The 144,179-nt window shown below is 36.9% G+C and overlaps 9 protein-coding genes across 15 annotated transcripts; 6 read left to right on the plus strand and 3 right to left on the minus strand.

The window, feature by feature from the left end:
- Positions 1 to 6,316: 6,316 nt before the first annotated feature.
- On the minus strand, positions 6,317 to 10,516 carry LOC105438495 (uncharacterized protein K02A2.6-like). Its single transcript, XM_030984584.1, has 2 exons — positions 10,467 to 10,516; positions 6,317 to 9,863 (listed from the first exon to the last, which is right to left on the minus strand). The coding sequence occupies exons 1-2, from the start codon at positions 10,514 to 10,516 to the stop codon at positions 6,317 to 6,319; spliced, it is 3,597 nt and encodes a 1,198-aa protein (XP_030840444.1).
- A 5,081-nt stretch (positions 10,517 to 15,597) lies between these two features.
- On the plus strand, positions 15,598 to 23,980 carry LOC115918600. Its single transcript, XM_030984629.1, has 4 exons — positions 15,598 to 17,004; positions 19,974 to 20,240; positions 21,708 to 22,199; positions 23,034 to 23,980. Exons 1-4 carry the CDS (start codon positions 15,643 to 15,645, stop codon positions 23,280 to 23,282), a joined length of 2,370 nt encoding a protein of 789 aa, XP_030840489.1. The 5' UTR covers positions 15,598 to 15,642; the 3' UTR covers positions 23,283 to 23,980.
- A 3,220-nt stretch (positions 23,981 to 27,200) lies between these two features.
- LOC100890231 (haloacid dehalogenase-like hydrolase domain-containing protein 2) lies at positions 27,201 to 34,134 on the plus strand. Its single transcript, XM_030984637.1, has 7 exons — positions 27,201 to 27,279; positions 28,896 to 29,083; positions 29,563 to 29,771; positions 30,297 to 30,381; positions 31,390 to 31,606; positions 32,460 to 32,523; positions 33,542 to 34,134. Exons 2-7 carry the CDS (start codon positions 28,983 to 28,985, stop codon positions 33,643 to 33,645), a joined length of 780 nt encoding a protein of 259 aa, XP_030840497.1. The 5' UTR covers positions 27,201 to 27,279; positions 28,896 to 28,982; the 3' UTR covers positions 33,646 to 34,134.
- A 1,677-nt stretch (positions 34,135 to 35,811) lies between these two features.
- Positions 35,812 to 40,516, plus strand: LOC115918601 (transcription and mRNA export factor ENY2-like). Its single transcript, XM_030984648.1, has 5 exons — positions 35,812 to 35,918; positions 37,108 to 37,188; positions 37,954 to 38,024; positions 38,800 to 38,874; positions 39,412 to 40,516. The coding sequence occupies exons 1-5, from the start codon at positions 35,896 to 35,898 to the stop codon at positions 39,486 to 39,488; spliced, it is 327 nt and encodes a 108-aa protein (XP_030840508.1). The 5' UTR covers positions 35,812 to 35,895; the 3' UTR covers positions 39,489 to 40,516.
- A 1,687-nt stretch (positions 40,517 to 42,203) lies between these two features.
- LOC588382 (protein FAN) lies at positions 42,204 to 77,124 on the minus strand. Its single transcript, XM_030984655.1, has 23 exons — positions 76,972 to 77,124; positions 76,259 to 76,366; positions 75,811 to 75,945; positions 75,081 to 75,174; positions 74,257 to 74,370; positions 73,347 to 73,532; positions 71,740 to 71,811; positions 71,188 to 71,293; positions 70,222 to 70,315; positions 69,065 to 69,227; positions 68,168 to 68,322; positions 67,394 to 67,569; positions 66,730 to 66,861; positions 53,890 to 53,932; positions 52,602 to 52,927; positions 51,957 to 52,062; positions 50,957 to 51,015; positions 50,284 to 50,419; positions 48,245 to 48,455; positions 47,629 to 47,779; positions 47,157 to 47,259; positions 45,641 to 45,750; positions 42,204 to 45,161 (listed from the first exon to the last, which is right to left on the minus strand). The coding sequence occupies exons 1-23, from the start codon at positions 77,007 to 77,009 to the stop codon at positions 45,070 to 45,072; spliced, it is 2,910 nt and encodes a 969-aa protein (XP_030840515.1). The 5' UTR covers positions 77,010 to 77,124; the 3' UTR covers positions 42,204 to 45,069.
- Positions 77,125 to 83,124: 6,000 nt separating this feature from the next.
- On the plus strand, positions 83,125 to 99,225 carry LOC755454 (dehydrogenase/reductase SDR family member 1). 3 transcript variants are annotated; one of them, XM_030984664.1, is made up of 8 exons: positions 83,125 to 83,195; positions 88,003 to 88,148; positions 88,884 to 88,945; positions 89,510 to 89,653; positions 91,133 to 91,212; positions 95,361 to 95,493; positions 96,075 to 96,227; positions 96,728 to 99,225. In XM_030984664.1, the coding sequence occupies exons 2-8, from the start codon at positions 88,037 to 88,039 to the stop codon at positions 97,010 to 97,012; spliced, it is 969 nt and encodes a 322-aa protein (XP_030840524.1). In that variant the 5' UTR covers positions 83,125 to 83,195; positions 88,003 to 88,036; the 3' UTR covers positions 97,013 to 99,225. The 3 variants fall into 3 exon arrangements, with proteins under 3 accessions (XP_030840524.1, XP_030840537.1, XP_030840532.1); XM_030984677.1 differs by lacking the exon at positions 83,125 to 83,195 and adding an exon at positions 87,150 to 87,236; XM_030984672.1 differs by lacking the exon at positions 83,125 to 83,195 and adding an exon at positions 87,170 to 87,304.
- A 3,696-nt stretch (positions 99,226 to 102,921) lies between these two features.
- On the plus strand, positions 102,922 to 115,528 carry LOC593001 (zinc finger and BTB domain-containing protein 24). 4 transcript variants are annotated; one of them, XM_792499.5, is made up of 8 exons: positions 102,922 to 103,086; positions 105,867 to 106,066; positions 106,568 to 106,696; positions 107,284 to 107,450; positions 107,942 to 108,029; positions 108,878 to 108,966; positions 110,483 to 110,665; positions 111,369 to 115,528. In XM_792499.5, exons 2-8 carry the CDS (start codon positions 105,886 to 105,888, stop codon positions 113,349 to 113,351), a joined length of 2,820 nt encoding a protein of 939 aa, XP_797592.2. In that variant the 5' UTR covers positions 102,922 to 103,086; positions 105,867 to 105,885; the 3' UTR covers positions 113,352 to 115,528. The 4 variants fall into 4 exon arrangements, with proteins under 4 accessions (XP_797592.2, XP_011671461.2, XP_011671463.2 ...); XM_011673159.2 differs by lacking the exon at positions 102,922 to 103,086 and adding an exon at positions 103,389 to 103,517; XM_011673161.2 differs by lacking the exon at positions 102,922 to 103,086 and adding an exon at positions 103,406 to 103,506.
- Positions 115,529 to 119,577: 4,049 nt separating this feature from the next.
- LOC589190 (F-box/LRR-repeat protein 8) lies at positions 119,578 to 123,438 on the minus strand. 2 transcript variants are annotated; one of them, XM_030984708.1, is made up of 3 exons: positions 123,297 to 123,438; positions 120,735 to 121,949; positions 119,578 to 120,109 (listed from the first exon to the last, which is right to left on the minus strand). In XM_030984708.1, exons 2-3 carry the CDS (start codon positions 121,918 to 121,920, stop codon positions 120,087 to 120,089), a joined length of 1,209 nt encoding a protein of 402 aa, XP_030840568.1. In that variant the 5' UTR covers positions 121,921 to 121,949; positions 123,297 to 123,438; the 3' UTR covers positions 119,578 to 120,086. The 2 variants fall into 2 exon arrangements, with proteins under 2 accessions (XP_030840568.1, XP_030840564.1); XM_030984704.1 differs by having other exon boundaries at positions 120,701 to 121,949; positions 123,297 to 123,437.
- Positions 123,439 to 123,576: 138 nt separating this feature from the next.
- On the plus strand, positions 123,577 to 141,616 carry LOC115923636 (transmembrane protein 64-like). The gene is made up of 5 exons (XM_030984716.1): positions 123,577 to 123,665; positions 129,794 to 130,780; positions 132,200 to 132,562; positions 140,190 to 140,339; positions 140,829 to 141,616. The coding sequence occupies exons 2-5, from the start codon at positions 130,436 to 130,438 to the stop codon at positions 141,081 to 141,083; spliced, it is 1,113 nt and encodes a 370-aa protein (XP_030840576.1). The 5' UTR covers positions 123,577 to 123,665; positions 129,794 to 130,435; the 3' UTR covers positions 141,084 to 141,616.
- Positions 141,617 to 144,179: the final 2,563 nt, after the last annotated feature.

Genomic DNA, 144,179 nt, shown 5'->3' on the forward strand with positions numbered 1-144,179 from the left:
CACCAGACTTGGTGGAAATATGTAAAGGGTGTTCAAGTCCCGCACACAGCAAAATAAAAATTTCAACAGGAACAACTTTTCTGGTTTTACTATTGACTGCATAGGACCGTGAAATGGACTAGAAAAGGAAGAAGTTTTAGTTGTTGTTGTTGTTGATTTTATTCAGACACGGTTAAAAACACACTTTCAGCCAAAAAGGCCGTTTTTCAGTATGTCCGTGTGTGTGGTATTACACAAATGAATTTGACAACAACATTACTATACGCCTGTCGGAAAAAAATACAATACAAACGTATTTCAAAAACATATAAAGCATTACATGGGCCCATAACTAATTGCTTAGTTACAATTATGGAGTTTTATACATATAGCAGAAGGAAAGAGTGATAGAGATATAGGATACCTTTCAAAGTGAAGAGAAGTAAAACAAGGAAGGGGCAACAAAAGAGTAGTCAAAGATAGTAAGAAAGAAATACATAATTTACAATACATAATAATATTGGGTAAAAAGCATTACAAACATTACAAACATTTTTTAAATGGCATATTAATGATTGCTTCCGTTATACTCTTGAGCTACTCTAACAATTTTTTAATAATTTTGCTTATCACGTGAAAGACATGGCGATTGATGATATAATTTGTTACTGGCAAAAATGCTACCCAATCGCATAAAATTTGTTTTAGGTTTACCAATTTACAAAGTGTAGTCTGAATTTCTAAGGCAGTATACGTTTTCTTTCCAAATAAATCCGGGAGCCTAACGAATGCGATACGAATGTGTGGAATAGTTTAAAAACAAAGCATATAGCTTTTTTTTCTCCAAATGGAATTCAAGGCGATCAATATCCAAATGGGAGCTAAATCCGGTATCAACTTTCAGAACAATGCGCAAAGCCCGATTTTGTAATACTTGTAACTGCTTGATTAAAACTATATCAGCATTGTACCATAAATGAAACAGTAATCAAAATGAGGTTGAAAAGGTTCTTTATACAATATGATAGCAGTTTTCTTGCTCACAAAAGGCACAATTCTTTTCAAACAATAAATTATAAATTATCTTTTTCTTCAGAGATGGAATATAGATATAGGCGTCCCAACTTAAAGAAGGTGTTAAAATGACACATAGATATTTACATCCATCAACCCGTTTTAAACCCTTTAGTTTTCATCAACAATTCATTACACTTCAGCCACTTTGAAATCAATGATATTTCTTCATTTGGGCAAGAACATCCCGGTTATTAGAAGCATAGTAAAGACATGTGTCATCAGCATATATTATGAAGACATTGCGCTATGCATTAGTAATATCATTAAGAAACTCGGAATGAACAGCAATGTAACAAAGGCGGGGCATGATTTACTCCAACTTACAATTGTAATTTGTTTTCTTAAAGAAAGATAATCTTCAAACCATCTTTTAAGCTATATCCTCATCAAGTCCAAGAGAATTTTTTTTTAAAACAATAATTAATGAAACACCAAATCAAAACTTTTTTCTAAAGTCCTAAGTGACAAGACCAACGATGAAATCATTGTCCAATTGTTGACGTATTTTGTCGGTAATTATTGTAACAAGTGCTGATGTAGTAGAATATTTGGAACGAAATCCAAATCGATTGTCAGACAAAATTGAATTATCCGTAATATATCTATAGACTTGTGTGAAGACTATCTTTTCGAGAACTTTTGACAAAACTGGAAGGACTGAGTATATAGTAATTCTCGAGGATCGGTCATGCTCCCATCCTTATACAAGGAATCGAAGCATTTGCCAAAGACAAACTAATAATATGCGTAAGATACTGAACAACAAATGGCAAAGAATCTTTTAAAACAAAAGTTGGTAAACAATCTAAACCTTGAACTTTACTCTTTGGAATGTCTTGAAAAATCTTTAGAACATCATTGCAAGATACTTGATGAAAGGGAAACAGACTTAGAGTCAAAGCGATTTTCATCTTTCAGTTGAAAAAGAAAATAATATATTAGCAATTTCTTGGAATCAGTATGTTTATAACCATTTTGAACAAAACATTTTTTAAATTTTACTACGCAACAATTTCCACATTTCTGCACTGTTACCATTAGCCTGAAAAAATATTAGCTGTGATATATACTCTTTTCGCCCTACGTATATAAGAAGTAACCTTTTCTTATAATCATTCCAGTCGGAGGTTTCCAGAGAGAAATGTGCTCCTTGCAAGCATCCCTTTCCGCATCAAAGAAAATGATATTATAATAAATCCATCGTTTACTATTTTTTCTAACTCGTTTGAAATTTAGAGAGGCATGTTTATTTAAAATGATTTTTCGAACAAATCAACCAAGTTTCAAATCCTGTCTATTTATCATTTTCGGAAAGAATGTTAAACCAAGATGCATACTTTAGATATTTGTAAAAAAAAGTTCGAAATTCCTTTTTGTCAAAGTCTCGATACGAGATGTATTTATGTCTTGAAACAGGAGACTTTGTTTTGCCAACTGCAGCAACAATAAGTGGTCACTCAATGAAATGGGTACAACGTCACAAAACTGAAAATTTTCATCATTTGAAGAAAACAGTAAATCAATTGTAGGAGAAGATGTATTAGGGGTAATAATAATATCCAATATGTCATGCGCAGTTGAGTATATACATATAGAAACTGCGCATTATAAATTTACAATTATTATTATTATTATTATTAGTTATTATTTGTTTCCTTGTTTCATTTCAAAATCACTTGCCAACAAAAGCTATGTTTTTGCATGGCAAGAAGGTGGATTCTTCATGACATCACATATCATATCACCAGTTACAATAAAATCAACTGATTGTGTATCTAAAAATTACAAAAATCAAACTGATCTAAAATTTCTTTATTAGAATCTTGGGGTCTATACCATACAACCACATACAAAGGTTTTTGTTTATCGACATGTATTCTAGCACACAATAGCTTCAAATTAACTTCAAAATGTTTTTTTCCAAAGTCAAAGGTATATCGAATTTCGTATATAAACCCCACCACCATTTCGGTTTCTATTCATTCTCACAATATTGTATCCAGAAATGGAACCTTCAAAATCTTGTATCACTAAAAGTTAGAATATCAAGTTTAATGGAAACAGCATCCCATCTATTTTGTCATGATTTTTTTAAATAATGAACATATATTTAAGTGGCCAATTTGACCTTGTAAGAATTTAGATTTTCATACACAGTATCATAAAATATAACAAGTTTATCGTTTTGGGCTTTGGGTGCTTCATCCTTAAGGTTTATGAAATTAAAAGGTAATTCACCGAACAAGTATTTATCACACAGCCAATCGGTATCCGAGTTAAAGAAGTTAGTACTGAGTTTAGAACAATTTAAATGAATCCATCTATTACAACAAACACATAAAACCGCATTTTCGTTCTGGGTAACTGAGTTAACTCACATGATACACGGATATTTTGTAACCATTGACGGTAATTTAATACTATGCACTTTCTGAAAATTCTAGAGTTTTTATAAATCAGTGTCCGACATAATGGCCCGAATTCACAAAGGAGGTTTGTCGACAAAGTACCTAAAAAGCGCGTCGAAACGCGTCATATGACGCACATAAACCTAGGTTTGTCGACAAACTTCCTTTGAATATTCGGGCCAATGAGTAGGCTGTTTAAAATGTAGAAATTTTAATCTTTTTACCACGCTTGTAATCTTTTTACCACGCTTGTATTGAATTTACATTGAATTTGTACACAATTATAGCTGAATTTCTGGAAACATGTGCAATGTGTTTATGGATTTTAGTTACAGAATCGATGTCTTATATTTGATATTGCTAGTTTTTTACATGTATATATTTAAAGGTGTTATCTATTGTGCCGAACATGTAAACATGAATATTCCAGCCATGGCTGTCCTTCATGTAAAATTGTCTTTGTATGAACCATGTTTGTGCTATAATAAAAACCATTTTTGAATTGAATTGAATTGAATGAGTACATTTCTGTCATCCTTGATGGGGGCGGTGAGGGTCAGTGACCTATTTAGATAAACCAAAAAACTAATCACGTGAAAGCTGGTGAACACCTGTGGCCTGGTCACGAAATTCAATATTTAACGTTTATTTTTGAAGGTGGGTATATATATATATATATATATATATATATATATGCCTTGGCGATGTAAAGTGATCCATTAGTTTATTATAACGTTTATTTTGGAAAAAACGTTTATCACTTGTCTGATGAATAGATTTGCAATGGATAGAATGGCTTCGAAACGCGTGATTTTTCTGCTATTCTTACTAAAAATAACATCAATTTGTGACTGTTCTAATTTAGATCCGAATTTTGGTTCTGCTGACGGAAACACGTCCTCATCGGGTCCGAGCAAGTTCGAGATTCGACTGCCCTCGTCTTCGTCCTCGTCTTCGTCCTGGTCTTCCAGCTGGAGCGGTAAGGAATAGATACGTCCAACTACAAATGCATTCATACATTTTACCCCTCAGTTACTTTCTTATTTATCTTTGATTACCATCTTAATTACTTTGGTATTCATAATACGTCCAACTATAAATGCATTCAAACTTTTCTAAATACTCTAGTATTGTTACTTACTTTGATAATTTATATTTCATTCAGCAGGTAGAAAGACATCTTGGTGCCGTTCCAATGATGCGACTGCCCCCCCCCCCCTCTATGGGTTGAACCACACTACGCCATTGGTGACTGGGGTTTCTTGCTTTTTTCATGAAGTAAATCACCTAACCCTCAATTAAACCAGTTCTCTCTTCTCCTTCTTTTGGTATACTGTAGAAAACGATGATGATGACTTTTCATATTTGATTTGTCCTGCTGGTGAGTATCCCATCAATTTTGTTTTGGTTATTTAGTGGTTTTAATCAAGTTGAGCAGAACAATGTTTAAAGCCTGACTCATCATCATACTTTCGAAATCATCGTCTATTCAGGGGATTTCGCTTTAAGGGGTGTGGGGATGTAATTCCCCCTGTTCTGTTTAAATAATCAAACGAATTTTGTGAGCTTTTATGTACTTGGAAAGAAATATAATCATTAGTTGGAAACTATACAAAATTCATGGGTTTTTAACTTGGGGAAAATGGAAACGTCTGTCGGCACACTTAGGTTTTTTTTTATTCATCGGCAAATTTGTTGAACCTTATTTTTGTTACTTGCTCGCTTGTTTAAAGCTTTTCAGTTGACTTTTCGGCAACACTATTATGTTCTAGTGAATCTCCCGATCATCTTGTCTATCACATTACAACAATATTCAAAATAATGTAATTAACATGGGGATGGCTGAACTCTACCCCTCTCTCTCTCTCTCTCTCTCTCTCTCTACCTCCTCTCCCTCTCTCTGCCCCCCTCTCCCTCTCCCTCTCTCTACCCCTCTCTCTCTCTACCCCCTCTCTCTCTCTCTCTCTCTCTCTCTCGCCCTCTTATAAAAAATACGGGCGGCACCTGCATCAGGCTAGTAACTCCATGGTTTGCTCAAGGCGAAACAAGTTGTTTAAGCAATCACGAGGCCTGTAGGTTGCCCTTGTCAATTCACCAATTTTCATCTTCAGTTGTTTAAATCAATCAGACCATTCAATTTAACACGAAATGTGCGTGGAATATCATTGTTCCGATTTGAAATTCCTCAGTCGAACAGTTTGACTGTTCTGGCTGTTTTATGCTTTTGTTTGACTCTACATAATAGGCAATAAAGTCTGTTTAAAGTTTACAACTTCAACTGGTTAGTGCTTTATTCTAGTAATCTTCATTCTGGTTGTCAAGTCAGTACATAACACAAGAGGGCGCACTGCCACTCTAAACCATATATAACATCCTTCCTTCTTTAAGAAGTTAATACCTGTATATTAGTTTGTCGGCCTGAAATGCATATATGAATGCCCATGTCAGTACACATAAATCTAATTATAAATCCTCTGGAAATATCTGTGTTTATAGAAATAGTATCATAATAAATCAACTTCAGCATGGATGCATAATTACACTTGAGTGGTTTTGTTGTTCTTTTGAGACAATACATATGAGCTTAAATTCTGTTTTCTCTCGATTAGTCCTTTGGAACACTGGCTTAGATTATGTATCATCTTCATCAAATTTCAAATAGATCCAAAATCAAATACTTTTGTTTTGATTTGTCTAAACAACATCAACCAATCAATATAAACAACATACTAACTTTCTTTCTTGTTAATTAACAGGTGACTTTCCTGTATAAACAATTAACTTTCTCTTAATGAAACAAATATATAGTTGTCTGTCTACATCTATATAAAGTAGTTACACATAATGTTTATTTAATGATAAACAACAAAATCTTTCATGTGAGCTGGTGGATGGCGAGCTCTGGTACTACGGCGAGCTGGTCTTGGTGGTTCTTGAGTCTCTTCAGCAAGCTGGGGTTCGCGAATATCATTATTTGCTTCGCGACGAGGAGACTTCGCTACGTGATCTGGTGAATTTGTGTCGCTACGCTTCGCTTCGGATGTTGATGGCTCTGGTTGTTCGCGAGTTACGCTAGTAGGCGTGGAGAATATATCTGACTGGTCACTGAATGTGCTACTACATGTGCGCAAGTGCTTCCTGTTTCGTCGAACTATATTGCCATTCTCTGACCTGACTAGATATGATCTGGAATCAACTTGTTTCTCTACTCTCGCTTTGTGCCATCGCTTACTCTGTGCGTTAGACTGCGGCTGAACACGAACAATATCTCCGCGTTTCAATGGTGGTAGCTCTTTCGTGCTCTTATCGTAGTACTGCTTTTGCTTCTTCTGCTTTTCCGCTTTCTTTGCGACAACTCTATTTTGTGTGCGTGGAATCAGAAGCTTGGACGCGGTTGGTACAAGAGTGCGAGTGCGACGACCATACAGGCGTTGAGCTGGCGAGCTATCAAGTCCTGCTGTGGGTGTGTTACGCCAATTTAGAAGAGCTAGCTGAAAATCTTCTTGAGCTTCAGTTGTCTTACGTAAGAGACCCTTCGCAATCTTGACGGCACTCTCCGCTTTCCCATTGCTCTTGGGATAATATGGGGAACTCGTGATGTGCTCAATCTCATACTCCTGCATGAAGGTCGCGAAATCTTGAGAGTTAAATGGGGGACCATTGTCCGACATAATGGTTTCTGGGATACCGTGACATGCGAAAATGCTCTTTAGTCGCCTGACGACTGCTCTGGTATCTTTCTTGTGTGGCAGAGGAAGAACTTCGAAGTAGTCTGAGAAATAGTCCACAACACAAACATAGTTCTTGTTGTTCAACTCGAATAAGTCTATACCGAGTTTCTGCCACGGACGTTTCGGCAAGTCATGATTGATCAGAGGTTCACTTCTTTGCTTCGGAGCAAAGGTTGCACAGACTTCACAGTGTGAGAGATAGTCTGTAAGATCGCTTGTCATCCCTGGCCAAAATACACATTCTCTGGCCCTTGCGAGTGTGGCCTGTATTCCTGTGTGTGCGCTATGAAGTCGCTGTTTCACACGAGGTCTCACTTTGACAGGAATTACACAACGCTGTCCGCGGAAGATTATACCCTCATCATACGTTAGTTCATCACGGATGTCAAAGTATGGAGAAGTCCCAGGTGGCAGACGAGACTTGTCTTCGGGCCACCCCTCAAGGATCAGTCCCTTTACCGCTTGTAGGCTTTCATCCTGTTGCGTTTCAATCCTGATGAGCGCTAACGTCTTCTGCGACACCGCTATGTCCTCAAGCATGTGAATGCTTTCAACTTCTTTCTCTGTCGGCGATTGCTCGGAGTTCGGTAAGTATGCTCGCGACAGGGTGTCTGCTAGGTACATCTCTCTACCCGGCTTGTAGAAGATCTCTACATTGTACTGTTGCATTCGCAATAGTAATCTTTGCAGTCTCTTTGGTGTAGAAGCCAATGGTTTACGCGTTATTGTCACTAGCGGTTTGTGGTCTGTCCAAAGGATCACCTTTCTACCGTACACGTACTGATGGTTTCTTTCAAGTCCGAAAACTTGCGCAAGAAGTTCCTTCTCGATCTGAGAATATCTAGTTTCGGCCTCAGTCAACGCTCTACTTGAGTATGTCACCGGTTGGTCATTCTGAGTCAACACGAAACCCAGGCCCTTTTGTGAGGCATCACCTTGACCCTCTACCGGCAACTGCTGATCAAAGTATCGGAGAACCGGTGCTTCTGTAACAAGTCCTTTGATCGCGATGAACGCTCTAGACTGTTCTTCTCCCCAGTTCCAGGGAGTGTCCTTGTGGGTCAACCTACGTAACGGTTCGCTGAGCCCCGACAATGATGGCAAGAACTTTGCTAAGTATTGAACCATTCCCACAAATCGCTGGATTCCAGGTATATCTACTGGCTGTGGCATGTCAACGAGAGCTGCGACTTTGCTAGGATCGGGCCGAACACCTTCCTTGGTCAGTCGGTGACCAATGAACTGCACCTCCTTACATTTGTACTCAAGCTTGCTAGAATTCAGCTTGATGTCTCGCTCGCGACATCGGCGAAGGAAACTAGTCATGTTACGATCATGGTCTATGCAGGCCTCTGCATGTGTCTCACCCTGTCCAGTTATGAGAATGTCATCTGCTATGACGAATACTCCTGGTAGGCCTTCAAGGCACTGATCTAGGCGCTTCTGGAAGAGCTCAGGCGAAGGTGATAGACCAAAGGGTAAGCGAAGAAACCTATATCTACCCCAAGGTGTCTGAAATGTTGTAAGCTTGGATGATTCTGCGTCCAACTTACATTGTAGAAAACCTTCCTTCAAGTCGGCCTTGCTGAAAACTTTCACATTCGCTAACTGTGGTAGGACATCATCAATCGTTGACAATGGGTAATGCTCACGCTTCAACGACCTATTAAGATGTTGCGGATCGATGCATACTCTCAATTTACCACTTGGTTTCCTAGCTACTACAAGACTAGATACCCAATCACTAGGATCTTCTACCTTCTCAATCACCTGCAGCTTTTCAAGCCTACACAACTCTTCTTTCAAATCTTCTTTAATTGAAAGAGGGACCCTTCTAGGGGGCATCACTACTGGCTTTGCCTCAGCCTCTAAGGTCAAATGAACTACTCCTGGCATGTTACCCAACCCTGTAAATACATCCTTGTATGGGATCAGAATATCATCATTAGCTACTGCATGAACAACTTCAATGTTTTCATACTGTACTTTGATCAACTTCATCTGCTGGCCTGTACTAGCTCCCAACAGTGGTCTTGTGACTTCGCCCTTCACAACAACAAATGGAACTAAGTACCTCTTGTTATTCTTTACATTCCTAAGATGCAACTTGCATTTCCCTGCCACTGGTACTGTTCCTTGACCATACACAATCAGAACCTGATTTGTACTAGTTAACTCTGTCCCAGATGGAACATCTTCTAGATGGATAACATTACATGTCGCTCCACAATCAACCTGCATACCAATCTCGTCTTCGTCATTGATTCTAAACTTTGCAATGATCTTTTTCTGATAATTTGGACTCTTACTATCAGCAGATACCTGAAATGCTTCATCTGTGCCTATCAGAGAAACATATACACACTCTTGTTCAGAATCTTCATCCTCTTCAATTGTCTCTACTCTGTGAGCCTTGTTCTTATTCTGTTTACATTTCACAGCGAAATGATTTTCTCTTTTGCACAGCTTACACTTTTGGCCATAAGCTGGGCATTTTGATTTGTCTTTTTCATGCTGCTTACCACAGAAACCACAATTAATCAATTTAGGAGCTAGCTTCTTGCCCTTACCCCCACTATGCTTCCAAACCTTTGGTTTATGGGACACTGCATAGGCAGATACTGGTTCCTGCATGGCTTTGCTCTGAGCTTTGGACGACTCCATAGCTCTGCAGATATCCAAACAACTAGACAGAGTAAGAATTGGCTCTTGCAAAAGACGTTTTCTTGTATTATCGTCTCTAATCCCTAGAACGATTCGATCTCTGATGAGGTCATCAGTTAGAGTACCAAACTCACAAGTACTTGCAAGAGACCTTAACCTCACATAATAATTCTCAACTGACTCATCAGTATTCTGAACACACTTATTGAACTGATATCTTTCAAAAGTAATGTTTGTTTGCCCGACACAATATTCAGACCAGAGTTTTCTTATGCATTTATAACTCTTTCTTTCCTCCTCATTTCTGAAAGGGAGGCCTTGTTGAATCTCCAATGCATCAGTTCCTAGTGCCGTTATGAAATGTGCCACACGAATTTTATTACTTTCGTGTTCTAACCCAGTTATGACCTCATAACTGTCCCACATCTGGGTGAAAATACCCCAGTTTTTCTTCATATCCCCTTTTACCGAAAGAGGTCTTGGGAGTGGCACATTTGTTCTACTTGTACTGCCCGGCCTATTTCTGGTCCTAACACTATCATTATCAGTATTGTTATCACTCAAGACCTGACCCTGGTTAGTCCCAGTTTCATTTACTCCTTCTGACTCTTCACTTCCCCTCTGGGGAGGATCTTGTACTACCTCAGTGTTAGACATGGTTATCTCTACCGCCTATACAATTACACTTACAGTAACAAATCAGCAAATTCTAAAACGGAGTAAACTATACTGCTAAACCCACTGAATGAACCAGACTGATTGGACTTATCGAGTATTAATTCTGATATTAATGCACTCTTTCCATAAATCCACACCATTTCATTCCAAACAATGCACACGTAAAACAACCAAAATAACTAAACATCGTAATTATTATTGATAGTTCACATTACATCGACTGACGAGTCAAGTCTATTGCGACAATGTTCATAAGTCATATTCACCGCTGCTCAACGACGTCGCGTTTATGGATGCTATGCTACGAACCATTCGCTAATCTGTCCACTGTACGACGACTTCGCGTGTACTCGGTTGCTGCAAACTTGCTCGGAACGTGAACAGTTCGACTCTGTAAATTATTCTTCCTGGCTGCACGCCGATTTCAGGAATGAGTCCATGGTCACTACACTTCTGACACCATGTTTTATGCTTTTGTTTGACTCTACATAATAGGCAATAAAGTCTGTTTAAAGTTTACAACTTCAACTGGTTAGTGCTTTATTCTAGTAATCTTCATTCTGGTTGTCAAGTCAGTACATAACACAAGAGGGCGCACTGCCACTCTAAACCATATATAACACTGGCAACCATTTCTATATGCGCCATTCAAAACGAAAAGTGTGACCACGCTTTCAAAGCAATAACCATTAATAAATCACCTTCTGGGTTCAGTCTTTTTTAGTTATTCGTATTTGAAAATGGGCTATCAATTTTTTTATTTTTTTATTACATGCATTCATTCAAAACTGTATCGTCCAATCATTAATCTGTGTAAAAAAAATTCCCTTTCCCCAAATTATCTTCGAAGAGTATAAATTATCATATTCTCCTTTCGTAATTTTGGCTGTAAATGAGGATTCGAAAAAAGGGGAAGAGAGAGAGAGAGAGAGAGAGAGATGGGGGGGGGGGGGGTAGCAGCAAATTAACCCTGTTAAATTGATTCCTTTTTATGACATAACCTCTTGAGTACAGGAGTATGTCAAATCAGTACAGTATTTTGATATCAATATTCATCTACAACGAAGTGAAGTACCGTACAGGGTAACAATTCTATTTAGAAGTAAAGAAAGCATATTCTATAAGACACCTGGTGTTCACTTTCAAATATTTACACCGTGCCGCCGCAAGATGGCGATATTTCACAAGGCCCGCTATTTTAGGCAATATGCCTAATATAAGACGGTTTGGTACATTAGGTATATTGCCTAATTTAAGAAGGAGGGCAGGGGCCACTTTCAGTGTCGTTCTACCTTGGCTCAAGGAAAGACTCGGCATGGCGCATAGATTGGTGACGATCAAGTGGAACTTAACACTCGACATTGAAATAGCCATAAATCTCATGTCTTGTAGGATTTATGGTCTTGAAATTATGATCGTAACCTCCTCAGTAACTATGTCTTGTAGGCCTACAATCATATCGAATAAACTTGAATATTGGCGTTTTAAAACACATGTTTCCTTCCGAAAATATATCGATGGATTCATCTCTCTTGACTACAGGGGCGTCCGAATGTCTTTCAGTTTGGGGTGTGCACCAACAAAAAAAAAGAGTAATTTCTGGGGGGGGGGGGGGGAGAGGGAGGCACTGCCAAAGGGTTCAAATACTGAAACAAAGTTTACACATTGGTATATATATTAGATAGCTTAGACAGATACCGAGATGTAATTGGTCCAGAGCTCGTCACGTGATATCAATTGTGAGGATCCAAATTGTTATATTTTCCTGGCCGGTCACTTTTCGGTGTTATATTAACCAGCTGGTGAAATTAATATATTTTTAATCAATGCATGTCGCCCTCTTGAGGACTGTATGTCACCAATTACACACATTAAACCATTACCGAGGGTCATTTAATTTTTTCAATATTTTTTTTTCATGAATTTTTTTTTCCCGTAAAATTATTTTTCCACATTTTCTTTTTCTTCCAAAAAATACTTTAATTTTGGGGTAATTTTTTTTTTTCCCGAAAAATGCTTTTTTGGGTAAGAATTTTTTTATTTTTATTTTTTCCCAAAATTTTTTTCATAATTTTTTTTTTTGTAAGGTTTTTTTTCTTTCTTGAACCATCTCGACAGATTATTTTTCCGTAATTTCCGAAAAAAAGGGGAATTTTTTTTCGACCCCCCCCCCAAAAAAAGGGCTATCTAATATAACAGTTATTGACTGGCAGGGGGTATATAACATTCTTTGGACCTGAAGGGAGTTATATTTCCCCTCGTTACCATATTTTCCCTCAGCGCTGCGCGCTTCGGGAAAATATAACCACTTGGGAAATATAACTCCCTTCAGCGGTCCAAATAATGTTTTATACAACACCTACGTGGATCCCTGTCATTTGATTGGAGGATTGTTGGTCACATGATATTCAATAGATGGTATATTGCACGGTCGTGCATTTTTGGTTATATGCGCCGTGCATTTTTGGTTATATGCAGACTGCGTACCTCTCTGCCGTGCGCGCGCGTATCCCTGCGTGTATCTGACGCGAAGGCAATCTGAATGTAATCGAGAAGGCTTGAATCCAACTTGAATTTATCTTTAATATAAGGAGTAAAGCATAATTTTGTTGATTAACGTCGGATCTTCTTCGGTGTTGTATAAAACAAATAATGAATGTTTTTCATTCGTTCAATGGTGCGAATATTTTCATTCGTTGAAAGATTAACATTAATTCTATTCAACTCGGCTGACGCCTCGTTGAATAGAATGTTAATCTTTCAACTCATGAAAATATTCGCACTATTGAACTCATAACCATTCATTATTTGTATAATATTACACCCCCTGCCAGTCAATAACTGTATAATATAACTACCTTGTGATTAATACATTACCATTGATGATCTCCAACATTTATTCATAACGTGATCCAAGACACTGCTTCAGCAACATACTTTTGCAGTTGTCAATGTGTGTAATTGTTCGAAGATTCATTTGCGAATTTGCGCCACTCGCAATGGTGGTTTAAGAACAATCCTATCTGAAAGAATGAATAAGACTTTAGAAAAGTCTTACTTAATGAGATAGGCCTAATATGATTGCAAGCTAGCGTAGCAAGTAAGTTTTATGGGAAATAAAAGAAAAACTGCTCTCTTTCGCTATAAATTAGTGGCATATATTAAAGGTAGTGTATCCCTTTTGAAGCCAACATCAAATACTGTAGAACTTTGCAGGAATTATGAATATATCACGTATGTCATATCTGGGAAATTTAAACGTTAGCAGAGTCTAAATATTCAAATTATGCAAGGAAACCCGTTTACTTGCTAGGTTTCACTGTCAGACACTATTGAGTGACTGACTGGCTGTTTTCTTCTTTGGTAATAACATACATAAAATGAGCTGTAAAGGGTACATGAGCATTTGTCCACATCAATAACCCACTTCTTTTAATGGCCAAAATTAAGCTGACTGAATCTTTGCGCAGCACAAAACAGACACAAACTGTGGAATGATGATGAACAGGGGCGGCGATCCCGGGGGGGGGGGGGCGGGGGGACACATCCCCCCCTCAATTTTTTTAGGGGAGGATCGTCCCCCCTCAAAAATTTGAAAAAAGTGCCCCAAAAATGTATAGCAAATACTGACTAAAGATTGCAACACACTTTTAGGCTCTGGAGGGCCCAATAGTGTAGCGTTTAGACAAATAAAAATGCAAAAATTTTCTCACTCAGCAGCTACGCTCCCTCGCATAATATCCTTCAAAATGTATGAGTAAATACCGAGAAAAGTGAAGTGTGGAAAAAGTATATTGCTTGTTTTTATACTATAGTTTTGCTAAGGAATGTAGTTTTTTGATACAACCAAAACTTCAAAACCTGTGAGAGGATTGTAACTTCCGTCACCTTCACCCCTCTCATTCACTATGCTCCCTCGCACTTGCGTATTGATGGTGATGGGGGGGGGGGGGGAGCTTGGGGGAAGTTCTCCCTCAAAAAAATTAAATTCAAACATGGTTTATTTCTAATTCGATACCAGTGATTTACAAATGTTGCTGAAATGGCATTTTCCCCTGAGCTTCCGGGGGCTCTGCCTCCTGGACCCCACCAATTAAATGCCCTGAGGCGGTCCTTGGATGCTCATCTGATCGTAATTACATGCCTAAAACCCCTGAGCTTCTGGAGGCTCCGCCCCCTGTACCCCACTCCAATTAGTGACCTGCATGTCAGTGCTAGTCACAAATAAGGTATCAAAATATGCTACTCTGACCGTAATTAAATTCCTAAAACCCCTGAACTCCCGGGGGATCTGCCCCATGGACGCTCATCTCACCTCAATTAGATGCCTAAAAAACCCCTGAGTTTCATGGGGCTCCGCCCCTTGACCCCCGCCAGGGCTTTGCCCCTGGACCCCACGCCAATTTACGCTCCATTGCTTCGCTCGCTTTGCTCTACCTGATCGTAAATACCTAGCCCCCCTCCCCACTTTGAAAAAAACGTTGCCAGGGCCTGCGTAACATGTGAGAGTGGTGGTAATGCAGTTTTTTTATAACCCCCCCCCCCCCCCCCCCCAACGTTTTTGCTCATTACGCCACTGCATCCTCGTCCCTCACATTTCGTCCCCCGGCCATGAAAAGAAATCGCCGCCCCTGATGATGGATGAAGGATGCAAAAAAAAAGAGAAATAGGAAGAGATGGTAAAGAATGGGAGTCGGAAGGAGAATGAGAAGAGAGAAAAGGAATTTTTAGAATAGAATATTCAGGGTCGGGAGTCACAGTCGGGGAAAAAATAGTTTAGTTGTGCATGACACGTACGAATTCAATAATAACAATTTAATATGTTTTTTGAAGCTGCCACAGTTTTTAAGCTGTTTGATATTCGGATCAATGTTGCTCCAGTAGTTTGGTCCTGTGTGTATGAAATTTTTTTGAGTTATGATTATTATGAGAGTGAAATCGAGAAAAAAACCCATAGTGACTGCAAAACGAATAGTTCAAAAATGGAAATAATGCAGTCGAAATGACGCCGGCCGTGTGCAACGGGATTAATGATTAATTTTGTACTTTGTTATGCAGATTCTGATAAGTGCGTCACCTTCACTGTCTCCATTAAGGAATGTGAGATGAATTCAAGTACTATCGAAGGTAGCTATTGCTCCTGTACTGCCAGCTGCCTATTCTTCGAAGATTGTTGCTATGGATCATCACGCACATTCGAGAAACCTTACACCATGATTCTGGATAAGCAGTATTGGAGTTGCACCCGATTTACCATCGGCGTCGCACAGAATACATCTTGCATTTACAATTACTTTGTAGTGGACAGGTGTCCATCTTTAGCTGGACCTGACCCCGAGTTGGTATGGAGATGTGAGCACCCGATGGCGAATGACACTGTCTTTGTTGACTCCCGGAAAATCTTCTTCCGCAACAGGTATTGTGCTCTTTGCCACGGCGTAAACTCATCGGAACTCACCCCTTACGTTGTTTTTGCACCTTGTCAGGACAACCCACCGAATGTGGATACGTTTTGTGGACAGCAACCGTTCAAAATTGACGGGAATTACCCTCCTGCTCCTCGTTCATGTGTCGATGATTCCGCCATCGTATCACAATGCGATTCACGATTAGCAGACCGAATTTCACAATTACTTTGTTCGAGCGAAAGCGAGCAAAGATTGATGGTCAATGGTACTATCTACAGGAACGCTGATTGTGCAATGTGCAATGGAATGCTAGTAGACAACGACGAATCACAATGTAGAGCGTCAAGATCTGATAAAGTCCCCGTTTTTAGCACCGCTTACTTTTATCCAGAGCTGCGATGTACGAATGGCCTTCGATTATCTGGAACCGAATGCATCCCAGAAGTCAGTTCCTGGCCAGATTGCAAGAACAGAAGCGTCATCTTTGCTGTCATCGCCAATGGTTACATGCAGTGCTACGGTGGCTTCAAACGTTTCAAATACATGAAAACTCTCATGAACATCGAAAGTCCGGTCATGTCGAGCTATGAATTCGATTATGATGTCTCTGACGGGTATTTCACAACCTTCCTAGAGTTTCCTGCTGACATCCTACCGCACACGAGTGAACTGGAAGACTTTATTGAATACAGCTTAGATGAAACACAGGAACAGAGTTGCCCGGATAGCAAAATCATCATCCGAGAAAGATGTAACATTGATTATGAAATAGTCATGGGTAATAGAAGTAATCTATCTCGCATTGTAGATGACCCCCATTTATTTAAACCGGTGGACATCAATGGGACAGCTTATATCATGTATAATGACACCACTTTCGTGACGCCATTTTTGTGGGAAAACGACACTTATTTCTCACGTTTTTCAAACAAATGGAATTTCACCAAGCAACTGTCCTTCTCGCTTTATGGTAAGGTCGTTGACATAGACACATGCGCTGCTATCATTGTTGGAGACTCTCTCATCACCGAAAATGAAAGAGACAATGTTACCTATTTGGTAAGTTTAAACGTTTATAATATTTGTCAGGTTAGATATTAAGGCAATATTGTGTTTTCCGCGAGATTAATAGGATAGGGCCTATGTGATGTGGTCACATGTATAGGGTTGGGCATCTATTTCCCCAATAGTTGGCACAATAGTTACTGGAATACACATCATTCATTTGTCGTTCGTTATTTCAAAACGTAACCATTCATGAATGGGGTTTGTATTGGGGTGATCCTATCCTAAACTTACCTAGACTTACCCCCAAACTTACAAAAACCCTGATCATATAACCATAATATTTTGCGTAAAGCGTTAGAAAAAATAATGGTGCGTAAACAATCAATAGTATGTTTTATTTATTTATTTATTTATATTTCACCAGGGTAGCCCATTCAACAAAAAGTTGGTCTTCCATGAGGCCCTGTAAAACATGTATATACAATTAAAAAGATAAAACAAACAATTAGGTATGAATACATTAATAGAACAGTATTACATATTGAAAATAAATATACAATATCAAACATATTAATCAGTGTCAATTATGATGAATGCTATTATAAATAGATCACTTGCTAAGAGAGTAAAGGATTAAGTAAAAGAAGCGAGAGAGAGAGCTTAAAGAAAAAATAGAGGCAGACTAGCAGTAAAAAATAATTTTAAAAAAGGTGTTCCTCAAAACCTATCCTGATTCAACAGCAAGGTGGAAAAATATATCTTAAGTGCCAATTTGAAGGTCTTTACATTACTTATCTGCTTAATATTAGAAGGTAATTTATTCCATAGAAAAGCACCATCATAACTTATTGCATTCTTAAGGTATTCAGTATGACATTTATCAATAATCAGGTCATGACGAGTACATTGCCGTGTGTAAAAATTATGTTGAGTTGATACTTCTTGAAAAACATCTTTGTGAAAGTCTGAAGATAAATCGTTAAGACATTTAAAAACAAATATACATCTAAAATATTTAACCCTCTCTTGAAATGGTATCCATTTCATGCGAGTAAATAATTCCTTTGATGGGGTATACATATTACAGTTTAAAATCATTCTTGCAGCCCTCTTTTGTAGTTTAGTTATCTTATCTATATGACTTAAAAACCTGTTTCCCCAAATTTCACAACAATAATCATTTTGTGATTGTATGAGACATGTGTATAATAATTTCAATGAAATGTCATCTACATAATGGTTTAACTCTTCTAAGCATGGCAAGTCCGGCAAACACTTTTCTACATAAATAATCTACATGATCAGACCATAATAAGTTTTCATCGATCATAATACCTAGACATTTAAAGATCTTACATTGTTCAACACATATATCTTCATACTTTAATATAATACTGTCATTTTTAAAATGGTTTAATCTTTGTTTATTTCCGATGATCATAAATTTGGTTTTATCAACATTCAAATAGAGTTTATTACATTTTATCCATCTACATATAACATTAAAATCACTTTGCAATTTAATTTGTACATCCGAAAAGGTGGGTCCACTTACATAAAGTGTCGTATCGTCGGCATACATTACAATTTTTCCATGTTTCAAAACTTCTGACATATCATAAATCAAAAATAGGAGCGGGCCCAAAATAGATCCCTGTGGAACTCCAACAGAAATACAGCGATCAGTTGATTTAGAATCTTTTATAGCAACATATTGTTTTCTATTATTTAAATACGAGTCAAACCAAGCTAATGATAACTTACCCAAACCTATTTTCTTTAACTTATTTAACAAAATATCTGGATTAACCGTATCAAAAGCTCGTCTTAAATCAATAAAAAGAGCCCCTACAATGAGGCCTTTATCTATGCAGTGTAACCAACTGTCTGTTAAAGCCCCAAGAGCCGAGGCTGTAGAATGACCTGGCCGGAACCCAAACCGCGTCTTACTGAGGATATTATGTTCTATTAAATAATCATACAATTGCTGATGAACAGTCCTTTCAATGAGTTTACTTATTGCAGGTAAGATGGAAATTGGACGAAAATTACCAATATTGTTAATGTCGCCTTTTTTGAATAACGGAAAAACCTTTGCATACTTCCAATCATTGGGAAAGACTCCTGTTGAAAAAGACAAATTAATCAATTGAGTAATGGTTGGTACAATAAAAGCTTTAGACTTTTTTAGGAAGATAATATTAATATCATCAGACCCTGTTGCTTTGTTAGAATCCAAGTTTGAAATCAATTTTTCAACATAGCTTTCATTGGTGGAAACAAAGTCAAAAACATAATTGGAAGGATAGCAATTAAAAACATCCCCAATATCATGTTCGTCGGCTTGTATGACATTCATCTCTTGCGCGAGCTTAGCATTTATTCGAATAAAATAATCATTAAAAGCATTGGCAATAGCGTCATCGTTATTAAACACCATATCATTGTCGTAAAGAATGGAAGGAAATGATGAGGATTTTGTTGGTAATAATAACTTTAAACATTTCCACATCTTTGAAACATCGTTTACATTTTTCTTGATTTCTTTCTTTAAATATTCAGTTTTACTTTTAAACATACATATATTGACCTCATTCCTTAGATTGGTGTACTTTGACCATAATTCTTCACACATTGTATTTAAATGGGAATCTTTTTGCAATAAAATCTTTTTCTTTACTTTCAAAAATTTTCTATGAATATTATCTCTTTTCTTCATCAGTGTTCTAATATGTGACGTTATCCACGAAAGCGATTGATCTTTAACACAAAATGATTTTATGTCATTAGGGCCCTGTCTTATAAAGAGTTTCATCGATCCGGACTGATCGCAAGTTATCCAATCAATCGCAAATTTAAAATCTCTGTTATCTAAGTTATCGAACGCTAATGGATTGTAACCCATGCGAAATATTAAAGAATACTGTTCATCATGAAAGTTTATCACCTCTACAATTTATTCACTTCATGAAAATAATTCACCATATCGTCATACATGTACATTATCTTGTCACTCTCAGATATACCAGGACATCTCATTTCCTCCAGAGAGCTACGTTCGTTACCTGAATGGCTCTGTCCGTCTATGCTGGACTGGACCCGATCCTCCAGAACCTGTCAGCATGTTCCAGTACTCCAAAGGACAGTATATTTTGAACCTCATACTCCTTGTTCTGTCCTCCATCTGTCTCTTGGCGACGTTGATCACCTACTGTATCTTCAAGCCTCTGAGGAACCTCCAAGGCCTATCCATCATGAGCTTTGTGTCGGCCCTTCTTGTTGCGCAGGTTAGTGCCAGGAGTAAACTGTCTATGAACCTTCATTAATTATTTTTAACAATAATTACTTGCAGACAAAATGAATATCAAAGCTCACATTTGCTTTCGAGATTTGTAAATAAATAGCCCAGACTAAATTGGCCTTGAAATTCGATTTAAGTTTAGATCATAATGAAAACAGGAGTAGTGCAGATGCAGGTTTCAATTTTCCGTTCGTGCCTACAATTATTCTTCTTGAGATACGGGCAGGCGCGCCGGAAGCAGTTTGGGATTCGGGGAGGGGACAAACATTCCAGGGGGCTCACCTTTCAGGGGCAGTGGCGTATATGAGCAAAAATGTTCGGGGCAGAAGTAAAATCTGCATCACCACCGACTATTTTTATGTTACATTCAGGCACCGCAGAACGTTTTTTCAAAGTGGAGTATTAACAATCAGGTAGAGCGTAGCGGTTTTTAGGGGTTTTAGGCATTTTAATTATGATCAGATAAACGTATTAAGAAACCGTATTTGCGACAATGGCAGGTCACTCATTGGCGTGGGGTCCAGGGGGCTGAGCCCCATGAAGGGCAGGGGTTTTAGGCATTTAATTACCGTCAGATTGGCATATTTCGATGCCTTATTATTATTGTGACAATGGCAGGTCGCCTATTGGCGTGGGGTCAATCCAGGGGGCTGAGCTCCATGAAGCTCAGGGGTTTGAGGCCTTTGATTACGATCAGATGAACATCCAGAGGGCCGCCATAGGGCCCTTGGTCGGAAGCTCAGGGGTTTTGGATATTTTATTACGGTCCGATGAGCATCCAGTGGCCATCTAATAGTGCGCTTGCTAGGATACAGGGGATCGAGCCCGCGGAAGCTCAGGGGTTTTAGGTATTTAATAACGGTCAGATAGGCATCCGCTTTAAGGCCCTTGATGGGGTCCAGGGGACGGAGCCAACGTGTTGTGACACTGGCAGAGTGGCAGGTCACTATTCTTTCTTTCTTTTTCTCTTTAAGTCCTTTTTTTAAGTGAGGGGGGCGCGAGTCCCCCCCCCCCCTCCCACTGAGCCCCGCCATTCTGCAGGCCCTGACATGAAGGCTTCAAAATAAGCATATGTTTTGCCTGACTGTAAATTTTGGAATTTGTGAGTTTCCAACAAACGCATAAAAAATATAATTTACAAAAAGAATAGAGAAAACATCCCGGAAAATCATGTCATTTTAGCAACATTTGTAAATCACTGGCGGTATCGAATTAGAAATAAAACACTTTTAAATTTTATTGGGGGTGGGGGCAACTGGGGGCAACTACCCCCAAGCATAGGGGCGTGCGGAATATTTAGGGAATTAAATTCCTGTTAAGTCTCCTTTTCTTCGAATGGAATATAATTTTTGTTATAACATTTCACTATCCCTCGTACGCTGCGTGCAATGACCTGTCTAAAATGTATCCAGATTGTCTGTAAATCATCATAAATATTTTTGTTTTTCCAAAGTTGATGCTCCAGTTCATCGCTCCCAACATGGTATCTTTGCCAACCGTGTGTACGATAGCAGCTATCATCACTCATTATTTTCTCCTCGCTATCTTCGCATGGACGAACATCTTGGCGTACGACCTTTTTCGTTGCTTCGCGTCCTCATCTTTCCTACCCAAGAGACATAGTCAGAAGACACGTCTCATCTGCTACTTTACTTTTGGCTGGTGTCTTCCTCTCGTCATCGTCGTTCCCTGTCTGATTACTCAAGTTCAGAACCCTTCGCTGTTTCGCTACGGCAAGATCGGGACATCGTGCTGGATCTACCAAGCCAGGGCTATCGTTCTGGCTTTCTTGGTACCTGTCGCCGCCAGTTTCCTCGTCAACTTCGTTTTCTTTTTGTTAACTGCCTACGGTGTTCACAAGAGTAAGCGTGATTCCAGCGTTCTCCATACAGGTGTTCAAGAGCGACGGAAAGAGATTTTCACGGAGCTGGCTGTCCACTTCAAGGTTTGTGTGTCGATGCTTACCGTTTCATAAAACCTTTCATCAATAACAAATGCTTAATTTCTATGATAAATTTGCTCTCAGCCAATCAGATGCCTTGATTTCAATAGCTTATAACAGTAGCTTGTTATTGATATTGTTATTGATATCAAGTTTTATGAAACAGGCCTGATAGGCGGGGAGGGGGCCCCCGTTGATTATGATTGTTTTCTTTCCGAACTCTCTATACGATGTTCAAAAGAGATTCCAGGGTCCTTCCCATCGTTCTTCGTGAATGTCCTCGAGCAAATTAAGGAAGTGCTTTGTTAATGAGCTTGTATAGTCCATATGAAGTTTAAATACATGTACACACTATACACGACTGTTGGGATAGACCGACCATCGTTGGAATCAAAGCTGTGTCGGTGCCGGAAAGAATAAGTATACCTTACTGCCTATCGCAAATCTGTAAAATTTGAGCCAACCTACAAACGGCTGAATTTGTAAATTATTCGATTAAAAGTGAGCATTTTTTTCTTCTTCCTACGATTTCATATTTTATTATTTGTATCTGGTCATCTTATTGCATCTGGTAATAATTATGCACTTTTTTCAATATGTTTCCCTCATTTGCTTGTCTTACGTCTGCCTCTATAACTGTGACTTCGGTATATGTGAGTTTATATTCGACCTATCTTCTTCTCTCTGCATCTGTTTCTCTCCCTCTTCCTCCCCCTCCCTCTCTCCCCACCCCCTCTCTCTCTCTCTCTCTCTCTCTCTCTCCCTTTCTCTCGTTCTCTCTTCCTCACTGTTTATAATAATTTCCTCTTCTCACTATCACTCCCTAAATGCTCTCAGATATCGTGCCTGCTTGGTTTTGGATGGTCATTCGGTTTCATCGGCGCCTTCGCCCAGTCTGCTGCTGTTTGGACAATCTTCATCATCACCAGCTCTCTGCAAGGTATCTTCGTCTTCATCTTCTTTGGCGCTAACCAACGGGTGAGGGGTCTCTGGCGAAAGAAGATTTACGGATCCAAAGCACGAGGGAGCACTACGACAGGAACGTCTTCTACAAGTGTGGGATTGAGAGACATGAGTCAGAAATAATTATGTATTATATCAACAGGTTCAACTACCTATGTCTAGAAGTTATCTACAATAATGTTAACGATCTTCATCTGGAATGTCATTTGGACTTTTGATGGTATACAACATCGCTAATTATCGTATTCTGTGTTAGTCTCTGTAGACTATTGACGGTAACGTCTGAGGCCAATGACACAGTGCCCTTAACTGTTGAAACTAATTTACTATATTAACTGATCTTATACTATACATTTCAGAATAAACTAGCAAACAAGTGATTTTCATTTAATTTGAGGAGCACTTTGGATGCAGTACAAAATGTATTATGTTAAATCGATCAATTAAGGTGTAGAATATGTAAATGTAGATGCTATCTTTGACTTTACAACATTATGCTTTTAGTTAAATATGTAATAACAAACTATTGTGTTTCATAACAGAATGAATTTGAATCTATATCCAATTCAAATTGGGTTTGCTTGAAAATAAATGCTATTTCTTTCCGAGTAAAGGGAATTTTTGTTCGGCGGTGAATGCTCCTCTTCCTGTTGCATCTTTCTTGATTTATCGAATTGCCGTTGTACCATAATGATAAAACTCTGACATAATAGCTCAAGTACGGGATGGCCTCATGACAAACCTACCAATACATACTATTATGAACAGCAATCATCTCATCGGAACGCGTGGCTGTGATTAAGGGTTGCAGCCCCCCCCCCCCCACCTCTTAAGGTGGATTTTCAAAGTTCCAACATTCGGGCAACCATTTCCTTATATTCGGGATATTGAGGTGCCCGATTATCCTTGTGTTATGGCATAGGGTGCCCAAATATATACAAATTCTTCCTAGTGTGTTTTGATGGTGAAACTTTTCGTTTTTAGGTATAGATCATGATATGCTCGCTTGCAAAATTCATTAAAAAATTGTTCAGGCAACGAAATACACGAATATCCTGTTCGGCAGCTCGTTGAACTTCCTAAACATAATTATGGAAGAATGCAGCGGCTCTGACTTTTCGTTCAGACATTATAGACCACGAATAAGGACTAATCTTAGTAGCGATTCTAGAAGGGGTTTGGAGATCACCCCCCCCCCCCTCCCCAACCAAAATGTATACATATATATCATAAGCAAGTTTATTAAAACTGTTACATCTGACAGTGCTCAACTGTAGGAGCAAATGTAGATATAGAGGTTGGAAAGGTTCAACTTTATTATATTATATATCATTTTTGCCACCGCACTCCTGCATTTTTTATGTTTATTCCTAAAAGTAAAAAGTGAAATATATAAAAGATTATATAATGAAATAGAAGTATAAACTGTCCTAGACTGTTTTTGTTATAATTTGTTTGTAGTTAAGTAGTTCATTTCGATATTCACAGAGGTAACATAATAAGCAAGGAAACGAATGAATGTTGATTTCGTTTGTAAAGTGTATATAGTTTTGAAAGTTGCTATATGGTTTTATATTTGTTCTTTGTACAGTTTTATATAATGTGTGTAGTGATAATAATAATAATAATAATAATAATAATAATAATAATAATAATAATAATAATAATAATAATAACAATAATAATTATAATGATAATAATGATTATAATAATAATAACAAATACTGATGATGATATTATATGACACTTCTAAGGCATTTAATCAACTTGAAATTAATAAATAAAGGCGCATTTGTGATACAAACAAAAACAACAACAAAAGAAAAGAAGAGATCCCATTAGCATCGTCATTATAAACAAAGAAACAGAAGTAAGATATTACATACAATAATCAATTATAAAATGCCGAATTAAACAGATACGTTTTAAGATTTGTTTCTATGAATGACTGGTGCCCCTATTTTTTTAAAACTAAAAGTGGACCCGCAAATTATCAAATGGGGTTGGGGCCGGGTTGGGAGGCAATGTTTAAAAAAATATATATCCTAGATCTCAAAGTGATTTTTTTTTCAATAGGAAGCCGCGCGCCACGGCCCATGTATCTTTGAATAAAGATCTTGTGAAAATTAACATAATTTTAAATAACTTAACTGTTCCCTTTGTGGAAGAGAAGAAGAAGATATAGTACACTTTTTTTACTCCTGTAACGTGACCAAATTGATTTGGAGTTGTTTGACTGACTGGTTAACTATTGTAACACGCTGTAGAATAAAACTGTCCTTAATACATGTTTTGTTAGGTTTCATTGAAAAAAGAAATGATGCTTTAAAATGTATAATAATTTGGACTAAACAACAATTATATTTTTCTCGAATACAAAAGTCTGTACCGTCCTTTCGGACAATAAAACAATATATCAAGAATAGTTACACAAATGAGAGGCAAGTTAGTATATTTGCTAACAAAACTGACAAATTCGATAAAAAATGGATAAATTTTGAGAGGATTTTGATCCTTTAATAGGAGTATATTGAATTTCCCACATCATCTTCAGTCATGATGTTGCATTATTATTTAATTTTTGTTTTTCTTTCCCTAATCTACATGTATGTTCTGTATATACAGTATTATGGTTGATATTCGTTATGTATATCTTATTATGAAATATTATTTGATATTCATTGGAACATGTGTTCAAATATGTTATCTTGAGATTGATTTTCAATAAATGGCCTGTTGGAGGGTCCAAAAAATGGAGGAAAAAAAAAATGTATCTTTGACCCACCCGGCCAACCCCTTGGAAAATTGCCCATGAAATATATCCATTTAGTTTGAATTTACTCTCCTCACCCCATCCCTCCAGATTAAAAAAAGTTTCCCAAGCTATATACGATTATGATGTCGTTATCGAGGGCGAGTGAAGTGGGTTAGGATAAGTTAGATCGTGCATGACCCGGGAGGGTGTGGTGACTGATCTCGAGCCAACCTTTTAGTCAACTCATGCTATAGCTCAGTCCCAAAGCTAAAGTGCAACATTTAAAAATTATCGAGGAATAACCACTTTCTTCAAATTAGTAGATCCGATATTATAGAGGTGGTGATGAAAATAATGCAACTCCATCATCAAACGCAAATTCCAATTTAATTTGTAGTTCTGTTGATGGCTGAAAGTCCATCGAGTTTAAATTTGCTACTTGAACAAGGTCGCAACTATCAGTGGCGGATCCAGGAATTTCTTACCGGGGGGGGGGGGGGCACAAAATCGCATGGGGTGAAATGGAAAATGATGGAGCGAAGCGACAACGGCGAGGCGTCAGCGGGGAGCGGAGCGACTAAGCGGTGGTTGGTCTGGGAGAGGGTTAGAAACCCCCTCTGTGAGTATAGGAAGCATTTGCAATTTTAGAACCACATTAGGCGCATTTTCAGGCACTTCATTTGAGAACCACATTTGGCGCAAATGTCCACCAACCCAATGTCCACCGGCACTTCCTGAAAAAAACGAGGCCTTCTGATTGGTTAGAAGTTAGAGAAAAGTGATCTGTCGCGAGACGTTGTATATGCTGCGTTGCTGCACAATGCACAAAGACGGTGATCTGCACCAGTAGTACTTGCAATTTGTTTATTTAGTGTATAAACTGTGTTGTTCTCAGGGGCGTCGCTAGACCTTTGTGGGGGGGGGGGGGGCCCGTGGCGGATCCAGGGAGGGGGACCGGGGACCTGGCCCCCTCCCCTGGGAAAAAACAGTTAAGAACACGTTAATTTTACTCTTATCTGGCGACGGGCCCCCTCCCCTGGGCCTCAAGGGGGAGGGGGGTGCGATTTTTCAAATTTTCAGGGGCAAAACAAAAATAAGAGTGCACCTTACCCCTTTCCCCGCTTATTCAGAAGTTTTCAAAATAAATTTTGGATTAGGGATGATCCCCCCTACCCCACCCCCCCCCCCCCCCCCCAAAAAAAAAGAAGCTGAAAATGCCATTGTGGCGTCGCTGCAGCTGCCATCCGAAGGCGTCGAAGGCTACTTGAGAAGAGACTAGCCTAGATGCAAGATTGTCGAGGAGGCCTGCACCTGTGAGCTGTGGAATCGGTGTAAAAATCAACTGTTTCAGCTGCTAAACAAAAGGTAAAGTGTTGTTCAAAATTTGTAAAATGTATGCATATTTATACAAAAGTCAATGTAACTGATTTTAAAATGAAATATCGATTGAAACGACCGAGAAATGCAGACTTTAGGTGTTACTTACACTTTGAAGTCCATTCAAATTCCCTCGCTCAGCTCAGGCGCGCGCGGGCACAAAACTCCCCCGTTCCTCCCCGAGAGCTTGTGGCATAATAGGGTGGTACGTGCCCAGTACCTGCGGTATATCAGCAAGAGTACAGTTGTTACAATTACCACCCAGGCCAGGTCCAGATTGGGTAGGGAAAATATAAATGTCAGTATGCTCATTAAAAAAAAGAAGAAATGTGCCTGCATGTTAAAGAAAAAAAATGAGAGGGGATATTCATAATTTTTTTTTAAATTGCAATTTTAAAAAGTCAATGGTGCCACCCCCCAAAAAGAGGGGGGGGGGGGAGGTTTTTTTTTGTTTGGCTTAACTTTAGAATACCCCACCAATATAAATAAGGTTAATGTACATAAACATCAAAGACCTCGGGTTAGGGTTAGGGTTAGGGTTAGGATTAGGATTAGGTTTAGTGTTACTTACAAGGCTTAAGTCTCGAGATTTAGCTTCATTGGTGAATTTTTTGGTACCCTACAAACATTTTGTCAATTTTAGTGGTGGGGTATTCTAAATTTGTTCCGAACAGAAAATATTTTGTGAGAGTCAGAATGGTAAATAAAATGCAGTTCATAATATTGTAGTTTGTACAAGTGGAAACCAAAAGAAAAGAAGAATGAAATAGATTAGGGTCTATAATATGAAGACTGATCTAAGACCAGGGAGTTGGAATGGATGGAGACACCATCTGAGGAAAAGATATTCAGGGTTAACTTGGATTAACAACAAGGAATTTAACCCTCTCCAGCCATCAAATCCATTAACACCAAATATTACGGAATGTTATTTAATGCTGCATGTCTGCTTCCCAAAGTTCTCTAAACAATCGGTCGTAAAAATATGTAGAGCTTAGAAGTCATACTCGGTGAAGATGTATAGTATATTCAGCATGGCCTTGTGGAGAAACTTAGGCCAAATCAGCGTATGAAGGAGTAACGTGACCATTCAGACAACTCCCTCCTTCAGTGCAGAGCCAGCTGGCCATTTGTCTCAAACTGGAAACCTGAAACCAATCAAACAGTCATTAATTGTTATACATGTAGGAGGCTAGTGTTCTCATGATAATGAGGGTTTGTGGCCTCAATTAGGAAGATGAAACATTTTTTCTCAAATATTTGGGAGGCGTTTGACAAAACTTGCCATCAGTGACAAAGGACAGTTTTTGTTCTAAGCTACTGAAATCCTTGCTTTTGATTGGTTATCAGCAGATTTGTCACTTATTTTTGTAATTTGTCATTGAAAAAGGCTTTGTGAAACGGGCCCCTGAACTTGATGATGATAATTATTTGTCTCTACAAAATGTCACAGTTGGGTACAAGGTGTGCAATGACTGTACCTCATCTTGGAGCCACAAGGGCATCAAACTGTTTAACATGATACTCAGACTTAACCACCTTTTACTCTCAAATACAATATAGTCTAAATCACTGTACTGTTGGATCTCTACCTCTGTCTACAGAGGCTGTATCCATACATACCTCCATCAAATGAGTGTGCTTCTATCTTCTCTGATTCCATCTCTGCGGCCGACATGAGGATATAAGGTATGGCAACAATGTCCAGACTGAGAGCGGTTCTGATAGACCTCAGCGGTACTATACACATAGAGGATGCTGCCATACCAGGAGCAGTAGCTGCATTACAATGGTATAAACTGTCTCACTTTTATTCTGTATTTGTATTCAAACTATTGAAGAACGAGCATTCAAGAACTATATTGCTAGTTCCGATGATAGTGTGTTATTGTATAGTGCTCATGTTTCTAACACTTGCCATTGTTGCTTTAATGATATCATTGCCCCAGCTTTAGGATGGGTGCTTTTACGGTGCTCTAGGTTAAGGAATTAATCCCTGCCAGGTACCTGTTCACTTCACCTGGGTCGAGTGTGGCAAATGTAGATTGATGCCTTGCCAAAGGATGTTATTTATGCGGCAGGGACTTGTACCTGTAAGTAAGTTCATTGCAGAAATGACGATGTAGATTAAACTGTTCTGTCTTATCATTAACTCATTAATATTAAGAATTATATTGTACCAGTTCTTGTTGTGGAATACGGAATAGGTTACATATTTTGTAGATCTTGGAAGATGATTAATCTATTCTTCCTTTCTCTTTGAATCTGCAGCCTACGAGAAAGAACAACAAACATCAAGTTTGTAACCAATACCACAAAGGAGAGCATGACCACGCTTCACAGTCGTCTCTCAAGGATTGGGTTTGATATCAAACAGAATGAGATCTTCTCTTCCCTTACTGCTGCACGAAACAAGGTCCAGGAAATGGGCTGTAGACCAATGCTGCTACTCCAAGAGAGTGCAAAGGAGGACTTCAAAGGTGGGTAAGATACTTTTTTTTAATTCTTTGTTTCTTATAATTTACATTACCGGTAACCTAAAATTAACCTCTATTGCTTTTGTAGAGGATATACAGTTTACCATATTGCTTAATCTCTGAACGATATTTTAGAAACAAAGAGGGATAAATGGGAATAGAAAATATTAGGTGTAATGTAATTATATCTCTATTTGTGTGGACATTTTATTTTATTTTGTTTAAAAAAATTGAGGGGGGGGGAGGGGGTTTAGAGAAAGACTGATTCAGATGTTTTTAATTTGTATTCAGTTGCCTAAGACCTAGTGTTAGATATCAAATTTCAGTAGACTTGTAAGTTGTGGCCTTGAACTGGGTTAGGTTCTTGGTGATCACACATTGAAGTTTGTAAGGTGAGGTGAGGTGGGGTGAAATAATTTGATACCGTGGGTCTATAAGTTTCTTCGATTATCAGTTTTTGAATTTTTATGTCACTGTAGGATGCCCTCTCAAGGTGAAAACCATTTGCTTTCTTCTCTATCCCATTAGATATATGTACAGATGATCCAAACTGTGTTGTAGTGGGTCTATCTCCGGACAGTTTCAACTACAGAACATTAAACCAAGCATTCAGGTGAGCTAGCTGGTCAAGGCAGTGAGATCCTTACTTAATCTTGATATATATACAATTAGTAGATACCCCCTCCTCTTTCCAAAGATTTTTAAAGCCCCACTGCTCTACTTATAGCTACTTGCGCCCTCTATATAGCAAACAATGCCTAATCGGTGACTGTTGGTCCCCCATGGTCCCCCCTGTTAATTGAGAGCTGATTTGATGAGATAACCACCTATCAGAGACCATGCAGGAAGGTCTAATCCCTCCTAGCCAAACTAGTGCAGATAGGCTTTAAGTGATTGTTGCTATACCGGTATGTTTTCTGGTACTCAGCATAACATGACAAAAGGTAGCATTATATGTCAGTCAAATTACTGCATAAAGTCCATTCCAATGTAAGCTGACAAAATGTGAACAGTTTTGTCTACAATCCATATTCATGTTTGGCAGAAAAGGGGATAGGTTTTCAGGATTGTCTGGGCTAGTCTGGGTCCATATTTGTGTCCGTCCAGTGAAATTATGATGTGTTTTGTGGAGGGTGGAGAACAGTGGCATAATGAGCAAAAGCATTTGGGGGGGGGGGCAGAAGAAAAAAAAAACCCGGAAAATCATGTAATTTCAGCAACATTTGTAAATCACTGGTATCGAATTAGAAATAAACCATGTTTGAATTTTATTTGGGGGGCAATTCCCCCCTTCCCAAGCCCCCCCCCCCATCAGTATGCCATTGGTAGAGAATGTAGTTTGTGTCCTCATCCTAAATGTTAGGTGTCAGCAGATGTCATATCTATTTCTCTCAAATGTAGGAGATTTATATTATCTACGTCTCTCTTTACATTTGTTCTGTCACATAATTAGTTTCTTTTGTATAAAATAGCTGTATAACTTGCTTATCACACCTGTGAATGTAAATGAACAAACTCTTAAAGTTGAAACTCTCAAACTTGATACAAATGTCCTACTACAGCAGTGAATGAACCACTATTCTAATGCTGTCCTACATTTGCTCTTGTGTGTCTTCTACAGATTAATCCTTGATGGCCATCCCCTTATCGCGATTCACAAGGCCAAATACTTCAAGAGGCAAGATGGGTTGGCCCTTGGACCAGGAGCGTTTGTGGAAGGGTTGGAGTACGCGACAGGGGTCAGGGCTACGGTGGTGGGCAAACCAGAGAGGGCGTTCTACCAAGAGGCTCTCAAGACGATGTCTTGTGCACCCGAAGAGGCAGTGATGATTGGAGATGTGAGTACCGTTAGATATAAGAAAGTTTACCTCTAGGCAAAGTCAAATGACTTGATATCAAACTTTAAAGGGATCCGGTAACTTCGTCTTAGATCCTTTCAAAAAATCCTTGATTTAGCTCATTCTGCAATGATAATTATAAACCTTTAGGTCAGTCAGGAACCCCATGACTTTTACAAGCCGATTGCCTGTCTGATTATTGAAGATATTTATGATTGGAATTACAAATTTTAAAAACCGTTTGCCAAACATTTTTCATAACACTACAGTCTATTGGGGAAAACGAGTATCGTAATCCGGTCACTCAAAGATTTTTTACTTTTTTGAGGCACGTACTTGATCATTTTGAAGTGCAATTTTTTTTTAGGGCTTCAATATTACACCATATCACAGACACTGATAAAACGTAGGTCCGTGCATCTCAGATTTAACATTGTTAAGTGATCCCTTTATGATATGACTGTGTACTTGACGTTCAAAACTGCATCTGCCGAAATTTGCATAGGTTGCCAAAGAAGTTGTGCGCTCTGCATGAGAGTGTTTGCTAACTGTTTGCTTGACTTTGCTTAGGGATTTGTAATATTTCTGTGCTTTAGGACTTCTTTGGCAACTCCCTTTTGCCAGGCATGTAACAATATAAATCTGTGACAGTAAAGTTGAAAGTCATGTTCCTTAACTTCCATTATTTTGATAATTGTTTTATTTGCAAATTTTGTTAAAATGTTTCTATCAATAGAGTTTTCATTCAAGAAAGAAAATATATAATGACTTTTTGTTCTGTAGTGTTTGACATTAATAGAATGAGTGTATGTGTAAGGAAAAAAGAAAATTCATTACATCTGTTTTGTTGTAGGATGTGGAAGGTGATGTACAAGGAGCACAGACAATCGGCATGAAAGGCTTCCTTGTGAAAACAGGTAGGAAAGCTCTTTTTTGTTTGACATATTGCATTGTGATTGTGCTTGGCAATGTTCTCTCAAGAAAATATGTCTTAACACTCTTTGTGATCATACCAAGTATAGAAGAATTCAAGAAGAAGAAAAAGGGATCCTTGCAGCCAAAGGGCAAGGCACACGGTTTCTCAGTATGTCTATAGTATACCATAGCTCAAAGTGTGTTAAATTTGATGAAGAAAAAGTACACGACTGCCTCTAACCAATAAAAGAACACAATTCAATTCAAATCATTTATTTCCAAATTCCAACATCAATTAAAACCAATGTGTAAAAAGCAGTCAATGGGCAATAAAAACATTATACAACTATGAAATTTCAATCAAACAAGAAGATAAAAAACAAAACAAGTATAGCATTCAATGAGAAACAAGGTACAGACTACATACAAAACATAGGTAAGTGGATAATTGGAAAATGGTGAACACAATGAAAGCCAGGTTTTGGGCTTGGCAGGGTGCGTTCACCTAGTTTGTGTATTTGTTTGTTTTTACATTATTATTATGAAAATTAGACATTGGTCAAACAATACATAAAACATAGAACATGAGAACATAAACATGAAAAACCTTTTTTTTTTAAACAGCATCAAACAGTATGGTATGGTTCTACAGGATAATTTAAGAAAGGATATGAACAAATTAAATTTTTCTTATATTGCCTCCTGAATGTATTATTAAATTAAATATTGTTCAATTGATATTTCACACAACACAAGTTACATTACCATGTCAGTTTCCCGTTTTCGGATATCATCAGAATGGTAGGACAAAATGTGTGGTAAGTGATGCTATAGAAAATGTGTTGATGTAAAAGAATTGAGGGACAAGGCATTTACTTGTCAGTATTGATGTGAATATAATTGGAAAGATACCATTGTCTATCATATGCTTTAAACAAGAGTGAGATTTTTGTTTCAGTAATGTATGTTTTATATCAAGATCGATGTCTTGATTGTTTTTCTCTCTTTCATTTGATGCAGGGAAGTATAGACCAGGCGATGAAGGGAAGATAACTCAACCTCCGGCGGAGATATGTGAGGACTTTCCTGCAGCTGTCGAGCTATTGCTGAAGGAATACTTATGACAGGATATCACATGAAGTGAATTTGTGATTCATGTATACATTTTCATCATGCTTATTACAGTATAACTTATTGTGCAATCTCTAGTACTTGCAACATTATACAAGTCAGTATTCATGAAAGATATGATCAGACTGTGAAAATTGATAATTGTGCCTTTCTTAAAGAGGTGACAAAACAGGAGGAAAGGATGGAACTTTTCAAGCATCAAGTGTTTCTTCTTGGAGGGGGGGGGGGGGGGGGGGGGGGTCAGCCCACAAAATTCCAGATTGGGTACCGGTAGTTATTTTGCTCAGCAGTTTGTGATATTTTGTTGTTAATTCATTCGTTTTCCATTAACACTTGTTCATACTGATAAGATCAACTTTTATGTACATTTTATCTTGACATTGGAGTTTTCATTGCTTCTCTAAATTCTACAAATGTTATTTATTTAAAACAAATTGTGTTACTCATTTTTTTTATTGTATTTCTTTTTGAAAATATAATGGTTTATATTATGTTCTTTTTGTTGTTTTAATGACTTTGTGTTGTGTGAACTCTTTTGTTTTGTTTTGTTATTGTATCAAATACTTTATTGTACTTTAAGAAATGCTAACTTTTGAATAAGACACATAATCCTGACTTTAGAATGTCATTCAGAGTAGGTCCAAAATGGTCTTATATATATTTGCACCACAGGTCAGATATATTTTACTTCTTTTTTGAAGAAGACACCAAGGAAGGGTTTCCACAAATGACTAATTGAGTATCCAAAATTCATGGTATAGGGGTCTAGCTTCATATTATACTGTACTATAGTATCTATCCTGCTTCAAGATTCCCTTCACCTGTTGTATAGAACCCCATGTAGTAAGTGTGATGATTATTGTTATCAAAATTGAATTGGTCCATTTATCTAGTCATCCATAATTTCCTGATCTAAATAAATCTCAGTCATCATGTTAATGCAAAAATAATCGGATATTATTGGAGAATGTAAAATATAATGTTCTATGCCTTGCAAGTTTTTATTGAAAAGGAAAAAGACAGATCCAAGCTTTTGATAACATATGACTGATATTTTGTGGAAGAACATTTCTCTTTTGAGCTACAATTATGAAACAGATTACTCATTTGAAATGGTTCCATATTTTGTTGTATGATGTAGTATAAAACTTCTCTGAAACAAATAGAATAGCTGATTATTGTCAGATTCATTACTGGCTTCTCCACTTATGCTTTCTTCATATTTCTTCATATTTTATTCTTTATTTGTTTGTTTATTAATTTATGCTTAAGGTTATTAAGGTTTGATTTGAATTATGCTAGTATAGGCCAACATATACATGCCCTTTAGACTGGGGGATCATGATCTTAATCTTAGTTGAGATGATTAAGAACTCAAAATAATTTGCAAGATACTCTTAATTACGACATCACTAAAATAAAAGAACACAAAAATGATTGATGTGGATCGAGAGAGATCGAGAGACAGACAGAGAGAGAGAGAAGGAGAGAGAGAGTGAGAGAGAAAGGAGGGGGGAGTTGTGTAAGAAGAGAGAGGGAGAGAAAGAGGAGAGAAACTGATTATTTAAAAAAGAAAATAAACGTTCATAGGCCTTTTACTGGTATGCAAGGTCTAGAGAAAAATTCAATCAAGAGAGGAAATTTCATAAAGTAGAATTGACCATATTCAGATGTTTGAACAATTGACTGCATGGATAGGGAGCAATCCTGGAAGGTAAAATGTAAGACGAGATTTTGATGAACCGTTGTGTTTATATCTCAACTTAATTTCTAGCATAGCGTTAGCTAATTACCCAGGGCCAGTATAGCGTAAGGAGCAAAAATTTGTCAGCAACATTTGTAAATCACCATATGGCATCGAATTAGAAGGGGAAAAAAAAGATTGAATTTTATTGGGGGGGGGGGTACCGGTAGTTCCCAAGCTCTCTCTCTCTCTCTCTCTGCTCCGTGTTTCTCTGCAGTATAGGCCTAGCAGTTGTTTTAATTTTATGTATCTTCCCATATTAATTTGTATTTCTTATTGCTATTTCTTGTTGAAGGGTACATTAATAATTAAACATACATAATATTTCCACCTTGTGTGAAATCGTTATACTCGAAAGCGACTTGAAAAAAGACTGAAAATTGTGAAGCATGAGACTGAAATATACGCTTATTTACAAGGTACTTGGAAATTGCGTAGATGATAGTCAATGACATTCCCGCCGTTTCGAATTCCGGTCGATTAGTTCAACAATTGAGGAATGCAAACTACAATCATGGCCGAGTAAGTTTCACTGTCGGTACATTACTTGTCTTTTTGCAGAGTTTGTAATGAAAAATTTAATTTTGAGTGAAGAATAAGTGTGTTAAAGATGTGAAGTAATTCATGACAGGATTGTTTTGATCGTGCCGCCCAATCTTAGAGCGTAACCTGCGTCAGATTCTCGCGGGTATCTCTTCTTGGGCTCCCTGGATGGATCACGACCGGTCAGCCAAGCGCAAACATGCCAGAAGTTTCCCGTAGGACTGGTCGAGCTTTCGGCGTAGCCATAGCATTCGCCCGGCGCGCTGCGCGCCGTTTTTTTTTTTTTTGGCTAACTGTATGTAACAGTCAATTTACTGACAGATCGAATGAAAGGCGATCAGTTTTACGATATCAAAATCCTCAAGTCTATTTAACTCATTGAGAATGTGAAATCAGGACTGAAAGTGAAAGAAAAAGATGATAGTTTTGGAGAGAAAAAAATGAAAAAGAAGACTTTTCCTGATAATAATTTGAATAAAAAACATTTGAATTAATTTTACTTGAGTTTAGACTATATTTTATTTAAAAAATTTAAGTAGATCTAGGGTTTAGACTAGACTCTAGTTAGGAATAAATAACAGTTCATTCAACCACTTCAACTTGTGTTTCAATAGTAAGTGGTCGCTCTTAATGCGTGTGGTGACGTGACCCACTCAGAGCTGCCAACTAGTACAGATTTCCCGTAATTGGTACAGAAATAAACGATCATTGCGGCAGTACGGAATGTGAATTATCATAACGAGTGCTGTGCACTGTGCAGTATGGCAGCCATCCAACACTCGTTAAGAAAGAAGGAAAAGTATCAATTATTCTCTTAATAGAAGCAAATTTGTCATGGAAAAGTGATGTGTTGTGATGACCTGAAAATTGATGTTCAGCCACTTTGTGTGAGTAAAATCACCCCAAAATTGGTGTGCCGTTTTTTTTTTAGATTCATATCGCCGCATATATATAGGTATTACTGATTTATTCCCCAAATTACTGATTTTGAGCCTTGTGATTACTGATTTTCTGCTCTGGAGATTAGCAGCTCTGCTTACTTGGCTGAAAGTCTGAAACTTTAAGTTTAAGCCTTTAATTTTATTTGAGCTTGGTGATTTATAAAATATGATTGATCATTCCTTCATCATTCCTTCCTTTCTTTCTTCACCTGTCTCTCCTTTTGTAGCTATGGAGATAGAAAGATTAAAGATGCCCAGATGAGAGCCAGTATCAACCAGAAACTGGTGGAGACAGGAGAGAAAGAGAGGTAATGTACTGATATTTTAAATAATCAGGCGATGACCACCAGGTTTAGATATTAAGATGACAATTAAAAATGGAACAAAATACCAAGTAGAATATTAAGATCTTATTCAGATCTGTTACCAACTTATATGGCCTATATTTCTAGAAAAAAGATAAGGTATTAAACCATCTTGTTGGAAATGTTCACAATTTTAAAACATAAATTTTCAAAAGACTGTTGCACTATTAACGAGGGGCAGATCCAGAGTATATATTTGTTAGGAAATGCTCCAGTATGAACAATAGACATAAAAACACAACTGAGAAGCAATTACAGATTTTACATCAGGGATGAAACAGAGCCTATTGTAGTTGAGCGATCTTCAGATCCCCCCCCCCCCCAATTTTTTTTTTTTTTTTTTTTTTTTTGGGGGGGGGGGGGTTTGTTTTACTCCTCCCCAAAGTTTTCTCCTACTGTACTGGAAACCACCTTCATCTTTTGTTAAAAAACGTTGAATAGTACAATTGCTATAGATTGTTATGCTTAAAAAAAAAAAAGTTATTCATTTTTCCTGTATATTTTTGATACTGATATTATACATCCAAGAATGTTATTACAGGATACCGCCTCTAGATTTATTTAAAGATAAGAAAATTAGAATAACTTGAGAAAAATGGCATGTTCTGAGTGAAGACCGCATTTCATAGAACATTACAAGCTTTATTTTTTTCTTGTCCTCCCTTCTATGTCCTAATCCTGACATACATTTATGATCTTATCTTTTAGACTGAAGGAGCTCCTGAGGAATAAACTGATAGAGTCAGGCTGGAGAGATGAACTGAAGGCACATTGTAAAGGTAAGAAATCTTTGGCAAATCCTTTCAGAGAGAGGATTGAGAGTTTTACCAACTAAACCTGGCTGAGTTGGATTGGAGGAGACGGCTTAAAATTCAAGAACAGGGTCCTGTTTCATATTATGTGTTATCAGTAGCAACTGCACAGATGTATGACAAATCTGCTCACAGCCAATCAGATGTAGGATAGTAGTAGCTTATACAATTATCGTATCTTGTCATTGTTAACAAATTTTAGGAAATATGGCCCAGACTTCAAAATGACAAACCCAATAATGCTTTATCATTTGATAAGAATATAAAAGATTTTTTATCATGCATGATATCCATTTTTTAAAAATTATACATTGATGTTGAATTTTATGAGAAACATCCCTGATTTAAGATGTTTATACTTATAAAGTAAGTGACTGACCAAAAACGGGGGACAGGAAGGGTATATTTTAGGGTTGTATGGAGCTTCAAAAAGTACAATGTGTATTTTGACACATTAAACACTTGGCACAATATTGGATTAAACCAATGGGAAGCTATGTGCAAATAAAACAGTTTCCAACCGATTAAGTAGACTTGCTGAGAATGTGTAAATAAATGTGATTATGAGGTGATGGCCAAACAATAATTAACCAAGATTATGAATGATCCTAAAAGAGGTCCTATTTGGTGGTAGCATCTCCAATTCTCCATATTTATTTCCTCTGAAGATTGCTTGAATGTATTTACTGTATATATGGTCCATTCAGCCCTTTTCTTTTCCGACTGTGATCTTCTTTTTCAGAGGTTGTGAGGAGAAAAGGACTAGAGCATGTGACTGTAGATGATTTGGTTGCTGAAATAACACCCAAAGGAAGAGGTAAAGTCATCACCAACAATGGTTTTAGACTTCAAGACCAGTATTCATGAAGCAGACTAAAGTTAACCCAATAACGACTGAATACTGCCATTCCTATAGACTCATTACAAGGGGCCATTCAGTTCCCATAGGCGATGGGTTAAACAAACATTTTTTCCGCTTCTACTGATTTGAAAAGTGACAAATTATCAATTTTGTTATCCTTCTGTTCCTGTGCACTTTAATTTTTTGAAAACCTAGGTATAGTCGGGTAATAAGGAGTGCAGTGACCTTTAACAGTTTATGTTAATCTCAGTTGTTGCAAAATTCCATAGAACTTTGTTAAATATTGACAGTGTATCTTAAAGAGGTAAGACTATAGATCGTTTTCATCAAAAAAGGTGCTTTAGATGTCAAAAGCAATGTAGTATTACTGTACCGTAAAAATTGGCCTCCTTTATACTATAGTGTATGATTTTAATCAATATATTGGGTTTGTATTTCCATTTCTCTCAGAAAGTTGATTATTTTTTTCTCTGCATGATTTATCATCGCCAGAACTTGTACCCGACGAGGTGAAGAGAGAACTGCTGCATCGGATCCGAGCCTTTCTAGCCCAGCAATCCAACATCTGATAATCCTGCTGCTGCAGCGAGCCGGGTCCATCATGTGTGTGTCCAGCAACTCTCTTGAGTAGCGTGTCAAAGGTCGACTCGCTCACTGCGTGTTTCCAACTCCACCTTGATCTCTGTTCTGTGTCGTCCCAAGTGATTACCTCTACTGTAATGTTGAGTAGGAATGTCGAGAAGGCGTCTACCTCTGCATCGTTTCATTCATTCATTCAAAAAGAATATATTCATAATACACTCAAAAAGGCAAACAATGGATAAAATGCCTATCGTTTTCTGTAGATTTAGTGCTTTGCACGCCCATACTTTAGGTAGGATTTTAGAAATCAAGTACTTGTATGAAATCTTGCTAGGGCCCTAGCTGTATCAAAGCCTAGAGACTGCGTCCGAACATTATTGTCATTGAATGATTTTTCAAGTGTAATCCCTAAACCGCCTATCTGCTGGGAGTGCACTCAGAGATTCTGTGGAAGTTCCGTCCCAATTGTCGCAACTAACTAAAAAAGTAATCAGGTTTGTTGACGAGGATCTGATGATTTAATCTTGGGGATTTCACTGTGACTGTCACAGGGCAGTATCAATCTGAATCCGTTGTTATCTGCTAGTGAGAGGTGATATATGAGGATTTCATTTTGTGAGATGATCATCATAAATATTATAGTCATGTTTAATAGAGTGTTGAAATATAGTGTATTTTTAATGCAAATTCTGTTCTGTGTATTCAAACTCTATCTGAAAGGGAAATTATCTTCAAAAAAGTGTGCTTTGAATGTTATAGGTTTTATGCTAGCATGTGATATTCGCACTACCTACCGACCTCAAATATCAGCATCATTTAAGAGAAATCACTGGTTTAAACACTTTAAAAAATAAGGAGGTTGTGATTAGTCTACTCGAAGTACCATATAATTTGCCCTTTTTTGACAGCCTGGTGTACTTTTTACTATGTTATTAATCAAATGAAGAAGATGATGAATCCCTCATACTGTCTGTTTGGAGCCAGAAGGGTGTTAAAGATTAAGTTGAGTTCTGGTCATGTGATTGCATTGTGAAAGAAATGGTGTGAAATCGACCAGAAAAGATTGATCATCTAGCATATAAGAGTTTGTGTGTATTGTAAGGTTCTGGAATCATCAAAATGATACGAAATTTGGCCAAGTCTTGGTAAAGTTACCAACACTGTACACAGATAGATGTATATGGGACTACACGAACACGTGGCGTAAAAAACCTACCCCCCAAGTTTTACGAGTTACATGACATATTTAGAATATAAAGGCATTTGAAGAGCCATGCTTTTCAGGTAACATGTCTTATCTGATGTTCTTCCACACTTGCATAATAAGAATGAGAACGCTCACAAATTATTTTTCATCTCTTCCCAGAACTCAACCTTCTCTTTAAATCTTGTTTAAGTGCCTTACTGGCTCCTAATAGATGATATGATCTCATCGTTGCCTTCACTGGTTTGATGCAGGCAGTCTTCCATAGTATGTTATTTGTATTTGGTGGATGTGCCCGATGTACTTTCAACCACAGATGGCGTGTGTGAATGTGAATCAGCAAGTACTCTAGCTTGGGACAGACTATCCCAAGTCTTGTGATTTATTACAACACTAACATCTGTTTGTGCCAAATTTCAAATTGTTTGCTCATAAAAGACAGGTGAGGTAGAAGTACTCATAGTGGTAGCCAGAATTGCTCTTTAAAAGTGGATCATTATTGTCAAATTGTGTATTTTTTAATGATGTGGGAGGTATCTATATATTTTGATAGACCATTTTCATAATGTAAAAATTATTTCATTCACTTTTGTTAGGACAAACATAATGGCCCGGATTCACAAAGGAGGTTTGTTGACAAACCTCCTTTGTGAATTCGGGCCAATGGCTTGCCCTACCCAACAACACATAATGTATCAAAATCGCATTCTGATGACTATTAGAATACAATTATTTGTAATGAGGCACTAGGCATATCATTGGGGGGAAAAAGAAGAGGGACACCTGTATTTGGTTGCCTTAATTTCTTTCTGTAAAAATGTATATATTTTGCAATTTGTGTAATAAATGAATAGTTTCTGTTTAATTAGTCTTCTATGATCTGTTATTTGGTGTCAATTAACAACTACAAACTAATTTTCTTGAGCCTTTATTATTTATTCTGAAGCCCTTATCCATGTTAAGGAAGGTAGAACATACCATAAACGACAGAATTCATAAATGATTGCACAATTGTTAATACATTAAACATAAATGATATTTACATACTGAAGGTCAATCCAGGCTTTGTAAATTGTAAGTTCATTTGCATGAAAGCTGAAGAAAAAAAAAAGTACTTTGAAACATGCCTAAATCGTGAATATCAAATTGGATTGTGATGGACAACCCTCCTGTTCCTTCAAAATGCCTTCTCCCTTGGGTCATTATATCATAGATCCTCTAATAAGGGAGTTTACAGATAGCACATGGTACAAATGACCCCAAATATCCACAGATCTTTTACACATGGAGAAGTTCCACTTTGAGCATCTTAGAATAATAACTGCCAAAGTCCTAGATGTGCTTCATGAATACCTTTTGTTTGCCCTCTTGAAAAGAATACTTCCACCTGAATATCTTAGAATGTACCGTTGGTGCATAAATGAATAATGTTACACAACTTTCATGAGCGCATATCCAGTATTCATCTCTGGTGGGTTTTACCTTTTTGGTACAAATGACCTTTATCTGCCCATGCGCAGATTGTATCTGTAAACTCCCTTATAAGGAAACAAAATATTGGTATTTTCTATACATGTAATGCGATGTACTGTGTGTAGAATCTTTTAAATTCTTTTGGTAACAGATGTACTCAAATTGACAAAATTATGAATCATAGGCCATGGCTGTACATGAACAAAAGATGTAAACCAAGTGCATTTTTTTCCTCGTACCTGTTTCAATTTAAAAAGGCCATTATTGGCAAGTTAAGCATTCAAAATGTGGATAAGAAAATTCTGCATAATTTGCTTTCTGAATGAATAAATACTTGATACATCTCGAGTCGTATCGGACCGTTCCAGGGTATAGGATTCACAAAATCAAATGGAACACATTATACAGTGTAACAAAATACATTTAGATACATGTACAGCAAGATTTGAGATTACTGCAAATATTAGATGGCTCATTCTTTCAAAACCGGTAATACAACCTCCCCACTGGAGTTATACATTTTTAAGTAGATTAGATAATTAGTGTTAGCAAGGTGAATTAAACATACTTCTGGTTTTTGTTTACATCTACAACGGGTCATCTTCCAATATGAACTGCTTGGCATTTCTAATTAAGGTTAGATTCGATTACATTGTATCATCATACCTACACATACATAGTTAGTTTACAGGAACTAATCCAAAAAGACTTGTCTCGCAAAACAAGAACTTGCTTTCTACAGTAAAGTCTAAATCCTCCCTAATTGTTTTCTTCAAAATATAATGATCATGTGTATTTTTGCTACAGATGTTGTTGCCTTTTAATAATTGGCCAGTTCATTTGATATATGGTACCTCTACAACAATATATGGTTGCTGGAAATCAAGTTCGAACAAATATGTAATTGTTCTTTACTTTAGCTAGGTAATAATTAATTTAAATCGTTGCATTCATTTGTAAAACTGTCAGTAAACACCGAAGAAATAACCTTCCATGAACTTTTTTGTCTTTATTAGACAAAGATTGCAAAAGCTCCATTGCAAAGAAAAATCAACACTGACTGATAATGGAAAACACTTCAGCAAGAAGAAAATGCATGAGGCACTTTGGTATAATAAAAAGAAAATTAGTTGAGGGCTTTGATGCGTAGGCTACTGACAGAGGAGTTGCAATACACATTGTTTGTCGCCTTGATGGATCTCTTTCTTTTTTTTTACCACCTCCTGTAGATACACGGCTTAATTACTTCACATATTATCCTTTTCCTTTACAATGGGTCTACATTGATACAACATAAAGTGTGAGTTGGGTAGTATTGGCAAATAGGCATGAATATTACACTTTAATTCATAAATAAGAAATACAGAAAATTCAAAGAAGATTAATTAAATACATTGCATATTCAAACTGATTTGATTTGAATTTCTCTTTACACCTTCTTGCCTAAGGATGAGGATATAAAAGAGTTTCAATAATATTAGATCTGGGACCCGTCTCACAAAGCTTTTTTTCAATGACAAATGACAAAAATCGGTGACAATTCTGCTGATAACCAATCAGAAGCAAGGACTTCACTAGCTCATTACAAAAAACTGTTGTTTGTCACTGATGACAAGTTTTGTGAAATGAGGCCCTGGCATGTTAATATTCTTAACATCCCAGATATACACAATTGTAATTTTTGTGATAACTTAACTCACATAAAAATTGCTATAAGACCATCTACATATTGTTCATCTGTTTTTAACAAGGAGTAAAATGAAATACATCTACTGGTTTAAAAAATAAAAGGCCATAAATCGGCAACTTTGAGATTTTAGACAAAATCATTGATACAACAAAATAACAATTTGGGCAGCCTTGCCCATATATAATTTCCCCCTCTAATGCCTACACCGAATATAATACCAAAAATATATACAACAATTTCTCTCTTCTGAAAATACAATTAAATCATATTCAATGCAAAGTTACCTACTATTCATGTGTGTGATGGAATGTAAATATGATATCAAACTCAATTAAACTTTGCCACAAGCATTTTAACTACAACAGTTTACAGATACTAAAATGCAGCTTAAAATCTAATAAAGTTCCTGTGACCTTATCCCCTGAATATAATTTGACTTTGGCATAACATATACTCCCTTGGACCCCAACCTAAGTATATAACAGATGAACACTTCAAATAAATTGAGATGATTATGCTTCTGATCAACTTGTTGCATTGACATTCAGTGTACCTCACAGGTTATACCCAAAACATATTACATAAGTGAGCTAAAAGCAATACAAGAATAAGTACAGTATGTAAGAATCTAGAGAGCATGATACGGGTGACATCAAGATGGAATCCATGAAGGAGTTTTTAAGTACTCAAAGATGGTGCCTACCTCTCTATAAACAACCTCTTCTCAAAACAGCACACATTTAAAATAAGTATTGCCAAAACTTCTATTTCTAATCAGTGTATCATCTCTTTATAGTCAGAAGCGTATTAACCTGTTCACTCCAGAATTCTATCATTCCCATTATCTTAAAACAGGACCCATCCCGTTTCCAGAGGCAATGGGTTTAATCATACATGTATGTGGATTAATTAAGCCACAATCTCTTATCAGTATATTATTTGCTATTATTAAAATAGAAGGGCATTTAATCATGTCATTTTGAATAGACTTGATGCCCATCTTGTTCAAATATTATTGTTCATCATTCAGATGATCTACAAACCGATGTGTGTTGACTGGATGTTAATAAAGAACTGTCCAACTTCAGACTGCACGTGTATCGGTTCAAGCCCATCTTGCTTTAAGCAGAGCAGTTCTGCATGCCATCAAGTTGTGTAAAACTGAGCCCGAGTGCGGCTCTGCACACTAGTTGGTGAGTTCTCATGAGCTTTTCCAGACGATGATCTTTGCATCCTGACCTCCTGTAACCACTGTGGAACCATCAGATGATACCTGGATACAGTTTACTGCTCCTATTAAAACATTATGGGAAAGAAAGAAAGAAAGAAATGCTACAACAACTCTCTACACAATGTGACTATATAGGAATCATTTTTCAAAAGAATACAAAGAGGTAAAAATAAATATTTAATTCCATTTCAAAGAGTTACAAAATGTGACTTATAGGAATCTATTTAAAAAAAAAAAAAATTTAATTTTATTTCAAAGTACAAATGTATATTTCACATCCAATATATATTCCCAACTATTTGCAATTCCTGATTTAATTCACTATAGAGAGTGCTTTTTGTTGACAATCACTTTAATGAGGATCTATACCGGTATTTAAAAAATACACAAAAAACATGAATTAGCTCAAAAACGTGTACTTTACATTTTCTTATACCAAATTTCTGGTTTATCTCAAGAAATGATTTGGAACATGGCAACATATAGGACAAAATCAATCTTCATCACATACTGATTAAATTTCCAATTCCAATATACTTACCTATATGTTGATTGAATGATGCTACTAACTGAGCCTTGGCCATGTCCCACACCATAAGATTCCCACCTCCATCACCGGCGAAAAGAATATGATCTCGCCAACATAAACACCTTCATGACAAAAGAAAACAAAAGAAAAATCAAGCCAACATAAACACCTTCATTGCAAAAGAAAAGAAAAGAAAGAAAATGATCAGTCAAACTGGATCGCATCAGAGCGATAATTACCCCCAAGAAAAATGTTAACAGAAATAACAACTCTTCAAGGATCACATTTGTATCATATTTTCTGGTAGAGAATATTATTCTCACACTTGATATGAAAGCATATAAGAATGAATACATTGAAGCAATTTGAGAAAAACATGACATAATGTTAATTTTAGGGTCAGTAAACAAAAACAAAATCATAAATTTCTTTTTAACACATTTCATCAATGTATTCCGACATGCTTCAGGTTTGTAATAAGCTGTACTAATTGTCACAATGATTCCTTTCCACATTATATAATTCAAAATGCATTCTTTTGTGTGTCTTCATCCCTCATAACCTGCCTCTTTTTCCACCCTTAGCCAATATTTTGAGCCAATGTTGACATGCAGAAATAAATGATTAACAAGTACTGGCAGATATTCAGAGATTATCCTTTTGAATTTCTCCAACTCCTCTTTCAAACCTTGAGTATTCTTCCCTTCTCTTACCTCACTTCATGTTCCCCATCCTTAGCAAACACCTCAGTGCCCGTGTTCACATCGATCACTCTGATATAGCTACCCTGACCCTTCTACCCTCTGATGTCTTACCTCACTTCATGTTCACCATCCTTAGCAAACACCTCTGTGCCTGTGTTCACATCAATCACTCTGATATAGCTATCCTGACCCTTCTACCCTCTGATGTCTTACCTCACTTCATGTTCACCATCCTTAGCAAACACCTCTGTGCCTGTGTTCACATCGATCACTCTGATATAGCTACCCTGACCCTTCTACCCTCTGATGTTTTACCTCACTTCATGTTCCCCATCCTTAGCAAACACCTCTGTGCCTGTGTTCACATTGATCACTCGGATATAGCTACCCTGACCCTTCTATCCCTCTGATGTCTTACCTCACTTCATGTTCACCATCCTTAGCAAACTCCTCTGTGCCTGTGTTCACATCGATCACTCTGATATAGCTACCCTGACCCTTCTACCCTCTGATGTCTTACCTCACGTCATGTTCACCATCCTTAGCAAACTCCTCTGTGCCTGTGTTCACATCGATCACTCTGATATAGCTACCCTGACCCTTCTACCCTCTGATGTCTTACCTCACATCATGTTCCCCATCCTTAGCAAACTCCTCTGTGCCTGTGTTCACATCGATCACTCGGATATAGCTATCCTGACCCTTCTATCCCTCTGTCTTACCTCACTTCATGTTCACCATCCTTAGCAAACACCTTTGTGCCCGTGTTCACATCGATCACTCTGATATAGCTATCCTGACCCTTCTACCCTCTGATGTCTTACCTCACTTCATGTTCCCCATCCTTAGCAAACACCTCTGTGCCTGTGTTTACATCGATCACTCGGATATAGCTATCCTGACCGGCAGAAGCCATCTGTTGACAATCTATGAATAAAAATATGAAGAGGGAAAAAAATGATATTAACAACTTGAAGTATGGTGACTCTGGCACCAGCATCTCAAACCCAACAATAAGAAACCACTCCCGAATGACACCCAATTGAGTAAGAATATGACAAACATACTGCATTCAGAATCAAGGTTCATGAGCAATTTAATCACAGAAAAATGCTGTTTAACACAGTTTGACGTCTAATAACAATTTTTTTCAAATCACAGAATAATCTCATAACAATCTGAAAAAGCTTTTTATGGTGTACTTGAAAAAATCTTTGTAAACAACAATCTTTCTATAAATGATTCTACATCAATTTTGTAAATGCTGGATTGAAAGAACTTCTGTGCTGTACTCACCAGGACTGAATATCACAACATTGACTGGTCCATGGTGGCTCTGGAAGTGACGTAGCGCTACCTGGTGTTCGACGTTCCACAGGTTGACGTCCCCGTCCTTGGTACCAGTCAGGAGGAGGCTGCCATCTTGGCTCAGTTCTGTGCAGGTTACCTGGACAGTGTTAGAAGGAATGCTTGTTACAATCACATTTAAAAAAGTCCAATCAAACAAATACATTATTGGAATTGAGGATTAACAGTTCTACAAGGTTCCACAAAAGTAATTATTATTTCAATCATCCTATAAATATTGACTGTCCTAAAGAGAATGAGAATACATGTCCTCTAGAAGAAAAGGAAGGGGCTACTCCCAGTTGGCAGGGCCTGGGGGGGAAGGGATTGCCCTGAATTGTATATTTTGAAAGCCGTTTTAAACTGAAATGTTTTGACTGGTCAAATGACGATTTTTTTTTGTTTTTTTTTGTTCTTGTTCTAAAATCAAAATAATGATACTACAACATAAATTGGAAATATATGTCTTTGGTAAGCAATATTTCTAGCAGTATGGTGCAGCAGCTATCTTGTTAATAACTATATGAATGGCCACATATATCGTTATCCTGGATAACAAACTTACCCCTGAATCATGATCTAGCTCTGTGAGAACATCAGCCACTATCCTCTGGCCCCCTCCGTTGAGGCCCTCGCCTGCCCATAGCTTGACCGTTGAATCCCAGGAGGCAGACGCAAAGATGGAAGAGCCCTGCTGCCAGCAGAGGGCGGAGACTGCATCGTCGTGGGCGGGGATTACCTCCAAGACACGCCCATAGTCCACTGAGTATACATATCTGTGTGGTAGTCAAATGCAGGTTTGATGATGTAAACAAGATAAATAGAAAAATAAATAGAAAAATAAAAATTCCATCCAAAACCGTCTTACAAAACGAGTCTCAACAACTAGGAAAATAACTTCATAAAGTTACAATTCCTCATCTAAATGGTCCGAATGTGGACAAACTACAATTTCTTTTGAAAATCAAACTTAGAAGAATACTACTACAGAGAATTTGAAATCTCATCGTACATGATACATGTATACTCCATAAATGTCAATTTTTATCCTTTTATTATATTTCTCATGATAGTTGACATTTCTTTGTCAACATTATTACATACCGTAGTACTACTCTCCACATTACCTGTCAAGGTTCCAATGATATAAATATAGCTTTCGAGTCGAAAAGCAGCCCACTAGCAATCACTGATTTATACCAGCAGAAAAAGGCTGGCATAAATACTAATAAACAAGGCCAGTAGTACAGTCTTCAGTATTACATGTTAGGTGTTGTGTGCAAGATATATGTCCTTTCTTTATGTATGTGTGTCAGATGTTGTTTGTAATTCAAATCACATGATTTGCATATTTGTTGTTAGCCCGTTACATGTGTCTGTACTCTGGCCTTGCCTGCTCACTGCATCCACAAGATAGCTGGGCACAAGCTGCTTATATACCCCACCAAGTTTCAGGTCTCATTTTTTCCAGTTACTCCTTAAAACCACTCCTTAAAACCACTACTTACAACCACCCCATATGCAGGAGACATGCATACATTTGATTGAATGTATGCATAAACATTGTCGGCAGAATTAATGAATATCAATGGACCTTACACTTCTAGACCCTTATTGTAGCATTCAGAGTCTTTACATTTCCACCGATGCATGCCTTGGAAGTGAGACCCCCCCCCCCCAAAAAAAAAAAGGGATGTGAATTGATAGATGCTATTTCATTCACCTGTTATTCACATGCTTTTTCCAGAATGCAGATTGCAGGCATTAACAGTCACTATATTGTTAAATAATCAGCTGCAAGCTTTAGTACTGATAATCTGGTAAACACTTGAATACATTTGCAAGCTAGTCTATTATGGATGTTTCTTCCCCCTGTTTAATTAAAGTCACATGTTTCAAAGCAAGGTAGTGTTACTTGTTGTTATGTCGGGCAATCACCTGCCTAGCTCTGGAATTGTTACTCTACTAAAGGCATGCATACATCTGAATACATTTGTGAACTGATCTATTGGATGTTTATTTCCCCAGTGACTCAGTGATAAACTAAAGGTTTATCAGGTTAATCTTAACCCATAAGGGTACCTATTTAAGAAATTTTTTTCAGCTAGTGTTTTAACCCTCTGACCATTGAAATCTCTCATCCCCATAGGCTTAATACAATGGTCATCCAATTCCTGTAGGCAATGGGTTAAAACAATGACATGAACTGACCCCTGGATGACCTTTAGCCTTCTGTGTCATGAAGTGTTAATGGTCAGGAGGTTAATATGATATAAAATGAACCGTTTAAAATTGTATTTGGATACAAAGTCACACAAAATTAAAACAGTCATAAATAATGCATAATTTTATCCACACAAGAACATCTCACTATGAACACGACGGACAAAGAAAGCGGACAAAATCTACAGTTCCTCAGGTAGACAAAGGAACATCCCTTCACTGCTATTATGTAAAAATGTGTAGAACAGGTGAATATGCATGTGACACCTGTTCTACACATTTTTACATAATAGCAGTGAAGGGATGTTCCTTTGTCTACCTGAGGAACTGTAGATTTTGTCCGCTTTCTTTGTCCGTCATATTTAGTGTCTCATGACTCACATTGAGTTATCCCATGATGCAATGAGTGCATTCTTGTCGTCAGGGGTGATTATCACACTGGACAGGGCCATGTTGGAGAGGCTGACGCTCCGCAGCTGACGTTGGTCTTCAAACGAGTACATCTTCAGCTGCGTATCTGTCAGGTGTAAGAAAATGAACAACATTCAAGGTTAAACAAGATCATATTCATAATCTTTAGATCAAGTATACATCATCATGCACCTTAATCAAAATCTTTCTATCATTAATTCACTTAAATGTTGGATACATAATCAAAGGTATCTAAAATTTTCTATTTTCTAAAGAAAGAACTCTTTGAACCACTTTTTTTAAAATCAAGCATCAGAATCTGTTAACTCAGACAGTCAAGTGAGCCACTTAATTGCTAAATGAGTTACTACAATACCACTTGCATGTGTACACTCAAATGTTTTTTTTCTAAACTGTAAATAGTTTGGAAAATACAGTGTCATTATAAAGATGAAGTCAACACCGAGTAATAAGGAGGTATTGCTACACGTTTCTTGTAATGAAAAAAAAAAAATTGCTTTTATTTGGGGTCATTCTGAATTTCATTTTTTCTTCAAACTTCTGATAGTATTAAGCCCAGTCTAAGGTATACAGTGTACATGTAAAGTGCATAATAACTAGTCTTTAGCATTGCAATAATCACCTTTGGAGACTGAGAAGACTGTATTGTTGTTACTTGAAAGCTTTAGATCACACACAGAACTGGAGGGAAAACAAAGGTAAAAGTTCTATCAATGCTGCACTTAAACTAAAATTGAAGGTATAGTTCAGTCCCTGCATCATTAGTTATTATGCAGAAGAACATAAAAGTTTCTAAATGCCTCATATTAGAGTTGATGGATATGACTTTTTTTTTAAATCATAAAATTCTACTGATGGAAGGTAGAAAGAAAAAGAAATTGCCGCTTGCATATATTGATACACATGCAAACAATATGAGACCATATTAAACATGTTTCAGTCCAATTTCATTTTCACTACAAGAACAGAAAAGTCTACTGCAAATAATATTTTGTAAGTTTCGAATGCTGTATTTTTGTTCCCAATTTTTGTCATACTCATAAAAAAATAAATATTGAAAACTGATAATAAGGAAGTTATAGGAATAATATAACTAATACTGACAGACATACACAATAAAACAATAATTACACCATTTTTCAACCAGCATATTTCACATAAATATGTTCAACAAGTTTTGAATATCATGTTAACCATGAATATTTTCCCATACCAGCAAAGATATTAAGGATTTTTGTGTGATTGATACCTGTCATGTCATAAATCATGTGAATAAAATCATACCATGTTTAAAGAAAAGTTTACATGATCATTTTTAATAGAAAGTGGAAATATGGATTATGAGGAAGCAACAACAAAAATGAAAAACGAAAGAGACAAAATGAAATAAAAAGCAACATGAGGACGCCAGAGAGTATTTTTTAACCTATTCTCGTCACTTTCATTTTCATTCAACATAAAATGAGAAAGAATTTGAGCCCAGAACATGTTCCCCTTTAATGGCTTCATAATAAATCATAATGCAGAACAGCATCATTACTCACTCTTTGTGATTTGTAGCTGTACTTTTATCTTCAATAGCTTTACAATAAATGATCATGCAGGGAAACAAGAAAACTCACTCTTTGTGTAATTTGTAGCTGAAGCTTGGCTGCAGCTGCGTTATTCTTTCCCAAGGTGAACGAGGAGAGATTTGACTAAGAGAAGGCTTAGAATTTTCTAAATGACCTGAATAACATGAAATAAAGAAGCATGGCCAATCAGAACAGAAGATTACAATTATATCAACATTTAGTTTAGAAAGGATATTTTTTTTATAAGTTTGCCTGTTAGGAATAATGCAGACATCTCAACTTAAAATGGAAAGATTATTGAAAAACTGAAGCAAATATTGCACTTCCATTACTTGAATTGAAATCAATTTCAGATCCCATTCACACTCTTAAAGGAGAGCACTCTTATACAAATTTCTGAGAAAGGTGACATTTACGTGAATGATGTTTCCTTGAACAATATTTGCCTCTCTCTGTTCCTCTCTCTCCCCCTCTCTCTCTAACCCCCTCTTTCACACAATTTTTTTTTCTCCAGATATGTTTGGGAGCCTCCTTAAACCAAATTATTTTCCATTCATTGTGTATTGTCATCACTCCATAAATAGAATATCAAGTTCCGAAAGATTTTCAGCAATGAAAAAAAAAAAATGAAATTTCTTTTTTCTGGATGTTCAGCTTTTTGTTCAGTGGTGGAATACATATTTGTCAACCTACCCGAATCTTGAATGGAATGTGGTGGCAAGACGCTGCTATCGTTCACCCAGCTGCATGGCGCCCCCTCTGGCTGATCCTGCACTGGCCCAGCCGACGCCGAGGAGGAAGAGGAGGAGGGGAGTTCAGGGCGAGGTGAAGTCTCTACTTTGCCTATAAAGGATTGGTTGCTTCTCTGTGTGGCTTCCTGCTCTGTCGATCCCACCGCTGCCACTGGGTTTGGCGCAGAGAACCTTGTAGGGTGGGGCTTGGTGAACAGCTGCTTGGGGGTCTGTCCAAACTCCATGATCTGAGATTGCATGGACGCCTTCTCATTTGGGTCTGATATGCTAATGGTTACAACGACAAAAAAGAAATAAAAATATTGTTTTCGATGCTGCTTATAAGTATCGGCTTGCATGGCGATGTAGATATATAGCTTACGGTTGCACCATGTGAGAGAGGGGGGAGGATTGGGGAATCTTGAAGAGGGCTGTCGGTAATCTTTCTTTCTTGAGTGTATGTTACTATGTGTAGTCCTGAAAAGGTCTGTTGGTAATTTCTTTGAGCTTATAGTTCTAAAGTATACCAGGGTGTTGTATGTAATCATCAGGATTCACATACTGAGACAGAGAGGTCTGGTGGCAATTTCTAAGCTTGAGATAATATTTCTATTACCGGTATCAAATTTCAAAGGGATTTATCCTTGGTACTCACAGGCTTGATTTATAATGGGTTAAAATGCATCATTACACAATCAAATGTATGTAATAATTGTTGTTTAAATGCTTCAGGATAAATGAAGCCAGAGAGAAGTAAGGAAGGGGAGGAGAAATGCAGAAAATACCTAAAAACAGTCACAAGAACTTGATGTATAAAAGCTTCAAACCACAAAACATATACCGGTATTCAAGTGTCTGCAGCATTTTTTATTCATACATATAGACAGATGCACATATACACATTTACCATAAGATGATTGCATATCTCACGGCTTTCTATGAGTGTGATACAGTAAAATGGTAGCAATTAAAGGCAAAGCAATTAGGAGGGCATGGCTCTTCCCAAAGTGTACCTGCATGTACATATAAATTGCCATTTTTTACCTCTGCAAATGCTAATCATTTCATTTAAATATATCTGCAAATTTATAAACCCGGGAACTCTCTGTTTTGCAAAATAATGAGATACCGGTAATCAAACTATCTCAATTGTCAAGGACTATAAAAAAAAGTATTTCATAAAAAACTAAATAATGAAACAAACAAATAAACAAGAAATAAAACGTATGAAGGTAAACATGTTGACTCACCTGTCTAAGTCTATAGCACCTTCATACGTGAGATAATAGAAAACTGAAATTAAAAAAGGAGAAGGTAATAAAAAGAACATAATTATTGAGACGGAGCAAAATGTAACAACCTCAAAATACCACCAACAAATATATTTAAACATGAAAGAATGTTGTTAATGAAAGAACTATTCAAGAGGAAATATGCACTGTTTTCTTTGAAGTCAGGCTTGTAATAGACCAATTTCAGGAGATCCTTGTTTTATCGTATCTATCAAAATCTGAGTGATCTCGACTCCCACTATATCTTGATTATCAAAATAAAGCACACTGTTTTCTTTAAAGCGTGTAGACCATTTGTATACATCTCGTTATATACCGGGACAGGGAACTAAACACCAAACCTATTCTGTAGGAAAATATCATATATATAAAGCTCATGTTAAATTCGTTTCATCACATGGTCATTACATATTCATAAACAGTACAGTTAAGAGAGAACGTTTTTTAAAACAGAGACAAGTCTTTAAGAAAAACTAAAAGACAACACAAAAATGGAAAAACTTTTTTTTTTTAACTGTTACCAAGTTTTTTTAAAAAGGAGAAGATCATAGACAAAGAAAATAAATATAACTGAAGTAGTATGGACAATACAGGAAATGGTGTACTATTCCAGAAGACAGAATTAATATAGGCCTTGGATTTTACTGCAGATTTTTATATTTTTTTAACCACTGACGGACTGTTTAAAGGTAAAGACCAGTTTTGGAAATGCCCCCCTCTCAAAAAATGAAATGGAAGCTCTTATTACCAATCATGTGAAAGAATATGTTTTGACCAATACGTGATCATACAAATTTTGCCGGGAAACCGCATACTAATTGATATATTTGGTAAAGTATTATATCTATCCAGACTGGATAGATATATAGGGTAGTCCCATATACATCTTTCTGTGTATTGCTGGTAACTTTACCAAGACTGGGCCAAATTTCTTATCATTTTGATGATTCCAGAACCTTGCAGTAGACACAAATACTTATATGCTAGATGATCAACCTTTTCTGATCAATTCCACAAAGTTTCTTTCACAATGCCATTGCATGACCAGAACTGCATGTCTTTACCTTTAAGACTTTGCTGAACAAATGCATGCTGAATTTTAGCTCATTAATTACTGAATGTTCACATTCCCATAGGCTTAACACAGGATCCCCCTGGTTCCTGTACTCGATAGGTTAGAGCCTATATCTGTACACTTTATAGATTTACAGAAATATCAGAGAAGAGAACGAGAAAATGGAAAGAGAAAATGGAAAAGAGAAAATGGAAAAGAGAAAAGGGAAAGTACCCAATAAGTGCATCTTTGAAAGCGGCTGGAGAGGAAATACTTGAGTGACCATTCACATGGATAATTTAACCAAACCAGCAGGACATAAAAAATTGCAATTATTTGATCGTAACCTGACTGTGAACAGTGCTTATGGGGCAAAGATGACTTGCAAATTGATCTGGTATGTTCACTACGCTGCACACATGCACAAGGACAGATCCTTGTTAGCCTTTGTGTTCAGAATTGTTTGGAAACGGGCCATGATTCCACTTTTAATTTCCCTCCAAAGGAGGTACGATATTGTCATTTTTACTTTAATTGCTAAAATTGTTGGTATAAAATTAGAGTGGAACATGTATACAACTATACAAAGTCCACTCCAAGAAGACAGGAAAGGCAGTCTCTATCGTCAAGTGGTCCTCAGGTTCAGGTTACTTTAATATGCATTTCAGAACTACATTATTCATAACTTTTGTAAATTTAATGGTGTTTTTTTTCCTTAACTCAAGAATGAAATGTGGAATGGTTGAACTAAGGCCTATGTTGAATACTTTTAAAAGGTAAGCTTTAATTTTTCACATACTCCAGAAACATAAATCAGGATGAATCATTTTTTTCACATACTTAAAGAAATTTGCAAAACTTGGTAAGGGTATGAGTATATTTAGTACCGGTAGTTTAATCTAGGTCTCAAAACCTGATACTCCACTCACATCCAGACATCTTCATTTGTGGATGAAATAAACAGGTACATGTAAATGGGTAAATGTCTATTAGGGATATTACACATTGCAACCACCTTCTATATTTTGAAGACAATACATAAAAAGTAAATATCCGCAACCATAACTTGTGATTTATTCTGGTTTTTCCAATCCCTGACAAAATTTTCAAAAAATAAAAAAGATATCCAATTAAATGAAAGATTTAAAAGACGAATGAATAAATAAAATAAATGATTTTGAATTAATAAAATAAATAAATGATATTAAATAAATAAATAAATTAATGAATTAAAAAAAACTTGTTATTCTTTTCCTGCAGCACATTATAATGAAAAGACTGAATGTTCATTGACACATGCTTGGTAGCTAGGAGAATGCCATTTTCAATCCTGAGTGCTCATAAAAGGAAGAAGTGTAGCTGGGACTAATATGGCACTTCCCCTGCTTGGCTCGATCTGCACAAAAGGGGGAAGTTGTGGAGTGAGAATATCATATGTCAGCCGTTACAAAAAATAATTTTGTCTTAAAGAATGAGGAAGTAGGGGTAAATGCTTACAAGTGAATTAATCATCACTTAAAGAGTTGCAGCCACTCACTGATTGGACCAACCAGCCCGCTTTGGCATGAGCACGCAGGAATGAGAGGGGGAGCTAGAATACCACTTGGTGACTCACATTTGCTTGGGAAGGTTCGCTCTTTACGCAGGCGGCTAATTGAACAACACATGCTGTGCATTGCATAGGAGTTTGGAGTACCTGCAAATGTTAGGCCATATCCATGGGCAAGGAAGTGACTGTTTGACTTCTGCATGGGCGCTCCGAGAGGCACAGAAGAAGCCTAACTTTCCCAGCTGACGAGACGTCCACCATGGAAATTTTCAGGTACTTCTTGGAACGTTCTATCCTGTTCTTGTTGAGCGGTCTTGTTGCATTTGCAGGATGTGGTGATGCGGCGAATATACTTATGAATGCAATATTAGGAAAAGGGAGTCATTACTATATAACTGAAGCCATTGGAGAGCAGCTTGTCAATAAAGGGCATAATGTGACACATCTTGTAAGTAATGCCTTCTACAAGCAGGCATCAAGCCGGCCGAGTGCTGACATATTCAACTATGAGGTATTTGAAACTGCTGTGCCAAGTGAAGTCATTTATCAACTCTACGCTAATTTGAGCAAAGTAGCGTTCTTGTCCGGACTTAATAGTCAGAATATCGAAATAGAAAGCAAACCTATCTGGCATCGCTACCTGGATTGCCAGGCAGTTCTAAACAACCAGGAACTCCTGGAGAGAATTAGGAAAGCAAACTACTCAATCATTATTTATGACATGCTATGGCCTTGTTTACCGATTATTTCTAAAATGCTTGACATCCCTCTCGTGGGAATCATTTCATTTCCAAACCCTTGCATGGAAACGGAGATAGCAGGTTCAAATGTTAATCCGTCCTACGTACCCTGCACAGGCATTGGATTCACAAACAAGATGACTTTCGTTCAAAGATTTGTGAACACATTCCTCTACGCATTTGTACCATGGCTGACGACGGATAAATATGTATGGTACAACAATCTCTTACATGAGCATTATTCCAATGATTCTGTTGAATTGTTAGATGTCGTTCGTCATACTGAACTCTTTCTTGCCAATAGTGATTTTGTAGCTGACTACCCCTGTGCCTTGGGACCCAACGTGGTCCTTGTTGGAGGCCTTACGTCCAAGCCTCCAAAGAAACTTCCTCCTTCCTTGGAGGACTTCGTCATGAGTTCTGGAGATCATGGAGTCATCGTCTGCTCTTTCGGTTCCTTCCTGTCCTCGCAGGATCTCTTTGAAGCGAACAGCAAGCTCAGTATCTTCATCTCAGCTTTCGCCAGACTCCCCCAGAACGTCATCATGCAGTTGGGACACGAGCCACCTTTCCCACTGCCAGGCAATGTCAAAATCCTGCCCTGGCTTCCACAGAACGATCTGCTTGGCCATCCCAAGACAAAGGCTTTTGTGTTTCCTGGAGGGAATAATGGGTTCTATGAAGCCATCTACCATGGTGTTCCTACCGTCGTCATGCCTCTGCGTGGTGATCAGTTTGATGTTGCAGCTCGCGTTACCTCGACCGGGATCGGTGTCGTCGTCGACAAACTGACAGTGACGGAAGACAGTTTGCAGCATGCCATCCACCAAGTCACCAGCACGGACAAGTTTGCAAACAAAGCTAAGAAGCTCTCGTCTATCTTCCGAGATCGGCCGATGCCCCCTGCCCAGCGAGCTGCATTCTGGGTAGACCATGTGATCAAGCACGGAGGACAGTATCTCCAATCCTCGGTCCATGACCTGAGCCGTATGCAGCACATCCTCCTGGATGTCTTGACAGTCATGTTTATTATGTTTCTTGTACTGGGTGTTCTAGCTTATAAATGCAGCTCCAGAGTTTTGTGGTTCCTGTACAGATGTGTGACTCGTAAGCATCTAAAAAATAGCTAAGACCTGAAATATACTGGATGATGCATGATCTTCTCGGTGCATTATTACAGTATATATGTTACTATCAATTCATTATAAAAATATATCTGTTATTAGTTGCCAATGTGATGAGAAAAGTTTAAAGAATGGTTATGACTGCTTCTGAATGAGGTACGAGCCATCAAGTACTCATTGAATGCTACACGTAATGATTCACAAGGAAAGCAGGTAGATATTCAAAGAAATTTCATGCCATAAAGTGACTATCAGAGCCAGAAACAGAGAGAAATGGAGAGAAACTATGTTTGAATAGTAAGTTTAATGGGTCAAATTATGTGACCAATTCTGAACTGCCTGCATCTTAAATAACTGCTTTGTTATAAAAACTACATTTACCTCGTAAATAATTATGACAAGGCCAGGCAGGGCCCCTCCATCACTCCCCGTCCCTGCCCCTCCTTCCCCCTCTTAGTATATTTCAAGTTAGGAATATCAACTTGGATTACCCATTAGACAAAGCATGCTGACAAGCATTGCTGGGGCCTCTAGTTCATGAAGCCTACTAGGCGAAGGATAATCTTTTTTTGATAGTAGCTTACTACAAAAAAGGAGATTTCTGTGCCTACACGCAGAAACTAGTTGTAATTGTGGAAACAATGCTTCTCAGGTTACCATGGCAACAGCTTTAGAAAATGAGGGTTTATCAATACACGAGGTATGCCTGAGATATTAAAGGATAGTTTAATACATTTGTTTTTTTAGATAAAAAAGAGACTGAAATAGATTTAAAAAAGCGAGGTATATTAAGGTTGTGCTATATATGTAAAATTCTCTTCAATATCCTGATTTCAGCTTGAGCTGGTTTATGTAATAATGACTATTTATATATTGCAAGATGATTATTTGACTTTTTTGCAGCACTCTGTCTGCACAAAGCTGACTGTCTTTGTGTAAAGTTTAAGGAGGCATCTAAGCAAGCACCAATGATAAGGGGGAGGCGCGATAGCTCAGTCGGTAGAGCAGTGGTCTCGTAATCCGGTGACCCGGGTTTGAAACCAAGGCGATGCGCTAGTGCCCTTTGGTAAAGCATTAATCCTCATTACCAGGTTCCTCAGAGAGGACCTAAAGCCGTCGGCCATCTGGTTGCTTACTTACAAGCATTTTGCTTTCTTAGCAGTCAGGTAAAATAACCAACATTCATTCATAAGTGTCAATTTCTGCCTAAATTCAGTTTCTTATGACAGTAAACATCTTTTCCCCTAATATAGAGGGTAACATAGTGTTCCGAATCCGGCTCCAGATCTAAACCAAATTCTTTCAATTGGTTACCTTTAGGTTGCTATGCTAAAATTCAAATATCACTTTCTGTTTGAAGGGATTGGGTATCTTTGTCTCAGATTCTGAAACAAAATCCTGGATTTAGCTCATGCTGCAATCATAATTGTAAACCTTTAGGTCACTCAGGAACCCCATGATTTTTACAAGCCGATTGCCTGTCTGGTTTACGATCGGAAATCAAAATTTCAAAATTTGTTTTCCAAACAGTTTTCCTAACACTACAGTCTATTGGGGAAAATGAGTATGGTAAAACCTGTCACTCAAAGTTTTTTAGTTTTTCGAGGCACTTCATGATCATTTTGAAGGACTTCAATATTACACCATATTACAGATATTGTAACATGTAGGGCCATGCATCTCAGATTTAACATTGTTAACATTGTTAAACGATGCCTGTAAGGTACCGGTATATCTAGTTTGTACCAGCAAAACACTAAATTCAGTGGTACTATTACATGATCACTGTTCACCGATAATAACTGACTCATTAGGAGTGACTTAACATTTCTTCTGTAGCACCAACGAGGCACATATGGGGACAAGTCTGAATATCGTTTCCAGGAAATGATTATTAATGATGACATGTTTAGCCCAATTTTGTGTTGTGCAAGCTTCTAAAAACAGCCTCTTCCTCTGTGATATATGTTCATTGCAATCTTCATCAGACAGTGCTTTTTATTTTATGAAAATCTGAATTTCATTCTGGTCTAAAGATGGAAGCCAGCATATTGGAAAGAATAAATCACTTGCCAAGTCTATATCGGTAGATGACTTAAGACTCTTTGTTTGAGAGATCTCTTCTTGAAAACCGACATTGCACAAAGTGACCTTTTAATATACAGTATCCTACCTGTATTAAAGTTGAATAATGCCTGTAAAAGTGTTCCTATTACAGTTTGCAGGGCTAACAAATGTAATCCGGATTACATGTTATTTCTTTTCAAATCAAATTTGTGTTTTTGTCGATTTAAATAATATGGAGATGAACCTCTATATGCAATATCTCAAAGATGCACTTGTACATGCAGAGATTAAAAAAATATGCAACTTTGGCAACATGCCTGTAATCGTAGTTGTTGCTAATTCATTTTTAGTTGTTATATGCAAATAAAAGTATTTGTCTACACTTATAACAATTAGCAGAGACATGAATACAGAGTTATTTCCTTGAAAGTCCTAGCTCTTTCATTCTAAAAACATAACAAATGTTTGCAATATCTTACAGGACTAGTGCAAGGAACATACCGCTTGGGAATTATGTATGTAATATTTGAACTTGTTTTTCAATCATATTTTGCCTTATGGTTAAAAGAGAGCATTTGTATCCAAAACACAGGAAATATGAAAACTTGAAAAGTATGTTCACTTTCAATTCACCCAAGTCCTTTTCTTTGTCTGGATCACATGTCAATGAGATTGTAAATTGAGGTGGAAATTGATTGACTGGTTCTAATAACTTTGTAATAGCTATAAATAGGACGCATCCTATTTGAGTCATGTGTAATATCCCGCTGAGGCTATGTTAATACATAGCATGCATGGCAGTATTGGCAGGGTAGTTTTGTGTGGTCTCGAAAAGAATATTCAATGAAAATGAACATTCTAATTTAGCTGATATCTCACTTTGCTGAAAAACTCAGAAAAGACACTTTTTAACATAAATATAGTAAGCTGCATGTGTCAAAAGTCCTTTGTAATATTTGAATTCTTGCAAGATGGAATGACAATAATATTTGTTTCAATGATTTGCAAATTCTAGGAAAATGTTACTTCAAGATCTATTTCACCTTTGAGCTTTACTTGGTAAAAACAGATTGCCGTGTATTTTTTATTCATCTGAATACCGGTATAGTTTCTGCCTCTAAAATCCTTTTAGTTGTTAATGACAAGATTTTAATAAAACATGTAATGTGACAAAAGAAAAGTTATGAATCTGTTCAAAGTTTATTTTTTGGAGTATCCAATGATCGTAATTTGTGGGCTGTTATGGTAGCCTTTGATATATTGTTAAACAATCTAAAATTGTTGCGAATTTTTTTTGAAAATGTAACCTGATATTTTGCTTATTCAAGTCCAAACAGACAAATTTAATTTTCATTTGCTTTATAATTGTTTTTAAAATATGTATACACTGTATTTATTTTATAGATAACTTCATTCTGTTTTCTCTGGCACATTCAGAATTAATCAGAACAGTGCATTTTTCTGTTCATGTGAGTTTTTCAAAAAATTGCTGCACAGAAATTGTGACTTTACATTTGAAGGGATGAGTTTAAGAATTTTCTCTTCTTAGAACAAAATTACTCTCTCTGCTCCCTTTTGTGTGTGTAGAATGAGACAATACCATGCTATTACAAATTATATCAAATATGCTAAATCATCAGTTCTCAATTTCTGAATAATAGTTTATTCTTTTACGATGAAGGATACATTCAAATTTGTAATTATTTTTTACATGCTTTTCATAGGGAACATCTCATTTTTTTTAACCTGAAAAAAAAATAAATTAGAATGTTGAAAACAAATCAATCATCTTTTTACAAAAAATCCTATAATCCACGTCACTCAATTTTCTAAAAGTAATTAGATGAACGTTAGATATTTCTAGACAGTTCTACAAATTAATGATTTTCTGTAAATGAAACCAAACAAAAACAGCAGTCAGTATTCAACTCTGCATGACACATAATGTATACATGTACATGTAGATCAGCTAGCCGTCTCCCACATCCAAAACTGCACTGTGACACACTTTCATCCCAGGAGTTCAACGCAAAGAACTGCACCCTCATGATGTTTTTTTATAATCAATATCAACTTTGCATTTCTGAATCTGATATACTGTGGACTGAGGTGAATGGCTTTTATGAGCAGGGCAGCTCTGAATTTACAAGCCATTTCATGACTTGGTGTAAAGCCAATTTCTTAATTTCATATACAGAGGAAAAGCACTCAACTTGATTGGTTAGGTGCATAGCCCATAAACTCTGCATTTCTGAATCTATCATATTGTGGACTGAGGTGAATGGCTTTTATGAGCAGAGCAGCTCTGAATATGATATAAACAAGCCATTTCCTGACTTGGTGTATAGCCAATTTATTAATTTCACGTACAGAGGAAAAGCACTCAACTTGATTACTCAGGTGCATAGCCCATAAACTCTGCATTTCTGAATCTGTCATATTGTGGACTAAAGTGAATGGCTTTTATGAGCAGGGCAGCTCTGAATTTGATATAAACAAGCCATTTCATGACTTGGTGTAAAGCCAATTTCTTAATTTCATATACAGAGGAAAAGCACTCAACTTGATTAGTTAGGTGCATAGCCCATAAACTCTGCATTTCTGAATCTGTCATATTGTGGACTAAAGTGAATGGCTTTTATGAGCAGGGCAGCTCTGAATTTGATATAAACAAGCCATTTCATGACTTGGTGTAAAGCCAATTTTTTAATTTCATGTACAGAGGAAAAGCACTCAACTTGATTACTCAGGTGCATACTAGCCCATAAACTCTGCATTTCTGAATCTAATACACTGTGGACTGAGGTGAATGGCTTTTATGAGCAGAGCAGCTCTGAATATGATATAAACAAGCCATTTCCTGACTTGGTGTATAGCCAATTTATTAATTTCATGTACAGAGGAAAAGCATAGCCAATTAAAACACCACATACATGTATCTGGATCTAATATACTGTGGACTTTAATAGGTGAAGTGAATGGCCTTTTTGAGCAGGGAGACCGTCTGATCTTAATATAAAGAGGGCATTTCCTGATTTGGTGCATGGCCCTAATATAAGCACAGCATTTCGTCCTGTAGCAGGTAGAAGGGGGGAAACTGTGTTGCGTCGTTCCTGTCGTTCCGCTAAACGTGGATGTGTAGTTTTGTGTTAAGCGCCCCCCCCCCCCACTCAGTGTTATTTAGGGTATGCACATGCTTGTTCCCAGCTACCCCCTCCCGCCCCCCGCCCCCCTTTCAGTAAAAGTCTGGTGTGTAAAGTCAATACGGGTCAACCTTTTTCTTAACAAGCCTTTTTCGGCACCCCCCCCCCCCCCCCCCCCCCCTTTTCAGCAAAAGTCTGGTGTGTAAAGTCAATACGGGTCGACCTTTTTCTTTTGTTACGAGCCGGAGAGTTTGGGAACACGCATGGTATCCCTCCGTTCACAGAGGGGGGGGGGGGGGGGGTTAGCGTAAGGTGCTAAGCATTACAATACCTGTAACTTCAAGAATATGTGCTTTTATTATTTGATATGAAACAAATCAAATTGGGTAATTACCATCCATTTTCACTTTCTTATTATCTGATAAAGAAAGAAATCCCTATCATGCTTAACAAATGATGTACAGCAATAAAAAAAAATTGTAAGTGAATTACAAGAAATTTGGCATGCGTGCATACGAACAACCTTCTGCAGTCAGCCACATGACAACTTCTAATTTTGACATACTGAGGGGGTGTGATGCTCTTATACAATATGAACAGGGCATTACAGAACCTTAGCCAATTATGAACAGGGTATTTCTGAGCTTCATATAAAGATAAGGAGCAAGGCCCATATATGAACAGGGTATTTCTGAACTATTAAGATAAGGAGCAAGGCCCCTATATGAACAGGGTATTTCTGAACTATTAAGATAAGGAGCAAGGCCCATATATGAACAGGGTATTTCTGAACTATTAAGATAAGGAGCAAGGCCCATATATGAACAGGGTATTTCTGAACTATTAAGATAAGGAGCAAGGCCCCTATATGAACAGGGTATTTCTGAACTATTAAGATAAGGAGCAAGGCCCATATATGAACAGGGTATTTCTGAACTATTAAGATAAGGAGCAAGGCCCATATATGAACAGGGTATTTCTGAACTATTAAGATAAGGAGCAAGGCCCCTATATGAACAGGGTATTTCTGAACTATTATAGATAAGGTGCAATGCCCATATATATGAACAGGGTATTTCTGAGCTTCATATAAAGAAAAGGTGCAATGTCCATATGTGAACAGGGTATTTCTGAACTATTATATATAAGATGCAATGCCCATAATATGTGAACAGAGCAGTCTTTAACAGTTTAACTAGATCTAACACATTAACAGTCTAGAGGTGCCACAAGGCAGATTCCTGCTTGAAGTCAATGTAACAAAATACACAAAGGAAATTCAGACTCCTTTAAATGTGACATCCTCGCCTTGATTAGTAGTTCCTGTTTTTTGCTTCAAGCTTGGAACTACAAAATTATGAAAGGGTGATTGACAGGACTGTTGTATAAATAGGCAAGATTTCACCAAACTAAATCTTAGATTATCCTTTTCTTTCAGCAACTGATGTGACACAGGTGACAGGAACAAATATATTTAAATGACATGCAGAAACTGCAAAGCAAGAAACAGGGTCACATAGGAACTAAACATTAACAAAAAAATCACACCTCTTTTCTTTCTCTCTCTCTCTCTCTCTCTCTAAGCTCTCTCTAAGAATGACTTCAAGACCTTTTTTTTAAACAGTACAATACACTTTAACAATTGGCACATTCATGGTTAATATAAAAGTGTATATTTTTCCCCTTCATTTTGTAACTTTAATTTGTAAGTTCATTTAGTGACAATAATGATCTACATGAGAAATGTGTCAGTGAAAGGAAACTAAAAGTGGGGTCACTTTGAGGAAGCAAAGCAAGTTCATTCAGCATATTCCAAATACAGGTTCTTTAACCATACTTTTGCCTTTTTGAATAGGAATTGTGTTTTGGGGTACTTCCTTACAAAGCTGCCGCTTTCTTTCATATTTATTTTAAAGTGAAACTACGGTCAGGTGCATCAACAACTGCACGAGAATGAAATTGAAATCCTGACAATACATCAGATAATCAGATTTATAATCATAGGATGAGAAAGATCTCACAAGGCATGCACAAGACCATTATTGTATTGCAAATTCAAAATGCAACAACCCTGCGCAGACAGAGATATCAAATGGTTATAATAGCAATCTCTTGAGAGCGTCAATAGACAGTTTCGCCTTTGGAGGAAGTGGTTACAGAGCAGTCAATTGCAACAAATCTCCCACCCCCCCCCCATACCTAACTGTAAAATGCAGTAAAGTGAAGTGTCATAGGCTTTTAGTAATTCCACTTTGCAGCAGCATTCTATTGGGGGCTCTACAGACATGATTAAGGAGAGGGCACTTCCCTACATATTTGAACTTCTCGTGAAACCTTTGATGACACGAATTAAAAGCAATAACCAACAGCCTCAAACAATAATTAATTAAGTTCAGACAAGAAAAACTGAAAGCATGCTATTTTAAGTGTTAATACTAATTACTTTGCAGGAACAGGACACAAGCGAATTTGAACTCTTTTTTTAAAGTATACGCTAGTACCCTCATATATCCATGGACACATATTATGTACATAGAAAAGAAAATAATACATCTTGTTATGCAACTATTGAGAGTAATAAAAAAATTGTAAGGGTTGGTCCTTACGAAGGTATTATTAAAGGTAACATTGGAGGAAGCCAACATTTAAGGGGCAACTATACCCATGGATTACAAATATGCTTGTTATCCAGCAAAAAAAAACACCATTTTAGTAAAATACAAGTAAAGAAATTATAATTAGCGATCATTACAAAGCATTTTTTCAAACTAAAAAAGATATTATTTCAGGATTAGAAAAAATGCAATATCAAGTTGTTTGAAGATGGTGTCTTCCAATACCTTCAGTTTAAACCCAAACTCTCTCTCTCTCTCTCTCTCTCTCTCTCTCTCTCTCTCTCTCTCCCTCCCTCCCTCCCTCTCTCTCTCTCTAACAACATGTATCAGGTTACATATAAACACAAAATCAACAATTAATGTCACATAAGTCCTAAAAATTAAACATAAAAAAAAGGGAAGTAATTATATTTAATATGAATGGATAATAGACGTACATCAGTATCGCATATTTATCAATCCTTTCGCGGATTGGTGTGCTCATAAAGATAAGATAATCAACTTACCATTATCAGCTGCCTCTGATTCCGGACCTTTCTGTTTATAGCCAAAGATAAGATCGATCCAGTGATGGAGATGATGCGAGACGTAGTCACTCTCCAATGCCTGACGACACTTCCTACAAAAGTCAGCTTCATCTGAAACAAAGAAGAGAGATATTAATATCCACTCTACTTGGGAATTCTTCACAAGAATAAATAATCGCAGTAGTGATGATGAACCTTAATGCAGAATGTATTACTTGTGTTTGTAAACAATATTTGAGGTGTTAGGATACTTTCATTAATTAAGTGCAAATGAATAATTGTACCTGAACTTAATTGTAATTGTAAAACCTTGGCAACTGTGGAGAATGGTTAATTTTCATATTCAATAATGAACAACAAAATAGTGCAGCCTTGGGTGCCTGGTTAGTGGTACCATAAATTATAGCCCAGGGGTGGTTATGACCTTGGCCACTGCAGATAAGGGTTACATTTTACATTCAAATGTTACCAGCACAATGGTTTAGCATTGGGTGCACTTCAGTTATTATTGGTATCTAATAATACCAGCCCATAGCAGTAGACCAATCTTGACCGCTGTCGGGAAGAGTATATTTTCGGTTCAAAGTTTAACAACCAAACTGGTGGATCTGACTGAACACCTACAGCATTGATAATTTCTTACCATCGGCCCAAGGGGGCAGCACAACGTTGGTTACCGTGGAGCCATCCTGACATGTTCCCAGCTTAAGACCCTTCCGATTGATGAGGAAATCTGACATCTCAGGCTGGTAGAACTCAGGGATCAGCTCCTTCACATCGGAAGGCAGGGAAAGGACGTTGTTCCACGTCTCGGCCGCACTGAAGGAATGAAAGGAGATTACACAAGAATGTATGAACAATTGATTGGGTTTTCTGTGGTGTGAAGGGTAAAGAGCAGTTCTGAAGAGAGAGAGAGAGAGAGGGGGGGGGGGAAGGTGTTTCACACATCAGGAGGCAGCAATAGGATGTTGTTTCATGTCTCAGCTGCAGTGAAGGAATGGATTGAAAGTACAAAAGAAATGATGTATTTGTGTTTGTGGTTAGTGATACCCCTGCTATTGGAAGAGGGGAAGTAGATGCCAGTCTGGAGAGAAATAGAGAGGAGGGAGAGGGAGAGGGAGCAGGAGAGGGAGAGGGTGATGGCGTTTGGAGGGAGAGGAGAGAGAGAGGGAGAGAGAGAAAGAGAGAGAGAGAGAGAGAGAAGGGGGGAGAGTCGCAAACACAAAGCAAGCAATATAATGAGAAATTATCATCAAAAATGTCAGAGGAATCAATTCAGCACATGGCATATTCAAATCAAAATAATATTTCCAGTTACAACTGATGTTTTCATCAATTATAAGAAAAGATAGCATGAAGTACAATGGGACAACAGGAAAAGTACCATATCTCTGGAAGAAAATCATCATATTCTCACCTTTTAAAGAGCCTATCTGGTTGGTCAAACCTGCCATTTTGCAAGCAGAGTGCCTCTTCCGGAGCTACCCTCACCAGGTAATACAAGACATACCCAGGAGTAGAGTAGTGGGAACCGTAGAGGAACTTAGGCTCTGGCATGTCTTTCCTTCTCTCCTGTAATAGTCGAATAATAGTTAATTAACAATAATAATGCATTAGTAGTAAAAAATAAGTCCCATTTGTAGCCAACATCAAATTATGTAGAACTTTGCAGGAATTATGAACATGTCACATATGTCCTATCTGTGAAATTTTAACTTTAGCAGTGTCCTAATATTCAAATTATGCAAGGAAATCCGTTTAATTTCTAGACTTTACTGTCGGACACTAATAACATACAAAAAATGAGCTGTAAAGGGTACATGAGCATTTGTCTACATCAATAACCCAATTCTTGTAATGGCTAAAATTAAACTGATTGAATCTTTAAGTAGCACAAAATGTACAACCATTCGGTACAAGGGTCTGAAAATCAGACTATTACTTTAGTGATTGCAATCAAGTTCTAAATTAGTATTACCTTTCAAATGCATTTGGAATCTAACCTTTAAATTTTTTGGGCCTGCAAATGGGACAAAGTGCCTTTAATTTGTAGCCCCAATATATTGGTTTCCCAACTTTGTCAGTCACACAAGCTCATGGTCCAAATTGTTTTTATGTGGTTGAATTGTTAAAAACAACTTTAAGTGACAGTATTTTCAAACACAGTGAATATTCAACATTTGTCCTCAATGAGCATCCTTGATGAGCATGCAGAAACCTCTATCTTTAATCTTTAATAACCATCACAAAGAAATACAAAAATATGATACAGTGATGACTGAATTATGCATGACAAAAAAAAACTAAATTTTACCCTGAATCTCTCAAGTCTCTTGGTGTTAATGGCACCGATTGGTTTACTGAGGTCACGAAAGGTCAAAGGGTCACTGAGGTCAAGTTCAAGGCTTGTGTAGTCTGCTAAGATCCATGGGAAGACTGGGTACTGTGTGATGTCATTGATACTGCGGTCAGCTTGACTGAGAGATGGGAAGATGACGGTTAGGAACATGGATAAAATAGACAGTGCAATGAACAGAAAATAAAATCATTACAAAAACAAAAACAAACTAGATTGATCTTCGACTTCGCACAGTCGAAGATGATGCCTCCAGAGTCCGCCGTAGAGCAATTTTACAAACCTAAACAGAAGCCTTTTCTAAAATCCAAGTTTAATTGTAATTCATTAACAGGTTCTCAAAATATCGTGATTACAAGCTATTTTTCATATACATGTATGACCCTTTGATCTTTGACCTCATGACCCCAAATCCAACCAGTTCATTTGCTCATCAAGATGCATACATGTCCTGAGTTTGATAGTAATCCATCTGTCAGTTCTATTGACAATGCGTTCAAAATTTATTTTTGAATACATTTAATGGAGCCCCAATGACCTTTGACCTCATGGCCCCCAAATCTAATTAGTTTAATGGATCTGCAAGATTCATACATGACCCAAGTTTGGCAGGAATCCATCAATCGGTTCTTGAGATAACGAGATCACAAGAACGGGACATACGGAAGGACAACCCGAAAACAAAATTCCTTCAGCTACTTCGTTGAGAGGAAGAGGAAGAGGAAGAGATTTTCAAAAGCTGAAAAATCTACAATATTCCCCTTTTAAGAAGAATAACCTTCCAATATACTGAAGAAAAAAAGAACCTGACTTTTTAATGAATAGACAGTAATAATTGCTTGATGATTTTCCATACACAATCAAGTTGCATGAATGCCAGATCACAAATATTCTTATCATGAATATTAAATCATGACAATATATTCACAGTAAATTATAGAAAATCATCAAGTCATTCCCAGTCCATTCCAATACAAATTTCTCATTTATTTAACCATGAAATCCTCCAGTATGATAATTTTAGAGATTTTCTTGAAAAATATTAGAGACATCTTAAACATGAAATGAACCATATCAATAACATTTTTCTAATTCTCTGCAGTAGTGCATCTCACCTGTTTAAGTACATGAGGTAGTCAAAGTTTGAGATAACTTTATTCTGCCATAGCAACATCATGTTCTCCTGTCCCGATTCTTGTAACCTGACACCTGAAGAATGGAGAGAAAATACCAAATTAAAAATAACTTTCATCTATTTTTTTTTGTATGATGATGCATATATACCAATAACAATATAAGGAAGTTCATGGATTTTGAGGTGGTTTGTTATTGCGAACCCTGGGATTTTGTGAAAATAGTGGTTATGCTCGGTAACAAAAATCCTGTGTGTTATGCCTCTGCTGGCCAGGTGATCTGACACAAACCCCTAGTGACATTTGCTCCTGGTTTCATTTGGCAAAGATTCAGAGACAGGGTTAGGGTTGCCATTGGGTTGCATGTTATTTTACGGCTAAATGTAGCGTTGGGTAGGTTCAAGGTTGAAGTTAGATGTTTGGTTATGGATACACTTTAGGAATTGACAGCAGAGCAATTGTTGCGAGAGCATGTGTCACAACACCACTGGCCCACTGCAAAGCTTACATCGATATACAATCAAACCTGCTATGGTGAAAACCAGTAAAGAAAGACCACCTGTCTACAAAGACCATATTTTTTGTTTCCCTAGAATATGGTTTCTCATTGAAACATTTACCTGTACATAAAGGCCACCTGTCCATAAAGACCACTTGTCTTGTCTCCTTTGGGTTGTCTTTATAAACAGGTTTCACTGTATATTCAAGTTTATGGATGTTTCTTTCCTCATTGGGGGACCATGTGACAAGTTAGACCATTAACCTGTTATTAATAAATGAACTACAATACTTGGTATCCAGTCTGCATACACTGCTTGTTGCCATGTCAGGCAAGCATATGACAAGCCTTCAGGTTGTCAAGAACAACCTTTTCTTTCAACAGTATGCCTAACTTTGAATATGTTAGTAAACCTGTCTATTGACAATGATAGTTGAAGCAAACCTCACCTGGCTGTTCAACGACCTTGGCGTATAGTTCATCTCTCTCCTCTGGTTTAGAAAGCACTAGGAATAGATTGGACCGGATCGAATCATCACAAAACACCTCCAGGCCCTGGTATGAAGTGGCATGAACAAACAGAAAAAGAGATGAGTGGGACTAAAAACAATATGTGAATGAAGAGTTCTATTCAAACCTTATGCTGTATAATAATATTAACAAATAATATGCCAGTTTTATATTATGCAACTACACTATATTGCTCTTTTCAAACCCTCATTTTATTCAGGCTTCCATTATATTTTCTTTCCTAGTACCATATAAAGAGAGAAATAAATGCAATTGTATTCCTATGACTGATGATGGAATTTTGTAACATTGAAACATGTTCTGTGCTTTTAAAAGCAATATGCTTTTCGTCATCTCTGTTTTGGAAAAATAAGTCATCCCTTGGCTAAATTCAAATAGAGGACATGAACTAAATTCTGATCAATTATTACACTATAAATAATCAAATCAATGTGACAAAAATGTTGTAAAATGTTAGTTATCTTCCTTACCACATGCTTCAATAGGAACCGCCTCTTCACTAGTCTCTTGATATCAGAAAGCTTGATCTTCATAACAGGCACCTACAAAATAGACACAGGTGACAAATTATTATAAATAAATAGATGACAAGTTAATGGAAACACTGATGGCATTATTGATTTCTGTTTCACACCCAAGAAAGGAGACATAGACAAAAGCGCAAGCAAAGTCCCATCTTGCACCCTCCATATCAAAGAGAGAATATCATTAAAAGTACCAAGGTTGAAAAACAAAACTGCAAAATGACAAACATCGTCAAAATAACCACTTAAAAATTCTTGTCACTCCATTTACATATTTCAGAATGAGAATTATTCATTTTGCATAAATGTTAATATGTCAGATTACAAAAGAATTTCATTAATGGGCTAAAGAGGTTTTAATAGGGATACTTTTCATCAGGGAAGTGGATAAGACAAAGAACAATTACCCGTAGATAATTCTAATTCATTTTTCATCTGCATACTTAAAGCCTATCTGCATTAGTTTGGCCAGGAGGGATTAGACCTCCCTGCATGGTCACCTACAGGTGGTTATCTCATCAAATCAGCTCTCATTTAACAAAGGAAACAGGGAACCAAGTAGTGCAGTCCCGCTTTAAAGTAGATATTCATTGATTTTAAAAACTCACTTTATTTTCATCATTGCAAAGTTGAAACTTTGATTCGACAAGGTTATCAAAATTCAATGCTTGGAAACATTCGAAGTAATGATTATTATAAATTACAAAACGCTTAAATACAGCCCCGGCATAGCACCTGAAGAGCTCTCCGAACGCTGCTGAGGTGTGTGAGATCACAGTATGGACATGATGGGCACAAGCAGACGATGTCCCATGACATCTCACACATTTTCAGTGCCTGTGCTTTCATCTTCTCTTGAATTCTTTCTCTTACTTCACTACCGTCAGGCTAAATGTAAAATCTATTGCCTCACTCTAAACCCGTGCATGGTTTTATTTTCATGACAAATGCAGCGATACAAAAATAAAGGAATCTGTCGCTTGTAAACAAAATAAGACGCCATTGTATATTCAGCTGCACACTCCGCGGTATGTTCGGCGTTTCAAGAGGGAACAAATGCCGTCCTCAATATCATTCCGGGGGTTTTTCAATTTGAAAGTCTGGTTTCTTTGATTGTTAATGAACCCCTATCCCATGTATTTACAAGCAAAAGATTTTAGTTATTAGAATCGGGTCATATCCCCTTTTGAATGGTTTGACATGCCATTACATTTATATACACTAAACTCATTATAATTTGACAAATGATAGCTTTGCAATTATGTTCATTCTTTATGGGACGTCGTCTGCTTAGGCAGTATTGGTCCATATAGTGACGTCATTAAAACATTGTTATTTTTCCGGCGAATCTCTCGTATATCCCAGCTGCTATGGAGGTGGTTGTATTTGTATTTTTATAAATCACCCGATATGTAGTTGAACGAAAACTTGTACGACGGCCATCTGTTAGCTTACCAGTTTCTAGTGATACATTAGTTGACATATTTGTGATTTTCTTTGAATTTCACCTTTAAAAAAAAAAAAAATCCTTATCAACTTGTAGCGTGACTTACTGGTTCTACATTATTAAACGGCTGAAAGTAGAGTATAGTAGATGTGACCATGATGCGACCTGGATTGACCACCAGTGGAGTGATGCGCTCCCCTACCATCTCCACGACGATGGTCTCGTAGAGGCTCTCAAGACGACTCGTGTCAAACTTCACCCTCTTCTGCCTGGAGTACACGATGGTTGCAATCTTGGGAGAACAAAAGGTTGAAAGTCTGTTACAACATCAATAATCACGACATTTAGTATTCTGCAAGAGCTTATGCCTATGTCATACATGCCAACATTTGAAAATCAGAAATCTGTACAAATTATGCTATTTTCAAAAAAAAGAGGAACAATCCTAACTCTCCTATTCAATACTACAGACAAATTTGTACAGGAAGAGGAACACCTGCATTAAAATGATAATTATCTTCTCCCAAAAAGAGGAATGTTCCTCTTTAATCTGAACAGTTGGCATGTATGCTATGTTACTGGATACCGGGATTATGAATTCTATTAAAAGAAAAGAGATAACAAATGCAACACTGACTTCATAACAAAAAGTCATTTATGTAACCACCTCATAATATTTGATTCCACTAAAATTAAGAGAATGCTTAAGAAGAAGAAGAAGATGATGATGGTGATGAAAATAAAGGTGATGATGAAGATGATGAGAATGATCATAGTGTTAATGATAATTACGATATTGATGTTGCAGCTGCTACTGCTGCTGAAGAGGATAGAAATATGATTAATTGTTGACAATAATAACAATGACAATAAAGATAAAAGAAAACAATGATGATGATGATGATGATGATGATGATGATGATGATGACGATGGTGATGATAATAATGAGGACAATGACAAAAGTATGCTACTGCTAAAGATCGCCATGGTGATTAACAACTAGAACATTTCTCACCATAGCATCTTGATCCGCCATAGGAAGAGTAGCTGCTCTGGCCAGCTGATTAGCCGGGTGTACCACATCTTCAGCTGTCCCAAAGTTCAGGGTGAAAAAATACTGGCTATCACCCTAAAAATGAAATAGAAATGCACAAGAGTGAAGAAGAATTTAAAAATTAATTTGAAATGAGCTTTTCAAATTTTTTTGAATATGAAAAGTATTTTTCATGCATTATTACAATATACATAATAATATATTTCTAATATTTATAGTTTGAATTTAAAACTATAAATTTTACTAAGTTTTGTTATAAATGAGACTAAATATAGGCCCTACAGTGAATATTGCATATCAAGGGTATTATTTTGCTAGATGTATGTTTTGTGAAGGCAAAATTGGGTTTAATTTAAAAACATTAATAGAATTGTCTTTTATTTTATTCTGTTTGATACAACTCCATCACATTCTCAAAACATTGCAATTTAACAGCAAATTACATAACTATAATTTATTCATAAGAGTATTTCACCAGCTTTTAATCCATTATTAATTTATTTGATATATACAGAAATAGCATCCAAATTGTTGCTACACAAGTGCAATAAAACCAAATGGAATAAATATTTAAGTTCTCTATTATTCGACTTCAATGCAGTATTAAAGATATCCACTTATATGAACTTGAAAAGTGTCACTTTAGATTGTGTGAATAAAGTTAAATCAAGAATTATTAGTACATGTGTGTCTTAAAAATGATGAACAATCTGTCAAATCTGATAAAATTCATGAAAAATCTAACCCACATGCAAACTGTAAATACATAAAAATCTTATGCATACCTTTTTGAAGTTGTAAGGCCCTATTTCATTGCCAGCTTTCATTTGAATGGTTTGAGGGGTCTGGATGAATAGAGTGTCCCGCTTTGATCCAATCCTGTATGGTGAAGTAAAGAGAAAACTTGAAATTTTTCAATTTCACTCATTTATAAGTCACTTCTATGAGTGATTAGCAAAGTTTGTTTTGAAAAAGAATGGAATGTTTCACTATGCCTGAATGATCGGTAAGACTGTAACTTCAAAACGTTACTGTAAATTCTTCTCTCCTCGCATATCTTTAAAAGAGAACAAAACCCAACAAACATTAGCTGATAACCTTATTGAAAATAGGAAACCAGTGAAAAAAAATAATTGTTGATTAGTTGGGAAGGAAAGTAATGCAACAAGCTGACAGTGATTTATACATCACTGTAATATCGAAGGAATTTTTTTCTTCTTCAAGAATATTAAAAAACTGATTCAGAACTCCAAATTTAAACATAACACTGCTATGGCAGGATGAACAAGATTCTTTTTCTTTATTACTGTGTTAGGTTATATTAAACAATTACTCATGCTTCTGTAGTTTTCAAGGCTACACAGACATTCAAATTACATAAATGCACATAAGATATGTTGGTGAAATATGTTGTTGAGAAAATGAAGTCTTCAAAAGATATTAGCTGCCAGTGCAATATGTACATTGCATCACAAAATATTATATATGCCATTCAGATCTAACTATAAGCCATACTTGGATAAGAGAGGCGGGCTCCATTCCTCAATCTTGATGCAACTTCGAAGGGGAAACTTCATGATAGGTTGGGAGACATCTTGGGGATCAAAGACGATCGATTTGGAACAAATCTTCAGTCTTCCTCTGCATCGCCTATCATAAAATCACATTAAAAAAAAAAATCATAGTCATTGCTATTTTTACTGTCAACCGTCACAGTCATTGTCATCATCATTGTCATTATCATCAGCAACTCATCATCAACAACATCAGCATCATCATTATCACCTTCATTACCAATAACATTACCAAAAATGTTACCATAACTACTACCATTCTATAGACTGTTGTTCAAAACATCTTCAAAACATTGTCTTCCCTCTTTTTTCTGGGGGGGGGGGTAACTTAAGGGGGCACATGCCTCTTGTGCCCCCCTATCCCCGATAGCTACGCTATTGTTTATTACCTCCTTGTAGCTTCCTCTTCTGATATGCTTTTGAGTCCAGTTGGGTAGAAGTAAACGCTGAAGTCTTCAAAGTATATCTCACCCGGGTCAAGCAGCAAAAGAGAAAACCTGCAACATAAAAGGGATACACGTCTGTAAATTTATTCTGAAATGACATACAGTTTCTCAATTTTCTTTCTAAGGTTGAATAGCAGGCATGCAACATATTTGTGAAAGAAAATTGAGAAACTGTGAAAGAATTTCTTTCTTTATTTCTTTGTTATATGGCCTACAACATCCAGTTTTAGTGTAAATTGAATCTGTATCTCTAATACTTGTTCAATTAATTTCAAATTTGTTATGTCATAGTGACAGCCTTTACTTGAAGGTTACGTCTAACAATTGACTCAGCACCCCCCCCCCCTTTTTTTTTTGTCATCCAAAAATAGTAGAAAAGTGATGGCCCATGATACGATACTGATAAATATTTCATCTGATATTTTCGACTGATAAGTATAGTAAGAAAAACAAATATCGATTACACTTTCACACACACGCAAATTGTCATACTCTTTCTGTCATAGACCTAGAATTTTAGAAGGCTAGATTCTAACTGAAATACAAGTTTAACTTAATACTGTTAGAGCCAACATTAATACTAGCAGGTGGGACCGATAGAATCGGTGAAATGGGTTTTCTAACTTTTTCGTTCCTCAAATCATACTTATATTTACCTTTCTTTAATACTCAGATCTTCATCAACAAAGGCCATGATTCAGCAATGATTTTTCAAAGAGATTCATAGGAAATTCACATATTTCTTCGTCTCTTCCGGTTCGACAGTGACCGTCACGGACAGCTGCTCAACTTTCAACTCAAGTGCTCTACACAACTAGCTATAATCATAGTGCAGGCAGTGCATGCAGTGGCGAGAAAATATTGTCCAAAATAAATTTGTAATTAGCAGGGAGTTGGAATGGACTCCCTGATATGTTAACAATTAAACAAAGTATACACAAACACAACTCATATAATAAAATCAGCCTGTAAATTTAACAATTACCCCATGGACAATCACCCCCTCAAGCTAGGAAAACCACCCCCCCCCGTGACCCCGGACAATACCCCCCCCCCCCCCCGTTTATTAAAGGGGAAGTGAACCCTGATAATAATTTGGTTTAGGGGGTGATTGTCCAAGGGGATAATTTTCAGGGGTATAAAATTGTCCTCGAGGTGGTTGACCTCGGGGGGGGGGGGGGGGTAATTTTCCAGGGGTTATTTTCCTAAGGGGTAATTGTCTCGCTCGTAATTGGCCGGGTGTGATTGTCGGTCATTGTCCACCGGGGTACAGAGAGTAGAAGTGACCGAGAACCGACGAGGCAACCGGCTAACAGTGACCTTTCATAAAATTGTATGCTGTGCGTCCTTATCACGTACGTGCCCCTTTTAAACTGTTGTGCCCAGGCGCGCCGGAAGCAGTTCGGGATTGGGGGGCACACATTCTTGGGGGCTCACCTTCTAGGGACAGTGACGCCATGAGAAAACGTTCTAATGGGGGGGGGGGGCAGACGAAAAATCTGCATCACCACCAGTATTACACGTAACATGCAGGTCCCGCGGAACTTTTTTCAAAGTGGAGTATTAACGATTAGGTAGAGCGTAAATTGGCGTGGGATCCAGGGCATGAGCCTCGGCAGGGGGTCAAGGGGCTGAGCCCCCGGAAGCTCAGGGGTTTTAGGTATTTAATTACGGTTAGATGAGCATCCAGGGCCCTCTTTAAGGCTATTGACCTGTTCCAGGGGGGAGAGCCCCCAGAAGCTCAGAGGTTTTAATATTTAACTACGGTCAGATGAGCATCCAGGGGCTGACTTAGGGCCCTTGGTGGGGTCCAGGGGGCAGAGCCCCCGGAAGCTCAGGGGTTTTAGGTATTTAATAACAGTCAGATGAGCATCCAGGGGCCCGCCTTAGGGCCCTTGGTGGGGTCCAGGGGGCAGAGCCCCTGGAAGCTCAGGGGTTTAGGTATTTAATTACGGTCAGATGAGCATCCAGGGAACCACCTTAGTGCCCTTGGTGGGGTCCGGGGGCAGAGCCCCCGTTAGCTCTGGGGTTTCAGGCATTTTTTTATACCTTATAAGCTCAGGGGTTTTAGGTATTTAATAACGGTCAGATGAGCATCCAAATGCCCATCTTAGGGCCCTTGGTGGGGTCCAGGGGGCAGAGCCCCCGAAAGCTCAGGGGTTTTAGGTATTTAATAACGGTCAGATAAGCATCCAGGAGCCCGCCTTAGGGCCCTTGGTGGGGTCCAGGGGGCAAAGCCCCTGGAAGCTCAGGGGTTTTAGGTATTTAATTACGGTCAGATGAGCGTCCAGGGAACCACCTTAGGGCCCTTGGTGGGGTCCGGGGGCAGAGCCCCCGTTAGCTCTGGGGTTTCAGGCATTTTTTAATACCTTATAAGGGGTTTTAGGTATTTAATAACGGTCAGATGAGCATCCAAATGCCCATCTTAGGGCCCTTGGTGGGGTCCAGGGGGCAGAGCCCCCGAAAGCTCAGGGGTTTTAGGTATTTAATAACGGTCAGATAAGCATCCAGGAGCCCGCCTTAGGGCCCTTGGTGGGGTCCAGGGGGCAAAGCCCCTGGAAGCTCAGGGGTTTTAGGTATTTAATTACGGTCAGATGAGCATCCAGGGAACCACCTTAGGGCCCTTGGTGGGGTCCGGGGCAGAGCCCCCGTTAGCTCTGGGGTTTCAGGCATTTTTTATACCTTATTTGTGACATTGGGAGGTCACTTATTTTTTTCTCTCCCTCTTTCTTTCTTTTTATCTATAACATACTTTTTCAAAAAATGAGGGGGGGGCTCGGGCTCGAGCCCAGCCACTTTGCAGACCATGACATAAAGGCTTATTAACAAGCGTATTTTTCGCCCGACTGTAATTTGGGAATTTCTTATTTTCCAACAAACGCATAAAAAGGTATGACTTTTAAAAAAATGGAGAAAAAATACCGGAAAATGTCATAACAGCAACATTTGTAAATCACTGGTATCGAATAAGAAATACACCCCCCCCCCCCCCCCATCAGTACGCCAGCGCTCAGGGGCTCATGTCTTCTCACCCCTATAACAAAAAAACAGACACGCTTTCCCATTCTCGCACAATATGTCCACGATATGCGCGTATCGCTATTATAAAGACCTCCATTGATAACTACCGTATAGGTGGCATTCATGCGCAATGTTTATGAAATTTAATTCCTGTGAACTTTCCTTTTCTTTGAATGGAATTGTATATGTGATTTTTTCAGGTTTTTATTTTTGTTATGTTCTTTTGGGTTAAAAATACAAACCATGTTTACCCCTTTACTGCTTTTTTTTTTTGGAGGGGGGGGGGGCTTTTTTGGGGGGGGGGGCAAAAATGCGTTTTGCCCCCCCCCCCCCCCTCCCCCCCCCCACTTTTTTGACTGGGGGGCAACTGCCCCCTTGCTCCCCCATTTCCGGCGCCTATGTTTGTGCCCTTATTTCATAATCCTTTAATACGTACACGGCACGTACATGTCTCCACTAATTACAAGGTGCCCCTCCCGAGAGTGCAATAAAATGGGTAAATTTATCATTTTCCCCAGAGAATAGGCCTAAGCCTTAATTGTCAGACCGTTTTAATAATTATGACTTATGTACAGGGTATGATTGTGAACTCGACAGAATTCATCTGATATTCCCTCACATGTGGTTTTTGCCCGGAGTATCATGTGCCTTCAATATGGTTATCCTTCCAGTGATCTGCACCCCTCCCCCATCCCTTCCACGGCCGCTTCGCAGGTCGGCTTCTTAAAAGCAGTTCAGACAATTACCCCCTGGCCAATGACCCCCCCCCCCCCCCCCCGTGGACAATTATCCTCCCCCCTGAAAAAATCCTCCCTTGAACGGTCACCCTACCCCCACCGAGAACAATTACCTCCCGAAAAAAATGCTGTATTGAAACCAATTTTTATCAGGGTGAATTTCCCCTTTAATGAACAGGGGGACATTTTCATGAACTGTGTATTCGTCCTCGGGTTGGTTGTTCTTGGGGGCGTATTTGTCCTAGGGGGTAATTGTCCAACGGTGGTTCTCCTCGGGGGGGGGGGGGTAGTTTCCGGCGGTAATATTCCGGGGGTGATTGTTCAGGGGGTAAGTGTCCTGATATGCTTAAAAGCAACTTGCTTTTGCCGCTACTGCTCTAGTGTCGTTGTCTGATGCCTATATTCCAGTCTCATTCTTCCTTGTTTTATCAAGATAGTAATTTGTGCAGAAACGATATACATCCACTTGCTTAAAACCGAAATAGGTGCCCTTCGGTATTAGAGAACACAAGGCAAGAATAGAAGGAGAAATAAATTTAACATCTTATTGCGAACATTTTTTTCTAACTCAGAAGAAACCCTTTCCCAACAGTTCGATGTACTTTTAACGAAATTAATTAAATCCAAAAAATAAAACAATTCCAGCATTTTTTATCTCCGTCTGCCAACGTGCAATGGAACCTTGCTCCAGGTTTGAGCATAATAAAAAAAAATCGACTGAATAGAGTTGTATGATTGTGAGATCAGTCCAACTCTGCTGCCAGGCAATTGCATTGGTTGATGGTGATTTACCGCATTATGTACAAACTCTTGGTTTCAACTTAGAATTCAAATGTATTCATGAATTGGCACCAATTTATCTGCGAGAACTAATCCAGGAATGCAAACCATCACGCAATCTATACGGCCATCTTCACAATTAACTCGTGTCTACTTCGGTCTCAACTCTTTCTTATGGTCATCGCTCTTTTTGCAAAGCTTCTGCTGAACTTTGGAACAAACTACTTGTACATGTCGAAAACTGTCAGAATGTCAACCAATTCAAAACTTGTCTTAAGATACATTCATTCAAAATTGATTTTGGTGATTAACTTACCCTGTTTACATTGATGTAAATTTCATATGTAGATGTATTTCTAATGCTATGTATAATATATAATTGTTGTCATTGTATTTGTTTGTTATAGCGCTTAAAGACTTCGATGGAAAGCGCTTTATAACAGTTAATGATCTCCGTTTTAATTATTATAATCATTATCAGTAAGGCCTACCTATTTCACAAGTAAATGATAAACAATATAAATTATAATATATACGTAAATTAAACTTTACAGACAATAACAGTGCACAACAAACTATTATAGACTTTTCAGACACGATTTATGTAAGGAATATGCAACAGGGGCTGCCTCTTCCTCTTCTCTCTCTCTCTCTCTCTCTCTCTCTCTCTCTCTCTCTCTCCTTCTTTCTCCCTCCCTTCCTCCATACTCCCGCATAGCTAATAATAATAATAATACTACGAAAAATGTATATAGCGCTTGTGACATAAAAGTTTCAAAGCGCTGTAGGCCTACACAAATCCAAATTACTAATGGAATTATCATAAGTTGAATTACCAAGAAAATAAAATATTACTAAAATAATTAACAAATTAACATTACTTAAATTACCAAGAAGATCAAACATTACTAACATTACTAAAGAAATTAACATAACTTGTAAATTCCTTGGAAAGTTAACCAGTTTATTATGCACCACTCGTTGGTAGTATAACTCAACGGTTTATCATGCGTGGTGACTTTTTTTTGTAAAAGATGGCAACCTAATGTTTAGACCAGAATTTTTTTTTTTTTAAATAGTCATCAATCTCTTCCATTATTTTCTTGGATAGGTCTATCATTTTTTCTTTAAAAGTATCATTTTGGTGTTGCCCCATTCAAGGAATTTTCCGCCGCCCCTGAGTGGGAGGGGCATACAAAATTCCTATTTTCCTGCATTTATTCTAATCATGTGCAAATAAATAATGTACAACAAATATGAAATGGACCTGGGCTAACTTGTTTGACTGAGTTAACCAGCACACCAGAAGCCCAAGTGGCTAAATATAACTGTTTATTTGAGTAATAAATTCAGACTTTGTAAAAGAAAAAAGGTAATACCCCCAGTTTTCACGATTAAAGTGCACTTGAACATTTTACAGTATGTTTTATGATAGGATCCGGGGATAATTATAATCATAGGACCGAAAAAGAAAAAAATTATCCAGTGATGAAAGTCGTTTATTTTAAGTCGTACCTAGTATAAAGTCCAAAACCAAGATAATTAATATTTCACAGTATATCGTATAAGTGCTCTAGTCTTATAAGTAATATAAACTAAAATAGAGAACGAAGGGAGAGAAAGAGAAGTTAATTATAAGGGTTTGAACTATACTTCCATTATTTTCTTGGATAGGTCTATTATTTTTTTCTTTAAAAGTGTCATTTTGGTGTTGCACAATTCAGGGAATTTTCCGCCGCCCCTGAGTGGAAGGGGCATACAAAATTCCTATTTCCTGCATACATTCTAATCATGTGCAAATAAATGTGCAACAAATATGAAATGGACCTTGGGTACTTGTTTTACTGAGTTTACCAGCACACCAGAAGCTCAAATGGCTAAGTATAACTGTTTATTTTGGGTAATAAATTCAGATTTTGTAAAAGAAAAAAGTTATACACCAGATTTAACAATTAAAGTGCACTTTGAACATTTTACAGTATGTTTTATGATATGATCCGGGGATAATGATCATAGGACCGAACAAATAGTATCCGGTGCATGAAAGTGGTTTATTTTAAGTCCATAACTAGCACGAAAATCTCGCACCCCCCCCCCCCCTTGAGCGCCAGGGGAGGGGTCCGTCTCCAAATAAAGGTAAACTTTAAGTGTTTTTACCTGCGCCCCCCCCCCCCCCCTGGATCCGCCACTGATATGAATACAGGTTTGATCCTGCGGGATGCGTTACCAAGATATTCGTGGGGGGGGGGGGGTGTGAAATAACTGGTACAGTATACCAACAGAGGGCGCACTTGAAGCACCTGTTTCTGCAACTAGGCACTGAATGAAACTCTGGTATTTTGGTAAGATTAACTTGAATCTTTCATTTGATTTCGATGCTGTTATTATGAAGTGCTTGGATGAAGTTATTTTGTGGATGTGAAGATGCATTCTATCTTTCTAAAGAGGTGTTTTGTCGCAAAATATTGATTTTAGACAAAGTGGAAGGTATGGAGCCAGCGCCAAGCCAAAGCCCGATTACAGCCAACGGATTCTACGCGTGAACCTCCCCCGATCTCGAGCGTTGGGGCTCGGGCTTATGCCTTGACGTGCCATTTTTTGCTAGATTGCATAAGTCATGATTTTATCTCGCGTGTCGGAAGGAAATCGGTGGGGGGGGGGGGGGGGGGGGATGGGGTGGCTGGGGCTCATAGAGCTATCTATCTATCATGGATAGAAAAAGAAAAAAAATAAGCTGCTGTTGACATGCAAGTTTTGGGTAATTTGCAGAATTTGCAGAATTTGCAGAACTAAGTCTATAGACCGAATTTTCCGTCTCTTTCGTTCGTTAGCCTCTTATTGGGGTAGGGTCGGCCGGCTCTCTCTTTAGAGACGGAAACCGTCTATACACATTCCCTTGATAACGCCACGGCCATTTCAGGTCGTAGCGTTTTGCCCCCAAAATCCCCCAAAATGTCATTTTACCTCGTGCATTTTATATTGTAAATTGGGCCTAAGCTACAATAAATCAGTTCCACTTACCAACTTGACTGAAATAATCAGTTTAATAGTCCCTTTTTAGGAATTTATGGGTCAAAATCGAAATCCATGTTGAAAAAGATTTTCAAAATGGATTTCGATTTTGACCCATAATTTCCTAAAAAGGGACTATTAAACTGATTATTTCAGTCAAGTTGGTAAGTGGAACTGATTTATTATAGCCTAGGCCTAATTTACATGTGGATATGCACGAGGTAAAATGACATTTTGGGGGATTTTGGGGGCAAAACGCTACGACCTGAAATGGCCGTGGCGTTATCAAGGGAATGTGTATAGACGGTTTCCGTCTCTAAAGAGAGAGCCGGCCGACCCTACCCCATAAGAGGCTAACGAACGAAAGAGACGGAAAATTCGGTCTACTTAGTCTATAGCTAGACTTCTCCAGCTCCAATGGCTTGGACTGAATAAATTTCAGCTGTGATTGATGTGTATTTAATAAAGTTCTGGAACTTCTGGGTAAGTTGCAGCGCTAACCTACTTGACTTTTCCAGTGATTCTTTGACTTTATTATCGACTAATTGAGTACAGGTGTACGTGTGTGCACCAGCCACCAGAAAGGAAAGGAGTGGCACTTGTCTTACTTAACTTAGATCTACTTTTACTTTTAGTTTTAGTAAAAAGAGTTTACTAGTTACAGAAATGTCAGAATATTTAAGAAGACAAGATCAAACTCTGAATCTTGTTACCTGGCTGTGACTCTTTAAGCCTTGTCTTGACACATTTGTTTTAAGAGTCAGCAACTTAATTTTGCTAATCACCTTCTAAATATTTCTTTTTTAAAGGAAACTTGTACAATATACATGTAAGGTCTATGTATTTCATGGAAGGACAATGACAATGCAGGACAGAAAAGTAGTCTACATCTTAATGTGTGATAACGATCAACTCCTTTGATTGTGGGTAACAACAGAAAGATAAGAAAGACAAGGCAAGAATGTCAAATCTGACCAAGATGCATTTCTTCATTTAAAAAATAAAAAAATGAAAAACATGCAATGAGTCAGTTGACCTGACCTGGACTTATAACATGAACAAACATGGAAATATACTAAATTACTATCCCCCAAATAGATTTTGAAATGTTGAACGGGCACAAGATGAGAGCAGATAAAGGGATAATGAAATTCATCCCTTACAAAAGTTAGACAAAGTGGAAGCAGAAACATCATATTAACAATGAACTATCTAGTATGAATTATAAATTTTGTTAAATCAAGATCACTGATGACAATCTAAATATTCTTAATTCTTTGTCAGATTTTTGTTTTTCAGAGAACTTAAAAAAGGGAATTTTTCAATTTTGAATAAGAATTTCCTTCCTAATTCCAAATACAGCTAACATTAATTTTCATCATATGTGCTTAAAAGAGTCTTCAAGATATAGACAGTGATATACAAATATTTCACAAAGGACATACAGACCACAGACTGTCCCAACGCAATAGAGAGACATTGTTTACTTATACTAGTGCAGTATTGTATCACCATCCAGAAACTTTATGAAATTGAACTTGTGCATGATTGAAATATGATTACAGCGACACAGTAAGGTTGGTCTAAAGCCAAGAAGGAGATGCTCAAGACAAGAAGAAGTAGAAGGTGGGAATGTCATGGTGTGAAAGTCAGTAATTCCTTGTAAAAGGGATAATGCTGACTTTGATAAATGATGAGTATGATATGACTCAATTAAATACATAATAAGGTACAATAATTATTTTATTGAAGATAATTAGATTCACTTCTACATTGATAAATGACTGAATGAGGAATTCATAGTATGTAATTGAATGATACTGTAGAGGTAAATTTAGGAGCACATGTTGAGTCGCATTGAAGCAGACAGAACTTTGGCAAGAAGGTAAAACTCACGAGGTAAAGAGAGAGACAAAGAGAGACAAAACGTATAATCGTTTTTTTCATTACATTTCATTTATGTATTTACATATACATGTACACATGCGGAAAGAAATACAGTGTAGTGAGGAGAAAACTACAGTGTATACTTCTTTTCACAAAACTTTCAACGCCTAACTGGCTGCATGCAGATAATGATGGATCCTATTAAAGGTAAATATCAGTTCTGGTCATGCGATTGCATTGTGAAAGAAATGTGGAATCGATCAGAAAAGGTTTTGGATGTACTGCAAGGTTCTGGAATCATCAAAATCATAAGAAATTTGGCCCAGTCTTGGTAAAGTTACAAGCACCGTACACAGAAAGATGTATATGGGACTACAGACACGTGCGTGACACCTGCGCGCAATATCTATCAGGTCCGAATAGATATAATAATTTACCAAATATATCAATTAGTAGGCGGTTTCCTGGCAATATTTTTATCATCACGTATTAGTCAAAACATATTCTTTCACATGATTGGTATTAAATAAGAGCTTCGATTTCATTTTTTGAGAGGGGGGCGTTTCCAAAACTGGTCTTTACCTTTAAGGTCTTAGGTCCTATGTTTAGAAATAGTCTAGTATTGTTGACATTGTACAGGAAAGAACTTTGGTGATAAGGCTACAGCTTATCTTTGTCAAAGTATTTGATCCAGTTCAAGTTCTGTGTATGTTCCTTATCTGTTTAAACTTTATTTAGTGCATGAAAGAAGGCTTTAATTAATTCTTCTTTATCAAATTTCATAAAATTGAACTGGAATTAATATATTGGTTGTTAATTTGTGTTAAAATCTTGTAAATGCAAATATTATATCTCTAGAATAAATGACCTTGCTTGCAAGCTATTGTGTATTTTAAATATTTCTTTTGCAATATATCTTCGTCATTAATCAAACGATAGGATGAAAGAGGTTATAGCACTTTGTATTTGCCTCCAGAGCAATTGTTCTTCATTGAGAGCTTCACACTGCAAACTGTTCTCATTTTCCTTCCAGCTGATAATAACTCGTGTGGTTGGTGATATACAGTATCTGCACAATCACATATTTGACCTTTGGTCTCCAAGTAGGTCACCTAGGACACAGAATATGGTCACGTGACTGCCTCAAGCACATCTGTTTCAAATAAATCTGTCTCCATATGATTTTACGAGTCAAGTATCTGTCGTTGTTTGTCTGATCAGCAAGCGATCAGTCTTATCAACATTACGTAGGTGACTTTGTTCAAGGTTGATTGTATTCTCATTTGGTTACTGGTACTCTCAAGTACACTGTGGGATTAAAGTGGCATGAGCTTATTGTAAATCTTTTGTCAAATACTTAGTATATTGAACATGATTTCTGAGCTGCATTTAATTTGTTGAGGGCACTACAACAATATATATCTTCAACCTGTGCAAATTTGTTACCAGCCAGAATATTACAGTGAGATTGGAATACATTACAGGCAAGTGGGTTTGTACTTTGTAGCACATTGCACCTTGCTGTTGTGTACTTTTTTACTGCATGTAGTTGGTATGTAAAAGCTATAATTGTAATGGAGATGTCTTTAATTAATCAATCTGATGTCAATCTGGGAAGGGAAATTTAGTATGGCAAGGATCTGTCTTCACACTTCTGTTATTGTAATATTTTGTGAGCAATCAGAAAATTATTTGTTGTTATTAATTTGATTTGAATATTTTCATTCAAATGTCATCTTTTAAAAGGAAAATGTATGATTCATAACTTGTTTAAATCCCAATCATGAAAGTTCAATAGTTTGTCTGTATTGGTAATCTCACTATAAACATGACTGACAAAGAAAGCGGACAAAATATACAGTTCCTCAGGTAGACAAAGGAACATCCCCTCACTGCTATAATGTAAAAATGTGTAGAACAGGTGTCACATGCATATTCACCTGTTCTACACATTTTTACATAATAGCAGTGAAGGGATGTTCCTTTGTCTACCTGAGGAACTGTATATTTTGTCCGCTTTCTTTGTCCGTCATATTCATAGTGTCTGTATGATCGAAAGTTAATCTTTTATATCAATACAAAATCTTTACCTACAAAATGTTCAGCTGTTCAGCTTCGTCAGCGATATGACCTGATTTAACTTTTTTGACGTAATTAGCAATAGTCGGGTTGTAGACATTCAGGTTGTAGACATTCAGGAATATTCAAATCTCATTGAGCAATATTTGTTATCTCTGTATATTTCTATAGATTTATCTAGAAGTGATAATAAGATTCATTCAAGATGAGTGGTCGACTAGCTGGTAAAGTGTGTCTTGTGACTGGAGCTACCAGGGGTATTGGCAAGGGAATTGCTCTGCAGCTGGGAGAAGCAGGAGCTACAGTCTACATCACAGGTAAGTACATCGTGTTAAAAACACTTTGGAGTGAATTTTTATTTATAGGGAATCACATCAGCTGGCAATTTACTCCTATGAGTATAGTGGTGGACATGTACATGTGGATGGCAGGAGAATTTAGCTTATGATGTTTTTAAATAATTCAATCATACTGAATAATATTGTAAGAACATTTTTTTGTTGTAAGAATCCTGTAACTTTTGCATTATAAGGCAATGAATTTAGAAGTATCATTACTTTAGGAGTGTAAAGGTTATTCTCCTCTGATCTAGAATGCGTCTGTGCTATTTCAAATTTGTAAATGATTTATTGATGTTATTGCCATGGTTGTGATGTGAGAACCTCTCTTTTATACTTCTCTGGAAAAACAAACATGGTGTAAAGCTGAATTGCAAATATTTGAGGACAAATATTGCAACTTCTCATTCGGTGCAGTAAAGTTGTCTACATAAGGAGCTGTACTGCATAATAAATTTATCATTACTGCAGGCTAAAATGTTAAAATGCTCCATATGGGGCCGATGATTTAATTAATTTCCATAGACATTACCAGCAATAGTTTGATTATGGTTATTATTTATAGTATAAACAATTTTGATCATGGTATCGTAGCAACCATCATCTTAATTCAAGAATTATTTTTCTGGCCATCTGTGCATAAATTCTTCAGTCGTTATAGACATTTTATTTCTTCTGAATTAACATTTGTTTCTATTGTGATTCATTTTATAGGAAGAACATTGAAACCAAAGCAAGATGGAGTAGGAGGGTCACTGGAAGAAACAGCAAGAGAAGTATTAAATCCTCCAATCCGAGAACCAAGTGAACTCTTTTATTAATCAGTTGCTTAACATAACATGAATTTATAAACAGAAATAGCAAAAGTTTATGAAATTTCTTTATTCCATGGCTGAGATTTTGGCCGAGAGACCTCCAGATTTTAGGGTTAGCAAATGCTGTGATTTTCTTACAAGGATAAGATGTAAGACCCCTGTGTTTAACTTTATCCTTGTATTTTCAGAGAACTTAATCAATTCAGTTGAACGTGATTCGTGTTATACAGTATGTATGTTCTCTCAGGAATTTATAAACTATAAGTATAAGATGGGAGGCACATATGAATCCCAGCACAGCACTAATGTCGTTTGGCAAGACATTAATCTACATTTTTCATTTTCCGCCCTGTTGTGTACCTGGCACTTGCTGGGGTCCTCACGAAGAATGGCATTGAAGCTGATTAAGGCTTCCCTTTGATTTAAAAAAATTATCATTTTTTATTTTTATATTATATTTTTTTAGATTTTACTATTTTTGTGTCATTTATTATTCATTCCTCTTTGTGTTTCTCTTTCCTGTAGATAGATGACAGAGGAGGCAAATGTGTTCCAGTCCAGTGTGACCATTCCAAAGATGACCAGATCAAAGCACTTTTTGAAAGGATCGAGAAGGAACAGAATGGCCATCTGGATGTCCTAGTCAACAATGCATATGCCGCAGTTTCTGTAAGCCCACAAAGATAACCTTTTCTTTTTTTTCTTTCTTTTTTTTACAGCTGTGACTTATTCTGTTTTGTATTAATTCATTTCACATGTACAGTATGTTATCCCAATTTATGTATTATATTTTACATGAAATTGCATGTTTTTACCTTGTAAAAATATTTTTAAAGATAGAATTCAATAAACTGAACTGAACTGAACTTGATTGATAAAAGTAGCATGAGAGTTGTGTGAATAGGGCTATTTAAAAAATAGGAGGAAAAAAGACTTCTTTTGATTTGTCCTGTCAAATGATTTGAGATGATGAGACATTTGTAATTGTGATGATAATGTTGTTATGAATGGCTATTAAAAGTACCTAATGCTGATTATTATTCACTTGTAATATTCCATCTTCTTGCATATGGAAATGAAGAATAACAGAAATTCTTACACCAATATACCATTGTATTTTCATATGTAGGGCCTTATTAAGAGTGAACTTACAATTCATACCCCTTCTTTTTCGTTTTGAATGTACTTTGGATTGTTGTTCTTTTCTCCATCTTCCTAAACTGAGAATGAATCAGTTGTAAGTTTTAATCAAATCACCTGAATGGTTAATGAAGAGGCTGCCAACTAGTACGGATTTCCCATAATTGGTACGGAAATTAACAATCATTATGGCAGTACTGTTGTCTAAAGTTATGGATTACAAATATGGGGGAGGGGGGCGTAAATATGATTTATCGTAACGAGTGCTGTGCAGTATGGCGGCAATTCAACACTCGCTGAGAAAGATGGAAAAGTATCAAATATTCCCTTAGTAGAAGCAAATTTTTCATGGAAAACTGATGTGTTGTGATGACATGAAAATCAATATGTAGCAACTTTGTGTGAGTAAAATCACCAACAAATTCAGATAATCATGTGGGCATGCGTAGGTGCAGGTGTTGGTGTGCCATGTTTTTTTTAATTCATAGTGCCGCATAGGAAATTACTGATTTGTTCCAAAAATTTTGAGGCTTGTGATTACTGTTTTTCTGTTCTGGAGGTTGGCAGCTCTGCAGTTGTGTCGTAACCTAGAGAAGTGTTTTTGTGTGATATTAGTCACAACAACGTAATACCTGCTTCACAGAAAACATACAAAGCCACAGTACTAAGTAAGGGAGACCTATTTTCAAAAGTAATCTCAAGTTCTGGTTTTGCTTGATACAGCTACACAAACTAAAATTTCACTAAACTTCATGATTTAAGTAGATTGTATCTGCTGGTGAATTCAGTTAAATACAGGATTGCTTAGTAATCTTCTTTCAAATAGAAAAACTGCACCACTACCATCAAATTACTTCTCCACCCAAATTTGTTGTGGGTTGTTTATCAGTATTCTGATCTATAAAATCATATATTGCATATATTGTTCTGTATCACATACACTTTAGCTTGAGGTTAATATAACCTTGTACATGCATATTTTAACATATCCTTTAATATTCTTTGCAGGCTCTTATGGGTGCAGTGAATACCCCATTCTGGGAGCTACCTGAAACCATTTGGGATGATATCAACAATGTTGGTCTGAGGTAAGTACAGGTGGCTTGAGGACTAGTATAGGTTAATCAATAAAAAAAAAAGTAATTAATAATCTATTTAATTCCAGTATAGGAAACCATCCAATAGATTATATGAAACATTTTGTAAGAAAAGAAACGACAGCAATGAATGTAAATATAAAAAATTTAGAAATAAATCAAACTTAATCCTACAGTCTGTAAGAAAAAAATATTTTTGTGATTTATTACAGAAGAATAGGAATAATATGTCTAAAACTTGGGAAGTTATTAATGATTTATTAGGAAAGAGAAGAAAATGCCATTTTCCTAATTATTTTCTTAAAGATAAGGACAAGTTAACTGATCGTCAATTGATTGTAAATGAATTTAATTCTTATTTTTCTAGTATTGCTACAAAACTAAAATCTCAACATATTCAGAAACCGAAATGCAATTTTAGTTCATTTTTACGAGATCCTTGTAGCAAATCAATATTTTTTCATCCTACCAATGTAACAGAAGTTTTGAATATTGTCAAATTGCTCAATTCAACCAAGAGCACAGATTTTGAAGGAATAAGTCAGTTCATTATAAAACATGTTATACATTTCATTGTCAAACCTATTGTTTTTATATGTAATCTTTCCTTCTTGTCAGGAAAAGTTCCCAAGAATTTTAAAGTAGGAAAAATCATACCCATATTTAAAAAAGGTGATCCCCACATATTCTCTAACTATCGACCAATAACATTACTCCCCTGTTTTTCTAAGATACTGGAGAAATTAATTTATAATAGGCTCTTTAATCATATTAATAAAAACTAGAAATTTAATTCGTCACGAAGACGAATAAGGTGGTCTGTCTAAGTCTTATGATAGATTTGAGAATGGGAGAAGTTATATAGACATGTAAACAATGATGATCATGATGAACATGGTGATGATCATGATAGTAAAGGTGATGATGATGATAATGATAATGTTATATGATGATAAAAACGATAATGTTAATGATGATGATGATAATGATCATGATCATGATGATGTTGATGATTATCATCTTCAGACCATGATGATATTGATGATGATGATGACGATGATGAGTATGAGCATGATCCTGACATCTGATTGAAAAAATGAGGAAATATTTAGATAGCATATAGTCTCAGCTACAACATATTAAGATTTGGTTGAAAACTGTTTTGAATAACAACCGAGACACTGGTCAAAACACACTGTCATGCAGATTCATGTTTTGAAAAAAGTGACCTCCCATAGACATAACACGCAAATATGACAAATTATGCATTGTCGCCTTTAATCAAATATTTTACTATGATGACGTCATCGAAATGAAAATATATGACAAATTTCTGATAGAAAATTATCTCAGCTACAACATATTAAAATCTGGGTGAAAATCGATCACCGATACGTGAGATAATCTCAATTAAACAAAGACAAAAATGACGTCATCAACAAAATACATTTTTTGGAGTTTAGATGCCAATATTAAGACTTTGTTTCACTTTGTACGAGTCAGGGTGGTATGAAATCATATCTCCAACTCATGCTTTTTCCAACCATGATATAAAAATTGGGGGTCGATGGACTATCTGAAGAGCTATTTCGATTTTTAAAATGGCATGTTTTTGATCAAATTTGCACTATATTGCCCATAGCAGTACGCGCGGATTTTGAACTTTGACGCACGCTTACGGCCTTATGAAATATGAAGAGTGACTGAAATTAATGTAAATTGTCAATTACGTTAAGAGGAATCCAAATCATGTAAACAAATTGAATTTGACCTTTTCCGCGCGCTGTGAGCGCGCACACCGCGCGCGGGGACACTTACGGACGGAAAATTTTGAAATGCTTAAAATGACCTGATTCGTACTCTCGTTTAATAGTTTAGTGATTTTGAGCAATTTTAAATTTTGAGGCGCACATACGCGCGCGTCATGACCTTTATGTGACCTTATATGACATGACCTGTTGACCCTTGACCTAAAGTATATGTGATATGAATATGAATGACCTTTGCTGATGCATCATGAAGATATGATGGATAACGTGATTTCACAAAATGGCGCCTGGATGACGTCACGATAACCTTATGACCTTAAAAATGTTCCTGTCACGTCTCATGATAATGACCTATGACTGTGCCAAAATTGAATCAAATTGACATAACCAATCTTACGTTATCCGACACACAAAAAAGTGAAGAAATAAATAAAAATAAAGAAATAATAAAGAAGAAAGAAAATTCTGACGAAATCAATAGGTGGTCTGTTGATAACAGACCACCTAATAATCTTCTGACTGTTTCTCAAAATGGTTTTAGAAAAAACTCATCATGTGGACATGCTCTAATTGACCTTCATGATTACATACTCAATAAATTAGATAATAAATTGCATACATTAGGCTTGTTTCTTGATTTGTCGAAAGCTTTCGATGTTATTAACCATGATATTCTCCTCACTAAATTAAAACATTTTGGTATACGCGGTATTGCTTGGGAATGGTTCAGGGACTATTTAAGTGATCGTATTCAATTCACATCATACAACAGCTTTATTTCTGACAGAGAGAGGATCCAGTATGGAGTCCCACAGGGCTCCATGCTGGGTCCTCTCCTATTTTTAATTTACATAAATGACCTTAGTTCTGCTTCATCTTTTTTTCATTTTGTCTTATTTGCTGACGACACAAACCTGATTGCATCTCATAATGATTTTGATAAATTAATGTCAGAAGTAAATAAAGAATTAGAAAAGGTTGTTGAATGGTTTAATGCTAATGAATTGATTATAAATTATGACAAAACAAGTGTACTTTATTTTCATAATAAAACTAATCCTTGCAATATTAATGATGTACAAATATTTATAAACAATATAAATTTAAACGTGTCCTCTTCTGTTAAATTTCTTGGTATCCTTTTGGATGATACTTTATCTTTTCAGGATCATCGATTGTATATAACTAACAAAATATCTAAAAACATTGGTGTTCTTTGTAAATTACGTGTATTTCTGCCTGAAAAAGTATTGTTTATGTTGTATAATTGTTTAATTTTGCCTTACTTACATTACTGTAATATCACCTGGGCCGGTGTGGGAACAACTAAACTAGAACCTCTCCATAAACTTCAAAAGAAAGCTTTAAGAATTTGTACAAACTCCCATTATCAAGCTCATTCTTGTCCCCTGTTTTTTCACTTAAGAACACTCAATATTTATGATATACATAAAATTCAAAGTGCTATTATGATGTATAATGTTTATAATAATTATGTACCTAAAAGAGTTTGTCAAATGTTTATCCTTAATAAATCTGTTCATTCGTATAATACTCGTTCCTGTATCAAATATCATTATCCAAAGGTCTCTACCCAGTTAATGCTTTACTCTTTTAGACATAATGGTCCCCAGATTTGGAATGATTTAACTGATAAGCTAACACTATGCACAACTATATCATCCTTTAAAGTTCTATTGAAGAGACAGTTGGTCTCTTCTTATTTCCCTTAACTCTTTCTTTTTCTTGCAATGTACCATGCATGTGTGTGCGTGTGTGTGTGTGTGTGTGTATCTATAATGTGTAGTATATTATTTATATATTGTTATTATTGTCGTAACGTATACAACCATGTAATCTCGTTATTTATTATTTATGTCAGGGGACTATTTTATTTACAAGTTTTTCAAACTTCCTTTTTAGTCTCCAATTTCTTAATTCCAATATTATAAGATTATGATTGTTTCATGTTACTTTTGTATATATATTATGTTATGGTTTTATGATTGAAATAAATGAACTGAACTGAACTGAACTGAACTGAACTGAACTGAACAATATAATATGAGATTAACTGTTCTTGAAATGCCCTTACATAATAGATATTAATCTATATGAATATACTTATGTTCGTGTGTGTTATCCTATGTACCTACATCAGCCTTTTGAGCTTAGTGGTTTTCAGTTTTAGTGATAGTAAAAAAAGTGAAAATATATAATTGCCTTTCTATTATGATCAAAAAACAAACAAACATGGTTAGCCAAGTTATCATACATGTATAAGGGATGCCATGTTAAAAGTCAATATTGTATCTTTGGATATTTTTATCAGGAAGATCATCCCTATTTGTTTTCCTTTATGATTGACAGGAATCACTACATATGTTCAGTGTATGCAGCCAAACTAATGGTGCCAGCCAAACAGGGTCTCATTGTGAATATCTCATCAGGAGGTGGTCTCAGATACCTCTTCAACGTCGCCTATGGGGTCGGAAAAGCTGCGGTAAGTTTCCATTTAAAAAAAAAGAATCTTGGAATAAATATATTAATTTATATTCAGGTGATAAATTTGTCCCAGTTATTTTCATTCAATCTGTTTCCATCAACTTCAGTCTCCAGTATTCATGTGCACTTAATGTAGAAAATGTTATCAATCGGCTGATTTGATTTGAAGTTATCTGAAAAAAGAAGGGGGAAGAAATGATTAGAAGATGTCATCTGTTAAAAGGAAGTAACTAAGTCTGAAGGTAGCGCTAGAATGATTATGACAGGGTAATGTTATGGCTCACTCTTCTTTCCCCCAATTTTTATGTCAATATATTGGGGAAATGGTATGATCTGATATCAGGTATTGACTTGGCAAAACTAGACAGGTTACTTGCAGATGAGCATGGCATGGCATTTTTTTGATTTCCTTGAATAGTGTAACCCGCTGAAATGTGTATGAAAAGAACTGTACACAAAAACCACGTGCCTATTAAGACCACTTTTTTCTTATCCCCCTTGAGTGGTCTCTATATACAGGTTTCAATGCGACAGGACATCATTTCATCAAGCATGATCTTTTCTATGTGTGCATTATAGGTGGACAGGTTAGCAACAGATTGCGCTCATGAGTTAAAGAAGCATGGTGTAGCAGCGATCTCACTCTGGCCTGGTGCAGTCAAAACAGAACAAATCCTGGAAAAGTTCAAAGATCCCGACATGAGCTTTAAAGTCGGAGGATACGAAGCAAAGGTAAAAATCTGAAAAGGAATGTTGTGCTGGATAGTTTGATATTGGGGGAGGGGAGGAGGAAGGGGGAGGGAAGGGGAGGAGGCTAGTTGGTTTGTAGTAGCTTATTCGATGTACATAGACTAGGACATGGTTGAAAATGAATCATCTTTGCAGTAGAGGGATAGACCCTCTTGTAAATGCTAGTGACTTCAATAGATATGTTTGGAGGGCCTATGCAAAAGTCTGATATGTCTCGTCCTACATTTGAGAAGAGAGGTCAATCAGTGGAAAACGAGCAGTTTCTCAATAATAAATATAAATAATAATAAATCGCTTACCCCCAAAGTCTCTAAGTGGTATAACGAACAAAATACAATGATAAACAATTACTATTGTCATTGTTGAAACGGAGGCAAAGGAAGAGGGCCTGAATGAGCTATGTACATTATCACATGATCAATATCACTTGGTTCTCAATATGTTTGTGTTAACGATATATCCCTCTGTGCCCACACCCGCAGCAACGGGACATCTTCTTGATGGGAGAGAGCCCAGAGTACGCTGGCAAGTGCGTGGTCAATCTCGCCGCCGACAAGGACGTCATGAAGAAGACGGGCCGTGTGCTCCTCACGATGGAGCTTGCGGAGGAGTACGGTTTCACCGACGTCGACGGCCACAGGCCGATGAACTACCGTCAGCTGAAGGCGCTGGCCCTGATGGGTGGACACACTTGGGTTGGGGCCATGATCCCGGGCTTCATCAAGATTCCCTTCTGGGCACTGGCCGCTGCTACTCACAAATTCTAATCGGTCACATTTTTCTCTTTCTAATCGTGAAAAACATGGAGGAAGAAAGACCGGATATAAGTATGTGCAACTCTTTATTATACGTATTCCTATACAATGATAGGAAAATCCTACATGCTTGCTATGTAATACTGCCAAAGTTGAGTCATCTTTATACATACTTACAACATTGAAAGTTGTAAATAAACTTGTGAATTGAATCTATAGAGAAAGTAAAAGGAATAAAGAACTGACCACTCTCTTATTGCAGTAAAAAGATAACATGTACATGCAAACATCTCTATCACCAGTGCGTTGTTATGTAATGATTATTAGTGCAATTCTTGGTTAAAAAATCTTTGCTATTGCTGCAAATAATGTAGAGATCACTAAATACAGAATGGATTACTGTAAATGACTGAAATCAACGACATGACGAATAATCAGGTATACATTTTACTAATGTATTCAAATCTACTATTTCTTACTACAACCATTCTTAATTATCTTTCCATCTGTTGGAGCCACAAAGGCATTAAATTTGTGTTACAGAATATGGGTTAAATGCCCTTTTTGCTCCAAACAGATAGTTTTGTTCTTCTTCATTTTCATAGAATTGGTTTGTATGCATACTAACCATGTGTATTTTCCAGAAAAGAGTAAGAGTAAAGAGGGTCGAGTTAAACAAGGTATTATTTATGTTTTTGAAGTATTAATCACCCTATCTTGGAATATATTTTAAACCAAAAAAAACTAAATTATGTATCTGTATAAGATTAAAGTTTAGTAAATACAGCATCATTTGTCTTAATCTTATAATTGACATCAAAACAGCTTTGTGAAATAGACAGTGGTCACTCTGATTTTGAATATAAGTGGTCATCATTACTTGTTTTTATTCAAATTTGTAATTTACTCTATGAAACATTCCTAAATGTAATGAGAACAAATTGTTATTTTGTTGTACGTTTTATACCAAAGAAGAAGGGGATATTCTTAAAACTAACTGTACAAATGCCCAAATGCTTCTCTGGTATATTTTGTGTTAATTCATGTGCACTATCCTGTGCAGATTAGCAATTATTGAATCCAATGGCCGTAGTAATGATAACTACATTGTAAAGCACCTATAAACACTGTATTAAGCACTATACAAATGTTACTTTTATTATTTTAAGCTGTCACTTCTTATGACTTTTTATAATGGCCATGCATGTATTTCAGCAGTGGCTTAATTCATTGAATCTCTTTGTCAGCCTTTTTTTTTCTTGTGATGAAATTGTCTTATTTATGTGAGTCAAGATGCCAAATTGAATTGATACCAAATACTTAATGTCTAACAAAACAATCATGTATTCTTCTCTATACAAAGATAAGTAATATTTCTTGCCTCGCGTAACTAATGTAGAGTGTAGATTGCGCTTCCTCTTTTAGTATAGGAACTTGTATGTATGCCTGACGTAAGGACAAGATGTGTAGTATACTGCTCATGATATTTGTAATTACATAATTGACTCCCTTTAGATGGCATGTTAATACAAATGCTGATCAAAATTATGTGCTTCTGTATACTACGTAGTGCATGGACATTTGTACTGTTTATTATTTGAATGAAAATAATGAATAGTTTAAAAAAAATATTTACAATATATTGTAATATCAAAGTAACAATTGACACAATGTTAATTATTATATTTTTACATGTACATGAATGGCAAGTGGGTGTGTGAAGTATGCATCTGCACCTAAAGTGTACTCACTAATCTCTGTGTCGTTGGATACAGAAAAATGATCAGGCGTAAATTTGAGAATATTTTCACTTATGTAAGTCTTTTAAGCAATAATCACAGTTTTTTCTTATGTCTGATTATCAGGGCCACTGTTCTAAAAGGAAAAACAAAAGTGTTTCAATTTCAGGGCCTACAATGCCTGAAATCAAGTTATAATATATTTCAAACAATTGGTTTCCCTTTTTAAATGTAATATTTTGTAGTCTGTTATTTTTTAATTACTTTCCAATGCCCTTAACTTGAAATCTAAAGCAAATAGCAATATTGATAATTTTGGTTCACTATGCAGTATAATTGTACATTTGTTTAAAGTGTATTGATAATAGTGTTTTTTAAATGTAGTTGATTGACTCTGCTGCCAATTGTGTCTTATTAGACAATCAGATTTAAATTCTTAACATTGTAATTTTATTCAAATATATGAAATACAGGTATATTGATTCATATTTTTTGTCAAATTGTAATCTGTGTTGCATACAGAGTTTTTTAAAAATTATTTTAGCATTCATATAATTCTTTTAATGAATATACAAAGTGGAATGACTTAAATATTAACCAAGATTTTTAAAAGGAATATGGAAGTTAGGTGACTTTGGAAAAGGAGAGAGGGACAGTGGGAGAGAAAGAAAGGAAAAAGAGGCTGAGACAGTTATACGTAGAGTGAAAGAGAGAGAGAGAGAGAGGAAGGTGGGGGTGGGGTTAGAAGAGGGAGCGGATTTAGAGTTACGGTTGGGGGACGGGGTGATATCTAGAAGAAAAATAGGGGGTTGGGAAAGATGCACACTAATATCATCGTCTGTGTACATCTTTGTTGAACATGATTTCTTGGAGAAGAATAAATGTCGCCAGGCTCGGACCCGTAGCCCCAAAAAAATCCAAAGTTTTAATTTATTATCCGTGGAATAATAAAAAAATTGGGACCAAGCATGAAGAAAGAAAATTATTGAAAGTGACATTTATTGAAAGATCAGTATAGGCGCCGTAATGAAAGAGAGAATCTCCAATTTACCTCGGTTCATTGGGCTGTGACAGGCGCGGATCTACGGGGGGGGGGGGTTTAGGGGGTTTAAACCCCCCCCCCCTTGGGCGGCCCAGAAAAAAAAAGAAAAAAAAAAGGGAAAAAAAAGAAAAAAAGAAAGAAAAAAAGAAAGAAAAAAGAACGCACGCTGGAGAGAAACCCTTTCAAGTGCAAATATTGTGAGAAGATATTCAACTCATCTGGTAACTTAACCAAACACATGATAACTCTGGATATAACTGTGTATTAAACTGTTACTTGATTTAAAAAGACGTTATCATGCACTGCTTTTTATGGTCTCCATTGTGTTAATAGATGCCAGGAAAACATCACTTACGGGGTTCAAATAAACACCCCCAAAAAAAATCGGCTCGCCGCTTCGCGGCTCGTGGACGATGCTCTGCATCGTCATTATTTTGGTCAAACCCCCCCCCCTTAGCAAAAAGCTAGATCCGCCCCTGTGTGATGTCATAGAGCTCTATTTCTATTCAGTTTTTTTTTCTTCTTCTGGTTTTTGGAAGAAATAGAGGATATATTGTATGACTTTCTAAGGAAATTCTATTAAATATATATTGTTATCCGCCTGATAAAAAAAATATGGTCTCTTGAATATTCCTGTAGTAATGCAGTTGCGGCATCATTTCATGTTGACATGCATGCCAGCTTGACCAAATTGTCAGCGTATATTATGTTGAAGAGTCAGGTTGGGGAGTTCTTAAATATGCCAATGTGTGTGTGAGAACTGGATAAATACTGATGGCTGCATGCATATATGCATCTTATCTTTTATGTCTTTTTTCCCCTTCAATAATTAGAATAAAATTAGTATCCTGGGGGCCGTATACCTATTTTCGTTATTCCGTTAATCACTACAGCCATTATTTTTCCAGGGGCAAAGGAACCAGGGTGGGGGGCGGCCCCTACGTCTTAAGTAGACACAAGACCGCGATATTTGCAGTAAAATAATGCCGTTCGCATATCCATGCACTCTCTTCTGAACATACTAGCTAGGCCTATAATGTATATAAGTCCGTTCTATTTCGATATGGACCCGTTTTTATAATATTAATAAGCCTGAACAATGATACGAAGCATCGTTCATTCTTTGACTTATATCATCACGTTTCCATGTCTTGATTCCCCTCTTCCGTACATGCAAAATATGATAACTTCAGTTAGAAAAGGAGTAGCCTACCTTTAGATGCAAAGCTAGCCGGGCCGCGATATGAAACAAATTATACAAGAATATGGTCTAGAACTAGGCGTTATATTTATAACATGAGTAAGCGCTTATTTGGCAATTAAGACGTACTGTGAGAAACAGAAGCGAGCGAGTCATGCATTTCCAATACGGCTCAGTTTTTTTCTTCTTCATTTCTCTTAATTTGGACCATTTTTCTTGCAAGATATAGGCCTAATAATTCTTTAAGTAATCGCAAAGTACAATTACATAGTTTTAACGTTTTCCTGTTGTGACGGAATGGCGCATTCTGTCATTTACAAAAATACTATATCTGTTCTTTGCTGCTTTGTTGTGAGTTTTGTATAAAAAAAGTCCACCCTGATATTAAGTTGGTTTAAAAGAAGCAGAAAAATGAACTTGAAACAGGTCAGTGAAAGGTTAAAAACAAACAAGTAAAAGTTAGAAGTTATGAATTTTTGAAAGTTCATGTACAGTTAATCAAACACTAATTGGCAACTTAAGACAAATTTCAATCATGCATTCAATTTGGAGAGTGGCTCGATCACAAGATACGGTATACGTCAGTGTTAAAAACGATAGTTATGATAATAACTGTAAAGAAAACAAAAATAGCCTGACCGGCTGGACGTCAGGGAAAATGCGGCCATTTTGAAGGGGGTAAAAAAAAGGCCTCCTCCTCCCTTTTTTTCAAAAATGCATGCAGGATGCTAATTAAAACATTTTTTTTTTAATGGCTTATCCTGTTCAAGCCGACTTGCATTTTGATCTTTTATTCTTTTATTCTTGTTGTAGGCCTTTGTTGATCAGAGTCGAGGCATATGGCGAATAAAACCAATCAATCAATCAATTATTATAAGATTTTTCCGATTCCTTGACCTTGTCCAATTTGATTGCGATATCACTAATACTGGCCCAATGACAATGATTTTTATTTCTTAAACGGCCCATTCTGGGGCATGGAAGAAACATTTTTCGTTTGTATTTATTAACCTTTATTTCCTTCTCAATGGTACAATTATGAAACACAATGTATGTATACATTATAATAACAATGATTTCAACAACTTTCAAATACTTGAAACATAAACTTCTACTTCAGTATGAAAATTCTTAAGGTCATCGAGTGATGGAGACCATCGGTATTATCAACATTTTGTTGGTTGGCTGCACCACACACCCGTTTTTGTTCTTCTTTTGTTTTTGTTTTTGTTTGTTTTATATATTATGTAACAAACGTACTGTGTAAAGGGAACCTTAATTACAAGCATAATGCTTCCAAGGTTTCCTTCTTAGGCTTACTGTAGATTATTGTTAGCATCATTTGTATTTAATTGCTTGCCATTAATTTGTTTTACTGTTGTATCTATCGATTATATGTACATGTTTTGTTACCTTGTATATGCCTTACTTTGTGAATTCTTTTCATATGCAGTTAATGTGGAAATAAAACCTAGGCCCTAAATAAAAAATAAATAATAAAATGAACATACTACAGTAAATAATTCAGATAACAGATAAAAGAGGCGAAAAGCATAGCTTGAGTTAGGAACGCCAATAACACAGTTACTGAGAGAACAATAAAGATATTATTATGAGAATTACATATATAACAGTGACGTTGATATAGGAAAGAAAAAAATAGTAAATGGAAGAAAAACTGAGAAAGAAACAGAATAGAAGAGAAATACAGTTGAATAGTGTAAATATAATATTCAACTATGATGTTGAAGAAAAAAAAGACAGAACATCTTTGAAAACAAGAAAATCTTTGGCAGCGAACAACAAACAAATGAAGGCAAGATATACACTTTAAAAAAAAACACCCTATACTTTGTGTAGACTGATCCGAAAATGACCAATTCAAAGTACCGCGTTTTGATGAGCGCATGCGCAGGGAGTTAGTCTGGTGTTGTCATCACGCATGCGCATTACAAGAGCGCCATCTTGCTATCGGCGTTCGCCATTCATTTGAGTTGGATATTTCATTAAAAACTCACATTTTGACTCGATTTTTTGGACCAAAAGGCATTTAAAACACTATTTCTAGTGATTTTGAGGTTTCTCTGGTCTTCTCGTAGAAAAGGTGAGTTATTTTGTTAGCTCATTTTCTTGTAATGTTCCTTTCGACAGCGCGCCCCCAGACGCTTCTTTCACAATCTTTGATGAATCGTCAACCTCTCTTTCTTTGATTCCCCTTAAATAATACGCGTTTTAAAACATTTTTTCTGCCATTTTCCGTACTTTAGATGAAATGATAGCTAGCTAGTGCATTTAATCTATTAACGTTCTACGGAAATGTTGTCAGTAGAGTATTGATAAGCCGCCCGTTTTGTTATTTAAATGTAATTTTCCAGCCATATTACATTTCCGGGTGCCTTTTGTCGTTGGCCAAAGTATGCTAATTCAGCTGCTCATAGCCATTCTTTGCATGCGGCTACACACCGCTGTATTTCCCCGACCGCTATGGCTAGAAATTGACAAGGAAGGCGAGCGCCACTACTCGGTAAAAAGCTAGTAAGTTTTTTGGTAAACATAATTTGAAGAAGTAAACCCTGGAAGATGTACATGAAAGTTGTGCGGAAGTGATGATGGGTTATTTGATGAGATTAAATGAGCAGAAGTGCTTATATTTTGATGGAATATCATGGCCTTCTTTGAACTCCTCCGAGCATTGTGCTTTGTTAGGTGTGTGCGCTACTCGATACTCTGCATACACATATTACGGCTTTTTTGGGGGGTATGGCGTCAGCGGCAAACAAAGGCCGTGCCATCGGGTAGGTTCGGCGCGATAGTTACCCCGCTACAGCTACCGCGCAAGTATACGTGGCCACTACACTACAGTCCATCCTGAGCAATGGACACTGCGTCACAGCCCCGGTATGCAGGCACACATAATTTCATGTTTTTTTTATTTAATGTATTGTATTGTGCAAATTGATCTTGATCTAGATCTATATGCATATTAATAATATGCGAATATGTAAAAATGTACCATCATTGTAACAATTGAAAGAGGAAAAATAAATGAATTGAATTGAAAATTTGAATAATGGCTCGCATACAAGCTGAGCTGACAATGTGAAATAGTAGAATCTGATTAAGCTAGGTCTCATGATAGAACTGTACCGTGAGTCTGTTACACATTCAGTAGGGTTATAATTTAGCAAATTTACTTCTTTCAATTTCATGTGGTTAAGTGGCAGTAATAGTGCAGTCACAGTGTCTACCTCTAAAGTTTCTGGAAACTTTGCCAAACTATCTTGGCATTGCACATAATTATGTACTTGTAATTTATTGTAACAGACATTCTAGACTAACTCTAATTGATTCAGCTTTCATCAATTTTAATAGATTCCGGGTTGGTCCCCAGCTCTGAGTCTGGGCTTATGCTATAAAATTAAAGTAATGCCATGGTTCCAACATTTTAGATGTGCATTTTATTTAACAATTTCAGTAATATAATAATGCTCCTTCTCTGTACCAGTACTGGTACATTTCTTTTCACTTTGTCCTTCTCTTTTCTTAGAACACTCTTTTGTTTGTTATTTGTTTTCTCTCTCCGAAATACTTGTAGTCTTCCACTCTTCTCTCCCGTTTCCATTTTTAGAGGTTTATTTATGCCCTTTCCAATGAGGCCGATGCTATCTGAATTTGTTGATCTATCTTCTCACTTCTAATATTCCCAGGCTGTCTTTTATGATATAATCTTCTGAGCCTTCTGAATTTGGAGTCAGCAGGGCGGTATTCCGCATGTCGCTAACTTGTATGGCAGGTGATGCATGCTAAAGTGTGTTTCTAAAGTTCTCAACAGATGTGGCTATTACAGACTGCTGGTCGAGGGCGTTTCATGCTCGTCCAGTTCTTGGGAAAAAGGAGTATTTATAATTTTATATACATCCTTTCTGACAAAGGAGGTTTCTATTGAGCGTTGGTGGTTTCTTCTTAACCTTGACCCTGTTGATACTTGTATGTAGTCCTCTTGCTTTAGGCCCACCTTTCCCTTGTTGATTATGTACAGCATAACTAAACAACTTTTTCCCCTCCTGCGTTCAAGTGTTTCCCATTCAAGGCAGGTCTGCATTTGTGTGATACTGCTGTCCCTTTGGTAGTTTCCTGTTACAAAGCGTGCTGCCCTCCTTTGAACTGCGTCCAGTTTATTAATTTACCCTAATCTGTATGGATCCCAGGCACAGCTTGCATATTCTAATACTGGTCTCACTAGGGTCTTGTATGCGAGGGCTTTCACATTCCTTGGGCAAAACCATAGATTTCTCCTGAGGAATCCTAACATGCGGTTGGCTTTCATGGCTGTGTTGTCAACATGGTTCGCCCACGTCAGTTTACTGTCTATTTCTACTCCCAAGTAAGGATGAGAGCTTGTCTGTTGTAAGTCTTGTCCACAGAAGATATAATCCCTTGTCAGAGGTTTTTTCTTATTTGAGATGATCATCACTGAACACTTGGAAGCGTTGAACTGAGTGATTTCATTCCCCAAAATTATTGAAGTAGCCTCCAAAGCCTGTCTGTAGGCACTAGGCCTACCAATGGCTACCACCACCTAACAAAAATTAGAAGAAAGGAGATATTTTATGAGGCCTTCAATCATATAAATTATATTTGGTAAGAGTTACATATGTGGAATTGAAATGCCAAACTGTTTCCCATAAATTTGCAACCCACTTTGATAAAATTGTTAAAAGGTTTTACTTTAAAAAAAAAAAAGTATAAAGATGAGGAATATATGTCTTGAATAAATGGTGGTTAAAAAAAATAGTTCTGCAGCAGTGAGGTCTTCTCAGAAGTTTTTCATGTTGTAATCGAGATGTCTATACTGAATTTGTTCCCATGTTATCACCCATGCAGATCATAATAACAGAGAACCATGGATGAAAACACAGATCAACCTGGAAGCCAGACAGAAGAACCTGTGGCACCAGCAGACCAGGGGGAAGCTGAGGGAACTGATGCGGCTTCCATGAACGTCCTGGAGACCTATCTTCAAAATTTCAATGAGGAGCTTTCATCAGGTCCTGCCACTGCTGCTGGTGCAGTTCAGCAAGCAGGTCAGTTGTATGAATGAAAGAATTGCTCTTCTTCCTCCTCTACATTGATTGTATCACCTTTTGGCTTTAAATGATAGGTAAAGGGTACACAAGTCCACAAATTATTTCAATTTTCATGCAAGCCTCTACTACGATGGATATAAATGAGGACCTCATAACATGAGGTTTGTTTGCCTGGCATTACAACAACTAATGACTGCAACCAGTATTCATTCTATGTGAAGGAAAAAAATGTCTGAAGTAGTTAATTGAAATGATGTAAACAATATCAAGTGTGCTGACAAGAGAGGTAACACAGTAATTATTTTTTGCCTGCCCAATAGGGGCTTACCAATACCCAGGCTAGATTAAAAGAAATCTTTGCAGATCTGGAAACTACATGTATACAAACAAAACTTTCTTGATTTTTTGTTCTGCTTCTGCTTAAAACGAATGATGATCAGTAATTTTAAGCTTGCTCAATAATGTGTTATCCTTAGTTTTCGTGTTCCCTGTTTACAGCTGCGTCAACTGTTGCAGCTACAGAAGAGGATGACACTGAATCCCCACTGGCTGTACATGTAGAAGAGGTGGCTGATGCAGAAGAGGATGTGCAGCTTGAAGAAGGAGCTGAAGGAGATAATGTTGCAGGTGAGTTGAATAACAATAAAACTTGATGTGATAGTACTGAATGAACTTTGCATTAAGTATCAACGCATAGAATACCTTATACTTGAGACAAATGTTATTTGAGCTTCTAAACAGGAGTAAGATAATAAGAGAACACAAACCCTGCTTAATGTATAAGATCTATTTTAACACAATGTAATGATTGTGGCCTAGTGCTAAAAGGGTTGTTTTGTGTAAGACAGGTAGACAACCAGTTCTGAAAATGACTGTATTTCATAAAGTTCTGTGAACAATAGTTTTCTTTCAGAACAACAAACACCTTAAGACCCTGCTGTAAATTACAAACTTTGCACTTGAAATCCCAAATTCATTTTGAGAATAGTTTTGTACACCATTCAACCACCGAAATATAAAAATGCATGTATTGAATAATAGTTTCTGTAGAATGTAATATTGTTTGCAAATTAAAACAACACTCGGCTAGTATCGTCACTTGGCCTCAAAATAGAATATTTGACATACAAGTAGGAAACAGAGGCAGCTAGATGAATAGGGATGAACAGCACTGATGCTACATCATTATTATTATTTTATGTCAACTTTGACAGTGGTAAAGCAGGAGATCGGTGAAGAGGAGGAGATGGAGGAGGAAGTGGGCGAGGCCAGCCAACCTGCACCCGACCAAGCCACCATTGACATCACTCACACATTACAGCTACTAGCCAATGCCTCTGCAAATATCAGCAATCCTAATGCCTTACAGGAAAACCAAGAGGTTAGTGTCATGACGAAGATCATCAAATACTTTGCTTATTCATTTACTACACATAAAAATAACTAAAAATTAAGTAGATGCATTGCTTGCAACAAACATTTATGTTACAGGGATAGTTGAGTTCTTGCTTAAGACCGCACATGCCTTCGAAGTGCATAGTTATTGCTCTTATTCTTATTTATGACATTTCCAGTGCCCTTTTAGGATCTAAAATTGCTATAAAGATAATTTTAGGCCCAAAAATGTGTGAAATTTAAATCAATTACAATCATAAGAATTCAGCTCCACTTTCAAAAAAATATGGTGCTAGATTATGAACTCCCAAAATCATGAAAGAGATTAGACAGAATTAAGGGCATCGTGTGAGATGTGAAAATATAAGTGCGTATTATATTCATTCCCAAGTTGTAGTGTTGATTTCTCAAGATTTATGGTGAAATTTTCTGGCTTATGTATGAATTCTGAATATTTTGTTGTCTTTTCCTTTTCAGGGAGAGATGGGGACAGAGAACACTTTCATGCAGCAGCTTGATACCTCTAACCTAGTAGATGAGAATGGAGCCAAAGTGGACCCGAGCAGTAAGTCTTTCAATCGTCTCTTCATGCTCTCAAAGATATTTGTTGTACACAGACACATTAAGAGAAATAGAAATTGTTATTTATAAATTTCCCTCGATTGTCATTCTTCAAACTAATGTGAGCAGCAACAATATTTTATTGATGCAAAGGCTGCCATGAAGAGTGGGAGCTGTATAGTTTGCACATTCTCAAACAATACACATCACGAATGTGTACAAGCACTTAAAGGAACTTGCTAAATGTACAATTAAAGATAATCTGAAAGTTTGAGTAAAAACAGACTATTGTTAATGATCAACATTTGGAAAAACGGATCTGATCGATTCCTGAATTCTCCCAACTATATTAGTATAGTTTGATTAAATTTTAGGGGAATGTAAATCGTCACAAAGCAATAAATTGGCTCTACATACCATTCCAAACATTTAAGTGTTGAAAGATTTTTTAAAGCCGGTTTTATGTCATATTTTCATGGAAAACCGGTTGGAAAATTAAAAAATTACAGTTTTTTCATCAACCTTCAACAATGTTACCGGTTCTCTTTAATATTTGTTTCTGTCTTAGAGAAGGAGATTCTATAAATTGAATATTAAATATTATATGATTACTGCATACAATTCTATTTTGGTTGGTTAAAATGGGCTACTGATTCAATATGGAACTTGCTTGAACATGAGTCATATTAGCCCTCATACTTCAGTTCCAATATATTACAATTCTTTTCTTATCCGACCAAGATCTGTTAAATTTGATGCTGTCAGCACGTCATGGTCTCCTCTTTGTAAATAACCAAGTCATTGTCTTGGACATGCCTGATAATCCTCTCCTCTTTGTTTGTTTTTGATCAGGAATAGCAGGTATACAGACAGTGAATGGAGAGCAGGTGGTGATGGTACATAACATGGAGGACGGCACATCAGGAATAGGACAACAACAGGTGAGTTGTGGTAGGAGTTTTTAAAGGCATCGTTTAAAGAGAAGGTTGAGTACTGAGAAGAGGTGACAAATAATTTGTGAGCATTATCATTACATTATGCAAGTGTGAAAGAACATCAGATAAAAACATGTTCCTTGAAAAGCATGGCTCTTTCAAATGCCTTAATATTCTAAATATAGCAAGTAACATCATAAAAATCGGGACGGATTTTTTCGCCACGTGTTCGTTTAGTCCCATATACATCTTTCTGTGTACAGTGCTTGCAACTTTACCAAGACTAGGCCAAATTTCTTAGCATTTTGATGATTCCAGAACCTTTCAATACACATAAATACTTATATAGATAACCAATCTTTTCTGATCGATTCCACAACGTTTCTTTCACAATGCAATCGCTTGACCAGAACTCAACCTTCTCTTTAACGATGTTAAATCTGAGATGCACGGCCCTATTAGTGTCTGTGATATGAAGTAATATTGAAGCCCTAAAAAAATTGCGCTTCAAAATGATTAAGAAGTCCCTCAAAAAGTAAAATTCTTTGAGTGACCGGTTTTACCATACTCGTTTTCCCCAGTAGACTGTAGTGTTATGAAAACCGTTAGGTAAACGCAAAATTTGATTTTGGTTTCCAATCATAAATATCTTGATAATCAGACAGGCGATCGGCTTGTAAAAGTCATGGGGTTCCTGACTGACCTAAAGGTTAAAAATTATCATTGCAGCATGAGTTAAATCCAGGATTTTGTTTCAGAATCTGAGACATAGTTACCCAATCCCTTTAAAGGTCTCTCGGTCTCTATCGGTTGTTCTGTCAAAGGCAGGTCCACACACCAGAGTCTTCTTTAGTGCCTTTCCCTATCTGGTCTTCTTCTTCATTATGCCATATAATCTGTCACATTCCAAAACTGACACCATCCCAAATCTAGGTCTTCCTCTTCCCCAATTACCCTCCATCTTCCCTTCCAAGATGTCCCTGAGCATGTAATTCCCCTGTAAGATGTTTCCTATCCAGTTTTACTTCCGTCTCCAAATTCTTTTTCTCAAGTTAGAAGAATATAGAAAGTGTTTAGAAACGGTGAAAATGTTGAACAATTAGGCATATATGTATAGACCTTTCCTTCATGAAAGGAATGTTGTGTTTACACCTTAAATTGAACTCCCAGTGCTGAATCTCTACATATATTCATGTAAAATTATGATATCTATCTTACCATTAAAATACAAGAATGTAATGGGTGTAAATCATAAAATGAAGTCCTGGAAAAAATGGCAGTTGCAGGTTCTGAAATTTATCTTTGTCTTAGATATGAATATATTTATGTTCAAATAGCCATAAAATAACGAAGAATTCTAAAAAATGAATACCCGTACTCAGCTTGATTTGTTGAAATACATTATGAAAGATCCCAAATGACAGTTTTGTCACTGGAGATGTGTATTGATTACAAAGTTCAAAATATTACCTAACCTTTTATTTTCCCTTCTCCCCCCCCCCCCATCTCTCTCTCTCTCTAGGTGCTAATGGTAGCCATGCAAGACAATGGTCAGTTATCATCTATGGATCAAGGTGTGGCCCAGATTGCTTTCTCAGGAGCACCAGTCAATATGGTGGGGGATAACATCGTCTACCAAACCACGCAGAACACGCAGTATGTTCCAGTTTCACACAATGGCACTACACAACTAGCTATGACACAAGTAAGAGACAATTTTTTTTTTTTTTAAACTAGTGTGTAATAACTTTTAGTGTAGTGTTATACAGGGTTCGTACGGGCCCTGGAAACCTGGAAATTCATGGAATTTGGCTTAGTCTTTTTCCAGGCCTTGAAAGTCATGGAAAACCAAATTTTTATAAAAGGGTCATGGAATTACAAAATTCATGGAAATTGATGTGTTTTTATTGTCAGATGTATAAATGATAAAACTTTTTTAGAAGCGAAGCAGTGCTGCGCGCTGAGCTCTCCCTTTTGTACACCGTTTATCATGGCGGTCAGTGTGCTGCTCATACACGCAAAATGTTTACTTTATGTGCCACATTTGCCCCTGGGAAAGTCAAGGAAAGTCATGGTATTCTTACTTGAAAAGTCATGGAAAGTCATGGAATTTTATTTGGCAAAAAGTGTACGAACCCTGTTATATGAACTTACAAGGATTTTATTAGATCAAGAGTGCATGTACATAAGCAGCAAGAGTATTACCCTATGCAGTTTGTGAATAAGTTAAACTCAATTTTGTTTAGAGGAAAGGAAGTATTAACATCTTGATATTGGCAACATGTATAAGACTTGCCTTTTTTCATGTTTTTTATGTAAAAATATGCAATAAGACTTCTCTTAGAAGATAAAGATAAATGTAAGATATAACTTTTGGTAATATGTATTTCATATGTTATCATTTACAGTCTGGAGGTGAGCCTGGTACTGAGGTGTACACTATCCTTCAAACAGTAGACGGTGCAGAGACAACCACTATGACCACACCCACTACCATGGTCGTCTCGTCAGGAGGCGTCCACCATCTTGGCGATGAGCAGACCCACGTGATCGCAACGACGTCGGGCGATCATCCTTCCTATGCAGAGCTACAACCTGTCTCGGAAGATGCTGCACAGCAGGAAGAGGGCGCCCTGCAAATGGCAGCAGCAGAGCACGAGGAGGTGGCCTTGATTGTACAGAAGCCTGTTAAGAGGAAACGAGGACGACCACGCAAGGATGAAGCAGCCAAGATGCAGACCCAGATCGTCATTGTCAGGGAGGTTGTAGAAGGAGAGGATGGCCAAGATCCGTCCGTCTATGACTTCTACGCAGGAGAGGACGACACAGCACCGGTTGCTGGAGGTGATGAGAAAAGTGGCATAGAAGTTGGTGGAGCCAAAAAGAAGACCAGGTATGTGGTGCCCAAGTTTGATGATGGCCGTCTACTTGATCAAGTTCTTAATAGAGCCAAGAAAGGGGGTCCTGGAAGGAGACCCAAGGTGCATGAATGCCATCTGTGCGGTCGCATATTCCGCACATCCACCCTGCTTCGCAACCATGAGAACACTCATTCTGGAACCAAGCCCTATAAATGTGAGCTGTGTCCAAAAGCCTTTGGCACATCCGGTGAGCTTGGGCGCCACATGAAGTACATGCACACCCATGAAAAGCCCCACAAGTGTCCATTGTGTGACTACCTGAGTGTGGAGGCATCCAAGATCAAACGTCACATGCGTTCTCACACCGGAGAGAAGCCATATAAATGTACTCTGTGTGAGTATGCCAGCACGGACAACTACAAGCTCAAGCGCCATATGAGAGTTCACACTGGCGAACGTCCTTTCAACTGTTCTCAATGTGACCAATCCTTTTCCCAGAAGAGCAGTCTCAAGGAGCACGAGTGGAAACACGTTGGAAATAGGCCATCTCACAAGTGCGATCACTGTGACACCACCTTTGGGAGATATGCCGACATGAAGACCCATGTCCGTAAGATGCACACAGCTGGTGAACCCATGATTTGTAAAATCTGCGAAAACGCATTTACTGACCGATTCACGTATATGCAGCATGTGAGGGGGCACAGGGGCGAGAAGATTTACAAGTGCGGGGAGTGTGGGTATTCTGCACCTCAGAAACGTCATCTTGTGATCCACATGAGAGTCCATACAGGGGAGAGGCCTTATGAATGTGAAGAGTGCCACGAGACCTTCAAGCACAAACAAACCCTCATCAACCATCAACGTAGCAAGCACAACCTGATCCAGGAAGCAGATGGTACCAAGAAACGTAAAGCCACAGATGAGATCACAAGTCCCAGCAAGAGGATAACAAGGCGTCAACGGATGCAGATTCAGGAGGAGGAGGAAACAGAAGAGATGGTAGAACCTCATACCTTGACCACAGCAGATGGTAACACAATCCAAGTATCAATGGCACAAGGCGGAGAGGGCACTGTTCAACTTGTGCAGACCAGTGATGGCACCATGCCTGTTATCCTGACGGTAGGAGGGGACGGGCAGAACGTGGACGAAGCACTCCAGATGATGAACGGAAGTCTGGCTGCGGTCCAGGGCCACCAGGATGGGGAAGGACAGCTCATGATGGCTGTACCTCAGGGAGACGGAGATAACCTGCATCTTGAAGGTCAGCAGGCTTCCCAGCAGCTTCAGACCTCGGACGACATCGCAGACGACTCCCAGCCTCCGGAACTGCAGCAGGAAGGCCAAGTTCAAGAGGTCTCTGCTCCACGGGAGAGCTCATCCATCACGCAGGAGCAAGCTGCAGCTCTACAGCAGCAGATGGTCAGCCAGGGCATCATCTCAGAGGGTTCCGTCATCGCGGCAATGGAAGAGGATGAAGACGGCACTGGAGATGGCACGATATATCTATTTGTTGAAGAACAGTAGTCAGAAATCACCCACCCCTGGTGTGATTATTTTTAAATTATTCTATTATCTCTCAATTTTCAATTAATTTAAGAAAAGATAACATAGACCTGAAATGAGATGCCATAATCGTTTGTTTTGAATGTGTCCTCACACGTTTCTTTTATTGGTGTTAATGTCTTTGTTTTACACAATCCCTATATTTTTCATGTATCTTTGGGATAGAGAGATGGGGACGGTTTTTGGGCTCATGAGAGTGTATTATGAGACAAAATGTATCCGTAACAGACATGATTGTGTATATTTGTTTAGCCTTGCACTTCATCTTCCAGATGTGAAAGTATTTAAATCCACGTCGCTCCTGTATTTTTAGAACATTTCTGTTCACCGTTGTCAGTGCTCTTATGATTTATTATGGTATTTCTTAATTTGTCTATGTGAACTGGTAGCACTGCATGTATTAGGATCTGTAATGTAAGCCGACTGTAATGCAATGCACAGCTGATAGGGTCAAAGTATTGTCTATTTCTAACGGTCTCAAATCAATGATTTTCATACATGCCTTTTTCTATGTCAATCACACAATTTTTTTCTCCAGTCATATTGAATGGATACTGGTATCAACAGCATATTGCTTTAGACAGAAGAAATTTGTCAATTTGATAGAATGGCTGAGTTCATTAAGTTCAGTGAGAAGGTATGTGAAGTCATATTTCTCTTACACGCAGATGATAATCTTTTTGTTAATACATAATGAATGAAACTAGTAGGATCTATTACAGAGTTCATCATATATTTTTTGTACCTCACTTATTTTGTAGTTTCTTGGTCTGTTCCCTTTGTAGCATGCACCAATGGAATACTCTTCTTGTTTATTTCTGGTTTATGTGGAAGTACATTTTGTTTCTTTCTTGGGAAGACAATCAATTTTGTAGAACTCTGATCAAACTTTGATTGAAATGAAATCTTTGTTATGCATTTTATTTTCCAGACTAGCTTTTAAAGCAAAATACTTTTTGTATAGAAATTTAAAAGTTAAAGAGCTGAATCTACCTGAATAGTATCAATTATCAATCAGTATTTACCATATTATCTGTACATGTACACTGGTAGTAATGCATGAATGCAAGCAAGATAAATTGGTATGCACTCAAAAACTTCTGGAAAATATTTCAAAACATAATTAAAGGGAGCCATGTACAGTATGTATTTCTAGACAAATGTTTCGATATTGGTGACAAAATTGCCAGGCAGCTTTAGGTTTTACATTAACTTTATTCTTTACTTAATCTTATTACATGTAGTGGCTCCACTTTATATTGTAAATATTATGGATCTTTGACTTGAATGGCACTTTGTATGAATACTGTGTATGATAACAAAAAGAATTAAATTGTGTATATTTTCTAACTACTGAGAGCAAGAAATTCGAGGAAGCTCACTGATGCCCATATGTAAGTTTTGTCATTCCTATATGTTGATTTCCAGATCTGCTTTGTGTATTATAACCACAGATAGTTGCAAATTTGGCATATATTTTTAGTGTTTTGGTAGACGGTGTGTACCATTAACCTCACAGTTTGTATGATGTCTCACAAATACAATGATCATGCTTGTTCAGTCTGCCGAGACTCAGAAGGGCGTCGACCCATATTCTGCTTATAAATGTACAAGAAGTTAACGCCCTTCTGTCTCTCGGCAGACAATAATAAAGACTTTTCGATTTGCACGTCGACATAGTGAACTGCTATGTGTGACGTCCTTTTAAGACAATGTGAAGCCCTTTTAAGACAATGTGAAGCCCTTTTAAGGCACTGGCAGTGCCCGGTAGTGTCTTAAAAGGATGTCACACGTAGCAGTCCACTATGTCGGCGTGCAAATCTAAAAGTCCCTAATGTCATTTTGTAAACTGTATCCGTCAGGGCAGTATTTTACTTGAAGGATTACTCTGTATAGCTTTGATTTCTTTTTAACTCGGTAGCTTATTTGTTTTGAAATGAAATGCCACTTGGGAATCTGATTTGGAGTTTACCTGATCAGCTCAAATATTGTGATTAAGACAAAGGTTTGGTAGGTACTAATCACACGTGCGAGATGGATGAATACTGAACGCAGCTGTGAATGAAAAACAAACATATAAGCTTTGCTGTGTAAACTTCTTTCAGACATAATAAACTTCAAATCCTTCAAACCTGTAACCCTAACGTATGTGTCATTTGTCTTCAACTTCTGCAACTGTTTAAACTTTATCTTAAGGCATCATAATGTGTACAGGCAAATTTATTACACAGAACTGCATTAATCACTCAGTTATTGGTCGATTTGGTTAGAAACCAGGGCTTCTCACTCGAAATGTAATAATTCATATTGGTGGGCAGCAGGATAGAATTTTACGATTCTATTTTAGGGGGTTGCTCTATAACCATAATCATGATGATTGTAATCTTGTATTCCGTCAATTATTCTATCGACATCTTCGTCACTATCATAATCATGCATTTTTTGATAATCTTCATCATATTGTCCGATATTCCCACTCTTGAATGGGACAATGAATTTCTTTTGCCGTCTTCAATTTGGTTGCATTTTAAGCATCCACATACTTTGAACATGTTTTGGGAATGTGAGAATATGCGAGGGTGTCGTTCCTCCGAAGTGTTGTCTAATCTGCCCTATTTAACTAATTTGAATGTGTGAGTGCGTCAAGATTGTTGTGTTGTTAATAGGCGTCTATCATTTAGGAGTGAATATTTACATATTACATTCTAGAATAGCCTCTCTCTGCATATACCTTGTGTAATTATACTCTACTTCACCCTTTACATTTTATTTCTGTTGACGGTATTCCTCTCATTTTTCATCTCTTTCCCCTTTTCCTTTCTCTGGGTGACAGGTTCTCTTGATCATACTTAATCATTTCTCATCACTGCTCTATCTGAAAACATGAAATTCAACTCAACACACAAACAAGAAAGATTACCGAGAGTCCTTTTCAGGACTCCCCAATCCTCCCCCCTCTCTCTCGCGTGGTGCAACCGCGTATAACACACAAACTATTAAAAAAGAGATCTACAGTTTTTTTCACAAATACAAAAATGCAGATCCAAGGTGTCAGTTTGAAAATTGCTCTAATCTTTTTAATCAATTCTGAAACTGTTGCCACAAATAATTCTTCAAAATTCATTTCTCATAGGTGTGGCATGAAATATATTGAATGCCAGTTTGCTACAACAGCCTAATGCAGTGGTTCATACATGGGAATTGTTTTTGGTTTTAAGGGTTAATGAACGAGTTGAATATGATTCAAACAAATTCCTGGTGTATCTTTGGGCCAGGGGGTGGTGTGATGTCACAAAAGGCATTTTAGATGAGTTGTGGGCCCCAAAAGATGAAGGACCACTGGTCTATATTATGACAAAAAGAATTGTATGACAAAGAGAATTGTATGACACTTAACAATTACATGCTTGTTCTTTAACTTGCTATTTTGATTGTCATATGCACTCGCCTATATGCAGTGGCCAACTATAAATACATTGAGAATTACATGTACATGTATATCATTTTAATAATTTTCAGCATTGAAAAAAAAAAAATTAGTTCCAATCACACACAATGTCTTCTTTCAGATATAGGTCAATACCGTAAGCCATTGAAACACTGCAAAATGCCAAATGTAGCAACATAAAATTCACAAAAATGATCATATTTGAAAGATTTGTAATATAACTTGTTGTAACTGGCTCATTTGCATGCTAATACTACATATTATTAAGATTTACATCCATTCTCAACACCCTTTTCATTTATATTTAAAAACATTTTTGTTTCATATCTGCATGTTAAATAGCTAGACTAATTAGTCATAAGTACATGTATAGCGAAATTTACTATTATAAAATGGTGGCTAACACTTCATAAAAATAACTTTCTTATTTTCTTGGTAAATATATTAAAAATTATGAATAATTCTAGTGGCTATAAAAGTCAAATTGAAATAATCTTACTGTTGAAATCATATAGGCACAAACAACCTTTTGCCTGTACTAATGTTGCATAGGAGTTAGAATAACAATCGAAAGACTACTTTTTGTCAGCATAATACTTTTATCAAGAAAGTAAGTTGAATAATGACATCAAAATCAAAGACCCAGGCAAACATTTTCAATTTTCCATGCAGAACAAGCACCCTCTGTCAATTGCAAAATTGCAAAGTATCTGAATTATTTTGGAAGACAATAATCGCTACACTTCATAGCCATAATTTATAAACATTGCACCTCTGTATGACCTGATGAAGCATTGAACACATATTTACGATAATGATCATATATAATAATTTTCATATATTATCTACTTTTTGATACACGCTTTACTCTATATCTACTGATTTTACTGTTTTTTATTGTTACAATATCAAAGCATAACAATTTATAATGTTAATATATTATCTACCTTTTGATACATGCATATATTATAACTCTATATCTACATTTTAAAAATATCTATGGCATATATTGTAACACTATATTTCAATGCTTACGCTGCCTTCTCTATATACTTGTAGGTTTTGGTGGTAACATTAATTTCAAATAAATGTACATTTAAATTTATTATAACACAAAAATCATGACTGATTTTGTATGCACAATACATGGGAGTTGTTTCTTAATATTTCATTTTTTCTAAAATCTTAATCGCAATCTGTCTATGACACAGCTAGAGTATTAACAAAATTAACAGATGTCCAAACAACATGAATCACTGCTAAATACATGCATTGCATACCATAATTCTAATAAAAAGGGGCATGCAAAGAGAAAAAACATATTAAACAATTTTGAAGAAAAAAAAAATTATTTTCTCAAAAGAATTGGCCAAAATTAAGGCACCATGGCAAAATAGAATAATTTCTGTCACTGTCTAAATATCGAATATGAAAGAAGTAAACAAGGCAATAGAGAAAATGCAAATCTCTTCAATACTATTAATTCTTATACTGTTCTGATACTTGCTTTGGCATACATGCATACAACACAATATTCTAACCTGATCAGTCATTTGGACGAAATGAAATTAAAATTGCTCACTGAAGATACTAATCAACATGGGTAAATCTAAATATTTGTGAGAAAAGGAGAATAATGAACGAGAAAATCTGTAAAATATAGGTTTGTTCCTTGATTAGATTGAAAAAACATTTACCCTGGTATTCCAGGATTCATTTAAATAGACCATTTTTGTAATGTAATCAAATCTAATGCATAAATCTTTGTTAAGTGCCTCGTTACAAATCATTTCATTCAAATAATTGTATTTCAACAGTCAGAATGCAAATTGCATACATTATGTGTTGTTAGGTAGGGCAAGCCATAATGTCTGTCCTACCCTAGCTACCTAGCAATAACTAATGTATGCAATTTGCATTCTGACTGTTGAAATACAATTATTTAAATGAAATAATTTGTAACCGAAGGTATACTGTTACCAAGTGTTCTTAATAGGTACCCTGTGATTCAAATACAAAGGTAGCAAAAAACAAAGAATACCAGTAAAAACTTAATAACACTTTCATCCTCAGAAATTTTGCAGCAGCATAAAATTACTTTTTTATTCACTGACTTTGTTTTACAATCAAGGTAAACTCATTATAAATATATAGTATTTTCTTCTGATTCTAATTTAATAAACTGCTTCTTAACATAATACGAATCATCCATGTTCCATCCAAAATCTACACAGATAAAATATATTTTGTGAATGGTTGTTGCTGAGTAGGGCATGCCTCAGACGAGCTCTCATGACATTTGGTTAAAGAAGAACATTGAACTGAATAAATGGTTAACAGTGCACAACTAATCAGAAGAATTATTTTATCTTGACTTTAAGACCCCGTTCTCATTCACTTCGTTGGAGCGGTCTAACTAAGACCCGTTCCTCAGGAGCAGTTCTTAGGTGAGTGAGAACGGTCAAAGTGGTCCAGGAAGTGGACTTCTGGACTGTTCCAGAAGACCACCTCGGGAGGTGGTCTTGAGGAACGGGTCTTATTAAGAGCGGTTTGGACCGCTCTAACGTGCAATGTGAACGGAAGCGTACTTTGACCGGAAGTGAGCTAGTGACGTTCCGTGCGAAACATGTAGTACGGTACATACGGTTTGTATTCCGCGCGCGAAAAAATTGACCTGCTGACCTGAGCTGCCATAGCAACAAGACCACTTTGACTCGTGGAGCGATTTGAGCCATAAAAAACTGCTCGGAGTGTGAACGCTCGCAAACCGTTCCTCAAGACCCGTTCCTCTGGAGTGGTCTAACTAAGACCACTTTCAAAGTGAGCGGAAACGGGGTCTTAGAGAAGGGATTTTAATTGTCATAACAAATGTAAGTTGTGCCTTTTCATTTGATTTTTTATTGGATGCAAAGCTTGAACTGAAATAAATTCATTGTTGCTGGCCTGTAGAAATATCAGTGTGGGCACACTATCCGCCAGGTACCTTATTCAATGATCAATCACCCATTATAATTGCATTTGTTCATTTTGTTGTAACAATTAAATATCTCTCCCTAAAATAAAAGATAAGATGATATTTAGAATGCCACCTCTGGTCTACTGGCTGAAAAAAAAAAATGAATAACCATGATTACACTCGAGTGGCTTCATAAAACATCTGCCGAAGATGTTGCATCCTGCTTCGCTTCTAAGGCAAGACATGATGTAAGTGTAGCAATTTCTACCCTCCAGTCCAGAAGCTCTTCCTCTCACCACAGACTTCTCCAATCATCTGTTCAAATAGACAAATACAATTGAAAAAATGAATAATGGGATGGAGAGGGGGTGAAGTATTACAACCATAATGATAATATGGATCTCAGGAACCAATATTACTTTATAATATCAATGAAATTTACAAGAAATAGAAACATTCAAATTTAAGAAGCTTGTCATTTCCCTTTGGAAGAAGAGAATATGTTTCATTAAAAATTATTTACATCAGATTTTTAGATACACATAGATATTTCATTAATGAGTATTTTCAAGTTAATATGTAGTGCATATCAGACATTTAATGAAGTTTAGGTTAAATAAAGCTACATATAAATCTAAGTTCTGTTGTTTCCTTGATGAAATAATGAGGCAAATGAAATATTGGATTATATCAATACTTAATTTTTGTTCAGAGGGATAATGTTAATCATAAATTTAGGGTGGAATTACAGAAAATCTCATATGGTTAACCACATAACATAAATGGTCCTATATTAAATATATGGAGTAAATGGAAAAATGTATGATATCAATCAATAAATCATCATTATTGTTTATATGGAAAAGGGAATATGATAAATACTTCATGTTAATGAACCCTTTTTACCGGCCAGACATGACAGTATTCCGTGCAGCCCTACCAACGAAAACCCTCGACATCTCATTGAAGTCATCTTCTGTTTTCAAGGTAGACTCCTCCAGGTTTGGACAGAGCTCTTTGATCCTGGCTATGGTGCCTTCGTCCAAGCCGCAGAAGCAATGCAGGACTCGTAGATGAGGAGCCGCTGACACCAACCTCATCAGCTCAGTCTTGAAGGACTCGGAACCCTTGGTCACCACTATGAAGACCTCCAGAGTGCGAGGGTAGAAGGTGGCCACGATTCCCACTTCATGATGGAGCTCCGACATAGTCCGCATGGCAAGCTCCGTCAGCGGAATCTGAGGATGCAAGATGTGTCTGATCTGATGCCGCTCAATCGTGTGATCAAAGAGTAAACTAACACGGAGTTTGGGTGAAGAAGCAATAAGTATGTCCCAGGCTTCTGCCGACAGGGGCTTGTGGTACTTCTCCTCACGTCGACAAGCAAGCGAAAGGTATTCCAGAGGTGTGTGGTCAGCCTCTGCAAAAGCCTTGAAGGCATCGTCGGATACAGATTTGTAGAAAGTACTGAGTTCACGCAGCTTCCTACATTTGCATACAAGATTCAGCATGTGCTCTGTACTGATGTGACTGGTGAGTGATTGATTCTGGATGTTGAGGACTTCAAGGTTTGGGTGATTATCTGCAATCAAAGCAAGTGTGCTATCACTAATTGATATTGCCAATTGGCTCAGATCGATCTTACGTAGCTGGTGGTGCATAGTCACCGAAGGGGCAGGGGGTCCAAACAGCAGTGCAAGACTGTTCATGAATTCCATTCCTTTGAAGAATAGGGGGTTGTCCGTTGTGAACTGTATGGTGATGTCCTGGAGCCTGCGTTCAGGGCTCTCGGCCAGACGATTTATCACCTCACAAGCGTTCCTGCGATTGTCCTCTCCTTTTTGATTCAGTACCACACAGACATTTCTGAGCTGGCTCCCGTAGAGGTCGAGGCACTTTAGCTGGCAGGAGTCAGACTCGCTGAAGAAATGAAACTTGAATCTCCGCCACAGAGACGGAGTGTCAAATGTTTCACTCCATGCTTTACATGCACAGGCAGCCTGAGAACGGTCACTCAGGTTTAGGAAAGAAAAGATGTTAACCAAGACGTGGTCCGGAAGATTAATCCATGGACCCTCCTCTTCCTCTTCCTCTCCAATCTCAGATTCCACATTCACATTGTCCATTTTGAGTCTGATTTATGGGCAAGTCTGATCTATTTAAAAAAAAACAGTAAAATAAAACATATATTATGTAAAGGATCATAGTCTACATACGTTTCAGGTAAATAAGAATTCAAAGGTAAAAATAAATGTTATCTCTGCATTTTTAAGGTACTATGTCCCATTTGCAGGCCCAAAACATGAAAAAGTTAAATTCCAATTGCATTTGAAAGATAATACTAATTTAGAACTTCCCTAAAAAAGGTAGGGCTTGAAAATGTCTTCAAGTGGGAAAATTATGACTATTAGTTGTCAAATCGAATTTAGGGCTATAGAGCCCAAAAGTAATAGTCTTGATTTTCAGACAATTGTACCGAATGGTCATACGTTTTATGCTGCGCAAAGATTAAATCAGTTTAATCTTGGCCATCACAAGAAGTGGGTTATTGATGTAGACAAATGATGTACTCTTTACAACTCTTTTCATGTATGTTATTACCAAAGAAGAAAAAAAGCCAGTCAGTCACTCAATAGTGTCTGACAGTAAAGTCTAGCAAATAAATGGGTTTCCTTGCATAATTTGAATATGACGACACTGTTAACGTTTAAATTTCACAGATAGGACATACATGACATATTCATAATTCCTGCAAAGTTCTACAGCATTTGAGGTTGGCTGCAAAAGGGACATGGTACCTTTAATGTCAAAAATATGTCAAACACATTTTAATTTTAGAAGAAGGAGGAGGAGGAGGAGGAGGAGGAGGAGGAGGAGGAGGAGGAGGAGGAGGAGGAAGAAGAGGAAGAAGAAGAAGAAAAAGAAGAAGAAGAAGAAGAAGAAGAAGAGGAAGAGGAAGAGGAAGAAGAAGAAGAATAGGAGAAGAAGAAAACACATGAACCCTCTCAATTATTAGTCAATTGTAACCTAATATAGTAATATAACGCAAATAAAAGTGAGCACTTCGACTTTTTATTATTTTTTTTTACTCAATACCCCCCCCCCCCCTTCCCTGTTGAGCTACAAATTTCCATACGATCTCCCTCGAAGCAGTTCCCCAAAGTTGATCGTTGACAGCCCTGATTACAGAATTACCCATACCAGACAGTTATTTCTACATAGATACAAGATTAATTAATTGCCAGTCATTGCCAGTTATTTTGTGACGGTCTCTTTGTCTTTGACTCTGAGTCTCTGACACTTCTGATTATTCATTTGTTCATGTTCAGATAACATACAATCAATACGCATTAGCTACGTGTTGCTGCTGCTGGTGTGATAACGATCAACATGAATAATCTCCTCACTAGCTGTTCCATCTCACATTCTTAATCTCAGCTCTTCTCACCCAGGCAGTACCGGTATACTTTGTAACTAGATAAAAACATAGACAAAAACTTACCAAACTAGGTGGGTAGAGAATAAGGAGGACACGTTCGCACTACACACCATTTTGCAACTGCTCGCCAATGCAGACCAAGAGGCGATGAAGTAATGGGTTAAATATGGAATGGCATACCGGTTCGGGCTCTCTATGTATTTTACTGTGCCTGATCTGATCAAAAGTCGACAATGTTTACGGAAGTGGTTGAAAGTTCACACGTACACCCGTAACGCGCGATACGTCGCGCGCGCGCGAGTAGCTCAGCTATCATGCATATGGCGCAACAAAGTACCTGGGCAAAAGAGCTAGCTGTCAAACCTGTTTCAAAGTTAACTCAAGAAGAACACATCATATATCACGTCCAAGGACCAAGTGCACCGTTGCGAGGTATGTTCGACCACTTTAAACATATCAAGACCCTATTAATTTGTTGTTGTTACTTTATTTGGATGATTTACCTGAAAATGACGATGCATGATCATGATGATGTCTGCCAAGGCAAAGGTGCCAGGATTTGATGAGTGGGATGCATCGCATCGATGGGCCGGGGTGGATGCGGATGAAGCTGGAGCAGGCAGGCAAAGATGCCTCAGCTCACTTCGCTTCGTGACTGTTCGGCAGTCAAGTGAATATAAATTGTGGTCTGTCGATTAAAAAGATTTTTTTTAAAACCTACATACATTAACAAAAATGAAAGAATGTTTAGGTTTTATCATAGATCTAGACTCTAGGACAGTAATTGGTATAGATTCTACCTTGATGATGGGCATAAATAAAAGATAGAGAAAATATCCAAAATATAGAGTAGATCTAGACTAGAGTCGAGGCTAGAGGTCTATAGAGTCTAGATCATCATCATCTACTCGTGTAGACCTATTCATTTTTTATTTGATAACATCATGAGCACGAGTTTCTGATTACAATGCAATGGATGATGTGATGATGATTTGTATTATGGATGAAGTAGACCGAAAGCTTCAGTCTCTATACCGTCGGTTGTTCCACTGAGACTACGTCTGGCTCCACTAGACCTCCGGTTATAGAGACAGAACGATCGCCTATGCCAGCCTATGTTGAAGATATCACGGCTAGATTTTAGCCGTTAGGCCCCTCCCACAAACATGAACAAACTTGCCACGGCCGTATTGTTATGCCCCCAAAATCCCCCAAAATGTCATTTTACCTCGTGCATATCCAATTTTACATTAGGCCTAGGCTATAATACATCGGTTCCACTTACTCACTTGATCCGTTTAATGGTCCCTTTTAAGGAAATTATGGGTCAAAATCGACATCCATGTTGAAAATCTTGCAAGCCGTGTTAAACTCTCGCTGCCGTCAATCTCATTCCTTCTAGTCTACGCCGAAGGCAAAATGATTATGAAGGAAAAACTGTGCGCCATCTACACCTTCGTAATGGCGTTATCACAGTTTTTCCTTCATAATCATTTTTGCCTTCGGCGTAGACTAGAAGGGATGAGATTGACGGCAGCGAGAGTTTAACACGGCTTGCAAGATTTTCAACATGGATGTCGATTTTGACCCATAATTTCCTTAAAAGAGACCATTAAACGGATTATTTCAATCAAGTTAGTAAGTTGAACCGATGTATTATAGCCTAGGCCTAATGTAAAATTGGATATGCACGAGGTAAAATGACATTTTGGGGGATTTTGGGGGCATAACAATACGGCCGTGGCAAGTTTGTTCATGTTTGTGGGAGGGGCCTAACGGCTAAAATCTAGCCGTGATATCTTCAACATAGGCTGTCATAGGCGATCGTTCAGTCTCTATAACCGGAGGTCTAGTGGAGCCAGACGTAGTCTCAGTGGAACAACCGACGGTATAGAGACTGAAGCTTTCGGTCTATGGATGAAGATGCTTGTATTGTAACTTCTATAGTATAGAATAGTGGTGATGATGAAAACATTCTTTCAGATTTCTCAGTTTTATGTACAGAACTTTGGTTGTGATGATTCATCATTCATAGATCATCTAAATCTAAATGAACATAATTCATCTCTAATTTACTAAACACATATGAAGGGGTGACCAAAGTTCGCGGACATTTTAGAACATATTACAAAATGTGATATTCGATCTATGATTTCTCACATTCTACACAACTTTATTCATTTCAATTATTACCAAATGGACGGCAAAGTTTTTTACTACAGATTGGTTAAACTAGAAAAATTTACCGTCGAAGGATTTCGGAGATATCGCGATCTAAAAATTCGATGTCCGATCGTGCGCGCGTGCTGCATCTAAAAAAGTCATAAAAACAATGAGACCTAACTTCACGCACGGTGGTTTACAGTTGATTTATCAAAAAATGCAATCCATCAAAAATAAGGTAATATCATAATTTGCAAGGCAAGATATCGTACAATCAGTTCGTACCACTCTTTACTTACAATTTTCAGGATTTCCGATCTCAAAATGAAGATTTCCAGACCCTTATCGGTAAGTTGATAATTTTTCGGAACGGACGCAAATAACTGCAAAATTTGCCGATCTTTTGTCAATATTTTCACAATTTCGCAACCAATTCTAAAGAAAATTTCGTTTCTGGGTAATTTTAAGACCCTCTTTCCATTGGTGATATCAGATTTTCGAAATCTTACCGATTTTTTGAGAAAGCGAACTTTGGTCACACCACCATACAAATCTGCTAAAAAAAAATTAATGAGGTTTTTAAAAACTAATACCGGTAAACTCATTATAGACTCTAGAGGTCTATACTTGTACAAATTTACAAGAGCAAAGTTATTTAGCATAGTGTCATGTGAGGTTTGTAGGCTTTGGAATTGTGAGCTCTATATTTCCAAATAAATAATTGGCAAAAACATTTGTATGGATTGATTAATAAAAGAGATTTGACATTTTGACATGATGACACCTTCAGTCAGATAAGATACATTTAAGGTGGATTTAGTCAAAATGTAATAGTTAGCTAGGTGAATCACAAATCTATTTCTGTCATTATAACTAAGAAAATGAGAGTTTATGAAACTCTGTAATTCTGTATATAGAGAAAATATTAGAGAGGAGCTCGCATGATACGTCACAGTGTTGCCAATTTGTGTTTCACTGATTACAACTTTAAAACTTCATAACCTTAGAACTGACTTTTAATCAGTTTTTGCTCAAACTTTCACTGACCTAGCTGTTAATTTCTCTCATTTTACTGCCTTTATTAAAACCAGCTTGATATCAGGGTGGACTTCCTCGTTAAAGGCTTCGTTTAACAATGTTAAATTTGAGATGCATGGCCCCACGTGTCATCAATGTCTGTGATATGGTGTAATATTAAAGCTCTAAAAAATGCGCTTCAAAATGATCATGAAGTGCCTCAAAAAAGTGAAAATCTTTGACTGACCGGTTTTACCATACTCATTTCCCCCGATAGACTGTAGTGTTATATAAACCGTTAGAAAAACAGAAAATTTGATTTTGATTTCTACTCAGGAATATCCTGATAATCAGACAGGCGATCAGCTTGTAAAAGTCATGGGGTTCCTGACTGACCTAAAGGTTTATAATTATTGCAGCTTGAGCTAAATCCAGGACTTTGTTTCAGAATCTGTGACAATGTTACAGAGTCACTTTAAGTATTATAATAAACATGATAGAGCATTGTTTGCTGTTTAAGAACAATGCTCTCTTGTTTTATACAGAATGTTATGAGAGTAAATGAATAGGGAAGTTGATTGAGCCGCATGGCAATGCCATAATATGGCATCATGACAAATTAAAATAGTTGGATCCCAGGCTTCCCAGCCAAAGCTCTTTTCTCCTTTCTTCATTATGGGATATTAAAATAAATGTGATGGGCTTAATTTACTTAATGGACTCAATGCAAATTATGAAAGTGACAATGACTATTCAGAACTTCAGATGATTATTTAATTATCATTTAATCAATCAATTCAATCACTTATCATGATAATGATGTAATTTATAATCTCTTTTTCCTCTCTACTGTCACACTTCTGCCTCTATATAATTGTTTCTAATTGTTCTCTACTTTCTGTCTCGTCTCTCCCTTTCTCTCTATTTTTGTGAGCCAATTAGTTTTTTTAAATACATTTTACCGGTACCTTGTAAACTCCATGAAATTCAGCCCTAATTTGGCTGCCATGTGGAATTCTAAATACCAATACCAAACTGATGATATTATGTGACAAATGTGATTTTGGTAGAAATTGGAAAAAAATAAGAGAGGAGTGATGAGGAGGCACTCGTAGTCATACTCGTAGGTGCACAACTCTATGGGATTTTATACGTGCACAATGCAAAACAAAAGGTGCTGCTCTCTGTACTAATGTAAAAGACACACAACAGTCAATGTCAGCAGGGTCAGACTGACAGTTATCAAGTAATTTGTTTCAGGGTCTTCTGCAAATTTGGAGTTTTCAAGATGTGAAAGAAGTATTTAATGCTCATATAGTCTCTTTCCTATGATCTACTCTAGACTAGTCCACACAACACCTACATAAATTCAGAAGTCGTTCTCACAGGAAAACACGTGTTGGAGTACAATGTTATCTTAGAATGATATCCTTGATTTTATCCTTAATAAGAAAATAGATGGAGAAATCAGACTGATAGTCCTGTCATGTGATAGTCATGGTCCAAATCTACTGCCTGATATCAGTATGGTCTCTGTGTGACAGTTGTATTGCAGAATGTGGTTTTCAGCATTTAAAAAAAAAAAAAACTTATTTTGGTGATGCAAACAAACCATCTACTGCATGTTACTCTATACAGAATCAATTTTATAAGCCAATATTTCTAAAAAAAATGTGGCTCCTAAATCAAAACTCAATATCATCTTTATACAATTTTAACAGCTACAGTGTAGGCTATTCTGCTTGAAAGTATGAGGTAGACCTTAAATATTCACAGTAATGTACTTTCTGTAATTGTGTCACATGATCATGGACCAGTGTGTAATGTGCCTAGAGTTTTATACAATGTATGTTTAATGCTTGACCTTGTGAAGTGCCTCAATGCAAATTAATGCATTCCCCTGTTACAAATAATTGTATCTCAATACTATATATAGTCAGAATGGTAATTACTGTACATACAGTATTGCTATTGCTATTGTATGCAGTTGCTAGGTAGGACAAACATTATGGCTTAATTAGTGGCTTACCCTGCCTAACAACACTGCAGTTTGTATTCTGACTATTGAAATACAATTGAAATAATTTGTATTGAGGCTCAGCCTATTGGCCTAGTGTGCACCCACTTTTGAAACCCATTGTCATAGCTTAAATGCAAAACAAAAATTGTCCTCTCAATTGTGTCTTATTTTGGAATAGAGTACCTGCCCCTTTACAAGAAACTCCTAGAACTACATGTAGCTGCCCCTGCTTCATGATACATGCAATGTGATTAAAGGTACTATGTCCCATTTGCAGGCCAAATATTGAAAAAGTTATATTCCAACGGCATTTGAAAGACAATACTAATTTAGAACTTCCCTCAAAGCAAAGGGGCTTGAAAATGTCTTTTTGTGGGAAAAATAACGACCGTTAGTTGTTGAATCGAATTTAGCGATTGCGGTCTTTTTATTAAATAGTCTGATTTTCAGACCCTTGTCCCGAATGGTCGTACATTTTTTTTCAACGATTCAATCAATTCAATTGTGGCCATAACAAGAAGTGTGTTACTGATGTAGACAAATGCTCATCATGCTCGTGTACCCTTTACAGCTATTTTATGTATGTTATTTCCAAAGAAAAAAGGCAGTCAGTCACTCAATAGTGTCTGAGAGTGAAGTCTAGAAAGTAAACAGGTTTCCTTGCATAATTTCAATTCTAAGACACTGCTAACGTTTAAATTTCATTTTGCGTGACATAGTCATAATTCCTGCAAAGTTATATAGAACTTGATATTGGCCGCAAAAAAACAAGAGGGAGTCTGCACAATATATATACTGATAGGCCAGCGTGTGAAAAGTGAATTGATTGGTCTAGCGTTATTGACTCAGAAGTCAAAACACATATATGAGTTTGATTGACCCCCACTGATCAACTATTTATTTTTATGTTTATTTAAGATAGTAGGCCCTATCTCTATGGATGAAATCCACCTTGCAAACAGTGATTGTTGCTATGTCAGACAAGCTTACAAAAGCTTCCAGGGCACAAAAAATATGACTTGTCATATTACTTTTCGATCATATCATTGATTTCTGGACACCAAATCGGGGAATGGAGACAATATTAAATCATTCATTTACAAAGCATGACTATGGCAGTGCCCTTTGACCCTCTTTCATATTTTCAAGTGTTTTTCTTGAACTAACATCATTGCCCATTGAATTGTAGTAGTTTCATTTTCACCCACAACTAACAAGCTTAAGCCATCCGGTAATTATAGGCTTACAGGCGGGTTAATAATTGTTATAATGTGTATGATGTGCAGTACTGGTGATGTGTGTTCATGTAAATTTTTGTTAAATATGTTTTCAATGTCATTTTCTTTTTTTTTCTTTATAGATGTGGATCTCCTCTCAGCGTAAAGTATGACTTGGACATGGATCTTATGGCCGTGCTGTGATTGAAAGCGATATTCATCATAACTGATTTGGAATGTCAGATGATGGAGATCTCATCTTTTAAGTGTAGTGTCTGCAGTTTATGCTGAGGGAAGCACTTTGCACAAGAATACCGACAGGGGAAGCATGAACGAGTAGTGAAAAAAATGATGAGATTAAATATTGATGAATCACTTCACCCAAACATTAAAAAATGCAGCTCTTTAGCTGCACAGCTGAGCATGAAATCTATAATATTGGAGGTGTATTGACATTTGCAGTTACAACGTTGCATTGAGTCTGCATGAACGCACCAGCATATGCCCTATGTGGCATTTGTGTCAGTTAATGTAAACATTTCCTGATTGTTTTAAGCTTTAAGATAACAATCCAGATAACGCTATCGCTTTTCAGGAGATCGCTCTATAATCTATATTGTCCGGCAGAAGAACATTGTGGCTTTCTGCGTTGACATGTGACCTACAAGGAGGGGTGGTGATATTTCTTGATAACATTGGTTTAATAGAAGTCACTGTAGTAGCTAGCAGCTAGAAATAGACTAGCTGCATTGTCAAACAGTACGGCACCAATTAGTAGCTGCAACATGGTTCTGAAGTGTCTCTGTCTAGGGGCGATGTCGTCGTCAAACGTCCAATCCTTGAGTTGCTGCCACAGCTGTGTGTCCGCAGGGGGAGGGGTGTCTGCGGCGGCCACCACTTCTACAACCTCTGGACATATATGCCACTTCGGGGGCTTGCATGCCTGCTGCTCAAGGCTGCAGCCATGCTGTTCTAAGGAGCTGGTCGTGAGTGCAGGGACGTCGGGTCAAGGGTCTTGTCTGTCGTCTGCGGTGGGGAAGCTCCCCTGTGTCAAGGTGTGTCCTAGGTTGACGGCTTACTCCGCTATCTCACTGATAGGCCTCTCAACGTTTCTTCTTTTCCAGCAAGAGGTAAGAATAAATCTCAGGGTTTTTTCCTCTTTATTCTTTTCTGCCTCTTCCTTAAAAACGAATAATATTAACTTGTGTTTTTTTTAAAACTTGGAACAATGATTGATTGAAAGAATTTGCTACTGCTTTAATAGTGGCAGGAATAACCATCCGTTATTGATTGTGCACTAATTATACTACAAATTTTTACATTCGGAACAAATTTTACATGTCTGGCCTTATTTTTATTTAATTAGTTTTATTAAACGGAGACCGCCGCCTCCGTTTCAGTGGGCACTGCTGGAGGAGCAAGAGTGAAATCATTTCACAAATGCTCTTCTGGGAGCCCTCAAGGGGCAAACGCACCAGAGGGCGCCCAGCAATGACTTACATTGACCAGTTAGAAAAGGACACCTGTCTAGCAAGGCAGGAGCTCCCGAAGATCATGGAGAATAGAACTGAATGGATAAAGCTTGTCAAATCAGTGCGAGTACGCTCGACCTAGTAGTAGTAGTAGTAGTATGCAATTCATATATTTAACCAAATAGGCCCTTTACTATGAATGAGCTTTATATATCTTTATTTCTGTAGTTACTATTTTAGTCTATTTTAAGCCAATGCAGTACTGGGAACAAATATCTAACTACCTCAACCTTCTATTACAGAATGTGTAGGATGCGATCTAACATTAATAACCCTAGAAATCTGAAGCAAATATTTGACCATCTGGTGTGCATACTTTAATCTATAATTACCCACACAACATCTGCGTCTCTTCTCAGAATTATGAATAGTGGGTATTATTAATACAATTCAGAAAGTATGCCCAATATAGTGGAATAGGTTATCATGTTTCATATTTCCCCTTTTCTTTATTTTCACTGTTCATTTAAATATTTGTATCATTTGAATAATTTGTTTATGTACTACACTGTATGTAGTTATCTCTGTTTGCTCTCCCCTTTTTACTTGATAATCAATTCTTGTGATTTATCATTATTTATGGATTTTAATTGCTGTCAACAATTTTCTACTCGGACCCGATTTTCACATTTCTTTGGAGTTGCTCTTTTCAAACTTTATCAGGCTTTGTGTACATGTACTTCTCATTACCCATATTATTGTCTTTCTTTCTCTTGTGGTATTTCTCTCTTTTTGTATATTTCTCTTGTCTTTATAATTTACCTGTTTTATATTTCTCTTCTCTATAATTGTCTATATATCATTCTCTTTTATATTTCTGTCTTTTGTAATATATCTTCCTTTTGTATATATTTCTCTCTTTTCTGTTTGTATATTTCTTTCTCTCTTTAAATTTTTTTTTTTCCACTCATACACAACTTCAAGTGACAATTAAAGTCTACTTCATATGAATTATAACTTTTTTTCTTTTAGAGAAATTCACAAATGTACCTGTATGTTGCTTTCTATTATTCTCAGGTGGAGCTAATTTTATCATGGCTTCTTGACTCCGGTGATGCTGAGAGTTTCCTCTTCTTCCTCGTCCTCTTCATCTTCCTCTCTTTCCCCATGACATGGGGCTACATCCTGGTCAACGTCATCGCGGGTTACCGCTTCGGCCCCGCCTTTGGAACATTTGTTGTCATAGTGACGGTAGCCATTGGATCCTCGTGTGCGTTGCTTGTGTGTAGGACGTTGCTCAGCTCCCTGATCAGACGGAACCTGATGAATGAGAAGCTGGAGATGATTGTTAGGGTGGTGGAAGGGGATCATGGATTTCAGGTCATCGCTCTGACTAGGCTGACCCCTATACCTTTCGGGATACAGAATGGAGTCTTTGCAGTAAGTACTGTTTGGAAATTGAACCACTGTTTTATACATTTTTTTTTTTTTTTTTTTTTTCAACTTTTTATTGATTTTCGAAATTTTTTGTAACATTACAAAAACAACAATCATACAAGAATTAAATAATTGTATAACATTGAAAGAACAATAATCAAATACGAATCACTGTAACAATTACCCAAAAAAAACAACAACAACAATCAAACAAACAAACAAACAGACCTGATGTAAAAACTAAAAAATCAGTCTCGGGTGGTTTGAACTATATCATTATCAAAATATAATTATGGATAATTAGAATAAATTCTCAATAGGGGACCATTTTCTATAGTGCATGTTTTCTTTGTGCTTTTGTTTAGCAATTACCAATTCTATATGTCTGATTTTGCAAATGAACGTTTCAAAACCTATGAAACTTACTACTAAATTCCTGCATTTCTGAATATAAATGTATCTCTTCAATAAGATAATTAAGTGATTTAATAATATTTTATGTGGTCCCTTCCAATCCTTTATGAATCCAAACATCATTCTTTTCCTAGATAGATCCTCAAATCTGACAGATAGCTTTAGACCAATTTTATCAACAAAAGCTCGTCTTAAATCTTCAGCAACCTTACACTCATAAAAAAGGTGTAAAGGAGTTTCAACAGAGGTCTCGCACAATGTGCAAAGTTCTGTCTGAACTTGCTTCATTTTAAATAGTCTCTCATTGGTGTATAGAATATTATGCACAATTTTAAACTGGAAGACTCTCATCTTAACTTCTATTGTGCATTTAAATGGGAGTAGATACATTTGTGGCCATTCCTCCTCTTCTATCCCATATTTAGTGGAAAATAGGGGTTCACAGACAGGTCTACATGTCAATTTACTAACTAAATCAACATAAATATTTCTAGTTTTTAGTTTTTGAATTTCTACTGTCAAAAGGTCAGACTGATCATGTTCAAAATCTATTTTCTCCAAGAACATTTTTATCAATAATTGATTAAATGAACTTCCCCATTTCTTCCTGACTAGCGATACTATTGCCAAATATACCATGTAGTATTTACCTGGTACTCCTCTTGCTTTCCAAAGATTAAATTGAACAATGTTTCCATGTAGATCAAAAAGTTGATATACATAACATAGACCTGCCTCATGAAAGGCCTTACAGTAAACTGATTTATTATCAATAAGAATATATTGATTGTTCCAAACAATTTGACTAAGTACACTTGCTTGGGCTCCTTGATCATCAACAAATTGATTATACTCCTTTGTCTTGGACCATGCTAACAACAAGTTATGATAAAATATGGGAATTCCAAGAGAATTCAACTGGTTCATAGAATAATTACTCATAAAAATCAATTTTCCACCAAATCGTTTACTATAGTGGTCAAAGAACAACTTCCAATGATGATCTGATTCTGTATAATATCTCTGAATCCATTTAACCAGCTGTGTCTCTATCATGCATTTTAGTTTCGGGAATTTAAGACCACCTTCAGTATAATCTGCAATCATTGTTGCCCGTGATATCTTATCTGGACCTTTCCATATAAACTGAAACATCAACTTTTCAACCTCCTTAACAAAATCATCGGGTATTTCAATATTGGAAACAATATACATAATCTTAGACATAACAAATGTTTTCAACAGTTGAATTTTTCCTATTAAAGTTAACCCCCGATTCTTCCATCTTAAGAAAGTACATTTTATTTCATCCAGTCTCTTATCAAAGTTCAGTTTCCTGACTACTTCCTGATCATATGAGAAATGAATGCCTAAAATTCTTATGCTTTTGTCTGCCCAAAGTATATCATTTGTTTTTTCTCCATTGTGCCTATCTTTCCCAACCCATATACCTTCCGTTTTTGTTTTATTCAAATAAAGACCTGATATGATTGAGAATTCTTCAAAAACTTTGAAAACCATCTTCATTGATTGTATATTCCTACAAAAGCAAGTTATGTCATCAGCATATGCTGTATACTTTATTTGTTTTCCACTAAATTCAAAAGCCTGAATATTATCATTATTATTGAGTCTTGTAAGAACAACTTCCAAGCTCAGTATAAACAGTAAAGGAGCCAGAGGATCACCTTGTCTGACTCCTCTAGACACTGGAAAATATCCAGTGGTAAATCCATTCACCAATACACAACTACTTATATTAGTGTGCAATGTTCTAACCCATTGTATGAAAGATGGTCCAAAATTGAACGCTTCTAAACAATTTAGCATGTACCTGTGGCTTATTGAATCAAATGCTTTTGATAGATCAAGGGCTAGCATAATACCTCTCAAATTCTCCTCCTTAGTATATTGTAAGAGGTCTGATATTAATCTTATTCCTTCCCCTATGTATCTGCCTTTAATAAAGGCAGTTTGTTGACTATCTACTAACTTTCCTATCACCTTAGCAACTCTCTTTGCCAAGCATTTAGAAAGTATTTTAACATCTACATTTAAAAGAGTTATGGGACGCCAATTGCTCAGTGTGTGTTTATCTCTATCAGGCTTAGGGATGAGTTTAATTGTACCTTGTCTTTGTGACACAGACATTACACTATTTTCATATGCAAAATTGAAAGAATCAATAACTTCTTTTGATATCAAAGGCCAAAACATCTCATAAAACTCCACAGTTAACCCATCGTTCCCAGGTGTTTTATTTCTAGCCATTTTTAACAATTCTGCCCTAGCTTCAGAGCAAGTGATATTTCCTTCACATGAATTTCTTTCTTCGTCTGTGAGTTGCTTGATGTTACTCTGACTTATGTAATCTTTGCTCACCTCATCTTCCACCTTATCTTTGTTCTCAAACAAAGTTTTATATGATTTCTTAATGAAATCCTGTATTTCAGACTGTTTATCAATACGTCCTACATCTGAAATCAAAACATCAATATTGGAATTTGCTGCTTGACCTTTTTCCAATGACAAAAAATATTTAGTACTCTTTTCCCCTTTCTCATACCATGTACACCTTGACCTCAAGATTGCCCCATCTGCAAAATAGTCATATATTTTAAACAACTCCTGTTCTACTTCCCTTTTCTTTTTCATTAATTCTTCATCTATATCTTCTGCTGCCATCCTGTCATCTAATTTTTTCAATTCTTTTTCAAGAGCCTTTCTTTTCTCTTCCCTTTCACATTTCTTCTTCTTAGAAAATGGTACAGTAAATTCTCTAATTTTAAACTTTAACCAATCCCATAGCCCTCCTTTATCATTACTATCTGTAAACTCACCAATCCATTCTGAGTATTTATTAGCTAAAGCATTAACATACTCCACATCATTCAATAGACTATTGTTAAATTTCCAGTAGGACGGACCAGAATTTTTTGTCTTAATTTTCATGTGCAAACTAACATGATCATGATCAGACAAAACACACGGTATGATATCATTTTCACTAATTGTATTCTGTAAGGATTCATGGATTAACCAAAAATCCAATCTAGATTGCACCAGTGGGTTATACCTTCTCCATGTAAATCCTTTTTTGCAGGGGTTTCTGGATCTCCAAACATCAACCAAACCAAAATATATTTTCAGATTTTCTATAAGATTCACAGAGTGCTTCCAAATGCTTTTCATTGAGCCACCTGCCCTGTCCAGATCAAGGTTTTGAATTAAATTAAAGTCCCCACCAATTATTAGAATTTCCTCATTTTCAACGTTATCTTGTATGGTCAATTCTACCTTCTTAAAAAACTCAACCTGATCCTTCTCATTATTTGGTGCATATATGTTGCATATCACATAAACTTTCTTCTGAATTTCAACTTTTACCAATAAAAATCGTCCCATTATATCTTTAATGGAGTCTAACAATTTAAAATTGGGTGTCTTTCTTAATATAATGCATACTCCTCTGCTCTTAGAAGTTCCATGACTGAAAATAATATCAGATCTAACTTGATTTCTCCATAATGATTCTTCCTTTTCTACAGAATGAGTTTCCTGTAAAAGGATAATATCTTTGTTCTGTTTAAGCATATAATTAAAATAACGTTTCCTTGCTTTAAAGTCCCCCAATCCGTTAACATTATGTGTCATCAGCTTCAAATCCATAGTTGAGATATGAATTACTTAGAAATACCACCATTATAAGATCAGGTTTAACATATATTAAACATTCAGGTTCAACAAACAAACAACACAAAAAACAAATCATAACAAAGGCTAGTTCTTCTGTATGCCTTAGGGAGATCAAGATGGCGCTCTACATCGTGGTCTTTCCTTTTATCCTTTGAGTGCTTTTTCCACATATTCACCTATAAAAGTTCACTCTCAGAGTTAAGTTCTTGTCATTAACCTAATCTAAGTATTCCTTTTTCACTTTTCTTCTTGTTTTTAAGTAGGCAAGATAAGTCCAGCTCTATAACATTATTCATGTTTTTGTTTTTTTAATGTTTCCAGCATTTCAATGTGGAATGATAATATTTTCTTTCCTTTGACGTTTTGAGTTATTTCATCTTGTATTCTTTCTCCTTCCCGTCTTTTCCTTCTTTGTAGAAGATGCGAGCAGGATACTTGAAGTACACTGCTCTCCTTGTATTTTCCTCTTTCAGCTTCTTCTTGATGTGAATCAGCTTCTTCCGTTGTTCACGAATTTCCTTGGGCAACATTTCATCCACGTAAATAGGATGCTTTCCATTGTGCTCAAAGGGTTTCTCCTTCAAGAAGCGACGTGCATTTACCAGGATCATACTTTTGGTCGAGTACCGATTAAAGGCTGCAATAATCGGCCTTGGTCGAGGTGATGAGGTGCTTCCGCTGCGATGTGCCCTTTCGATGATTACTTCAGCTTCAATCTGCAAATGCGACTTGGCAAATGACTGGATCAAATTTTCACAATTCTTGTTCTCAGCACCCTCTGGAAAGCCTTGGAACACAAGTGTGTTTCTCATTCCCCTGGCGGATAGGTCTGTCAGACGTTCGCGCAACTTCTCATTCTCCTTTTCTTGTGCGTGCAATTTCTCTTTGATTGAACCAATGTCAAACTCAATCCCTTCTTGCTTTTCCTTCACTTCTTCTATCTCTCTCTTATTGTTATCAATCTGAGTAAGGGATAAGTCTAATCTGGCCACTATGTCATTGAATTTTGAGTTCATTTGATCCATTCTGTCAAGAAGCTTTGCTAGTAAATCTTCAGTGGTTGTACTTGCCTGCACCTTTTGATCTCCATTGATCTTTCGCTTCTTCTCTGCCCGCGGTTCGTCTTCGTCTTTTTCCTTCTCCTTTCCCCCGACAGCTTGGGGGTGCGACTCCTGCGAGTCCTGGCCTGCTTCGCTGGTTCCAGTAAGCACTGACTGCTGAGTGAGATTTTCAAGTTGAATGTCCGAGTTTTCATCGATATCCATCTCTGTTCTGCCTGAAATTGAGCCAGAAGGAGTGAAGTATTGGGAAATCCTTGGTGAAACGTCCATTTTGTCCATCTGTCTTTTCTTTCCACTCATTTTTATGCCTCCGCCACCGAAGGTGGTGCCGGAGGCATCATGTTTTCGGGTTGTCCGTCCGTACGTCCGTACGTCCGTACGTCCGTACGTCCGTCCGTACGTCCGTACGTCCGTCCCGTTTGACCGTTATCACAATATCTCAAGAACCATTTAAGATTTAAACTTAAGACTCGGGAATAGTATTTATCACCATAGGAAGACGATCTGATTAGATTTTGGAGTACGTAGGTCAAAGGTCACAGGTCACAGAGGTCAACTTATGAAATTCCTTGTATTGAGTTTGTTAGCGCGATATCTCAAGAACCATTTGAGATTTAAACTTCAAACTTAAGGATAGTATGTATCACCATAGGAAGACGATCTGATTAGATTTTGGAGCACGTATGTCAAAGGTCAAGGGTCACAGAGGTCAACTTATGAAATTCCATACATTGAGATTGTTATCATGATATCTCAAGAACCACTGGAGATTTAAACTTCAAACTTAGTGATAGTGTGTATCACTATAGGAAAACAATCTGATTACATTTTGGAGCATGTAGGTCAAAGGTCAAGGGTCATAGAGGTCAACTTATGAAATTCCATACATTGAGATTGTTATCATGATATCTCAAGAACCACTGGAGATGTAAAAACTTCAAACTTAAGGATAGTATGTATCACCATAGGAAGACGATCTGATTAGATTTTGGAGCACGTAGGTCAAAGGTCAAGGGTCACAGAGGTCAACTTATGAAATTCCATACATTGAGATTGTTATAATATCTCAAGAACCACTGGAGATTTAAACTTCAAACTTAATGATAGTGTGTATCACCATAGGAAGACAATCTGATTAGATTTTGGAGCACGTAGGTCAAAGGTCAAGGGTCACAGAGGTCAACTTATGAAATTCCATACATTGAGATTGTTATCGCGATATCTCAAGAACCACTGGAGAATTTTCACTTCAAACTTAATGATAGTATGTATCGCCATATCATAATATCTCAAGAACCACTGGAGATTTAAACTTCAAACTTAATGATAGTGTGTATCACCATAGGAAGACAATCTGATTAGATTTTGGAGCACGTAGGTCAAAGGTCAAGGGTCACAGAGGTCAACTTATGAAATTCCATACATTGAGATTGTTATCATGATATCTCAAGAACCACTGGAGATTTAAACTCCAAACTTGTTTACATTGCTCTATGGCGGAGGCATCATTTTCGACTGCGCGCAGTCAAAATTCCATCTAGTTAAATTATCTTACAGAAATTTTCCACGATGAGAAAAAATACGGTTTGACTTAGTAGGGCGCCATCTTTTCTCTCCTGTTTTATACATTTAATTAAGTCTGCTCTGTTCAAATATATCATCTAGTTACACATACATTTAAAGTTTCAACCATTCGTTTTATGACTTTCCAATTTTGTGTCCGGATGTAAAATTTTGATGTTCACATATCCTTTTTTAGTCCAGACTACATGTATATCCAATCTGTGCCCATATAGTGACCGATGACTTAAAGTGACTCGGTAACCCCCATTACCTCAGATTCTGAAACAAAATCCTGGGTTTAGCTCATGCTGCAATCATAATTATAAACCTTTTGGTCAGTCAGGAATCCCATGACTTTTACAAGCCTATCGATCAGCTGTCTGATTATCAAGGTATTTATGATTGGAAATCAAAATTTCATTTTTTGTTTTCCGAATGGTTTTTATTACACTACAGTCAATTGGGGAAAGTGAGTATGGTAAAACCGGTCACTCAAAGATTTTTATTTTTTAAAGGCACTTCATGATCATTTTGAAGAGCAATTCTTTTAGGGCTTTAATATTACACCATATCACAGACACTGATAACACGTAGGGCCATTCATCTCAGATTTAATAAACGACGCCATTAATTAATGACACAGGCATGGTGTGTATTCAACCGTATTGATTCGTATTGATCAATCTGATAAAATTAGAGTGTGTTATACCTGTACAAATATCTGTTCATTGATGTATATTCTGCAAGGTCAGCTGTAATTATTAACATCCATTTATGCCAATATTGAATGTTCTCTTCAGTTTTACTAAGTAGGCAAACTTAGACTATGTATGCTAATGCGTGGGACATTTTCCACACTTGAGATTAAAATGTATGTCATCTTTTATCATCAACAGCTGTCCAATGTGCGTGTATCGACGTTTATGTTGGCATCGTTCCTCGGCCTTCTTCCTACTCAGTTCCTCAATTCCTACATGGGATCATCCCTACGCTCCGTCCAAGACATCAAGAACCAACAATCATCTTCCTTGCTGCTGATGGCTCAGGTAGGTAAAACATTAGCAATCACTCAAGCAATTACTTATACAGAGCTCTGTCCGTCTAAAAACAGTCAAGACATCAAGGTATGGACAATCATCTTCCTTGTTCTTCATGGTTCACTTAGGACAATCTACATCACTGTGAAAAATACCTAATATCAAGCACTAACATTGTCCAAGACATCAATAATCAAAAGAAATGTTATTTTTGCATTGTCAAACTTAGTAAATAAGAAATTCATGTTTGTACTAGAGTATGAATAATTATTAAACCAAAGATATCATAGCTCAAGGGTCTAATTCAAAGGAGTCCCAGACTTTTGTCATCAGCTGTGGACTCTAACTTCCATGCAGGAACCCTTCAGATCGATATTTTATCATGTACTTTCAAAAGCTATATACATGTACCGGTGTCACCAATTAATATCTGGTAGCTGACACATGAATTTTTCCATACTGAATTAAGAGCTATTTTGAATTTCTGTTTCTTCACAGGTACTTTTCAGTTTTGCTCTGTCAGTTTACGTGTTGAGAATGGCACAGAGAGAGCTCCACAGAAAGCTAGACAACCATCATAAAACCATGTCAAATACACTGCCCTTTAAAGCACATGGATCATCTCAGGAACAGGTCAAAGGTCAACCTTCGGAAAATGGACCAAAGTTGACAAGCGACGCCGGCCATACTGATCCCATCATGTATTCACATAACTCTCATTGCAATGACTCTCAAGCAATCTTTATGGTATAACACAGAATTCCAAAACTGCCATTGTCTGCAATGTATTTAGTTTATTTCTACTAATGCGTCATATGTACTCGGATTCTATATTTTACAAAGATTTGGGGAATAGTATTTTTGTATAAGTAATATTTCAAATTTTGTACTTAATCCCTTACAGCATTTAGTGTGTGTGTGAGAGTTTATCATGTCATCTTGAACTCATAGTATTATATTCAGACAACTTTCACATCACCATTTTGGAAAGTGCAAAAAGCTCAAGGCTCGATCCTTCAAATAGTGTACTTAATCCCATACAACATTTAGTGTACGGTATGTTAGAGTTTATCATGTCATATTTAACTCAGGTAGTATTATATTTAAACTACTTTCACGTCACCATTTTAAAAAGTGGCAAACGCTCAAGGCTCCTTATTATATGAGTGCTTTAGGTGGACTCTTAAAGCTGAACAGAGTTTAGATTTCTTTACTGACTTATGGAGCGCCAAGTCAAGCGTTATGCTTTTCATCATAATTATGCAACATAATGAGAAAATTAAATTTCAATTCAATTTTCAATTCAATTTATTATTTCATAAAAAATCACATACAATATATATATATACATTGAGAATTGTGCTGGATCATTTACACCCGATAAAGCCGATGGCTTGAGAGAAGTGGGTGGACCCATAACATAAATGACAAATGTGGAAAATACAAAACATTAAAATTCACAATAAAACAAAATGCAAGACGTGTACAGGACATTACAAACTAAAACACAATAATAATACAGAACGATATAATGTATATGGTAAATGTATGTATCATAGATAGTCATATATATGTGGTAAGAAGATGCAACTTAAATATCGACTTGAAAGAACTAAGAGTGGTTACATGTTTGATTGCCCAATCAAAGTCTTGAAATGAAAGAGGGAATTGGATTTCATGGTAACACGAGTTTTATTTGTTCATTCATCTGGCTACTAAATCACTTGGTAATTAAAAAAATAATATAATGAAGAGGTTGACACTTCGCACTCACCGGACTAAATCTGGTGTAAGCCCTGGACTAAAGTTAGTGTGCTTAATCAATACCTACCTTGGATATCGTAGTTAAAAATGTCATTGTCTGAAACTTGGACTGTCTATTTTGAAGTTACATTAGGAAGATTACAATTGATATATTAAAGAGTATATTTGTAGAGAGATACTATTTTTCTTTGTTTTGTACTTTTGTAATGAAAGAAAATCAATGTGGAGATGAAGTAGTAAAAATATAAATTGTCCAAGCAAACGATAGTCTTCTCTGAAGTAACTTTAGGTCGATTACAAGTGATATATTCAAGAGTCTATTTTTTAGAGAGATATATTTTTCCTTTGTTTTGTACTTTTGTAATGAAAGAAAATCAATGTTGAGATGATCAGTAAAAACATATTTTATCCAAACAAAGTACAGTCTTGTCTGAAATCAAACAATTAGATTCCAAGTGATCTGTGAAAAAGAAGGAAAAAAATATTTTTAGAGAGAAGAGATATACCGTAAATCTCCGTGTATAAGGCGCACTTTTGTGCCGCCGAAAAAATTTGAAAGTCGGGGGTTTCGATTTATGGCGCTATGCCTGGCAATGTCTCCTCGCTCAGTAATCAGTGTGTTGACTCACCACTCGGAAACTACAGCAACACTCAAATTTGTCTGTCATCTTGGTTTGAAAGTAATCTTTCTAATAGATCATGCATGACTATTGATGTTTTGCACAGAACACACTGCTTCTGCTAGGTGATGTGAGGAGGCTGGTGTGGGACACTTGGTATCATGAAGCCTTAGACTGTTGTTACTATTAATTGTGACAAGTTCACAACTTCAACTGCACCTCGATGTAAAATGAAGGTCCTTCCCCGCGTGGGTTTTTGGCAACAAAACAACAACAACAACAAAACAAAAAAGGTTTTTTTTTTTTTTTTTTTCCCCAAAATAGGGGTGCGCCTTATACACTGGTGCGCCTTATACACGGAGATTTACGGTATTTTGTTTTGTTTTGTACTTATGTACTTGGGCAAAATCAATTTTGAAAAAGAATTACAGAGTAGGTGATTAAGAAAAACCTTCATTGTACAACGCAATGCAGCTGTTGAATACTATCTTAAATTTTGGACATTCTTTTTTTATATTTTATTTCTTTTTTTATAATAAGCTTATATATTCTTTTCAAGAGAAAATAGTCTATTACAATTGTCAAGTATTAAAGTTTTAGCATGAAATGCATATAAATGTTTGATAAACTATTGAGTCATTGTAAGTGAGAATAAGACTTTCTGTGTTTTGTAATATTGCTGCTATGTTTGATTTGTCAATTTAATTAGTACTATATCAGGATAGATAGTTATGAATACTCATGATACAAAATGAAAAATGCTGTGTGATTAGTTTTTCGAGAAAAATTGAATATAATTAATTTTAAATTTTGATAAATTTCAAATAGCGCCTACGGCCGTACACTTGTAACTGCTACCATGAAAATCTCAGAATATGTAGTTGAGATATATAATTTCCAAACGGGAATAGCTAATTGGTCGATTTTAGTCAGGAAACATTGTTTTGTAGATTAATTAATATCTCGACCTTGAGAGGAGCTATACAACATAAAGAGTTGATTATTTATAATTTCATAACTTAAGACTCGATTTCAACCGCAACAACGATCACTGAATATTGTAGGATCACATATGCTTCCAATATGTTCATTTAAACGAAATTAATGACCCCATACCAAAACTTTGTATTACCTTTAACATTTATGACTCTTCTGTAAATGCTGCCTTCATTTGAGTGTGCTTGACTTCTTGTAAACGTTTACAATTCTCAATCATTACAGAAAGCCTGACGGTGCTATACAGAAGATGATTTAGACAAAAGGCCATCATAATTTTGAGAATGATGTGTAAAAGAAATATATGTATGTAAGTGTAAGTTTTCTTCAGAACCTCATTTTTGGGGGAGGAAGGGAAGGTACTCTCTATAACAGGTTGACCTTCATCAGAACATTTTTTCTTTTCTTCAAATGAAGTGGCAGTATTATAAAGCTGAATATATATTTGGACAGAGGAAACTTTTGAATC

Source organism: Strongylocentrotus purpuratus, unplaced genomic scaffold (assembly GCF_000002235.5).
Source record: "Strongylocentrotus purpuratus isolate Spur 01 unplaced genomic scaffold, Spur_5.0 spur5_contig_834, whole genome shotgun sequence".
Taxonomy (NCBI): domain Eukaryota; kingdom Metazoa; phylum Echinodermata; class Echinoidea; order Camarodonta; family Strongylocentrotidae; genus Strongylocentrotus; species Strongylocentrotus purpuratus.

What these genes read in the sequence shown, in the direction of transcription:
- LOC105438495 (XM_030984584.1), bottom strand. Translation starts at nt 10,516, where the DNA reads ATGTCTAACACTGAGGTAGTACAAGATCCTCCCCAGAGGGGAAGTGAA. An exon ending in CCCCAGAGGGGAAGTGAAGA is followed by an intron (nt 9,864 to 10,466) that starts GTCAGAAGGAGT and finishes GGATATCTGCAG; the next exon opens with AGCTATGGAGTCGTCCAAAG.
- LOC115918600 (XM_030984629.1), top strand. Translation starts at nt 15,643, where the DNA reads ATGAATTCAAGTACTATCGAAGGTAGCTATTGCTCCTGTACTGCCAGC. An exon ending in GAGACAATGTTACCTATTTG is followed by an intron (nt 17,005 to 19,973) that starts GTAAGTTTAAAC and finishes TGTCACTCTCAG; the next exon opens with ATATACCAGGACATCTCATT. An exon ending in CGGCCCTTCTTGTTGCGCAG is followed by an intron (nt 20,241 to 21,707) that starts GTTAGTGCCAGG and finishes GTTTTTCCAAAG; the next exon opens with TTGATGCTCCAGTTCATCGC.
- LOC100890231 (XM_030984637.1), top strand. Translation starts at nt 28,983, where the DNA reads ATGGCAACAATGTCCAGACTGAGAGCGGTTCTGATAGACCTCAGCGGT. An exon ending in GCAGTAGCTGCATTACAATG is followed by an intron (nt 29,084 to 29,562) that starts GTATAAACTGTC and finishes TTGAATCTGCAG; the next exon opens with CCTACGAGAAAGAACAACAA. An exon ending in AGGCAGTGATGATTGGAGAT is followed by an intron (nt 31,607 to 32,459) that starts GTGAGTACCGTT and finishes GTTTTGTTGTAG; the next exon opens with GATGTGGAAGGTGATGTACA.
- LOC115918601 (XM_030984648.1), top strand. Translation starts at nt 35,896, where the DNA reads ATGCAAACTACAATCATGGCCGA. An exon ending in CAAACTACAATCATGGCCGA is followed by an intron (nt 35,919 to 37,107) that starts GTAAGTTTCACT and finishes CTCCTTTTGTAG; the next exon opens with CTATGGAGATAGAAAGATTA. An exon ending in ACTGAAGGCACATTGTAAAG is followed by an intron (nt 38,025 to 38,799) that starts GTAAGAAATCTT and finishes CTTCTTTTTCAG; the next exon opens with AGGTTGTGAGGAGAAAAGGA.
- LOC588382 (XM_030984655.1), bottom strand. Translation starts at nt 77,009, where the DNA reads ATGGCCTTTGTTGATGAAGATCTGAGTATTAAAGAAAG. An exon ending in GATCTGAGTATTAAAGAAAG is followed by an intron (nt 76,367 to 76,971) that starts GTAAATATAAGT and finishes TTTATGTTGCAG; the next exon opens with GTTTTCTCTTTTGCTGCTTG. An exon ending in CAAGGTCGTTGAACAGCCAG is followed by an intron (nt 70,316 to 71,187) that starts GTGAGGTTTGCT and finishes TCCATTCTTCAG; the next exon opens with GTGTCAGGTTACAAGAATCG.
- LOC755454 (XM_030984664.1), top strand. Translation starts at nt 88,037, where the DNA reads ATGAGTGGTCGACTAGCTGGTAAAGTGTGTCTTGTGACTGGAGCTACC. An exon ending in ATGCATATGCCGCAGTTTCT is followed by an intron (nt 89,654 to 91,132) that starts GTAAGCCCACAA and finishes TATTCTTTGCAG; the next exon opens with GCTCTTATGGGTGCAGTGAA. An exon ending in TCGGAGGATACGAAGCAAAG is followed by an intron (nt 96,228 to 96,727) that starts GTAAAAATCTGA and finishes CCACACCCGCAG; the next exon opens with CAACGGGACATCTTCTTGAT.
- LOC593001 (XM_792499.5), top strand. Translation starts at nt 105,886, where the DNA reads ATGGATGAAAACACAGATCAACCTGGAAGCCAGACAGAAGAACCTGTG. An exon ending in TGGTGCAGTTCAGCAAGCAG is followed by an intron (nt 106,067 to 106,567) that starts GTCAGTTGTATG and finishes CCCTGTTTACAG; the next exon opens with CTGCGTCAACTGTTGCAGCT. An exon ending in AGCCAAAGTGGACCCGAGCA is followed by an intron (nt 108,030 to 108,877) that starts GTAAGTCTTTCA and finishes GTTTTTGATCAG; the next exon opens with GAATAGCAGGTATACAGACA.
- LOC589190 (XM_030984704.1), bottom strand. Translation starts at nt 121,920, where the DNA reads ATGGACAATGTGAATGTGGAATCTGAGATTGGAGAGGAAGAGGAAGAG.
- LOC115923636 (XM_030984716.1), top strand. Translation starts at nt 130,436, where the DNA reads ATGGTTCTGAAGTGTCTCTGTCTAGGGGCGATGTCGTCGTCAAACGTC. An exon ending in TACAGAATGGAGTCTTTGCA is followed by an intron (nt 132,563 to 140,189) that starts GTAAGTACTGTT and finishes TATCATCAACAG; the next exon opens with CTGTCCAATGTGCGTGTATC. An exon ending in CCTTGCTGCTGATGGCTCAG is followed by an intron (nt 140,340 to 140,828) that starts GTAGGTAAAACA and finishes GTTTCTTCACAG; the next exon opens with GTACTTTTCAGTTTTGCTCT.